This window comes from Falco punctatus (assembly GCF_963210335.1).
Source record: "Falco punctatus genome assembly, chromosome: 5".
Classification (NCBI taxonomy): domain Eukaryota; kingdom Metazoa; phylum Chordata; class Aves; order Falconiformes; family Falconidae; genus Falco; species Falco punctatus.
Genome location: NC_137584.1, coordinates 7,268,616 through 7,397,882, shown reverse-complemented (window position 1 = coordinate 7,397,882; position 129,267 = coordinate 7,268,616). Strand labels below are relative to the sequence as shown.

General features: G+C 41.0%; 2 protein-coding genes across 16 annotated transcripts; one reads left to right on the top strand and one right to left on the bottom strand.

Moving 5' to 3' along the window:
• Positions 1 to 18,227: 18,227 nt before the first annotated feature.
• MRAP2 (melanocortin 2 receptor accessory protein 2) lies at positions 18,228 to 47,376 on the top strand. 7 transcript variants are annotated; one of them, XM_080389506.1, is made up of 5 exons: positions 18,228 to 22,455; positions 32,333 to 32,436; positions 33,575 to 33,724; positions 38,343 to 38,442; positions 43,617 to 47,376. In XM_080389506.1, the coding sequence occupies exons 3-5, from the start codon at positions 33,598 to 33,600 to the stop codon at positions 44,008 to 44,010; spliced, it is 621 nt and encodes a 206-aa protein (XP_080245632.1). In that variant the 5' UTR covers positions 18,228 to 22,455; positions 32,333 to 32,436; positions 33,575 to 33,597; the 3' UTR covers positions 44,011 to 47,376. The 7 variants fall into 7 exon arrangements, with proteins under 7 accessions (XP_080245632.1, XP_080245630.1, XP_080245631.1 ...); XM_080389504.1 differs by having other exon boundaries at positions 18,228 to 22,461; XM_080389505.1 differs by having other exon boundaries at positions 18,228 to 22,465.
• A 2,147-nt stretch (positions 47,377 to 49,523) lies between these two features.
• CEP162 (centrosomal protein 162) lies at positions 49,524 to 96,502 on the bottom strand. Of its 9 annotated transcripts, none has more exons than XM_080389448.1 (30): positions 95,951 to 96,502; positions 95,422 to 95,507; positions 94,484 to 94,587; positions 89,380 to 89,518; positions 85,713 to 85,823; positions 83,646 to 83,795; positions 80,800 to 80,952; positions 80,347 to 80,533; positions 79,393 to 79,445; positions 77,132 to 77,247; positions 76,191 to 76,221; positions 75,683 to 75,805; positions 74,765 to 74,956; positions 74,527 to 74,608; positions 73,408 to 73,666; positions 71,961 to 72,228; positions 70,113 to 70,255; positions 69,104 to 69,331; positions 68,306 to 68,443; positions 67,263 to 67,375; positions 66,402 to 66,507; positions 64,704 to 64,830; positions 63,686 to 63,849; positions 62,137 to 62,241; positions 60,866 to 61,090; positions 59,035 to 59,705; positions 58,260 to 58,401; positions 55,434 to 55,532; positions 52,359 to 52,493; positions 49,524 to 50,183 (listed from the first exon to the last, which is right to left on the bottom strand). In XM_080389448.1, exons 3-30 carry the CDS (start codon positions 94,541 to 94,543, stop codon positions 49,965 to 49,967), a joined length of 4,539 nt encoding a protein of 1,512 aa, XP_080245574.1. In that variant the 5' UTR covers positions 94,544 to 94,587; positions 95,422 to 95,507; positions 95,951 to 96,502; the 3' UTR covers positions 49,524 to 49,964. The 9 variants fall into 9 exon arrangements, with proteins under 9 accessions (XP_080245574.1, XP_080245576.1, XP_080245575.1 ...); XM_080389450.1 differs by having other exon boundaries at positions 89,383 to 89,518; XM_080389449.1 differs by having other exon boundaries at positions 70,113 to 70,252; positions 95,951 to 96,501.
• Positions 96,503 to 129,267: the final 32,765 nt, after the last annotated feature.

The following is a 129,267-nucleotide window of genomic DNA, read 5'->3' as shown; positions in this document are numbered from 1 at the left end:
CGTGAACTTGGCTCACAGTGGGGAGTCAGGTTTCCCAACCAGGACAGCCAGCTGCTGACTGGATGGCGATGAGTTTCCGTTGCAGTGGGCTTTGCCGCAGCGTTATCAGCTGGGCCAGGTGAGGCTTGCAGGACCAGTTCTGCTCAGTTCTTGTAACGAACTCAGTTCCTGCATGAACGCTCCAGAACGTGCACAATGTATTGCTATTGATTGTCAGCAGCACAGACAAAGCATCTCTTAAATGTCTTAACTATGCAGAAAAGACAGTCCTTGGTCTTATGTTACTGTTTCTGTAGGAACAACTTCTATTAACTAATTAGAAACATTTTACCTACGCACAAGTTGACCGGTTCTGTAGCAGGGACCACCCCTGATGTTAATCGACATGTTTATGCACACAAACTGGATGAGATGCAGTGGGAGCTTTTGGGGGGAATTCCAAGAACTGTCCCAAATTCCCATCCACTGACCTCCTGTAACAACAAGTAAGTTAATTTCAACTGTTCAATTACAGAGGTTCAAGTGCACTGATACTCTGCTACACCACAGCTGTAATTAAATCGTGAATTTAATTTTCATGCTTAGAACTGGTGTGCTGTAGCTCTTGCCACCCCCTGGTCAGGCAGAACCTGTCCTCTTGGCAGCAGCCGATTTTTAGGCAAGGTGGTCCCATCACCAAGCTCATCTGAGGCTTTCCCAGCCCTAGGATCCATGGGCAGTCTGATCAAGTTCATCATGAACCCAGGAAGGTTTGATTCCAAAGAGTTAAAGGCAGAAAAACTAGCAGCAGGCAAGCAAATGCAATGCATGTTCTGCTTTTTAGTTGTGCTCTGATCGATGGCAGGTGTGTGTGTGTGTGTGTGTGGACATGTCCAGCGGTTAGATGAATATCACCATGTGTGTTACCAAGAGCTGGTTCAGCTGAGCTGGGTGTGTGATTCAGGGTGCCCAGTGCCATTTGAGATGTTCAGTGGCAAGCCAGACCTACGTACAGGGTCTTTTTTTTTCTCTCTTTTCCTTCAGTTTATGCCTGTCATGCCTACACGCATGAAGCCCAGTTTGCTGCCTAGATCTCCTGTCTCATTACTTGGGTCTTTGATCACTAGTGATGTAAAGTAATATTATCTGATTGGAACTGAAGCAGAGTTTTTTCCTAACATAGCTGTAGTCTGGATGTATCCTTTGGAGTCTTTCTGTGACAGTACTTACAAAGTGTTGTGAGATCAGGTTTAGGCTTTCTTTCTTTCTTTATTTTTTTTTTTTTGTAAATTTTTTGTAAAAATCAATGCAGGTTTTACTGTACATATATTTAAAAAAAAAAATTGTACACTACTGAAAGATTAACAGTTTTATGACTTTCCTGATCTTACTTTAAATGGTCTTATTAACATAACTCTTTTCACATAATCATTAGCAAGAATAATCTTGTTTCATTTTATTTTTTTCTACAGGTACATAAATCTACTCGGAACAGGAGCTGTGTGATTTTCCTAGGCTAGCAGCATAAATATGGAGAAATTTTTACTGAAAAAAACCCCCAGACTCTCAATACCCCAGCCCCACATTGCAGCTTCTTGAGCAGATATTGTAAATATTAAAGTTGCCAGTCACTGGGGGGGGGGGGGGGGGGGGGGGAAGCAGTCAATGTTTTTATAGAGCTGTCTTAGCGTGTGTGATCAGTGACTTAACATTCTAGTCAGAGTCCAAATTTACTTAGTCCTGGGCCAGAGTAAATATTCCCTAGCTTGCCTCTCCAGTCTTCTGTGTATGCATCACAGATTCTCCCCTTAGTTAACCACCTGCCTTTCATTCTTTGATTTTCCTTTTATTGGCCAAATTTCATGGTTTCCCAAGCTGAAGTTTCAGTGCAGGTCTGGATGTTTTGTTCCTATGGAAACAGATTACTGTCTTCACACAAACCAGGCATGCTGAGTTGCTGTGGCAACACAGGTAAGAAATTCTAGTAGGTGCAGAAAAGTGTCAAGTCTGTGCTGGCTGCTAAGTCCGAGCATCTGGCATCTGCCAGAAGCCAGTGCTGGATGCCCCAGAAGGGAGCAAAGAGTTCCTTAGGATGCAGGTGATGGTATTAAACCTTAGAATGGCAGAATATTCCTCCCAGCTTGGGTATCATTCTGCATTTATCCATAAGGAGCACACTTGCCTGGTGTGTTTCACAGCTTCCCAAGGGATATATTGATTCCATTATTGATGATTGGGCTTGTAGAGGTCTGAAAGGAATGTCTGGGTTTTGTCATCAACTTGCAAATGTTTCTAATTGAAATGTACATGCTGGCAATCCTGTCTGTATTTGTGTCTGCAGGCAGAAAACAAGGTCCTGTTGGAAATATTTTCTCCTATTTGAAATGAAGAATCCATTTAAAATACATTGAGATGAGGTGAGGAAGATCTAATCACTGTGAATTTAAAAGCAAGCAAACCAGTAAGTTTGATTCCCTTGTGGAAGACACACAGATATATATATATCCAGAAAATGGGGGGGTGGGGAAGAGACTTGAGATCATGTGGCAGAGAAATAACTTCATGCTGCTCGAATTGACTAGACTGTTAGTCATGCAAGAGAAGCTTTTGCCAATGTGTATTTAAAGCCAGGTATGTTAGTTAAAGCACAGTATGATACAAACTTTCTCCTCACCAAGTCAGAAGACATGCTTGGCTCATTCCCAGTAAAGATGCAAAAAGTTTGCTAAACGGATTGACCAGCCTAGGATGGGGAGGAGGGGGTCGTCTTGCTCCCCGTTCTGGCCTTGTTGATCTCTGCTTTGACCGGTGTCTCGATTACGCGTAGTGCAGTGCAGAACACAAAGCAAAATTTTGAGTATCAGCTCCAAAAAAGGTGAAGGAGAGTCAAACCATTTTAGAGAGGAGTCTGCTTCAGTTAGAAGTTGTGAAAGCTGCACCCCGAATGGTGACCACTGCAAAGAAAAGCGTGCAGGGGTGGTGCTGCTCCGACACGTGCTCCGAGATGGCAATAAAGGAGATATGAGTGATAGCTTTGAATGTCAGCTGTTTTGAAGATGAAAGGAAAGAAATTATGGCCAGGAAGGTTACGATCTAGGGTTTCTGTGTAGTATAAAATGAAAAAAAAAAAAAAAAAGCCTTACTGTGCTGAATGTTCCATACAGTTGTCAGTGCTCTACATGATGAAGGGCCTTCACAGATGCTCTTAGACCTCTGGGAGGAGAGAAAAAGAAGGGTACATAAAGGTATTGAATTTTGGGGGCAAGACTTCTAAAAATTAGGAACCTGAAGGTAGGTACCTAAGTGCAGGGGCAGGAAAGCTAACTCTACAAGGCACAAATAACAGCTGAGCACCTCAGCGCCCACCGGCTTGGGCAATTGTCACATGCGTCTTAAAGAAGAGCTATCTCCCACCTCTGCAGCAGGCTGAACCGCTGTTCAAAAGTGCATCCGATGCCTCAGATAGCTCAGACCGTTTGGAGCAGTGGGGTTTGCTCCTAAATGCCACCATCACTGTGAGTTTTAAGTGAGGTGGTGTTCACCTAACCTCTGCCCTTAGCCATTCAACAAGGTGAATGAATGAAAGCAGAGTAGATTCTATATGGCAGCATGTTTAAGTCCAAAAAAAGTATTTAAATAACCATCTTAATTCCATCTACTGTCCCTTCGAGACTCTATACCTTTCCTCTTAGGAAAAATAAGTCTGTGAGCAGGATTTCATTCAGTACACTTCCTAAATGAACAGTGTTCTTTTCCAGTGCAGAAAATCCTCTGAAATTATTTAATTATTTAATTACATATTTTTAAATACGTAAAAAATACTGAATATTGAAATCATAAATAACAGACTTCATGGGTAGTAGGACTTATATGCAGAGATTCCTCTGCATAATTTGAAACTATTGAAACAAGTACACTAATATCTTTCCGGCTGCTTTTTCACAAACCTTAGAAAACTTGACATTTAATCTTCAGAGTTCGCATGCTGAATTCCTGCTGTCCTTGAGAAACAGCCAAGGACTTGACCAGCCCTCCCCAGCTTGCATCCTGGAAACCACACAGCTCGGTGGAGGGTGCTTTAGCTCTGTTCAGGCTCTTAACTTGAGGGATGCTCGTGCTGCAGGGCTGCTACTCCACTAACTTTGGACTTTGGGAATACAGTAAAGATGGACACTGCCAAAATGCTTTTGCAAACCTTGCACCTCCTCTTGCATCTACCAAAGGGTGGTCAGTTGCCTAAGGAGAAGTGCAGGGCTCATCCTGCTGACCCCGGAGGCTATGGACCTGTGCGTGCTGGGGAACACATGGAGTGTGTCAGCTCCTGTAGAGAGCCAGCGTGCAGAGCAGTAGTTTGGCCCAACGTGTACTATGGTTTAAACAAACCACGTGTTCCTCCAAAAGAGCAGACCTAGTGGATTTTCAGTCATATAGCTTTGGTCTTCTAATTGGAGTCAGCTTGTTCTCGCATTTCTCTTGGTCGATGATGCAAGGAGCTACCAAGGCCTTATCCTGTATTTTACTCACATTAAAAAAAAGAGTGGGTTGTTTTAAATGTGAACCTATGAGGGTTTGATTGCCTTTTGAACTCATCTCCTAGACTCTCACAAGGACAATCTGAGATAGTTTTACAAATTATACTGTTTACCTAACATTAAAAGACAAGATCTGGGAAATTTCCGTAGTGGGTTTTCTTGTCTTCTTGCATATACAGGACTGAATCCTCTGAACCGGCTAAACCCCATTGGGGTAGGCAAGAGCTGTTGAAAGGGCTTTACGTGCTGTGTGGGAGAAGAAGCAGGCTGAGAAGCCTGGCTAATCCACCATGGTTCTGGAGTTGTATCAAGCCCCTTTCAGAAGGAAATCGTTTACCTTGCTTCTCCTCTTTTTGCAGGACAGTAGCATTACGGTGAAAGCAGCCAGGATCTTGTCTGAGCTTTAGCTTGCATGGCAAGACTTTCTTTGTATATATTTGAGACATAGCCTCTCAAAAAATCCGCTCAAGAGGAGCTTTGATCAGGCCTTTGCAACCATGCCCTGCAGAGCCACAAGTGGTCAGTGAGCAAGGGCAAAGAAGGGAATTCTGTTTCGATAGATAACATACTGGTTCCTGCTTATACGGGATGTTTGGTGAATTGTTTTTCAGACTTGTTCATCCACCACTTTGTCCAGTGAGACTAATCTCTAGCTTAGCTCACCTCATCAGTGCTGTTGTCTCAAAATGTCTCTTTGCACCTACTACCTCCAGGTTAAGGGCTCAACTGCCTTATATACATGGAATTGGCTTCCTAAGTGAAAGTGTGTTAGCTTTTATTTCCTCTTTCAAATACACTGGTGTTGGGGCAGTGTTTGCAAATACATTTTGTGTACTTGAGAGAATAGAGTGTGAGGCTAGTTCAGAATTTATATCCTTTTAAGCTGTGTACGCTGAAACCCAAATACAGTGATTTTTTGCTCAATAAATAATGATTATATACATTTTTTGATCCAGTGGAATCTCCTCTTGGTAAAGCTATAAAGAGTTAAGCGTGGCAACAATGCTTGTAAATTGTGTATTGGGATGCTCACACAACATGAACACTAGCAAAAGGAGCTGACAGACGAAGACCCAGAGAAGCGGGGTTACCTGGAAGTATCTCTCAATGCATGCTTGATAATCGGTCTCAATCATGATTGACAGGTAAGCACGTGCCTCACGCAGGATACATCCATCACTCAGGCATGGGGGCTTCTCCTTTCCTGTTATACATTGAAGGTGACCGATCCTGCAGCTTCAGAAAGTCCCCTTGTTTAGGCTGGGACCCTCTGCACATTTAGCTCAAGGCACATTGAGTCTAGGAAGCAAGTGTCCCCACTCTGATGGGGTCTTCTGACCTGGCTGGTCTTTTGTGAGGCCACAGCATCAACAGGACTTTCCTCTTTCATCCTCAGTCCTGATCTTCTGCTCATGTTACAGATTCAAAGCTAGGCTGAGACCTTGGTTTAATGAAAATGATTCAGTCTTCTCAAACTTCCCTCATCAAATCGGCAACTTGTTCCTCACAAAATGGAAAACCACTGGCCATCCCTTGCCCAGCAGGTCCTGCGGAGCTTTGCGAGGATGCCGAAAATGTAAGAGCCCTCTGTAAGGCAGCTCGCAGGGTACGATTGGCTTTGCCTACTTCTGTACCCACTGGTCATGCAGGGTGGGACCTGCATCCTGTTGGAGAACTTACACAAACAGTTTGGGAACCAAGCCCCGGGCAAAGATTTTAGTAGGAAGAAGGCAGGTAGTTTCTTGGGAAGAGGGTCCTCAAAGACAGCCCTGCTGTAGAGAAGGCCTTTGCCCTAGGCTTGTTAAAGACTGCTTCCATTAGTCCAAAGAAGACAATTAACGCAGTTGCTCAGCAAAACTGCCCGACCTGTTTCTGCTGGAAATAAAAATTACTCAAGAGTTTGGTGGAGCAGCTGTTGTGCTCATTGCTCTATATGACAGAAGATAAGGCTGGCCCACACTTCTTCTTTGGCACCGTTTTCAGAAAAGGATGGTTTTGACCAAATACAGATGCAGCCTATGTTTTGTGTACCTCAGCAGATCCTTTGGCTTCAGACTGTTGGAAAAGCAAACGAAGCTATAATTGGCTTAGCCTACTTCTATGGGCACTAGTCATCCATCCCTGTGGAACCAAAAGGTGCACCTGATGGTAAGGTTTAGTGAGTGAACTCTTCTTTCCAGTCCAGGTTTGTGTGTTGCAATGTGGTGAAAATAGTATTAGCAATGGTGCCACCAGCAACTAGAATGTGAATCCCCAGGCACTGGAAAAAACTACGTCTGGCTGGCACTGTGGTAGTTTCTATCCTAGTACTTGTGAAACTGCTTACTCTGAAAAATGTTCCTTCTTTGGGGTAGGAAACTTATTAGCCACCAGTGAGCAGGGTAGTGTCCTTAAATGTGGGAGACCTTTAGTCCCTTCTGCTTGTGGAGGAACGGGATCGGCATGCCGTGCTTCTCAGAGCAGTCCTGGCCACTGAGCTGTAGGGCAGCAGTGACTATCCTGTGACCTCAAAACGCTCCAAGCGTGGCTTCTGTCCTGGGGTTGTGCTGGCTGAGACAGAGAGAGCTATGTTCAGGTGAGGTGCCATGGCTGTGACTCCTTAGTAGGTGTGGTGTTCCCTCACGTAGTGCCTTCTTGAGAGGGGCTGGCTTCATGTGCATCTATGGGATCATCAGCTAGCTCGTCTCCTGCTGAGCACACCGGTTTTGGTGAAGCCTTTTTTTGAGAAACACAAGTGACTGTGTAGATGTCTGTGCTGGATCTGAGTGTACTACCCAGCCTGAACGGTAGTTAAAATTAGAATGAAACAATGAGAGCTGCAGTGCCCTTATCTGAAGTTGGCTTGGGCTCTTCAGTATCTGTCACCACTTATGAAAATGTGGACTTGAAAATAGTGCCCACTGTCTTACTGCTAGCTTGAAACAATTCTGTGTGTTGGTGGAGATGCAGGGCAGCAAACATTTTATTTGTTCTCTCTTCCTCCCCCACCTCAGCCTTCACCAAAGAGGAGAAACGGCAGCATAATAGAGAAATACAGGTGTTAAGGAAAACATGAACTTGATACAACCCCCAATTTCAGAGTGCCTCATAGCACTGCTTCAAAAAATGCCAAAGAAAAGACCTGAGCTAAATGTAAATGTTTTGACCGGCGGGTGTTATTTTGCTGACATATTCACAAGAGTGTTTAGAGATGGGGATGTGGTACTCTCAGAAGTGTTTGAAAAAGTAAATGAAACCAGCATGAAATTCTGTAATATGCCTGCAGAAATCCACCAGTGATGCCAAGGTACAAAATGTTGTCTTCTTCTTTTTCCCTTTGGTTTCAGTGAGCCCAAGGTCAGGCCCTGAATGTATATTCTCCTGCTGTCCTCTGGGCCTGCAGGGGACTCTTTTGATGAACATAAGCAGTAAATGTATGTCTACTCTTTCCCTTCTTCCCGTTGGGCAAAAATATATTTGGCATGACAGAATTTAATTGAATTCTTAATTTGCTTCAGATCTCCCCTGTTTCTTTTGTAAGGATGACAGTTTTGCTCAAGTCTAGGTTGCTGCTGAAAACAAATCCCAAAACTGTTTTTTTTAGTAAAAACTACCTTGTCTGTGAAAATAATCTGTTCTGTATTGCAGAGGTGTAATTACCACAGACACTGTCAGAATTGCATAATTTAAGTTCTTTATCTCATGGAATAAAAGGAACTAATGATTACAAGCATTCCCATTATTCAGGAAGTGCAGACTTCTTAAAACAAATTCAGTTCTTTGGTGGCTGATCCCAAGGAGCATTGCAAAGCAGACACGTACTCATTTGTGTGAACCCCAGGGAGATGTGGGTGTGGGGCCTTCGTTTCAGCTTTTGTTGCAGGTACGTGCAGTGTTCTGAAGGGATATACAGTATTTGCAGAAAACAGGCTCTGTGTACATCACCTTCTAAAGCAGAGTCTCTGCTAGTGCTCTGAGATCATAGTAAACAGTGTTCTCCTGGAGCAGTGGCAGCAGGCAGCCCAGGGCCATAGCTGCTGGTAAGGCGTGTTTGGGCTGAGAAATGGAAGATTTCCATATGTAATATGTTCCATCTTTCCTTCACATCTATTCTTGGATATTTTATTTTATTGCTGCTGCCGAGAAATTCTGATCTGTTCAAAGAGCCTGGAAGTCTGAGGAGGGTATCTTGTGTGTCCTGCCTGCCTACCGTTGGCCTCTGTGTCTCTGCAAGGGGCTAAATCCAAAAGATCTTTATTCTGCCTTGAGGCTACACCTCCTAGAAAGCTGTCTTATATTTATTCCAATTACTCTATGTGTCTCTCTCACTCTCGTCACTCAGTAAGGTACTTAACAGGACAAATGTATCGAGACTGTCTTTATGCTGCTCTTTGCTTCTACAGCCTACCATTGCAGAGTTGCCAATGACACCATGCACCTGTCCTCACTGCCTGTGCACGTCACTTGCTCAAACACCTCATAAATAAAATTACTTGGCTGGTATTGCCATTGGTTCTGTTTGAAACACCAGCTTGATATTTACATTTACACTGTTATTTTATCTACTAAGCAGCATGATACCTTTTTAAACCAGATGCTGGTAGGTTGCCACTGAAGAGTGACATTGTCAAGAAGTTTCCTTTTAGCTAATTTTTTTCTGCCCTCTTTCAAGACAAGATATTTTTTTCCAAATTGATCATTGCCCTGTAGCATGGACTATTGAACGTGTCTTTACTGAGTCCTGCTAACCGTTCTGGAAGCCTGCTCCCCAGTGAACCTTCAGCCACCAGATGAACCTTAGTTTGGGGTAGATATTCAACCGTCATGGTTTACCTGGAGCATACTGCTGTTGCTTCTGATTTCCATGTTCCCTTCCCAGCTGTAATTTTAACAATCTTCTCCGGAGTGAGAAGAGTAAGTACAGAACAGACCAGTCTGGACAAGGAGACAGGATGTGGCCAAGAAAAGGCTGAAGTAGTGAAAACATGCCAGGATACAACTAACCTTTTCTAACAGCTGGTTTAAACATCTTCAGGACTTTTCTTATTTATTGTCAGTTGTATCCTGTAGTTATTTCTGACAGATAACACTTGTAAATCTGCCATTGCTATACATTAGGCAGTACCCAGACACTGACCGTTAACTTGGTTGTTAAATGATCATATTCAGCAAGCAGACGATGGACAGCTGCTGTTTGCTGTTAAATTGGATAGAAAATCTTTATGTATAAATCTATTAGCTGAAAAGCCCAGACTGTATGCCTGTGAGTTAAACTTGGCATTGATGGATAGGCAAAAAAAGATGCTTTTACTGTAATAAAGCAATGACTTAATAGAATTGCAGCTTCTTCTTCTTTACATCACAACTTACAAAAAATTTTCCCTCACTTTGGGACGGGAAAATTGTAAGCACTACAATATACCCTGTTTCCTTTTTAAGTGTTACAACATCCCTAATGGCAGGGTGAGGCGAGGAGCTCATCCAGAGGTAAAACCCTTCTGGGAGGGTAAGATTTGAACTGAAACACCACATCAGTTGCATAGCAATGTAATCTGCTTGCTATCATGCAGTGCATGAGCCTGAGTTTTTCATTCTGCTTCCGATTATGAGTGCCCCAGAACTGGGACAATCTTCATCATTAAGCATGTTGTAGGAAATGCAATTTCTCCTACCCCACACATCTAAATTTTCAGTAATTGCCATTGTTGGTCTGCTTTCAAACAAAAGCATCAATGAATGGAAAGGTCTTCTATCTTTATATATAGCTGGGGGTGACAGAAAGGTTAAGAGGTGTGATTCAGCTTCCATAACTATCCAGAAGCCAAGTCGGGGCGTTCAGCTCACCGCTGTGTATAGCCAAGGGGAGAAGGATGGGAAAGGGTGTCTGCAGAACACATTGCACTAATTGCAGACAGACATGTTTCTACTCAGCAAGGAGTCCCGCCTTTCCCTCCCCTTTCCCTGTATGGCAAAGCTAGATCAACTGTTCAACTAGTTGCCTGAACGTGGGATTTAGATTAACCCCTTCCAGAATACAAAAGTATTAGTGCTTGGTGAGATCATACCAGTATTTCAGAAACTTACATAACTCTGTGCTTCAAAAAATGAGTTTTATGTTTACATTTACTTCAGAATGTTGTCTTCATTCTGTTCTTGTTAGGACACAATGAGCAAGCAGAGGTCGGAGATACAGAGTACGGAGTGTGGTGAGCTGAACAGGCCTGGCATGGGAGCTCTTCTTGGAGACTCATGTCAAATGGCATCTTTCCAACACACACCCCTCTAAGCAGCATTCATCTCGCATAATGTACTAGGTCTGATTAGAATGGACTTAATTTTCTTCATGGCAGCTCATACAACACTTTGTTTTGGATTTGTGACCAAAACAGTGTTGATAACACGCTAATCATTTAGCTATTGCTGGACAGTGTTTGCACAGTGCCAAGGCCTTCTTGGTTTCTCACTCTGCACATCCCCCCACCAGTGGACAGATTAAGAGTGGGGAGGGGACACAACCAGGCAGATGACCCAAACTAACCAAAGAAATATTCCAGGCCATATAAATGTCATGTTCAGCAACAAAACACACAGGAGGGGGTTTAGGGAGATGAGCCTTCGGGTTTTTTTGCTCATGGCTGGGCATAAGTCCACCCATGGCAGGTAGTAAGTGATTTTTTTGTTTGGTTTTCTTTCTCTCTACTTCCACTTCTCCTTCACTTACTAAACTATATTTACCTTGACCCACAAGTTTTCTTGCTGTTACTCCTCCTTTCCTCTTCCCCTGCCTCACTGGGGGTGGGAGGGGGAAGCAAGTGAGCAGTTATGTGGTGCTTAGCTGCCTACCAGGGTAAACTCACAACACAACATTGCTGCACTGAGAAGACAGCTTCCACTTCAAATCAGGCTGTGTGAGTTTCTGAAGCCCTGGTGTACATGCCTGTACAAGAACTGAAATAAGCAGAAAGAAAAAAGAAGTTAACAATTACTGATCCCAAGTTACAGTCCCTCCAGTACAATCCCACTATGTCCCTGCTGCCCTTACTAAGCATCTTTTGGGTAGTACCAGCTGACCTAGTAAGTACACAGAGCACTAGTTTATATCCCCAAAGCTGTATCTGCATGGCCCTGAAGCTGACTCGTTAGCTGTGTCTCTTACTAAGTCTCATTATTCCTAACGCAGAGCCACACCAGCATGGCTGCAATGTTTCCATCTCCCAGAGGGAATTTATTCCACACCTAACAGTATACGTTCTCCACAGCACTGGACAGTATAGTAACTCTTAGCATGTATATAGCAGGTCTTTGAAGCCATTAAAGCCAACCAGCTCTTACAACATAAATCCTACCAGCGCAAACACTAAGCAGCTGTCTTTGGTGAAAGTCATAGTGCTTCTGAAAATAAACAGGCATGAGCATCTGGGTACATATGCATGGGTCTGGGTCCTGTCCACAGCTGTAAATAATGACTTACAAAGCCCTGGTCTTCTAGTGCTAGCTGCTTTGGGACGGTCGCTCTAGTCACGTCTATATGGAGGCCGGAGTCATGCAGGAGCAAGAAAGAATGGTCTCAAGTGCCTGCCGGTTTCAGCTCGTGGTTTCTCAAATGCCAGCTGGTTTTGGCTCCTGGCTTAGCCACGGACTGCTTGGGAGAGACCCTTCCGATCTGTGCCTCAGCTCCGTGCCACCTGCTCCAGCGCTGTGGCAGTGGGAGGGCGCCACAGAAAAGCTTAGTATCAGGCTCAAATAACCATACACATTGTGGCTACAAATCATTTTCTCTTGTGCTTTGAAGCTGACTTGCTCAAATTGCATGCTGAGTGAAGGAGGATAGAGAGCTCTTTATCTCTTTTCCCCAGTCCAATGATTAATTTTCCCCTTATGGTTTAATTTTTAAATTAAGGCAATTTTAATCCACCACTTTCTCTCTCCACACCTTTATTTCATTTCCAGCCTCTTGGCATTTTCCTTTCACTACTCTTCAAAATTTGTCATGATTTTTACTGTCTGATTAACTTTATTTAGGGCTCCACCTAATCACTTGTTTATTGTCTGACTCACTTGTTTCCTTCACTCTCCTACTATTTAATACTTAGTACACTTTGTACTTCCAAGTTTTAGCAATCTTTTCTCCATCTTTCTTGGCTGTTGTCTAGTATTTTGCTTATGAATACTGTTCTTGACATAAATTCCACTCGGTGTCATCAATCAGCGTTGGAAACCTTTGAGTCAGCTTCTGACCCAAGAAACAGACTTTGTGCCACGGCTCCTGCAATTTTCAGTACTAGCTAGCATTGTCCTGGCTAGTTCAGCCACCACATCTATTTCTTTTCTGATACCAATTGCAAGGTTTGAAAAGACCATTACTATTACATTATCTTTATATATACGTATCTCAAAAGATGCAAGTAAGGAAACTGAGTTCAAATCAGGTCCTGGTGCAAGAGCATCTTGGTGGATTCTGTAACTGGCTGAACCCTTGCTGAATACAGATGATGTCTGGAAACATCTCGAGAACTGTGAAAAGCCTCTGCTCTTGCAATTCAATACATGGAGCTTTCCTCTGTATCTTCTTACTGATAGACACATTATCCTGCAGGCTGCACATGAGCCACTCACTTAGGCTATACCTGTGTAGTTCATAAGAGATATTAACTCATGTTCACCAATAATGCTGTCATGGCCTAATAGCTTCTGGTTGACTTAGTGAGTAGGCAGAATGTGGTCTTTTTGCATGCAAAACGCATGTGGACATGTGTTTAACTGGCCTCACCTTCTCCCCATGAATACTGATTTTGACTGGGATGGGGTTAATTTTCTTCATAGCAGCTTTTACAGTTCAGTGTTTAAAATTTGTGACCAAAACAGTGTTGGTAACACAGGGATGTTTTAGCTGTTGCTGAGCAGTGCTTGCACAGCAAAAAGGCCTTTTCTGCTTCTCACATTGCCCTGCCAGTGAGCAGGCTGGGAGTGCACAAGGATTTTGGAGGGGACACAGCCAGGACAGCTGACCCCAACTTACCAGAGAGATGTTCCATCTCATATGATGTCACAGTCAGCAATAAAAACTGGGGAAAGAAGGAGGAAGGGGGAAATGTTCGGAGTTATGACATTTGTCTTCCCAAGTGACTGAAGCTCTGATTTGTTGGAAATGGCTAAACACCTGCCTGCTGATGGGAAGTAGTGGATGAATTCCTTATTTTGCCTCATATTCACAAGGTAAAATCGTGGAACAGATTTTCTAATGCATTTTTATGCGTCCCCCTTGGGACTGATATCTGAGGTGTCTTTCCTGGACACAACGCGTGTAGTATATTTTTCTACTTTGGGCTTCTCAATTCGCTCTTTGGGCATCTTGCTAGAACATCCTCCCTAACCTCTACATGCTTCAGGACAGGGCCTCCCCCATTATATGGACTTCTTACAATGAACTCAGTATCTGGAGCTATTGCCAAGGCCTATGTTAAAAAAAAAAAAAGGAAATGAAGATCTGAAGTTCTTCATTTGGAGCTCCTTAGCTCTCTTCTCTTGTATGTCAAGATTTTTTTCTGGATGCTGTACTCTACAAGCTCAAAGGACATGGGTCACTTTGTCATAATGGACTTATTAAAAGATAATTTGATCACCAGGAACTTGAGTTATGAGAAAGATGTAGGGTTATATCAGTTCTGTTTTCATTCCCTCCCATGTAATCCAAAAACTATTCTTTCTGAAGATATGCAAAAGTGGCAAGAAGTTAATAATCAGCTCTTACTGGAGAGAAGCACCTCAACATTAATTGTCTCTCTTATGTGAAGACTTCAGGCATATCACTTCCACCCACGCTAATCATAAAACCAGTACTGTGAATTGTTTCAGTTATTTCTGTGTCAAACTGACGTCAATTTATGGCTGTTCTGTTCTTTTTAAATACTACGATTTTATTTTCTTTTGAAGAATACAGATAAGGTTTGTTAGTTTTGTTATGATGTGTATAGTGATTCCATAAAGCTGCCTATTATTTATATTATTGAGCTGTTGGAACTTTATTCCCTTCTCAAAGACCCCTCCAGCACGAGAACTAGTTTATCAGGCCTATTGTCACTGGAGGGCTTTTTCATATTAGACGATTTAAATGTACACGGTATTAAAGATTTAGTTTAGCTTTCTAAACCATATGTTTGACTATAGTATGTTCTTGTGGCAGTGGTTTTGTTTGGGAATTCTTTCTTGGGAATGTTGTGCACATGTCTGTTCAGAGTATGAAGAGGTCTGAATGGTGCTTGAACCTGGTGGCACCCACCTCTGTCCTTCACTCCTCTGTCCCATTAAGTTCCATTTGAGAACAACCTGCCAATGAGGATCTCAGGAATGGTGCAGACTTGGAAACACAAGGTTCCTTGTATGAGGTTCGGCAGAATCATTGGACCGAGCTTTTGACCTAAGTGAGCTGAAGAGAGGTGTTTTACTGAAGAAAGATCTTGGATGGATAAAAAAACTCCTTATTAAGTACAGACTTAGAAATTCCTCACTTGTATAGCCACGGACACAAGAGACTTTCACTGAAGTAAGGCTGCTTGATACCTTTTCAACATTTTCAACACTGCAAAGCAAAACTTTTCCATACCGTGAAACAATCTTCAAACTGTTGGATGATCCCGGTGCCAGACCCTCAGTGAAGGAAGGCCTGCAGATTAGCAAGTTCAGCCTTTTCAACTTAGTAGCAAGACAGCTATGATGGGGACAGCCTCATTCAAAGGAGCTCCTCACTTAGTTGCTGGACAAAAGTTCTGTGCTCCTGTCCTTGTGCTGGCCAGCAGGATTCCTGTATCGACAGTCCTTGTTCTCCATGCTCTTCATCTGCTGAGATTTTTTGGCCTCTGGAGCACTCTAGTTCTCATCTTGCAGAAGATAAAACATTCTGTGGTCTTCTCTCTGACACAGTAGGCAGCTCAAATGTACTCTGCTGAACTCAAGAGTCAGATTTGATGCTGGCCAAAATTCTGAGGCCTCCAGATGAAAAGTACTTTGATATTCAAATAGCACATACTTAAATATTAATAGCTATTTCTGACCCCTATCTTAGTCAAAGCAGAAAGATCATTTCTTTGAAGAAACATGACTTACAAAGGTTAGAGGTTAAAAAACTGATCATAGTGGAAGTACATCTAGTTTTATCAAAGAAAATTTCCCAAAGCTGAAGGTGGCTAAAAGCCAGTACGTTACACGCAGACTTCGGTGAGCTGTAGTTTTATGCTAACTGAGGATTGAAAAATAATTTTTCAAAACAGCAAACCTGTTAAAGATCAAAATTTTCATTGAAGGTTAAATGAGAGAGGAGTTTTAAAGTTATGTTTGGTGTTGTAAGTGCCTAACAGAAACAGAAAATGTTAAAATTTCAGGGGTCTCTATCAATCACCTTGAAGGAAGGAGGCAATTCCTTCCCACCGAGGATCTTTTTTTTCACTATAGATGGTGAGTCGCTCTTGATTGCATATTTTTTCCATACACCCTCCAGTACTGGTGCTGTGACAACTGTGCATGTACCATAAACAGGGTTTGGTTTTGTAATATAGTAAGCTCTACTTAAGGGGCTCCCCAAAAACGTGATGTGTAACCCTAGGGGAACATCCTTCTTAAATTGATGTTGTTATTACAGTGACTGTTCAGTATCTGTATTGGTTATGTCGGACAGCTGCTGTTTTTGTAGAAGTGGGTGTGTTGGTCTATGAATTTTAAGGAATTGCTGCTGTGCAATCAGCACAGAACAAACACCTCCTTACTGTCATATTGTCAGCATTTTCAGAGATGTGCTCCTCTCACCTCTCGTGACCCTCAAGGTATTTACCTTAATCAGAAGAGTCTGACAACTATAGTTCATAACCATGCTGCATACTGAAAACCACAGACTGAAAAGAAAGCTGGTTTTGTGGTATACACTGCTTCTGCCAGCTTCCACCCCCCACCCGCCGCCTTAGTTTACTCCTTACAGATCTACTGTGAAAGGAGTAAACAGCTTCTCTCATTTTTTGGAGCTACCAACTTTACAGCCTTATGCCTTTCTAATCTCCATCTCTGTTTTAAAGGTATCAGCAACCTTTCAAACCTGTTTAAGAGATTAACATAAATCAAGTTAAAATCTCATTCAAATTGTACTTAACTTTGAGGATGTAGCTTCTTCAGACCAGAAGAGCTGTGTGCACGATAGTTTGCCTGATTATATGAGTTTATCTAATAAAAGAAATCATCTCTCACAGCAAATGATGCCTCACAGAAAGTACTGGAATATTTTTTTATGGTGAGTTGTGTGGTGGTTCAATGATGTTGTTTCTCAAGAGGTGCAGCCCTCATTGATCAAGATCGTCTCAACAGCGGTGAACAAGTGACTTATTCTTCTAAGAGCAAACACATTTCTGGCAGAGTGATAGCCACTGTAGGTTACGTGCTCTCCTTTAATAAGGAGGAGCCAGCAGGAAGGAAAGTACTACAAATTCTAAGCTAAACTGAAGCTTCACAGCTTGCTCTAAGGGTTGAACATAAGATGACAGCCTTTGTATAAGACCAGAGAATTAATATCCGAAACATCATCTCTCTCATGTCTAAGGGAATGAGGAACTATTTTCATGTTCTGCCTTTGTGGTCCCCACCTGTCTATCCCTCGCAGATGAGAATGCTCCACTCTCAGGCCCACCTGAGCTATGACTTGAGCTACAAGGCGGAGAACATGGACTGAGAAGGGCAGTGGGTGAAGTCAAGCCTATGACAATCTAAACTGTGTCAATACCTTCAAGGCATGCCAATATTAATATGCTAGGCATATTCCCTGCCTGGGGAAGAAAATGAATCTGTGAAAAGAGAACAGAAGAGCTGCAGAGAGATCTGCCCTTGCTCGGAAGTCTGGGGCTAATTCCAGTGGAGATTCCCTTTCCTCCAGCCCCAGAGCAGCCAGTTCCTTACAGACAACTTCAGGGACCTGAACCTCAGTGCAAGGGTCTGTGAGCCCTTGTGAGCCCGACGTCTGAAGGCAGAACTGAACCAAGGGTCCCTCCTTCCCTTTCAGTTCAGTCCCTGGAAAGACGAAACAGCCTCAGCTTCCGCTGCAGAACTGCTCAGTTGTGCAGTGCAGCAAAATGCGTGCAGTAAAAGCAAATTAGGTTTACCTGTTTCTCAGTCTGTAAAATAAAGTAGATGTAACCTGAAAAGCTATTGCTTAGGCCAGTTAGGCATACTTATGATTTCCACCATTTGCCATGGCTTATCAAATACAGATGGTAAACATGGCTTTCTGATAAGGCTTTGAACTACATGCTGTAGCTTATAAAATTTCAGGAGCACATTTCTGTGTTGTTACTTACTAATGCTGAGCTTGACAGCCACTGCAGATTATTTTGCTAAAGTATGACAGAATTGTAATCTGTAAGATACAAACTAGGAGGTAGTGTCTGTGACTCATGAGTAGTTTTGTTGGAATAAAGCTGCTTCATATCAAACATAGTAATTAGAAAACAATACCTGGAATTTGTTGGAATGAAGTCTGCCTGTCCCTGTCTCCTTGCTCTGCATACAAGAATGAACTGGAAACCTTTTAAGTTTTTTTTCCCCCTCTACTCCCTGATACAGGAACAAGGAAAGATGCTCTACAAATTAGGGTGAAACCTGATAGCTGAAAAGACTTTATTCTGTGATCAAAATACCAAGAAAAAGGGATGTTGTGCTAACACATCGACAAAAGGACTTAGATGAGAGGATCTATGCAGATGAGAGGATCTATGCAGGCACAGCCTAGACAGTTTGCCACAGGCGGGCAAAAGAGCATGAAGACTGGCACAGAATTAATCTAATAAATTAAAGCACACATTAAAAATATCATAGGCAATATATTGTTTCTTTTCAGAAGTTAAAATTGACTGAGAGGTAACTGCAAGTGTTGGGGGGTGGGATAATTGTCCAAGAATCTGATTACTGATATTTGCTGGCTATCAGAGTGAGCAGATTGTTTAACCACTGACAGTAAAAACAGGCATGGGTTTAATCAAAGCCGAAGTATCACTTAGTATTTTTAAGGGAATTAGGGTCTATGTAATAATTATAAAGAAATTTTAAAATTAGATCACAAGTTTGGCTCATAAAAGTAACTGCAAGTTACATTTAACATCTGCACTGTGTTCAGAGAGAAGGCTGTGGGGGGACCTGAAAGCAGCCTTCCAGTACCTAAAGGGGCTTGTAAGAAAGCTGGAGAGGGACTTTCTACAAGGCTGTGTAGTGATAAGACAAGGGGGAATGGCTTTAAACTGGAAGAGGGTAGGTTTAGATGGGATGAAAGGAATTCTTCACTACGAGGGTGCTGAGGCACTGGGACAGGCTGCCCAGAGAAGCTGTGGGTGCCCCACCCCTGGGAGTGCTCAGGGCCAGGCTGGATGGGGCTTGGAGCAACCTGGTCTGGTGGAAGGTGGAAGGTGTCCCTGCCCATGGCTGGGAGTTGGAACTGGGTGATCTTTAAGGTCCCTTCCAACCCAAACCATTCTATGATGACATGAACTTTATCCAAAGAATGTTAATTATAATTACACAACTACCATAAGAATATACCAGGAAACAACTTGCTTTTTAACACAAAAATGGTACTAAGAGCTTCAAACTCCAATTGGAAACGAGACAGCATTTTCAGTAGTCGAGTGTAAGAGCAGTGAAAGTTGATCCAATGGTGGAAGGTGGATTCCCTACTGTGGGCAAGGAGGGTCTCTCAGAAGCTACTCCACTTGCACAACATGGAGTTCCCTCATAGTTTTTCTGCAACCTCTACTTAATATTAATTTCATTTTTAAAATTATCATTTGTGAAAGTGATATAGCCATAAGATATGAACAAAGTTCACTACTTACCCACTTTTGTTACTGTTACGTGTATCTGCAGATTTGTGTCTAACCTGCATGGATGGCTTCTATTAAAACTTCACTGTCCATTCAGGTATGTTTTAGTTTAAGCTTTTAATTTAGTTTCATGTTGTATGGTATATAAAATATGCTTTCTCCTATGATATGATCTCTTTTAAAACATGACAAACAGAGGAACTCAACAGAATTTGAGAGAAAATAAAAACCAACTTTTGGCAACTTTGAACCCTTAATTTGTAAGTATGTTTGTCCAGCAACAGCACTGGGAAACTGACTAGGGCATCCTGTTCAAGGATCTGCAACCCTGAGAAGATTTTTTTGAGAGTGTAATACAGAAAAATGGAAAATATGCTGGTTTGTTTCCTTATACTATTTTTATTAACATACAAATGAAACCACCAAACAACTTCACTCTTGTAACATAGTCCTACTTGTCATAAGTGGTGCAGAAAAAAACCTCTTTGCCTTCCATTTAAAGCACCACACATTTGGGAGAACTGCAAAGCTCTTAACTGTAACTATGCTCCTTTTCAAGACTGTTTTTTTTTTTTGGTCAATTCTAACCAAGCTACAGTGAAGAGGTTGTGGGTTTGTTTTTTTTTTTTTCTTTGCTATTGGTTTTTAGATGGCTGCTAAACCCCAGGCAGCTACTAACTACACATGAATCTAAAGATTTGGCAAGTGAGAAGGACTGTTAGAATGAATTTCTGCAAAAATTGTGCTTTAATGGTAAATGCAGTCTCTAGCTGTGTGTCACTAAACCCTGGGCTCTTGCCGCAGCTGCTGAGCTGTAAGAGGGCAGCTGCTGCAGATGAAGCTCCTTCCTCATTCTGGTCAGCTGCAATGTGAATGCCTGCTCTGCCTCTCTTCTTCCCTCTGCTGAACTCCTTTGCCTTTTGAAAATTCTCGCTGCTGTCTCTATTAGGAGGACGAGACACTAATGATGTGCATGAAGAGACAGAAAATGAAATGACAGGAGGAATGGAAAAAAGATTGTGCATCACCCTTGTCTACACTTGGTGTTTGTGCACCTGCAGTTCCACATCTCGTCAGGAAAGAACACTGCATTTCTGCTGCTGCAATCTCAGACATGTTGCTATTACTGAATAGTCATTAATTCTGCATTTTCACTAGTAAGTGTTAGAAATGAAATAAAGAATCTTGAGAAAATGCACAATTCTGTCTCATTAGTCTAGCTGTGGTTTGTTTTTGTTTGGCTTCTGCATTTGGTATAAAAGCTCTAAAATCTTTCCTTAAAGGACAAAGCACAAGAGATATGGTGGAAGTGGTCATGCTACATGAGGCTTCTTTCTTTTGGAGGGAATTTGAGTGCTTTTTTTTTTTTTTAAGGCTAAGAAAAATGAACAAAAGCCTGAGTCATTCTGCCTTTTCAACAGCAATGGAATTAGCAGGAGATAGGAGGTTCCTGACTTGCCATTGTGCTTATTCAGTTTTCTGATCATAACCACAACAATGCATAAGCATCAGTTCTATGTTTTTGAAGATGAAGATGACTATATTGATAGTTTTTATAACCGCTGCTGGAGAGAGACAACACTGTCCAAGATCACTGTCTCGCCTGGAAAGAAACAGGTGAAAACCAGTGGTTTCCCAGATGTCCTAACTTGCACATGACCTGCATTTGATGCAAGAAGACAAATGAATATCAACCACATAGAGAGGCTGATGCTGACAAGTGCCGGAGCATTAGCAAGGAATTCTATAACATTTGAAGGCAGGTATTGCAGCAAGCTGGTGGCTTCATTGGATAGGGGTGTAAGACTTGTTTCCTAGTGCTGGATTGAAAAATTAAGTCATGTCATGCATTACAGTGCTTGATTGCTACGAAGCTGATCAAAAAGCCACAATGATAGTGAAGTGACTGGAGTGTGTGACATATGAGAAGAGACTAAGAGAGCTGTGATTGCTTAACCTAGAGAAGGCTCAGGGTGCTCTTACCAATATGTATAAATAACTGATGGCAGTAGCGAAGAAAGTGGAGTGAGATTCTTCCCAGTGGTGTTCACGGACAGGACAAGAGGCAATGGGCACAAACTGAAGTAACAGGAACTTCCATTAAACATGAGAAAAATGTCTTTCTGTAGTGAGTGTGATCAAACACCAGGACAGGTTGCCCAGAGAGGTTGTAGCCTCCATCCTTGAATATACTGAAGACGCAACTCATGTCCTGAGCAAGATGCTCTAGGTGACCCCGTTTCAGCAGGCCTAGACGATCTCCAGATGTCCTACCAATGCTCAAAGATTCTGTTGTCTCCTGTGCTTTAACAACTGCAAGCAGCAGAGTGAGGTACTGATTTCACATGCTCTTAAAGGTCTCTTTGTTTTAAGAAGCGGCAGATGACAGGGATGGAAACGGTGCAAGAGGCTGTACAATTCCTGTAGGTTTATGGCATCACCCTTCACCTCCTGGCAGCGGAGGCAGGGCCTCGCACAGCCGTCCCGCCTGGTGCCAGTGGGCCTGGCTGCCCCACCTGCAACGTCTCCCCACGGGGGCCTTGGGCCTACCCTTGTGCAAAGGTGCCTCCCAGCGCGGGCAAGCCACCCCTCTCGGCTCGCCTCTGCCCCTGCAACTAACGCTCCCCCTTGGCACCTGCGAGGCAACTGACACACCGGGGTTACTCCCAGCTGGTCTACGCCCCTGCAGAAGCCGTGTAGCTCCCAGCTCCGCTCCGCTCGACGCCCGCGGACCCCGGACCCGCCGCCCGCAGCCGCCCGCGGCGCCGCTCCCGCCCGCGCTGCCCATTGGCCCGCGCGCGTCACGTGGCCGTGCCATGCCGCCCGGGCGGGCCGGCGCGCCGCGGCTGCTGCTGATTCATTGGCTGTGGCGAGGCGCGGTCCGGCTCGGCTCGGCTCGGCGCGGCGCGGCGCGCGTGCGGCGTCGGGGGGCGCGGGCGGTGCGGGCGGTGCCACCGCCCGGCCAGGTAGGAGCGCGGGAGCGCGCGTCACCGCCCGGCGGCTTCATCCCGCCCGGCGGCCCCTCAGCGCCGCCTCGTCCCGGGGCGTTCCTGGGGGGCCGTGCTCGCCTCGGGGCGCCGCGGCGCTCAGGGGGCTGGCGGCGCGCCCGGCCCGGCCCGGTGCGGGTAAGTGCGGTGAGGGGACGGCGCTGAGGCCGGGCGGGGGCGGGGGGCGAGCGGGGGGCGGGAGTGGGGCGGCCCGGCCGGGCCCTGCCTGCCCCGCGGTGGGACCTGCGGTGCGGCCCGCGGAGGGGGGCGGCGGGGGCTGCCCGCCGCCCCCTCAGGCGTCGGTAGCTCAGCCTGCCTTACCAGACGGCTGGGTGGTTCGAAACCGAGAGCTGCCGACTTTTTTGGCAAGCCTTGAAGTCCGAAGTACTCCTCTAATTCTTATTTTATTTAATAAAAGCTTGAGGTGGCACTGTGCGGGCGGGCGGTGTGGAAAATGCCCCCTGCAGGAGCTGGTGTCACGTTCCTGAATTCGTAGCGGGGTGATTGTTTCCCGTGTTAGGAAGCCTGCGTTCAAAATCAAAACAGCTGGAAAGCCCTGCTGCTTGGAATACGTAGATATTCTTTTCAGTCCCCCCAGACTCCGTTGTGTCTTGCACTGAATGCTGAGCATTTGAATGAACTTAAAAATTTAACTTAAAATGTTTGTAACCTTCCCCCCCCCCCCCCCCCCCCCCCCCCCTCCCCGCCCCAGTCAACCAACAAGGTAAATTTATGGTGCGTTTGTTGTGGTGGGATTTCTCTCTTTTTTTTTTTTCTTTTCTTTTCTTTTTTTCTTTTCTTTTCTTTTCTTTCTTTTCTCCAGATAATATCTCTCTTTGTGCTTTCAGACTGAAGGGATGAACATCTGTCCTCCATTCAGCCTGAGATTGCTTCTCCTATACAGTCTTGCCCTCTTCCCATCCTCCCCCATGTGTTTTTCCCTAGTCTTCTGCTGATTCTCATACTTCTGTTTATCTTTTCCTTTTTTCTTCCTCCCATTTCTTCCTTCTCCCTTAAAAGTCTCTTTTTTAACAGCCTACTTAGTAGTCTCATCCTCTGGTGAGCAGCCTCTGTTGACAGTGACTGGTGTAGTAGGCAGCTGAGGTCCCTTCTGAGCCCTCTGCCTTTCCGTTTGCTGGCGATGATTACCCCAGTGACCCCGATCCCTCTGGACAGTCTCTGTTCCCTGACATTTGCCTTGCTCGTCCTGGCATGTTAACCTTGTCCAGTGCTTAATGCTGGATGGTGACTTTAAGCGTAGGCAGGCTATTAGTTTGCCACTTCTCCTGTGACAGGTGTAGCTGGTAGAGCAATGGGACAGCAGCAGCAATGCTGTCTCAAACTACCTTGGCGAGGCTGGCTGGGGTTTGTTTGTGAGGATGTTGAGGCACTTGTATTTCCAGGTGTCTCCTAGCCTACTGCTGTGTTTTGGAGCCTCTCACTCTGCTCCTGTCTGTTACTCTTGTTTGAGCCCCCCAGAGACTATATACAAGGGATGCAGATTTACATAACTGCTGTGGAAATAAATAGATGTTTTGGTTTCTGCTTGGAGATAATCAGGTAATAGTCTCAAATACTGCTTGTTTTCTCTGGTCCATTTGTGGTTTCCTATTGAGGTTCCTAATCAGAGAGTCAAGATAATTTTTTAACACAGGAGTAATACCTGGAAAGATGCCAGGGGAGCGGCAGCTCTCCACTGACTGGCTCCATTCTTGCTGAAGATAATGAGACATTCTGGGTGTATCAATCACAACCAAAAAGATAATCTTTTTTTCCTCCTTTTTTAAAAAAAAAGTATAATTCACAATATTTAGAGCTGGACAAAGTAATTTACTGCCTATTCTTTTGCTGGCTGTCAGTGTACGCTGTGTGGTGGAAGAGGTTTTTAAGGTGAAGCACAGGTGATGCTCTTGCAGCTCATTCAACTGTTTAGATCAAAATTCCAGTCTTTGAATGAATGATACAAAGTACTACTGGCAAAATTGTAGTACAAATTTTAGTACAAATAAATGAAGGTGATATTCTGAATACTCGGTGCGTTGGGCCTTGGTTGTACTGTTCTAATGATGTTTCCTTGGTCTCTAGTTGCTTGTTTGTAGCCTGATGTAACACAGATGTGTGGCAGGGATTAAGAATGGGAAAATTCTGATGTGTGCTGCTGTCTGATCTACCTGAAATAAAATTTGTACTTGAGGCACTACAATAAATTGTTTGCTGCTTCAGCAGCACTGGAGGGAATAATTAGATCTAAAGACAGGAAAAAAACAAAACGGTTCTGGTTTGGAAAAATCCCAGACCAGTTTGACTTTTAATAAACAGCACCATTTCAGCAACTGAAATTCTCACTGAACCAATTAAGGCAAAATTTCTGCATCAAATTGTAGGCTAACTACAGAAGTTCAGAAAACGTTGGTCATTCCAGTGTGGAAGTGTTCAAGAAAAGCTGTATTTTTACATTTTATTTTGTTAGCTCTTGAGGAAATATAATACATAACTGACTTTTCAAACTGAAAAGCTTGAGTGTTAACTTTGCATCTGAGAGATCGTGGCTTTACAAACCCTGTGTGGGTGAGAGCAGAAAATAAAGATATTTCCACCGTAGCACAGTCAACCCGGGGCTGTGAGATATCCAAGTGTGGGAGTTGCTCTGAACAAATGGTCTATTGTATCTGGGATGTTTTTTTTCATCTCTGCAGGTTTATCTTCTGCTGGCTTCAGTGTAGATTAGGAACAAAACTGTTTTTGTGGGGAGAACCACTGAGAAGTGAAGAGATGCTATGGGGGCATGCTGTGGTCTGTACTTAGACCAGATGGACATTACATGAAGATTAGGGTCATGCTTTGTAATGGGAGAGGGGAAATGTACTCAGCTTCCACTCTGCTTGTCAGCCCCAGTGCTTTGGTGTTTTTTTCCCTGATGCAAAGCCAAAACAGATCTATGAAATAAGGCCTGAACCCAGTCATCCATTTTCTGGGCTGTGCAAACCTATGAAGAGCTGCTCTGCATTTAAACCCGGGGGCCAGCACGTTGCGATGGGGCACCGCACAAGCTTGGTGTGGGTGGCCTGTGCGGCAGCAGCACCTCCGCTGCGTGGCCCAGGGTGTCTTCAGGCCCAGGTAACTGACATGAAGGGAACCCAGATAATTCTGGCTGTTAATCAGTGCTGAATTTCCCAGAAGGAGTAATTCCTTCTTTCAGCCTTGCCCTTGTTATAAATGGTTGGTTTAGGTGTGGTTATTTGAAATGCTTCCAGCTACCTCTGTTCTTGGATTCAGTTGTTCTTTTGGCTACACTAAGTACTATGCTTCCAGTGTTTCTTCATGACTGGCAGACTAGCTTATTTGAGTAAATCTAGTCTAGTAACCCTATGCATAGGGTAACATGCATTGACATAAATTCTCTTCACAGTGAGATTTTTTTTTGCTTTCAAATTTAATGCCATCTTTTAGTTATAAAAAAAATAAAGTTTGTTCTGTCCCTGTTATGGAGGCTGTTTGGTTTTTTTTCCATAGGTTCTAACATTATAATTGATATCTAACATGATAATAAATAAAAGGTATTTTATAAACAGCTCTTGCAGCTAACTCGTCTTCTGATGTTGCCATTCCAGTTGACCTGCAATGGGCTGATCAGTAAGACTGTGGAGATGTGGAAGCTTCCTTTCTTTCTATTCAGAATAAGGCATTGGATTGACAGACTTTAGGATTAGCAAGGAATCTCGGCACTGAGCTTTCTGTGGAAAAAAAACTAATAAAAGAGAAGTTTAATAAAATAGAAAGAAGGTGACTACTTTGCCAAGCAAGGAAATTTCAGGGAAATAGTGCAGCCCAAAAGCAGATGCGTTCAGGGCAGGCCAATTGCAAACTTGCTTTGTGGTTTACTCTTATGTCATTAGCCAGATATGCCAGAGCTCTTCCAGTTCCCAGTTTTCTGTAACAAATCAGCCTGGGACCTCTGTCTGTGGTATTTACTGAAAGGGTAAAGGTTAAGAATTTGTATGTGAAAGGTTAGAATTGGCAGTATTACAAACACCTGAGGGAAAGGCAGCCTTTCTTTTGGAAAGTGTTGACTGTACTTATATTGTATCATTGATCTCAGCATTTGTAACCTTATAGGACTGAAAAGGTCTCAGTACATTAGCGCTTAGTGATGGGGCTTCTTCTAGTCTGGTTGGTCTTGAGAGAACTTGGGTTTTGAAGCTGCCATACCTGCACAACAAAGAGGAGGTAGACTTTTAGATGGGAGAGGATAATGGGCTCAGCAATACCCAGAGCACTCTTCTGACCACAGCCTTGCTGCGTCTGTAACCGTGTTCCCGAGCCATGTTCAGAACTAGGTTCAGCAAAGGTTCAGCTGGGGCATGTCTGGGAAAAGGCTATTGAAAGTATAATCTTCCCGCTTTAAAAAATGCTCAGAAACTTAGAACTTATTTTCTCCTTAAAAAATAGACCTTTCTTTACTTAGAAGAAAGGTTTAGTCTCGTTTTCTACTGTGACTGTAACAACTATCAACTTGTGGAGGCTTTCCTGCGTAGAGATGTATTATTTGGGTGGAAGGGTGAATTCTTGTAACATATCAGTTTTTGTCATCCTGAATGTCAAAATGAAATGTTTTCTGAGCTCAACTGAAGCTCACCTTTGTACATTGAAGCCAGATGATGAATTGATTGTGTAATTCTGCCCTAGCTGCAGGAAATAAAGATATGTTAGCCATAATTCCATTTATTATTTGTAGATAATACTGTCTCAAGACTCTATGTTCTGTCTGTGATTTTTAAGGCTTTTTTAGGCTAATCTATTTGCTTCAGTGTGTTTTGGGAGCAAGTCCCCGTAGCTTTGTACTAACTGTTCATGTTCCTTTACTGTCAGTGCTGGACTGAAACTTTTTGAGAGCAAAAGAAATACAAAGCTTCTGTGATGCTACATTAAGTATAATTCAGCAGTCTTCTCGGACAAGGTTTATGAGTGAGCTCATATAGTATTTGCTCTATTTTCAAATCCATGTAGTTGTCTGTGAACTCACTGTAAGGTATGATTTCATATTAGTTTCTGCCTAACTTCTAGGTGGTCCCTACTGAGGTGAAGTACTAAGTGGGCGTTAGTGTTTACTTATATCATTATTATCTCTAGGAAAATACTTGGGAAACTCTTTTGGTCTTCTATTTGTTAAATTTTACTTTAAAGTCGTAGTGTCATTGCTTTTAAACTAAGTACCAAACAGTAGCTACTCTATTAGCATCCAAATTGTATATAATGGTATGGAGACCTCCTTTTACACTGCCTTGCATTGCAGCGCAAGATATTAAGCATTAGTACATGGAAAATAAGACATTTTCATGAGAATTTGTGTGGAGTATAGAAGTTTACTGTTGGGGTCTAGTTTACATTGTATAGTTATAAGGATAAAAAAGTATGTTATATGTTGTGTAATAGAGTAGTATGAGTCTGGAACTTCATCCTTTCTCATTCTTAATTCCCAGGATAAAGCAGTGACTAAATCAACAGTTTTCCTTAGCATTGTTATAAAGTCCTTTTGTGATGAATCCAACATCATTCTTGTTATTTTAGTACAACAGCTCATGCAGATGATGCTCTTTGTGAGCATCAATCAAACATAACCACTGTTAACACTGGTACTTTCTCTTCTCTCCAAGAAAAGTGCCAGGTATCACGCAGTTGGTGTTGGCCTATAATGATTGATTTTTAATTGTACAGTCAGTTTTCAGATATCTTTCTATTTTTCTTGCTAAATTTCACTTGGTTTGTATAGTATGCTTTCCTCTCTTTTATTGCAGGTGGGAAGATTGGGTATTCCCCTGAAAAGACCACAGACTTGATCTCAAATCCTGCCTATCTAAGATCTTGAGAATTAGCAAGAAGCAAGGGCCATTTGGTTAAGTATTTCCTGCAGACTTGCTTCTCGCTGGTGCTTGGGAGTCGCACGGCTTGTTCAAAGCAATAGACACGTGGTAGGGTTGTATAAAGATGGGGTCTGTATTACCTTTCAGCTGATGCAGTGCAGAGTGAATAAGTTTGTGCTTGTTTTTTACATTGACTACTTTTCCTCTGACTTAATCTCTTAGTCTTTGGGATGAAGTAAAAAGGAATGTGGTGGTGGCTGGTTCTCTCTTCCTGCCACGTAGAATACTGTTGCTGATATGGGGACTTAGGGGATATGGGAACAGCCTGAGTTGTTAATTTCTCGTAGCCAACAACTTCTGGGTTAATTGTACTGCCTGGCTGATGGAGCTGATGTGTCAGTGTGTAGTGCTAAGGTTTCTCAGGCTAGGGCTTCCCAGAGTTTGAAATGCTGCTACTTTTTTTTTTTTTTTTTTTTTCCCCTGCCTAGCTTTTGGGATCTTCACAGTTTGAACAGGGCCAACAGTTTGTTCACCTAGTCGATGAAGACTGTAAAGTGCTTAGACTCTGTGGCAGTAAGCAGAATGGAAGTATGTGGAAAATAAATGTAGGTTTTGATTGAAAATTTACCAGGCTGCTTGTGTCTACCATATTGGTAGTTTCTTTTGCTCCAGAAATGAACAGTAGGTACGTTGACCAGTCCACATGAATTTATTTTTGTGCGTCAGGTCAGGCTTGGAGGTAGTTGTTGCTGGTTACGTTACAAGGTCAGTTTTAGCTGTACATAAAACCAGACTTGGCTTTGTGGCCCCAGTGGTGGTGTAAGCTGTGACCTTACAAACTCTCACAGGTTACAAGCGAGTTCTAATGAAGGTATAATTTAACTTCAGGAGTTGCAGCTGGGTCTCCATGGGGGGTGTCTGGGTACCTGTTTGTGGGTTTAACCCTGTCAAGCAACCAAGCTGCTCACTTACTCCCCCCATAGTGGGATGGGGGAGAGGACTGGAAAAGCGTGAAAACTCGTGGGCTGAGATAAAGACAGTTTAGTAGGTAAAGCAAAAGCTGCACGCGCAAGCAAAGCAGAACCAGGAATTCGCTACTTTCCATCGGCAGGCAGGTGTTCAGCCTTCTCCAGGACAGGAGGGCTCCATCACACATAACGGTTACTTGGGAAGACAGACACCATAATGCTGAATGTCTCCCCCCTCCTTCTATTTCCCCAGCTTATATACTCAGCATGACACTTTGGTATGGAATATCCCCTTGGCTAGTTTGGGTCACCTGTCCTGGCTGTGTCCCCTCCCTGTTTCCCTTGCCCCTCCAGCCCTCTCGCTGGCGGGGCCCAAGGAACTGAAAGGTCCTTGACTTAGTATAAACGCTACCTGGCAACAGCCAAAACCATCAGTGTGCTATCAACATTGTACTTGCACCAAATCCAAACCCAGCACTGCACCAGCTGCTAAGAAGAAAATTAACTCTGTCCCAGCTGAAACCAGGACACTGTTGACATTATCGCCCGAGAGCAACCCAATGTGCCAGAAGGCAGCTGTGAACACTTGCCCTTTGTGGTTTCCAGGAGTGACCTGCCTGAATCTCCTGGTTGGCAGCACTGAACATAGCCCTGCTTTGGGGTTTCTTGAGTGATCAAAGTGAAGCTTTTTGTTGCTCCCTTACTTGCTCTCGAAAGAAATGATCCAGAATGAGGAAAGGCTGTCTGCATCCATACACGTCAAAGTCAACAGAGGGGCTTTTGCATTTGCCTTAACCAATTCCTGCGGGTCTCAAAAAACCCCTCCATCAAGGTCAATTAGAGGGGCTCTCTGTCATGCCTCAGAGCTGTGGGATGAACCACTGCTGTCCATTCCTGGCAGAAAAAGCGCTTGAGTGCATCTCCTGGGAGAATTCCTTCCCTGAAGGGAAGTGCCCTTATCTGGCCCCCACAGTCCTCCCATGACCTGGTGCAGCCTGGCAAATGCACCTGGCAGGCTGCTAGCATGCCAGCTCACCCTGCTTTGCCCTTCCTCAGGAGATGCAAGGTCTTAATGTTCACTGCTTTAGCTGTGCTGGTCCTTCTTCCACCACGCTAGGCTGGCTTTTCAAGTAGAATAGAAGGTTTGTTTTAACGTTTTTCAGGCTGAGGTTTTGGAGACATTCGTCCAAAGTGAGCTGTAAGCTAGTTTGGGAAAATGCTTGTGCTTAGCTCTACTGAATGGTTTAGAGGTGTATTTTGTATGTCCTGCAAAGCCTGAGGCACAGGTTAGCCTGCGAGCTGGTGACCCAGGTTTCAGTAAGCACCTCTCCCTCTGATAGTGGCTTGTCTGTGGTGAAAGGAAGTCTAGAAATGCTTGTAGTCAGTGGTGAAACACTGGAGATTCTAGTCCTAACTGAAGACTAAACCCAAACAGATTCTTTGTGTCCTAGAAGTGGCTGTTGTCCCCATAAATCATAAATGGACACTAGTGACTAGATCAGGAGAAAGATCTGCGTGTGCGCCAGCTAATCCCATCTACCTGCACTTGAAGTGCAAGAAGAAACATTTTGCAGATTGTTCATATACCTTACTCTGTAGTTTTAGTTCTGTGGATTCCTGTTCAGCTCTTCTTATAATGCTGAAAGTGAGGAGGTGACAGTGAACATTGGTGATGCCATGTAAGAAATATTTAAATGAAAGACTCCTCTGGAAGGCTATACAATTAAACAGGAATGTGCTAATAAAATTTGTCAAGAGATGCATCATCAACAAAACATCGAGAGGAAGCCAGGGGGAAAAGATGGTGGGAACCCTCTGCACCATGTAGTCTCTTAGGGCCCACTCACAAAATGAAACACACAATCTTGTAAGAGGCAACTGACAGAGCTGAGATGGGAGCAAACTAGGACAGGAATCTTGGATTTTCCTCTGTTCTGTTTGCTTCTCCCAGAGGCATTAGTCACTTAGGTTGATTTAAAACAAGAAAAACTCTGTCTAAAGCTTAATTAGACGTTCTTTCTTTGACTGCAGGAAATAAGAAGGTTTTCTTGACACTGGGAAAGCAAAGGAGGAACTTCACTGTTAACACAGGCACTTAAAGTTACTTACCTCTTTCTGTCATGTTCTTAAAGGGTTGGGAAACATCCTCAGCCATGAACTGGGTTGTCCATTACAGCCATCTTTTTTTCTTCCTCCTCTGTGCTTCAGGCTGCTTGTTCTCACTGGGAGCTTTCTGAGTGGCTAAAGGAGGGAAGGTGAGGGTAATTGAAGCTCCTTATCCTGACCCAAGAATGGGGTTGGTCACCACCCCCTCCCTGCCCCTGTTAGCAAGTTGCTTATTGTGTAAACTAAGCCAATTTAAGTTGAAAAATAGATCCGCTTCTTGTTTTAAATGATTTATCACTTGCTAGTCAGGTTTTGGTATGTGTTTAATGTTCTGAATGTTGTAACTGGGTATGAAGCTTACTTCAGGTGTACTTCACTATTTATTTAAAATTGTTTTGAGGCATTTCTGCCACCATTTGCTCATGGCAAAATAGTTGTAGAAATAACTTTTTTACATATCTGAAATGCTGTTCATATTGCCTGGGTGCATTTGTGTTCTTCGTTTTGTGCCGGATTCTTGTTCTTTAGGTGTGGCCCTCCTAGCACTTGAACAACATGCCTTCCTTGCACAGCCTTAGTCAATTTAATTAATCTTAGGTCTGACTGAAGTTTCAGGTATTTTGAGTGATGTGACTATTTAGGGCCCTTCTTTTCAAGAAATTTTATCTGGATTTGAGTTTGTGTTCTGAGAAGTTTCATTGTCCACAGAACAACTGATTGCAATAGTTCTATGAACCGCATGAAGTCTTCACTCTGCTGGGTTTTAATTGAATGCAAAATTACCCAAAGCTCGATTTGCTTTTACAAAAAGTATTTTGTAATATGTTTCAAGTTGAATGTCCTGACTCCAGCTGCTGCAGCAGATGTGTTGTGTAGAGATGTGCTCTTTTTTGGTGTGCATAAAACTGTCTAATATTCTGAAAAAAAACCTAATCTGCAAAACTTAAATCCCTAGTGCAGTGTTCTGGTAATGACAGCAATATCTATCAAGGCAATTCAATGATGTTTAATGTTGCGTTGCAGTTTTTGTTAATCTGCGGAGAAAATCACTCCTGTTTTATCTTCCTTCCCTAGTGCCATATTGAAGCTGTTACTAGCACAGAGAAATTTAGGTTGGAAGGGACCTCTGGTGGTTGCATGGTCCAACCTCCTGCTCAAAGCATGTTCAACTAAATCAGGTAAAGTTTTCCTTGTATCTAATTTAAATTTCCTGTTTCCTGATTTGTATTCATTGCTGCTTGTCCTTTCACTCTGCACCTCTGAGCAGAGTCTGGCTCTGGAATCTCTGTGCACTCTGTTACTGCAGACACCATGAAGGTCTCCGTGGAGCCTTCTCTTCTTCAGGTTGAACAAACCCAGTTCCCTTACTCTCATGCATCCTGTATTTCAGCTCCCTGACCATCTTGGTGGCCTTCCACTGGACTGGCACCAGTGGGTCCATATCTTTCTGTTATTTTGGATACCAAAACCGGATAGAGTACCCCAGATATAGTGTTACCAGTGGTGAGTAGAGAAGAATAAACACTTCTCTTGACCTGCTGGCTAGAGTCTCGTTAATTCAGCCCAGTACACAAGGCATGTTGCTGACTGACATTCAGCTTGTCCATCACAGGACCTTCTCTGCAGAGCTGCTCCCCAGCAGCCTGTACTGCTGCATGGGGTTATTCCCTCCCAGATGCAGGACTTTACTTTTGCACTGGTGGTCCTCATGAGGTTCCTGTCACTCCCTTTCTCCAGCTTGTCCTGGTCCCTCTGAGTAGCATTCTGCCCTCCAGCCTCTTGACTATCCCTCACGTAATCTGTGAACTTGCTATGAGTGCGCTCCACTGATAACCAGCTGCCAACAAGACTTTGTATGGGTAATGTAACCCTTTGAGCCTGGTAGTCTGGCCAGTTCTTCACCCAGACTTTCATGGCAGCATTCATCCTAAGCTGCTGAGGCTGGCGGTCTTTGGTATTTACTGTTTTTGAGCTGTAAAAGCTTTATTCCGTTGGAAGAGCCTGGTTTTGTATAGTTACAGGCATCTCTGTGGAGTGAACGTAGGTTCTCTTTCCATTGACAAGAAGCTCAGTGTTGACTGGCGGTTGGCCAGCCAAGGCTGGGGAAGGAACAGGAGGGGATGCAATAGCCTTGTCTGATGAGGCAGGGATACTGGATTTTAAAGGAACAGTTGAGAGAGCACCTTTGTAAGCATGAGTGTCTGCACTTGGGAACAGTGATGAGGAAGAGATCCCATAAATAGGGAAGGATTCTCAATAAAATCAAATAATGTGTCAGAAGTATGTAATATCTAGTAATGCATTTTGTACCCACAGGTATATATTTATTGAGGTGCAAGATGTCTGCCCTGAGGCTGATTTCAAACAGAACCTCCCAGCAAGCCTTGTCTAACTCTGATTACACCTGGGAGTATGAGTACTACGAGTATGGACCGGTGTCGTTTGAAGGCCTGAAGGCTCATAAATGTAAGTTTAGTAGAGACATATATTATTGCAGCTGAGCTTCCCCACCTTAAGGTTCCTGCTCTTCGTTTGTAATGGTTTATTGTACAAAAATTTATCTCCTAATTTTTTGGATTCTCGGCAATTAGAAGCATTACTTTATTCATTAGGTTACTGTAATTTTTTATTATTCTGTGTCTTTTTGTTGACTGCTTTTCTTGTGCATGAGAAAACCATGGATTTCTTGGCTGTAGTAGAAATTTGTCAATACTGAGGAATACCCAGTTATCAGGAACAGTTTATAACAGGAAATATAGATGCTTCTGCTTCTGGTAACGACTTGGCATGATCAGCATTGCTTTGTTCTTGTTCCTGTTAATGCTAAAAAGGCAGTGGTGGGCAGCCTTACTGCTCTTGTTTTCATTCATAGAAAATAAATTTAAGGCTTTTATAAGATTTTAAATGAAAGAAGTTTCTCTTTCTGAAGAAAGTTTTATCATTGGACTTTCTTTGTAGGAGGAATTTGCTAAATTCAGTGTTCTGTTAATACTGGAGCTGTTTTACCGCAGAAGTAACAAGTGGAGGACAGGGATGACAGAGATGAAAAATACGGATAGGAATTGAGAGGAATTTACCTAGGACAAGCTAGCACAGCTGGACCAACATTTATATAAAATCTGGACAATGGCTTTGATTTTTATGAAATTTTTTTTTTAGGAGGAGATGGTTGTGAGTAGAAGACAAACAAAAGTAACAGACTAACTCAGAATTGGAAGTGTTTTGCAAGTGCTTTGCCAAAGAGAACCAAACCATCTTGTTTCTTTATTTCTGAGCTGGATACGCTGTGAGAGGTTTTGAACACCAAAGTACTGGGGAAGGGTCTCCATTCAGTGCTGGAGCACTGGTCCAGTGTGGGATACATAATTTCTGCATCATTTGTCGTGGTAGGGGTTCAGACTAGGAAAGAGAATTGCCTGCAGTGGCAAACAGCAGCCCAGAAAGGCTGATCTCCCTTGGCTCTGCACACTCAGGAGGTTTTGGAGAGGCTCTGTAAGGGACAGAAGAAACTGGTTGAAGTTATTAATGCTTTTAAAAAAACTAGAGCAGAATTTGCTTTTTAGCCTGTATCGTACTTTACCTTCCCCCACCTCTCCCAAAAGCCTGCTTATTACTGTCTGTATTTTTACAAATGTTAGGTACTTGAAAAATGCAGGTTAGCTTTTATCATGTTTCTAATTTAAATTCCATTCTTCCACTTAATCAAAGACCAAATGGGATTACAAAGATTACTGATTACAAAGATTAGCTGCAGTGTTATGTACACACCTTCTTTTTAGCTCAGTGTACCAAAGAGTGTGATGTGAAGAAAAAAAAAAAAAGGTAATTCTCTGGATTGTAAAAGATGCAAAACAGAAAAATCTTGGCTTGCCATTGAAGTGATCGCTGTGCTAAGCGTGGCAGCTCAGCTTTGCTGCCTGGCTGCTGTTTGTAGAGCAGGAGGGTTCTGGGCAGCTCCTCCTAGAGAATGGACAGAAGTCACAACTCCTTTTCAGCTGGAGCTTGATGTACTAGTGGTAGGTCTGGGGAGGTTTCTAAAAATTTAATGTATATACAAAGTAATTCAGAAGCCTGTTTTCTGAAAGCAGAGGGAAAAAAATTAATGCAAAGTGACCTGTGAAGAAAAATGTTTACATAACAATGTAACACACAAAAATACACTTCGGGGGCGGGGGGGGAAGGTGGAGAGAAGATGAGATGTTCAGATGCCACAGTGACTTGTCAAAATATATGACTGAAATAAACCCAACTGTTTTACAAGCAAAAAGTGTGTTCTGCCTGAGGAGTAGCCAAGACAGGAATTAGAAATGAGAAAATCCAGAAGAGTAGGCACCAGATGTTTTGTAAATTAAAGCTTTAAAAAGTAAGTAGGTAAAGATAGCCAGGAGATATCTGTGACTGGCAGAGATAAGAACAGAGTCCTTTTTTGTGCCTTTGGAACTCAGTAAACCTCAGTAACTTTAGAGGGAGGAAAAATACGTAGGAATGATCAGGGAGCCAGAACTGCTGCCAGGATGTTATGAGTCTGTGCGACGAAGGAAAGGAAGGTTGATACTGCAACTTGAGAAAGTCGTGGGATATTTTCCCAATCTATTTGTAACTTGGGGCAGCATTATAAATAGGGTCATATATACCATATTTCTTGAATAAATTTTGTTATATACGATTTATTTTTAATAAATGTTTAGAAGTTAGTAGGTTTGGGTAACTTGCACTTAAATGAGTGAGACCTAAATGAAATATTGAAGAGAACTTGGGCCACCTGCTTTAATTTTAAACAAAGCCAAAGAATGTAATAGATGCAGCAGAGGGTTGGATTTGTGTTAGGAGCCACAACAAAGCAAGGAAAATGCAGCTTTAAGCTCAGTATACTTTGGAATTCTGCTGGGGGTGAACACCAAACAAACCACAAGACGCTTGTTATTCAGCATGCAGTGCTGGTGGTGTGACTTTTGTGGGGAGTAGTAGAGCTTATCAGAATCTTGATATTTTTTTTTTTTAACATGTTTTGCTTTTTTTTTCTATAGCTGATGAGTTCAGTTTTGCAGCTTGAATAATATAATCTATGCATTTTTTTTAGACATCTTATTTGATCAGACTTTACATTCTGGTTATCAATGCAGTTGCGTATGATTGAAGCACGTCTAACTAATTGGTAGGTACTAGTAGCTGTGAATGGTTAAGTGGTAAATTTTTTAATGGGAGTGTTTCTTTTCAGGTACTACAAAGTCCTGTAGTGTGGTAGATAATCATGAGCTATTGTTGTGTATTAGTAAGGCCAAACACAAAGATGCATCTTGAACCACTGCATACAGGCTATACTTACAGAATGATTCTGAATGGGCTCATAATGCATGGAATTACAGAAATAAACTTGTATCAATATGCTTTAAACAAAACGGAGTATTACAAACTTACACACGCATCATGGAGACCTATACTTGAACCACCCTGTAGTTATTTTACAAAGGGTGTTGAGAGGGGGAGATGTGGCAGAGGAGAGGTGAAGTAAACATTGCAGCAGGAGACTTGAAACTTAACCTCCTTAGCTTACCAGAAAATGGATTAAGGAGCAACTTGATTGTGATGAAGTGTTTTCACAGGGAGAAAATCTCAAGTGCAGCAGGTAATTTGACTTCACGGAGAAAGAGAAAATGGTTTGAATTGATTTCCAGGTCCCAGATCTGGCTTTTAGCATGGAAGGTATTTCACAGTGGGAGTGTGATTAACCATTGGGGTCAAGAAGCAGGCAGGATAGCTGATTCCTTGTTTTCTGGTGTCTTTAGATAAGTCCTGTAGGAGATCCAAAGTGCTGGCTGAAGTTCTGTGCCGTGCCTGCTGTACTGGGTCAGACAAATTGTTACGTAGCTTTACAGCCAGTGAGTATCTTTGAGGTTCAGTAGTAGCTGTGTCATGAGAGGTTAAGGGTAGGTAGAATACCTGTCCTGACCAAGACTTTCCTCTTGCATGTTTGTATGTTAAGGTTTTTTGAACTCTTATAGTGGACATTTTGAATATTTGCATTAAAAAAAACCCAACCAACCAACTGAAATGACAGGTGAAAAACTGCCTGTATACTGTGGGTCCTGGACCAGGTCATATTTTGAGTTGATGTTCTGTAACTTTGGACCATGCTTATCAATTAATGTCTGGAAATATTTGTCCTACTTGGACCCTTCTTAATGAAGTTCCTGGAAGCTTTGGGATTCCTTCAGGAGCAACTGTGGACCAACTTTGTAGTCATAAGGGGACATAAATTTGTTTTTAGTAGGACTAGTGATTTGTCTGTGGGTCTACTGGCTATAAATGAGAACGGTAGGTACATTTTATGCACACAGCCAAGAAGCCATGCTTTTCCCAATTGCTTCTATATTTGCATTGGTGTTTTCCTTTATTAACTGGTGGTTTGAGTTTTTGTTGTTCAAATGCATTTGGCTCCTCTGACTTTTTTTTTATTGCAGTTTTCTGTATGCAAGTTGGAAACACAAAAATTATTCAAAAAATGTGTTGTATATTGGTTATTGATACTTGTTGAGGTAGCAAATCATTTTATCTGTGGTTCTGTTTATTTGAGAACCCTCTATCTTACCACTGAAAGAAAGCTAGATCTTCCTAAACCTATTATGTCAAAGAGATCTATCAATACCTAGAAACCTAATGGTCTGGGGCAGAAATAATTTAAAATATCAGGGGCTCAATTCTACAAGGACAGGTGTTTTTTTTTGCTGAAAATCAAATAATCCTCTCTTCTGAGTTCTAGTACTGAAGTTGTTTCCAAAGCAATACTTGGAAAAGGGCCAGGCATCACAAAGGGAGCTGATCTTATTTTACTAATCAAGAGAATTCAATGTCTCCCCTCTTTCACCTTGTTTCTGGTTTGTCCAGACATCAGTAAAATTTGGACTCGAAACGAGAGCTTCAGTGGCAGCTTTCTGTTTAAAAATAGATAACGACAAATCTGATCATCCTTCTTTGCCAGTCGGGAATAAAGTATTTTGGGATTTGCAGTCATGCTGCATATGGAAGGAAACTTTCTGCAAGTGCAGGTTAAATACTGATTATCTTGTTTTCTCTTTTTCACCAGATTCCATTGTGATTGGATTTTGGGTTGGTCTTGCAGTTTTTGTCATCTTCATGTTTTTTGTCCTGACCCTGCTGACAAAGACGGGAGCACCACATCAAGAGTGAGTCTGAAAACTGGGATAACAAATACCGCTTGCTAAGTGGCACGTCTGTTCTATTGCAGCCCCCAAACAAGCAGTGACAGTGCTGACATTGCACTGGCTCAGCAATGTCTTGTTCTAGTCCGTTCTTATGAAAAGGTACAGTCTTTGTTCAAAAGGTCTTTGTTCCAAGCACTTCTAGGACACTAGTTCTGGAGAATTGTTACTAACGTGTTCCCTGTTTAGCACACAGTCAGTAGGCACGCAGAGAGGGGAATAGCTGCATGTATGCATTTTTATGCTCAAAGGAAGTTCCGTGGGTAGGCTGCCAAACAGGTGGGTTCAGAGTACTGTTCTGCAAATAAATGGGGTCATTCTAGGTAGGCTTATGTTATGGTGTGGAACAGAGAAATGTGAATATTGACAGATATACAAATAAAATGCAGTGCACATGTTAAACTAAGGAAGTTGAAGTCTGGTGGGTTTCTACATGCTTGAGTGTTCAAGTCCAAAAGGCAGATGTCAGTAGTATTTACAAAATCTTCCCTTAACTCTGTAGCTCCCCTAGTCTGAGTGTCTTAGTTTCTGCTGAGAAATTCTAGTAGATGCTGAAGTACAGATTGGCTCCACCTTTAACACCAGAGTCCCTGAAAGTCACAAACCAACCTTTTTTCTTGTTCTTTCTGGCTGTTAAGCATGTGCAGACCATGCCTCGCCTCAACCATTTATCTGCATTTGCGCAGCATTCAGGCTGTCAGTGTCCCTTCCCCTGAGAAAGTCTGAACCCACATCTCCTCTTGGGCTTGTGTGCTGTAAAGTAGAAGTAAAAAGCCTCTCTGGAGAGTGAGATCGCTTGCAGGCAGGTAGCAATGATGAGAAGCTGATTGTGAAAGGCAATTGGTAGTGCTTGTCATTTCCTAAAGCAGCCTGTCTATCTCTGCCTGCCGAAGGCCCTTTGCTATTTAGTCATCATATGTAGAGTGGCTCTGAAACTTCGTGTAATAGCACATCTCTAGAGACAGGGCCACTTTAGAGAGGAAATACGTATATAGTGAGCCTCTTCTGTGCTCCTGAATTTTTGTTTTGGTGAGAAAGAAAGAGAGACTGGTGTTTTTGCCTGCCTGACAGACTGTCATGAAGTAGCCAGACCTTGCTCTCAAATATGTTTGAAGTCCTTTCAAGTGTCGGTGTGCTGCCTCTTTTCCCTGGAGATCTTGTTTCTTAGGTAAGCATCTGAGTCTGTATCCCACGTGAATAATTTGAGAGGGAAAGAAGTGATAAGTCAAATATAAACGAAGGGAATTTAATATGGATATTTTTCAGGAGTTTTGTACACTTGTAAAAATGCACTTTCAGGTAGCAGAGGCCTGCTTGACATCACCCACTGGTTTTCTGCTTTATTCATCAATTTTCTCAGAACATGTTGCCTAGAGAGTTTGTGAAACCCCCATCTTTGGTCAACTTCTACATCCAGGTAATGCGAACTGAATTCAGAGCTGGCCTTGCCTTCGTCAGGGCGTTAGGCTAGAGACATCCAGAAGTCCCTTCCCACCTATATCTTAATATCATTTTCCTTCAGTTGCTGAAGTGAGCCCAGTGACTCTGTTCTGTATCTGCCTTAAACTTCTGTGGTGCTTTGGGAGCTGTGTGTTTGAATGCTTGCCCATGTACTATGTATGCTGAGTTGGCACCTTGAACAAAGTTGAGCTTTTTTTTTTTTTTTGAGATCTGATAACCAGATGTGTATGGTACTGGAAATAGATCATCCAGGAATATGCTAAGGGCACAGAATACTGTTTTTTCCTCTTATTTTTGATACATGTAGTGAAAAACTGGAGAACGTAAATGCCTACCTGTAAAACCAGTGCAGACTGTGGCTTCAGTTTGCTTGAATCTTCTGTCTTGATACCTGACTGGATTCTTCATGACTCACCGTTTCACTAGTGGGCTGTCTTGCAGTCCTTTAGAAACGGATGTTAATGGGATTCCTAGGTCTTGTGAGAAGGCCAGCCTGATTGATGGACATGTCTCTGACTTCAGTAAGTCAATTCAGCTGTTCTTTGAAGTACCATTAATGCGAGAGAGAAGTGTAACTGTGTTCAGATGGATGGATCCAAAGTAGAATACTCTTGATTTTTCTAGTGCTATGCTTTTCTTGGCTCAATATAAAGTATGATAGCATGTACTTTTCAAAATTGTACAAGATGTTCGGAACAGAGTACATTCTCAGACCAGAAGAAAATGGTCAGAATATGATGGGGAGAGGTAGAAATTTCATTAGTTATGGAAATGATGTCTGTTGTGCTTTTGTTTGCTTACATATTAGTATCTGTAGAACATTAGCTTGTGCAACAAAAAAAAAAAATTGTTGACAAGATTTCTGAATTTCTGCTTGAAGAGTGCTCTCATTCATCACCTGGGAGAAGATATTACACTGTTTGCTTCTGTGTTTATAAACAACCTTAATGCATTTGTGCAACAAATGCATGTGTTCGTGTAAGCTATCTGTACAGAACACTGGCTGATGTCATCTCGAAGTTTCATGCAGCTGTTGAGGCAGGTTGTATAACTAGTTGCAGTAAAGGTGAACTGACTGATAATTTTAAGAAATCATTTGGTTTTGGTTAAGGATTCTGGAGTGAAATCCACTCAGAGAAACGCAGATCCACTGAAACAAAAAACTTCTACAGATATATGTGTATGTTTGCTGATGTTAATCAGGAAGGTTTCTCAGGTTCAGGATAGCACTTCTGGACTGGTGCGAAGGGTCTGTTTAGATCTCCCTGAGTTCCTTCTGGGATGCCAACTCCTGTTACCTTGGAGGATTGGCTAGTTACTGCTTTCCATGGTTTGCCAAGTACCCCAGGTCACTTCAGGGAGTGTTGAGAGAAGAGGTGCTTAAGATGGGGATCTCAAAAGTCAGTTCCAAACCACTATGCTCCTGCTAGAAGGGTACATTGGGCAAAGTGATCTGTACCCTGACAGTGTACTCAAGTCCAGCGGGCAGAGTCCAGAGCTTAATACTGAATCCAGTGGACCAGAACTGAGCATGGTAGGCTAGAAGGTTCCCAGAAAAGGGAGCCTGGGTTAGTTCATTGGCAGCTGCTTGTTTTGAGTGGCTTTTGGTGTGTATGTGGCTCAAGGTGTCTGGCATTCACCTTCTTGCTGTCTTTGTTGGCAGCTTCTGGGGCTCAGAAGGTCCTGTTGGCCCAAGTATAGCACAATGGATTTCATCCCCCAGGTAGCAGTGCTCCCCTTTCACAGTAAAACTAGGGCTGCTTTTCATATTTTGAGTGTTCTGAAAAGTTAAGACGCTGAGGTGTAGTTGCTTACTGTAATGAGCAAGACTGTGTGAGTTTCTAGTTTAAAAAATAAATAAATAAAATTCCTCCCCGAAGTACAGGTAGTATTTGTGAATTTCAGAATCCAAAACCATCACTGTGTATTAGATCATGTGTTCCTTACTCATGCTGACCACAGGATTGTTCTCTATCACCTGCCCTCAAGCTTGTGGGTTAGGAGATTTCTCTGCATCTTCTATTCTTCCATTTAGATTAGGCTGCCATTCCAGTCTTGTGTTACAGTCAGCTTTTGCTCCTTCACAGCACACTGGATTATAAAGCACTTTCCACACCTATAAACTAGTTTTACTTTTCTAGTGGATGCATTTCAAGATTATTTCTGAAGTCACTTCTTCCAAGGCTTACAGTGCTTGTCCTTTCTGTGCTTACTTGCCACCTCCACTGTCTGTGCCACCATGCTACATAAAACTCTTGGTGCCAGATTTGCAAAACTATACATGCAGCATACATTCAGTGGTGCTTTCTGTTGTACTAGAAATACTTACATGTTAGTCATCAGTTCTGAAGGCTACTGCACTATTACTCCGGTGTGTTTGTCTCCTGCTGTGTATACAGCAGACTATTACTTAGTTACTGGTTTGTCTTGCATCAATTTAAACGTTATGCTTCCACGTGCTTTGCTTTGAAATGCAGAACGAGCCAATACAGTTCTGACAAACTAGAGGAGTACTTTGATTTGAAGGCTAGTGTAACTGATTTTGTTAGGATAGCATTCTTGTGTCATGTAATGGAAGTGAATCAGCATTTTAGAAGCAGGGATCTTTAACTATGAACAAAAGACTAATGGTAGGTATCCTGTGACCCTGAAGGTTTTAGGGGTAGATTTCTGAAGGTGCCATCTAAGGCTTTCAAAAGCATGTTAGGCACTCGCCTCCTACTGCAGTCTTGAAAGAATTAAAATTACAGTGTTCCTCTGAAAAATCTCTTAAGTGCTGTGTGCACCTTTAGGTATCCAGCTGTCCGGCTCCAGTGTCATTGGCTACATGTTCATATGTAAATGGTAAGATTTATTAATTCTTACTTAACAAAACTTACATTCTGAGAATATGTTTAGATTTCTCCCTGCTCATCCTCTGAATACCTCCACTGCCTTTCAGATGCAAATAACTTGCATTTTGTGATGACAGCATATCGATTCAGCCTTGCAAAGAATGTATTACTATCCAAAAATCTTTGTCTGGCTTGAGCTTTTCGCATGCCCAGCTGTTCCTGGCTCCTGCACAAGTCCGTGCAGATTGGAGCTAGTTTGAGTGAATGTTCCTAGAAAACTCAAAGAAGGATGTTAAGATGTCCTTCCCGGGCTACGTGTCCGAGTGGTTAAGACTGTGCCTTCCTGACAGTCTTTAGCTCCAGCTGTCCTAATTTGGCAATCTGAATGTCATTGACTGAAGTCAGTGGAAAAGATGGTGTGAGGTCTGGACAACCAGGCACTCAAATCATGTCTTTAGTGACAGCAATGCTGTCTAGGCCTTGGAAAGATTTTTCTCAAAATGTTCTGCAAGCCATCTTAAAAAACTTGTTATTACTTGATATTGAGAGGAAATACTGAAGAGTATTTCTAAGTGCATTCAGTGAGTAGATTATTACGGTATATTGATTACCAGGAGTGCCATTTAGGAGTGCTGGTATCGATAACATGCTCATGGAAAATTATCACAACTAAAATACCTTCATCAGAAAATAATAAACAATGCTGGCTTTTAAAGTCTGTTGTAGTCAAAGTGTAGGGTTTTCTTTCTTCCTGATCATAATGGTTGCTGAAACCTTATTTGCTGTTAAGATCTCAAATAGCTTTACTCCTGTGCTTACTGTATTTTTCTTTTTCCTCCCTAGCAATGCAGAACCTTCTGAAAAAAGATTTTGTATGAACAGCTTTGTGGCAGATTTTGGAAGACCTCTGGAGTCGGAGAGGGTCTTTTCTCGTCAAATAGCTGAAGAATCCCAGTCACTTTTCCATTTCTGTATTAATGAAGTGGAACATTTGGGTAAAGCAAAACAAAGTCAGAAGGGTCCAGGTCTGGAGAGTAATACCCACTTCCAGGAAGTTCCCAGGAGCAGTGCAATGTTTGAGGAGGACCTGCATTGTCTTACAAAATTTAACATACCTAACTTTGTGAACACTGAGCAGAATTCTTCACTAGGTGAGGATGATCTCCTCATCTCAGAGCCACCGATCATTTTAGAAAGCAAATCGGTCATTCAATCTTCCCATCAGATCCTTGACTGAAAAGTCTTTTACTTTAAGGTAAATGTTCCTGTTATCGTCCAGTTTGAAGCCTTTCTTGCCCTTCTGTTATTTTCATAGAAGGTATTTCAGGCCTGTGCTTTGTATTGTGTGCAAGACTGGCTCCGCTGACAGAACTCTGTTTAGACAAGAAGTAAAACACTGCTTTATTCTGGTGCCTTCTGTGGTCTAAACCTTTTGCTCAGCATTATTTTTGCTTCTTGATACTTCTTAAATTTCTTTCTTTGTTCTGTGTTTTTTAAATGACTGCTTGTGTCCAGCTTTTGAAGGATACCATAATAATATTATGGGGACTGTGAAGGCTGGAGCCTGGCATTCGAGGTGTACGAAAACTCCTTGGCCAAGAAAAGTGTAAACCTCAAATTAAGACTGGAGCAAGGAATCGACAGGCAGCCCCTGGGGAGGTTCTACAGCTGCTGCTGCTCCCGAAAAGGGACACCTGAAACTCAGCACAATGCATATCTGCTTGGCATTAACACCAGTTTCTGATTCCTAACTGCTTTCCAGTGCAGGTTAAACCCAACTTACAAAGCTTCCAGAGGGAGTACCTTGCATTTTAAACGGGTTACCAAGTTTGCGAAATGATACCACCACCTGCTGCTGAGTAAAAGCAAACTGGTGCCTGTAATTACAGTACTTCACAGTGACATTCTGATAGGTGCCCAGTGATGACCTGGAATTAGTATTCTACACACACAGAGTAATTTGACACTTTGTGGTTTTTTGGTTTGTTTTGGGGTGGTTTGTTTTTTTGTTTTTTCTTGATTGGTGATGCAAACTTCCAGTTTGGTAAGTGCAGGATTCAGTAGCTAAAATCACAGGAAATCAGATGGAAACTGTTATCTTTTGCCAGCAGTTATTATATGCAAATGGTGGTCGTATGTTAAGCTGGTGTTATGTTTTGAGGTTGAAGATGCGTAGGTTGAACCTTCCTATAGTTTTTTGGCTCTATAAATGGCTGTTTATTGACTAGTGGGCTCAGTGAAGGGCTGGCAGGCTTTGAGCTGCTGAGAGGACCAACGCCGAAAGCATAGCTGAGCTGCACTTCCTCCATCTTTTTGTAGTCAGTTGCGATGGTGCTGCCACCACAGCTGTTCTCCCAGGGAAAGGTTTGTTAAGGAACTGGTGAAATTTCAACCTTTAAATTTATTTCTTAGAGGAGTGAGGTTCTGAACCTTAGCCAGTACTGAAATCATGTTTCAGCTTTCTTCAGAAGATGGTAACTAATGGCCAAATGGTTTTAGAGCAAGCACAGAGGATGCAGAGGAACCAGGTTCAAATCCTTTGCTGGACTTACAGTGAGAGTGCTCTGCAGGAAGCTCTTAACTGAAATGAAACGAGTGGATTCAACATACTGTGCCTGACTGGGTTTTCTTGAAACTAATCTGTTTTGTTACTGGTGTTTGAGTCAGAGTGAAAATGCAGCAATGGCCTGCTGATACATTTTTCAGACACTTAAATGCTGATACACTCATTGTTCTTTCACCTGACAAATAGAAAAAGTAGTGAATGGGTTATGCAGTTAGAGAATACAGAGTGGGGGAAAACTTTTGTTTTTATCTCTTACAACCTTATAAACCATTTATACCTGAATTTCCTGTTGTCAAATGTAACTTTTGCACTACTTCCTAGTGTTTAAAGTAATGGGATTCTACTTAAAGCAGAGCCTGTTTAAAGCTAGCAGATTACTGTTGGAAAATAGTTCCCAAGAGAAGACGGACGGGAACCCTGTTACAAATGAGCTTAGCTGCACGGGTTGCAGTGGAGGTCTCCAGTATGCTGCTTCTGAGTACTTAACCACAAGTATGAAGGCTGTAGCTGTGGGCTTCCCTTTTCTCTTCCCAAATTAAGAAATTTGAAAAATCTGAATGTGGCAACTGCTTCCTGCTGAGGCACCTCAAACAGTTGTTAACTATCTGATGGTTAAGCTTTGTCTGATTGTTCTTGCTAACAAGCTCTGGGACTTCTACTAAATGTGGCTTTTATAGCCTGTGTCAGGGTGAGTGAGCTGCCTTCGGTGATGTTTGATCTGTTCTTTTAATCTGTTTTTCCTTTGCCATGCTTGAAAACAGAAGAGCTGCTGAAATGAGGGGAAATCAGTGTAGAACCCATTTCCTCTGCCATTAAGAAATGAAGTTTATTTTTAAAGCATTTAAAACTACATTTCAAAATAATGCAGGTCTGATTTTAGAAAAATAAAAAGCTTGCTATTACCCGTGGGCTAACCTAAGTTTTCCTTCTGCTACCTTAAATCTTTTTGGCTTTTGAACTGCTACGTTAGGGAGAAAGAAGTGTTCATGTGTAAGAATACCGGTGACACTTAATGCCTAGATGAAAGGTATTTAATAAAGTGAACAAGAGATAATGCAAACTTAACTTAGAGTGCATTTAAATTGTATTCCTAGTGTCCTTCTGAAGAATGTTATTAGTCCTGTGTTTGGTTCCTGCTTCAGTTTTTCCCTGATGGTTCTTCTTTTTTCACCTTATCTCCCCTCTATCGCTGAAGTCCTTCATGCTGCTTTTTCACAGAAAAATAACCTGGCAGTCCCCGCTGCACAGCTCCCCCATGGCTTCAGAAGCAGCGTGCCAGCAGCACAGTCCGATTCAGGGTTTTGCTCTGCCTCTGCATTACAGCAGAGTCGAAGGCAAATGCAGAAGCTTTCTCCAGCCTTCAAAAGCAGTTATTTTAAAGCTGTTCTTTCTTTCTCCTTTTTAAGAACTAATAGACACAATGTTTTACCTCAGGGGAGATTGATATAATAACTGACTTTATGCATAATGTTTAAAAAATTAATCTCTTCCCAGAAAATCAACATGAGTCAGTTCACTGTGGACAGAAAAGTTTTGACCAGGGTAACCCTTCAAAAGGAGTACTTGGAATTTAATGGTGTTTGAAAATGGAGTTGTTGCAAGTTTTCTTAATGGTTGGGTTGTCTGTTTCAGAGCCTCTGTTCAAAACTCACTATCAACACATCACCTGTGATAGATTTAACTTCATAGAGAATTCCCTAAGGTAACATAAACATGTATTGTGTTCTGTAAGAACTTACTAGGTCAAGGTATTTATTCCAGTTTTCAAAGGTGAGTATTTCTGTGTAAACAAATTTTGTGTGCAGTTGGTTGCTGGTAGTTTTTTAAAAAAGGTAATGTAACCGCCTGCTTATAGAGGAAAGGCAGAATTAAACCCATGAACTTCTCTACCACAATCCAGTGATACACCAGTCCGAGGCTAAAAGGTGAAGTAAATGATGTGGTTTTGTCATGCAATTGAGTTTGTATGCACCTGAGCTGTAGATTTTGAGTACTATAGTAATGACTCCTTTTGCTGCTCTGTGATAAAAAGAACCCCACAAAACCCTCCATGAGCCACAGCAAAGGAGGAATTCAAGTGTGCTTTTTCCCCTTCCACTCCGCCTTATCCTGCTGGCGGTGAAAGATGACAAGTCAGCTCGAGATACTGGAGAACTGAACTTATGCAGTAGCCTCAGGTACTGACAGGTAGCAAGGACAACACTGACCCAGAGCCTTTTACCGCGTGTTCTCCAAGAGCAAGAGCGGGAGGCCCCTGCTTGCTTATTTTTGGACAAGAGGTACGTAGGTAGCCTTTTGTATGGCTAAACATCATGATACGAATTTACTGGTGGACTTTCTGTTCAAATGAGTCAGCGTAGCCCTTGATGCATGGCCCCCCCTTCCCTGCAGAGCTGGATTTGCACACCTAGTGCTAGCATACAGATCGGGGTTGGGTTTTTTTTCAGAATAGCTTAAATACCAGATAGTGTCAGACTTAAATATGTTATAATGGCTAAAGATTTTAAATTTGTTACATGAACAATTTTGACATGTATTTTGGAGAAGCAGTGTGCCCTAGTTCAGGTTATGTCTCTGCCACAAGTGTCACGATGAGCTCTGACACTCTTCTGCACACCCTGTTTTCCTCTCTTGAACAAAATGTCTTCTCTCTAGTCCAGGTCCCTGAGTCACCCAGCCAGCTGCTCAGTTTATTTCCTAAAAGCTTCAAAGCCAGCAATTCAAATTATTATGCTCCAGCTGCTTTGCTGTAAACAAATGAATTCCAGCTAAACCTAAGCTAGTGATTCAAAGAAATTAAATTTAAGATTTATTCTTTTAATTCATCCCATTATAGTTTCTCCTGGAAATGTGTGATGAAATAGTATGGCACAAGAAGAAAACCATACAAGAGGCATACAGAGTTGTTAACTCTCTGAAAGTCCCCACTCCAATCCTCAGTGGAATACAGTAAAAGCTAGTGACCTGTTGTGTCGGCCTCTGGGCCATTTAGGGCGTTTTCCCCCTTCTGTTGGAGAGTCAAAAACTAACAACCTTAACAGAGAAGTTAAAACTTGGACCTTAGTTCTCCAAAGAGAACACAATTACTACAGCCATTCAAGACCAGAGGCAGTCTCTTTACTGTGTAGAATGCCCACTTCACAGTAAATACCTACAAACTATATAGATTATACTTCAGTGTTTGTAGAAATACATAAATACATGTGGGAACACTGTATAAACCGTACTACAGCTTACACTAACAGTGTCCCTGCTCAGTAAAAGAGACTCGGAGAGAGAATTTAATTGAAAGTTAATTCAAACTATGCAAGATACCAGCATTTGCTGAGAACTGAATATAAGAATTTTAAAAGGTGTCTGAATGAACTGCATGAACACTAAGGCACCTGCCTCCTGATGACCCGAGCATTATACATTTGAGAGCGTGAGCTGCCAGCAACCAGAACTGCTTCCCCTAGGCAGTGCCCTAGCACACTGACCCGCCAGGACCTGGCCTCTCTGGGAACAGAACCAGGGCTGCAATTTCAAAAAAAGGCACTTCAGGTCACACACTACAATACAGCATTACCCATGTAGCAAATTGTTCAGGAAACAAACAGTAAGTTGAAATTATTCAGTTTTATCCTCTTCATTTGCAAACCAGTCCCAAGTCAAGAAAATAGAGCATATTTACACATAGCTGCTATTTTATATACAAAGCATTACTATATTTACACATTTTATGAATACAGACTAATACTTCATTATTGAGGGACAAAATACCCATACTGAAAATATACAAATGTGAAACAACCAAGATTACTACTTTAATTGCCAGGTGGCCATCTTTTTTTTTATATCTATATGTGTACACATGCTCTCTCACTTTATATTCGTGTGTGTGTACGCACAAAACAAAATTCTTGCACGTAATTACTGTCTGTGCCTATATGGTATAATTACATCACACTGTATTTTACAGACTTTTTTTTTTTATCTGCCCCATAACGATTCAGCTAGACCACTCTGCCACCATTCTTACCAGCACAGTTGGAAGTATCTGAAAAGTAAGCAATGAATAGTTTGAATGTGAGCGTCACCAGAGAATGCCTGCTCTGCTCCAGCTCTCCAATCACTCAGAGTCAAATGGGGTCTTAAAAAATAAGGGAAGAAATGTTTTATGAATTGGAGGAAGAGCAGCAAAGTGTTGGAAAAAGAAGATTTTCATGCCCTGTCAAATGAAAAATAGTAACTCTATACACTTAAAAATACAAGCCAAGCAGCATATTACTCAAATTGTTCACAAAGGAGTAATTGTAAGACAAGTTATAACGACAAGTTAAAAATATTCAGGCATATTCTACAGTATCTGAAAATGCATCATGGAGCTTTTCAATGGTAACTGAATTTATGGAATAACCTCAATATTCCTAATATTTTTTAAAAATTGCATGTAACTTTATTACTAACAAAATGTAAACACACTATGACTGGGGTGTTGCTAAATGCAAATCTACCTTTGGACAGGCAAGATTCCAGATAAGATCAGAATGTACTTCAATTTACAAGTGTTACATTAACGATTTTCAGTAATATTTTCTATACATATGAATATTAAATTTCTGCTTTAATCAACTCCTACCTAATCATGTCTTCCAACAGCTGTCTGTCATGCTGAATGCACTGGAATTAGGTGCAGGAATAACAACTCCTTGTTTCTGCAGTTCACGTAAAACATCTAATATTGAGTCCAATTCCACTCGAAATTTCTCCAGTTCTTGATTCTTCTGCTGTGCCAGTCTTCGCCACTTCTCCACCTCCTGGGTTTGCCTTGCTTCAGTAATATGGTGCGTTAGTCGGGCTGCCTGCAAAGTACAAGCAAGTCGGTGCTGTAACTTCCTAATCCAATACTCGGCCACCACCCCCGCTTCGCCAAAATATGCCACTTCGTTGTATTTGCTGCTTGGCCTGCAAGCCCAGTGCTCATGTTAAGTAGTTACAGTTTGTTCTGAATATTACAAGAATCGTTTATTTATTCCTTTAAATAGCTGCATTAATGACAGAAGGGTGGGATCCATTATTGACTAATGATCCTCAGGAGAATTTAACTTGTCCTCTCCAAAGCAGCAATTTAAAAGCTTGAATACTTAAGACAAAGCTGAGCATAACATAAACCCATCTGTAATCAAAATGAACCTTTTAATTAACACATTTAAACGGCAATTCAAAAGAATGCTCTGCAAGAGAAACAAACCAAATCTAAATGACATGTTTTGGGCTACTGCTGTACTTTTTTAAAAACCACAAGTTCTATGAATTATTGGAAAATAACTTTGAGTCACAAAGGTCTGAAGCTGCTGCAGATAGAAGTTTGAATTCATTTTGACATGAATCCATGGCTTAATCCTATTAAACTACCCAAAATAAAAAGCATCACAAGGTATCAGAATCTCCACAACACTATTAATTGTAAGAGATTCTTTAAGAAAAATCTCTATTGCTTAAAGGCCATAATTATTATATTTGTAGTTTGATACGAAGGATAATGTGCCATTTCCTTGTTCAGCAATTAGTTTTTCTACGTTGTTCATTTCATTATCATTTATTTGGGGAACTGTCTGGTGCCCCACTGCAGATCATTAAAGGTACAAAACTAGGACAAACGAAACCCAAAGTTTAATACGTAACAAGGCTAGTAGCCCCAGGAAAGATGAAATCACTTAGTAGTAATTATTGTGTACATTATTACTTCTATTTTTTTTTAAACATACATTACAAAACATCTTAGTAAATACTGTGTCAGGTAATGGATTAGTGGAGATAGATCACAGACTAGGCAGCAGCAAGCACTTTGCAGAAATTGTAAAGAAATTCTCACATAGAGAAGCAAATGAATAGTATAAAAAAATAACTGTATTACAGTTGCCTTCAACAGGACAGAATGTGAACAAAGTCACATCATCAGGGGCAGCTGGGTTTGTTCTTAATCCAGTGATTTATGCACCGCTCTTTGGAAAGAAAATTAAAATGCTTGATGTAGAAATACATGAGAATAAAACCTTCTACCGTAAACAATTCTGTACATAGAAAGTGTATTCCTTGAGATCTGGCTTCAGACCTGTAGAACTCACTCCACAAACTAAGAACTTCTACAGGCTGATGATCTTCTAGTCCAACTGCCCTTCTTAGGTTTTACTTAAATATATGAAGTCAAAGTTAAAACACTAACAAAAGACAGTCATATATTTAAGTGATAGAAGTTTTAAGGAAAAAAAAAATATCTATACGAACTAGAAAACTTTCCAGATGATAGCAGCCTCCCCAGTAAATGAAAAATCAGGATGGAGGCCATGACATAAGATGGGGGGAGGATCAATGCAAAATTGTTTTTCCTATTCAAGGGATACAAATGTCAGATCTAAGAACCTGTATCACAAAGATCCTTTGAAATCCAGCTTTTTAGTCTGTGGAGGATAAAGCCTTTTTTTTTTGTTCTTATTGTTTGGGGTATTAAAACCAGTATGTGGTAGACTGCTACAGGATGTTTCTACACTTTTAATGCAGTTTTTCTGAATGGCATTTCTAGGACTAGAAAATAAAATTACAGTTTAGTTGGAGAGTATATCAAGCTTCACAAACTCTGCATTACAAACTCTCACATATTACAACATTTTTTCAACAGCTAGTTTCTACTGCGTAATTGAAATATGAAATAACTTAATGGTATAAGGGACTTCCAGAGGTCATGCGGTCCAACCCTCTGCAAAAGCAAAGCCTCTTTAGATCAGGTTGTGAGGAAGTTACGCACCTGATATGCGAGTCATGCACAAGTAATCTTAATTGCCACAGCAAGGCTGCGCTGGCTAGGATGCATTTACATTCACTTGTATCAGCAGGCACCAAAGACAAACCCATGGCTCTATCACAAAGTACTTGCCCCCCTGCAGCATGAGCTAAACCAGCCTGTGCAAATACCGTAAAATTACAGTTAAACCGATAAACTGCTCTTGAGAAGTAAATGCAGAGAGACTCCGGTGTACCTTTTGAATTTCTTGCTCTCTTTCTGCATGTCTGGTCTCTATATGCTTGATTTTCTTTTCTAGGCACAAAAAACGTTTCATTTCAGGACTCTGGTTCTCCTTAGCTTCTCTCAGCTCTTCCAACAATTTTGTCACCTACAGTTTGAGAGAATCGATGAAAATTGTTACCATTGTGTTAAGCAGTGTATAAAACAGATTCCTTTCAAAGTATATTTGCATTGTTTAATTGTTCCATTCAAAAGCTGCAGAAAGGAAGACATAAAAGAGAAATCTTTAAAAAAAAAAGCTTAAATAGGGACTCGGGGATTTTGATTATGATCTTTCATTCATAAGTGGCCTGAGGATATGAAAATCTACTCCTATGTGATAAATCCAATCCTGTTCATAATGAGTTATGAAGTGCTTATTCACAGTCAATTTTTACATTCTAAACATATGAAAAAATTAATTGAGAGTATTATGACTAGATGTTCTTACACAATCCCTTCTCACACCCTGGATAAAGACTGAATCTAAAATGTACCAGTGTATTTCTAAGGAATAAATTAAGAAAAGGCATGCTGCTGTCAGACATGATTACAAACCCCACTTGGTCTAACAACTGCCAGGTCAAACCAACTCTACCAGTGACTTACAACTGATTTCCTAATCCTCAATAAATTCAGGTAAGCTTTCTTATAAAGCCCTGCTGTTTTATTCTCATTCTTTGCCTATTTTAAGTAACTCGATAATTCTTCATTTAACATCCTAAGTCATCTTTGGTCACTTCCTTAATGTGTATAAGTAAACGAAAGTGAAAGCTTTGAGATGTTTATCCTTTTTTTATAACCCTTAGCTTCCTGTACCCAGTATATTTGAGAACTTCTAACTCTGTTGAAGCACGCAGCCATCCTTGGCTCTCTGCTGCCAATTCAGGTAGCTGGAAGCATTGGGTCTTCATAAGATTCCTGGGAAGCGACTCCCAGACGGCTTACTATTTCCATTTTTTAACGTGGTTTTCTAAAATAGCAAGGCCTATGTTACTGCATTTTTGCCTGTGCATTACTCCAGCAGATTTGAACCTGTGGGGCAGTTTCAGCCACATTTGTCAGACAAGCTTCAGAAGTTCTTGTTTCGTAAGGTCTGTGAAACGTCGTGTCTGCTGTGTGGCTGCTAAGTTGCCCCACTGAAGGGAAGTGCTGCTGATGTGTGATCTCAAGTACATAATTAAATACAAGAAAAATTCATGCAGGAAAGATGTTACGAGGGGAAAAAAGCCCCAGGAGAAAATAGGTTCCATATATTTTGCCAGCAACAGAACTGTGTTGAATACAAAGCTGTGTGCTACATGCAAGTTGTTATGCAAGAGAAGTGTATAGTTAATGGAAAACATCCATGAACAGCATTCCCAAAGTCAGTATTCAAGTAACAATCTTCCAGAAAGCCTCAGAAAAAATGTTTGTCTTTTTTGAGGTACCACCATTTTAGACAGAGAACTCAGTCCTATTACAAATAGTAGTGCTTTTCCCTACCATGACTAATTCTGTTTGCAGGTTTAGTTACCTTCTTTTTTTCAGCTCAACTTATTTAACCACTTCATGCTTAAAATGTATTTTATAAGCGGCACAGCAATCGTGCTAGAGGGGAAAAGCAAGGCTTTACTTTGACATTTCTCTCTACAGTTCTGCAATGATTTTTGTAACAAAGGCACTCCATTACATTTTCTGAAACGCCAGCACCTTGAACTCAGCCTGTAATGTATGGATCAGATAGGGTGATCATTCTCTTTACCATCACTGTCATTAATAATCTGCAAAGCAGTCACAGAAGAAACAAACTAATAACATTTGTCTCGTTGTACTCTTTCCCTGTTTTCCCAGGAGAAACTATTATATATACTGGGCTCACTGGAGCAAAGCAAGCTTTGTATGGAAAAGCAGCAGCTATCATAGTATGAACCCAAAGCCTCAGCCTTTATTCTGCAAATAAAGAGCTTGTTTAATAGATTTTTTTTCTCTCCTTACAAACCCTCACTTTTCCATAAATATTTAACAACAGACATGGAATTTTGCATGGGTAAGATAAATACTGAACGAGTTTAGTGAGATTAAGATTAATTAAGTACGTACTAAACACATACTGATGCTTCTCTCATTTCTTCTAATTAAGGGCAGCAAACAAGATTAAGTGTCTAGAGTTCTCAGTCCCCTACTGAATAGGAGAATTCTTTTTAATAACTCTTGCACATTAATTAGTATATTATTAAAATGAAGTTAAAATTAGCCATTTTCATACATCAAGGAGATGGTGAATTAATTGTAGGCACAATGCTAAGAGAAGCTATATCCTCTGCCTGAACAGGAGGTGATTAAAAAAAAAATAATAAAAAAATTGGCAGCACTTGAAGAACAACATGAGTATAGCCGATAGGTTCAAAAAGCTTGAGCTAAAACACAGACAGCAATTTTACACAATATTAACCCAAAAATGAAAACACAAACAAGTATAATTTTTAGATTATATGCTATTAATAGAAGATTAGGGAAAACCTAAATACCTCTCTCAAATACCAGTGAATTTCAGAAGAGCTATTACAACTAACCTCTTCTTAGGAAGACCTTAAGTTTCATAGATGTTGAAGGAGAAAACCAAGAATATAATTGCCTAAGTCACTTTCATGGCAATGAACGATGAAACAAGGAAGACTTTATCTGAACAAAGAATTTGAAAGCAATAATAAAATATCCTCTTAATGAAGTCCTGCGGTCTATTTACTACCCATCACAACTCTCAGAGGCTATGAATGCTTGGATTAACCTGCTGATCAATTTTCATACAGATGTCAGACATGTCTAACAATTAAAAATAAAAATAATAAAAAAAAGAATCAGAGGTCAAAGTTCCACCTTCTGTTCTGTTTTGTTCTCTTGTTTGCATTAGAAAAATATATTGCGTTCCCAAACATAACTGATGTAGAAGCAACCAAGATACTGTTTCTAAGACTTATTTTACTACTTATTATTTGAGGCTCTACAAGGATGAAAGTGACAAGTCTTTTGTTACAGCAAGGTACACCCAATCCAAATTCAAATGTACCTCTTTTTGTAGGAGTTCCTCTCGCATCTGTGAAACTAAAAGGGCTTCCTGATGTCTCTGCTGTTCGCCGATTTGTTCTTGGAGATGTTTTATTAATATCTACAAAAAGATTAAAAATAGTTGGTCATTAACATAAATACCCATGACAACATGTGAAAACCTGTGCAAAAAGGAAAAATACACCAAAAGCACGATCAGTATTGTCGTACCAGAGGTATAAGCGATGCATGTATTAGCAATACCTCTAACACGTATGCATGCACACTGTTTAACGACCCTCTGTGTGGACTGTTAAAGAGCACACCCGTACATATATAGTGTATGAAAACAAGTTACTTTCTTCAGTTAAAAAAAGTTCTGAAATAATCTGAATGCAATAGCTCTTTCTACCTTCATACGGTGCGTGTAAAACTTGTCCCAAAATTTTCATGCACAAATATAATTACAGGCCCAGGTCCTCATGGGGTCTTCAACCACCTCCTGAAGGAACGACAGAGGACGGCATAAGCGTAACAGCTTCCTGACCCAAGTGAGAGAGGAGCCAGTGAGGAGAGGGACTCTGCTGGGCCTTGAATGCACAAGCACAGAAGGGTTTTGTGGGGGATGTGAACATCAAAGACAACCTTGGCTGCAGTGACCATGAGACGGTGGACTTCAGGGTCCTGAAAGGAGGAAGAAGGCCAAAAAGCACGATCACAGATTGCAGGAGAGCTGACTTTGGCCTCTTCAAAGACCTGCTGGAAAGAGTCCCATGGGACGGGGATCTGGGGGGAAGAGGGGCCAAAAAAGGCTGGTTGACGTTCAAGGATCACCTCCTCCAAGCTCAGGGGACGTCCATCCCAACAAGCAGAAAGTCAGGCAAAACCACCAGGAGGCCTGCGTGGACAAACAAGTAACTCCTGGCAAAACTCAAACACAAAAAAGGAGCATGCAGAGCGTGGGAACAAGGACAGGTCACCTGGGAGGAATACAGAGACACTGAGCATGCAGAGATGTGGTGAGGAGAGCCCAACCCCACCTAGAACTGAACCTGGCCAGACTGGCAAAGGCAACAAGAAGGGCATCTCTAAGTACCCAAGTGGCAAACAGGAGACTAGGGAAAATGTGGGCCTGCTGATGAATGGGGCAGGGGCCCTGGTGACCCAGAACATGGGAAAGGCTGAGGTACTGAACGCCTCCTTCACTCGTCTTTACCAGCAAGGCTGGCCTTTGGGAATCCAGCGCCCCAGGGACTAAGGGGCAAGTCTGGAATGAGAAAGATACACTCTTAGGGGAAGAGGACCTGGTCAGGGAATATTTATGCAAACTGCACATGTGCAAGCCCACGGCCATGACGGGATGCAATGATGTGTGCTGCCAGCAACTGTGAAAACGGGCAAGAAGGAGGACACAGGGAACTACAGGGTAGTCAGCCTTGCTTCAGTCCCTGGGAAGGTGATGGAGCAACTAACCCTGCAAACCTAGCAGGCCCATGAAGGACAAGGTGGTGATCAGGAGCAGTAAGCATGGATTCTTAAAGGGGAAGAAGTCATGCGTGACCAACCTGACCACCCTCTACGATGACACAACTGGCCTGGCAGATGAGGGCAGAGCAGTGGGCATTGCGTAGCTGGACTTCAGCAGTCAGGCTTTCAACACCGTGTCCTGTAAGACCCTCGCAGAGGAGCTGGTGAAGTACGAGCTGGGTAAGCGGACAGCGAGCTGGATCTCACACTGACTGAAATGGCTGGGCCAGCGGGTGGCAATGGGCATGATGACGTCTAGCTGGAGGCCAGTAACTCAGGGGATGTGATGTGTAGAACTGTCAACTCTGGGTCCAATCCTGTTCAACATCCGCATTAATGATCTGGATGATGGGGCAAAGCGTACCCTCAGCACGTTTGCTGATGACATAAAAATGAAGGAAGCTGAATACACCAAAGGACTGTGCTGCCATCCAGAGGCTCCTCGACAGACTGGAGAAATGGGCTGACAGGAACCTCATGAACTTCAACAAAGGGAAGTGCAAACTCCCGCTCCTGGAGAGGAACAACCTCAGACACCAGTATATGCTGGGGCCACCCAGCTAGAAAGCAGCTTTGCAGAAGAGGACCTGGGTGTCCTGCTGGCCACCCATTTGAACAAAAGGCTAATGGTATCCTGGGCTGCATGAATGTTGCTAGCTGGTGGACAAAGGTGTTCCTTCCCCTCTACTCAGCTCTGGTGAGGCCACACCTGGAGTACTGTGCATGGAGCTACTCGAGAGAGTCTGTAAAGGGTCACTAAGACAATGAAGGGAACTGGAGCACCTCTCATATGAGGAAAGGCTGAGAGCACTGGGACTGTTTAGCCTGGAGAAAAGGCGGCTCTGGGGGTTTTCATCAGTGTTCACAAATACCTGAAAAAGGTTCAAAGCCAACAGAGCCAGGCTCTTTCCAGTTGGTATCCAGCAACGGAAGAAACAGCAAAGGGTGCAAACTGAAATAGAGGAGGTTCTGCCGGACCACAGAGAAAACTTCTTCACTGTGAGGGTGACCAAGCACTTGTTTGGATTTCTAAGCCCAGAAAGACTGTGCAATCTCCCTTCTTGGAGATACTCAAAAGCCATCTGGAGCTGATCCTGAGCACCTGGCTCTAGATGACCCTGCTTAAGCAGGAGAGTTGTACAGGATGACTTCCACAGGTCCATTCCAAACTCAGCCATTCTGTGATTCTGTGAATACTGTATCACAGGCCCTTTTTTAAAACAACATTCTACTTCAAAGAAAGCTAAAGTTTATAGTAATATAGAAAGAAATAACTTTAATAGATTATCTATATGTAATGAGTGTATCTACTGTATCTTACCTCTTGTGTTGAAATTCTGCTGTTTAGTTCAGCTACTTTAGAAGTAGAATGCTCCTTTGCATGCTGGCAAATCATCTTCTCCAGTTCCCTCTGATGGGAAGCTTTCAGAGATGCAATGTATTCTGCTGTGTCTTCCTGTATCCTGAACAGAGTGAAGGAAAAAAAAAGATTTAGTAAAGCAGTTACAGTTCAAAAACGTGGCAAATTTTCTCACTTGAACACATAACATATCGAAAGTGCTAAAGGTGGCATACCTTTGAAATTTCATATATTGCAAGATAGCACCACCATTACTTCTGCTGCTCTGGAGGGACATCAGGGTGGGAAGCTTACAATGTTGGCTATTTGCCTCATTTAATTAGAGGCAGCTAGAATACAGAAAACTCACACAATCTTTTTTTGGCTCCTCTTATGAAAATTAAGGAGTGAAAATAGGTGCTTTTAAATCAGAACGCAGCTGTCCTGTTTCAGGTATCTATTTTAGAACAGGATGTGTTGCAATCTAATATGCCTGTTTCCTCTACTTTGACTGTGAAGGGATCTAAGGGAAATGAGGCGAAGTGTAAAGTTTCTACGGTTGGTCAAGTAAATCCCACTGAATGCATACCCCAGTTTATGTGTACCAAATATTAACGCTATACAATAAAAATTTATGGAGGACATTGGCCAAGCATAACCTAGCTTCATACATGGGCGACATGTTAATATGTCACTTCAATCCTGTATCAGCCAACATTTTAACAAGGTTTTTTGGAGGAACACATTGAGAATTTACCTTCGTATGTTATTTTCAGAATAAGCCAGTGTTGCCTGAGACTTCACCCTCTGCTGGTTCATTTCTAGCGATAATCTTTCTAGCTCCTCTTTCAGCTGTGCATTTTCTTGCAGAACTTCTGAGAGATTAGGATCAGAAAAGGTGTGTGGTTGGTATATTTTGTCATCGTTGAAAATGCTTAGGAAGGGTTCACTGTTGCTGGAAATCCTTTTATCTGTTACTGAGGTATTCTTTTTCAAGATGTCTGTAGAGTTTCCCTTATTATTGGTTTTATTTCTTAAATTATTATCCGACAACATCACCATCCTTTCTTTTTGAAGAGTCTCCACAGTTTTTGTAAGGTCTTCTATTTCTCTATTTTTGGCGACCAGTTCTTCATTTAGTTTTAGCAGTCTGTCTTTTGTGTTACCTTGTTTCATTTGTGAGCCTGTAGACTCCAAGTCTTTATAATCCTTCTTACTTCTGAGTTGTAATTGGGAATTTTGACTTTTAAGGTTTTCAATTTCTGCCTGGAGGTTTTTAACGGTGATCTGATGGGTCGTCTTTAGATTCAGAAGCTCCTGTTCAAGTTCTGTAGAACTGGCTTTATCACCATTCAGTTTTGGTGATTCACTCATAAATTTGTAGGCAAGTAGCTGCTCAAGCTCTACAAGTCTTTGCTCATATTGTATCTAAGGGAGAGGAGTGGGAGGAGGGGAAGAAAAAGCAGTTTCCTCAAGTGTACTTTTATTATTAGCTCTTTCTATTATTATTTAAAGTTACTGCACATCTGAAGCAAGATTTCACAAGACAGGATATGCATCAGTATTACCGACAATCAGTTCTGAAATTAACGACTAAAAAAAAATAAATACGTGAAGCAAACTTAAGTCTGATGCAAAACAGAATTACTCAAAACATTTACTACAAAGTAATCCTCTACTCACAATAAATACAGTAACTATAGGAAAGAAAATTAAATTGACAAGAAACTTTCACTTTTATATAATTGAATTCTCTTCAGGTGTTACCAACTCAGACAAAGTAACATCTTATTTAAGTATAGCAAGCAGTATTTAATTTTTTAAAAATCTGTCATTATGTATTTGTCATGTGTAAGTTTTCAAACATTAATGTCACATGCTCAAAACTGTACTTCACATTTTTAAACAAATTCTTTAACAGGGTAGATCTTTATTTATATAAGTATGAATTCAGAGAGACACAGATTCTTTCTTCCTAATAAGCTAAGGAAAACCTAACTCTTCTTAATAGCCTGGGTAGCCTCTGAGGAAAGCACAATGAGTTATTCACATGGAGAAAAGGAGGAACAACTGGCCAAAGCTTTCCTTTCCTGATCATAAAGCACTTGTGCAGTTCACCTCTTCCTTGAAATAAAATGCCAGACTTCCGTGCTTCCTAACGAAAGTCTTCACACTCACTATCACGTAATTTTGGGATAGAATGTTTAGTGTTCCCAGACATTCTCTGCAGAAACGCTCAGTCAGCAGACCTCTGCAGCCACAGCCTTGGGTACAGCAAGGAATCAGGTAAGTAGCCTTAGAGTAGCCTCTGACCCACAGGATGAAACCCACTTATCTTAATTGTAAGAATTAAATTATTATGCCTCAAGAATTTGCCCTCCCAGTTTCAATACTACTGTAACAATTTTAATCCTCCTTTTATCTTGGGTCCTGAAGCTATTGAAGTTTTGGTTATAAATTCTTTGAGTATTTTTTTCCCTTGAATGCGGTCTTTGCCATTAGTTTTCACCACTACTTTGTGTTAGACCTCAGCAACCTTGTGGCTGTTACTTGCAGAGAAGACTACTCAACAAGCCGCCAACTTTTACCTTTATCTTTTGAAATTGTTGTTCCATGGCACGGAGACTTTTTTTAGCTTCATCATCTTTACCTTCAAGTTCTGTTTCTAACTTTTTTATTCTTCTCTCCAAAAAATCAACCGTGTTTGTTTTAGCTGAAAGATCAGTAGTTTTCTCAGCAGCAGCAGCAGCATAAATCAAAGCGGGCAAAGAATTTGGATATCTTCTTTTTAGAATTCCTTCCATTTCTTTGATCTATCAAAAAGAAAATTCAGTCAGAAGTCAAAAAGAATAAAGTACTAATGAAAAGCGAACAGAAATAAGTGACAAAATGTTAGCAAAAGTAATCCACTTAAGCTGGGTAAAGAATGAAATCTAGAGATGCATATGTTAAGAATTTCTTTTTTAACTGTTTACTTTTACTACTGATTGACTACTACATCATCTTAAAATATTGCTCTGGTCTTCAGACTGTCTTACATCAAACGGACCTTTTATTTATTTTCTTAGCACTTCAGCTGTACACCTCTTAATGCTGTCAAAGTAATCTGCCTTTTTCCTGGACTTACATTCACGTTCTACTTTTCCAACTGGTAGGGAGATATTTCATAACAGTATTGAAATTATTCTCCCAATAACAGACTATATGCTTTTTATTTTGGAGTCTGCAATAAAATAAAACTAGCACCTTGCATGCAAGGCTAATAACAAGCCTCTCTTATCTATGGATAACATATTCTTCACATCAGAATATTGCAGAGGCTCTTTCCTTTTGTCCCACATCCCTAGTAAATGCAGATGCCATCTCCTAAAATGCAGAAAGGCCCACTTCCATCTGAGTTTTCCTCAGTAGAAACAGATTTCAAGGTCTCTACTCCCCAGTTTTCATGATTCTTTTAGGAAACCAGTAAAACATAAACCCCTAACCTTGAATCAACTTGGTTGAAACTGATCATAACGTTAAGGGGCTACTGAAACAGACAGAAACAGCCTTAGAAGATAAAACAGCAAGCTTGTGTGTGCCTTTGCCCTCTCACCTCTTTCCAAGCAACTCTAAACACTATTTTAATGTTAAGGGATTTTAAAAGGCGTATCAGAAATATCTTGTTAGAACATAGTAGCAGAAGAGCTCTTTGGAAGTTAGTAATTGCATCTTTTTGTGTTAAGAGTATTCCATAGCGAAAGTTACTTTATCATAGTGCTTCAATTAATGCTTTATCTTTATGAAAGGGCTGGTAAGTATTTTAAGAGACCTTATCTGAAATAAAGGTTAAACGAAACACAGTTCTATTATTGCATACTTGTCGCTCAAGATCCTGAATTCTTTTAGCATCTGCTGCTCTGTCTCGCAAACGTTTCTTCTGTTGCACACACTGATCTCCAGCTTCAGCTCTGAGCTTCTCAACCTATCCAATTTATGAGAAAATAAGTTGAAACATATTCACAGATACTGTCCTGTAGTACAGAAATATTTCAAACACACACAATATAGTGGAATTATTCTGCAACTTAAAAACTGGTAATGGTAACTTCTGTACTAACTGATTCTCCAGGTTCTTAAACTAAGTTACAGCTTCTATAAGCCACTTAAGAACAAAGGAGCTGAAACTAGCTATGGAAATTGAGAAGAGAACTTCAGCTCTGGCACATTCTTGTCTTCAGACCAGTAAATCTGCCTCTTTCTCCATACTTCCAGTATACAGGCTTGGTTAATAAGCTGTAATATAATGTCCTACAGCACATTACATGAATTCAGGGTGAGTTAAGGAAATAGTCTGTGATGGGAAATAGAAACAGCCAAAAAGCAATGTTGTGTTGTGCCTAAATAAATGCTAACTCCCAGGATCAGGGGAAGGAACTGTATAGCTAATGCTCCTGCACTCCCGTAAAGCCTGGTCACAAAGACTCAAAGTTTTAATCTAAAATTGAATTTCCTACCTTTATCAGCCACTATTATCACTGTACAGGGTTATTACACCTTTTATAGTCGGAAGTATTGCTATCTTGATTTCTTGCTCATATTGGCAATGTTAGCATAAGTAATGTTTTTACACCAGCATAGTTTGACTAATCTGATCATTGTTTTTAAACACCAATCCATCCTGAAGAAAACGCAAATAAAAATATTTTCTTTCACAGCAATGGTATGTTGATCAAAGTTGGATATGGTGGCATTTAAGGGACTTCCTTGCCTTGCTGCTGTTCAGAAGCACCCCTTTAATCTGTGAGCTCTCTAATAAAATGCCATGAAAAAATTCCAAGATCAGTTATATTTTATCATTGGTAAAATTCTTTATTTCTATGAATCCTAAATCAAATCTGATAAGTAGGCAGTGCAAATCTCAGGACTATTTCCAATTCATGTATTAGTTTTGCTTGCTTTATAATTTGAGTGTTTTGGCTTTTTCTTCCTTACTACAGCAACCAGATAATTTGTATTGGAAATGGTACTTAAGAGAGTAAGTAAGTGTTGCCTATGATACCATGGAGTAAAAAGGAAAAGAGAATGACAAGAGGGCTGTTCCAAGTTGTTGAATGTGACAATTTACTTCCTTTTCTTAGTCAATAACTTTTCAGGTTTTAAGGAAACACATTACTTTTGTTTCCGGAAGCATTGTCAAGATGTCCAGTAGAAGCAAAACCAGGTTTTAAGCATTCTGCACTTGCAACTCTCACTGCGTAAGTAGTAATATCAATTTTGTAGAATCCACATTTGATTCAAAGGTTATGAAGATTTACATGTTTTTTCTTGAAAAAAATGGCATTATTATGAAAAGGATTACATTATACTCATCACTAAGAAATAATTTTAAAGTTCCGACTTCTAAAGATAAAGCTAGATATTATCACCTCTAGTTTTAGTCTCTCAATTTCTTCTCTTGCATCTTTAAGACGAGCTGCATCTTTATCTAGAAGATCTTGATTTTCTGCATACCACTGAAGTCTTCTTTTTAAATGAGTAATCTCCTGTTTGTACGATTCTTCCATAACTTTAAATTCATAAGACTTCTCACCTACAAAAATTTAACATCCTTAGTATTATTAGTAATTACATATTGAAGAATTAGCCAACACTATCCTCAGCGCATTTCATACATTTACTCTTTTCACAATCCTGTTACCGCAGTAAAGTTTTAAAACTAGACCCTAATTAGGACTTCAAATGCAAGAGTATTTGAAAAAACAAACTTTCTTCTCTCATACATGGAAGTACTCAATGATTTACAGTTTACCACAGAACATATTTAAAACAGAATCCCAGGGGGATCTATTCTTGATCACAATTCTAGTAAACAAATTTTCAACAACATGGATTACAATACAAAATACATGCTTAGATATAGATTGATCATACTCCTGTCATTGAGGGATAGGGCATTTTGAGAAGAGACATGCTGGAAGTTGAGAGTCCAGTTTCTGGCCCTTTCTCATTAAGAAAGCTGAAGTGAAACTGGAAAGAGTTCTGATAAGAATGTTGAAAAAAGTCACAAGGCATAAGTTATAGGTAAAAAATGGGCAAGATCTAAATAGGAGACCAAAATGCAACATAGTGAAACTCTTCTTATGAACAGAGTTGCCATATAAATGGAAGCATCTGTTTTCCATGTCCAGTGGAAGACGGGCAAGAAATCAAACTTAACAGGTAACAGTGAGTTTGGCTAGGTACAAGAAAAGTCTTTCTAACAGAGTGCCAAAGGTACTGCAGCATGTCCTTCACTGTACGCTTTTATGAGAGGTTTAGACAATGTTTGGAAATGGTCTAGATGCATTTGACTTAAGTAATACTCTAAAAAGAAACAAGTTTTAGTTATTTATTTAGTGAAGCAGAGAGTAGGCAAAATTATTCAACAAAATGAAGGTGCTTTACCTAATGTGGATGCAATCTGGACTTTTGCTAGATCTCTCTCCTCCTTTGCTTGTCCCAAGTCTACCTCAAGAGCTTGCTTATCTTGTTTGAGAAGTCTTATCTCTTCTTGTAATTTAGTTTCTTCCTTCTGAGTTTTAGAGAAAACAGTAAGACAACTACAACTAAACTGTTTAGTAAAACTAAACAGACATAGTCATGCAAAAAAATGAATAGGCTCTTTCACCATGAAATGATTAAATCACAACAGTTGCGTCAGACCACACCAGCAATGAGGTTTCCTAATGTTGCTATTATTTCCAGGCCTTGCTATAGCACAGCATGGGAAAACTTAGCTTAACATTAGAAAATTATTTTTTTTAGTAAGTCTTACATAACTGTCTTCGAAGTAGAAAACATCTGCCTTTTGAAAGGGTCAATAAAGAAAATAGCTTTACTTATTTCTAAGACTCAAGACTGTAGCTTAAATGGACAGATATATTGTCCAACAGTTCATCTTACTAAATTCTATTTCTCACCATTTTCTGCATGCACTCTCTGTTTTGTTTGTTTATATATCATCAGTAGCACACTTCAAGTCTAAGCAGGATGAAAGGTCTCAGTGCCAGTGCCACCTCTGGAGATGGAGGCCCTTGTCCTAGGGACACAACAGGAAGCACAACTGGGGGACCGAGATTTTGGGGCCAGCCAGTAAACAGGCCAAGTACCTAGGGCCAGCATGCACACAGATGTGTGTTACTGCTAGCAAACTCCTGTCCTGATCTGCTGAACAGCATCAGGCCATAGAAGCTTCTTGTGTTTCCAACAGTATTGCTTGCATTTCTGCGGTGCGAGCAAAGGCGCTACTCTCCGTGCTGTGTGCCTGACCATGTTAGTGTGGTGTGTGTGTCCCTCTCCATCTTTGGATCTTGTGTCCAGTCTCATTACTTGGCTGGTCCCAAGGGCTGGGAAGTGTAGCAACAGCACCTATGAGGCTGCAGCTAGGGATGGCCCTGGAGTCTTACGAGCTCTAAGTCAGCACTATCAGACCAGGAATACCAGGAACACCTCCGCTGGTCCTGAAGCTCCCTGGATCCAGATCTTCCTTATAACCTACCTAACCAGTTGTTGTCTTTTTTTTAAAAAAACACACACACACACACCACCACCACCACCACAAAAACTAAACCAGAAGAAGCATCTTTTAATTTCTGGTCTAGCTATCAGAGGAAGTATGTACCAGAACGGTCAACCTACTTGCAGTAAGCAGAGCAATGGAAGTACCTGAAAACCTTTAATTTTAACATCAAGCTTACTAAACATCCACCCTCAAAACCACAAGCATTTGCAGGAACACAAAAAAAGTTACATGAGTCAACAAGAAGATTCTTCTCACTCTGGCATTCTTTTCTAGAACTTACTCTGTAAGAGCAGGGATAAACATCCTTCTGGATTTGTCTTATGCAGGAAAGTTATAGAGGTATCACTACTTCCTGCAAGCTCTCACAAGACATTTCAGAATTGCCAGTAAACAGGGCAATGTTGCACTTCTTTCAACACATGTCTCAGGGGATTACTTCTGAAAGTTCATTTGATGAGACATTTGTGATATGAAAGTGTGGCAAATAAGCATGATCCACTAGATTTACATTATTAGTCTACAATATGGATGGTTATGTGTTTTTTGTAAGAACACATGAAAAAAGGTTGGTATATACCTACCTGTGCTGCTCGAAGCTCTGAAATCAATTCTGTGAAACTCTGATTTCTGGCTGGTTCAGAATCCTGCACGATTTGTGATTGGGTATTAATCTTCTCTATCTTTTCTCTAAATGACAACAGCAAAACCAGTTATGCAATGTGGTGACCTGGCATACTAAAAAACAAGCCCCCACCCAGTACCATGAAGTCAATCCGTGCAGTCTCAAAATAAAGGAAGAAGCAACTATGCAGTACATCTTTACCCAAAAAATTCCACCTGTAAGGCAAAATCTTCTCACCTTGCACAAACTTGTTTGTTGGGACTACACAAGGGAGCGAAACAAAACCTACTTTGCATCAGTGGAACTCATGTACAGGTCTCTCCCAAGCAAAGATTTGTAAAATAGGAGTACATGCAATTGCTAGGTTTTTTCCTCATTAGTAGCGAAGGATACATACACTGCAGTGAATCTAATGGTTCCACCACTACCAGGATCTCTTGTGGCTCCTGATCCACTGTGTATCTTACAACAGTATCAAAACATTCTGACCCATGAGCAGAGCCGTAATACCAGAACAAGCGTAGTATACAATGTAGTATACATCGCATTCTGATATGAATACAAATATTTGAATTTTAGCATTGGAATATTCCCCAAATGGAAGGCTCCAGTCTTCCCACAGGTCTGCAACATCAGCAAGAAGACTAAATTAAGTTTCCACCAAAAAAATCAATTCTCAAAAGAAAAAACAAAACCACAAACCCGAGAAGCACTGGAAAACATGCACCTGATAAGACTCTGCAGTGATTCTTCACAAATAAAATAATAAACACAGCTGAAAATTCCAGAGATTTTAGGTCAGATGTTTAAATGAGCCTACCTTAGGGCTACTAATTCAGACATTAAACACTGATTTTCCTTAAACATCCGTTCCTCATTTTTTTTGTTTTGGATTTGTAGCTCTTTCATTTGTTTGTACAACCTCTCATTTTCCTAAGTTGAGACACACAAAGTTAAAGCATGTTCATAAATTTCTGTTTTGTCCAGTTCAAAAACAATTGTCTATGCCTTGCATAGTTTGCATACTGCAACAGTGGAAGAAAACATTAGATGTTTTATTACTAAGGTTCTAAAACAGATATATACTTTCATTATCTTTATGCTAGAGTAGTTTACAGTGACTTCTACAATCTTGCCCAAGTGCCTGCTCACTCTGGAAAGCCTAGGCCAGTTCCTCTGCAAAGCTACCCCAACTATATTCTAAAACTGCATATGTGGATGGGTGCCGACAGATCAGAGCTCAGCCTGCCCATGCTCCAATACTGTGGACACAAATCATCACTAATCAGATGCTCACAGCCATTCCGGCAAGACAGTGCGCCCATACCAAGAAAGGCCACTGAGCACCAGCTGGAAGCTGGCTAAACTAACCCATTTGGTTTTATAGCTGCAAGCATTCAAAAGGATTATTGAGCTTGCATTATCTGTTTCTACGTTTGACTAAGTAATAAAAATCAGGCACACTAATAAGGTTTCCTTGAACTCAGCTGCTCAGATCCTGTGAAAAACATCTGCAAGATAGAACCCTCCAGATTTCTAAAAATGCTTAAAAATACTAGTTTTCTTTTGCATTTGGGGCAAAAAGTCTGTGGTTCTTTATTGGCCATAAAGTATTTTCCCAGTTCTCAACTGACAAGTCACTGTCAGACAATTTAGAACAGTTACAAGGAATCATGGACAAAAAACCCAAACTAGATGTGTGAAGTACTTTTAAAATGTGCAATACATGTTTGCCCTTCACATCTAAATTTCATCCACTTTTTAGATAGCAAGAAAGCAGTTTTCAACAGAAAAGCAGAAACCATTAAAAAATTTTGTTTCTGAAACTGGCTAGAACACAGCTCAATATGCTGCGTGGTATACCTGTTGATAACCTTGAATAATGACTTCTTGATCTTCAATTTCTTTTTGTATTTGTGCCAATTTTTCTTCGGTGACAGGAGCTATTGCTGTATGATGGGTCCATCTCTTCTCTTGAGTCAGTTCTTCCATACTTCTTAACTTTCAGAAAGAAAAAAAGACACACAACTAATAAGAAAGTTTTGTTAGCAACATGGAATTCTCTACAACACTACACTTTTACAATATAAATAGATCAACATTTTCATTATGATATGAAAGCAGACCAATGAGCCAATCTTGTTATTGGAGTTTTACAGAAGCATCACAAAATGGGAACAAAGTATAAAAAAGTTTGGGAAAAGTTAAGAGAGTTTTACCCTCCCTGTTCTGTTCTTATGTATCTAGACAGGAGGGGGTAGTGGAGTAACCCTGGAAATATGCCATACAGACAAAACACAACATTTTTCAATGCATCAAAAAAATAAGCAATATCTCAACAGCTAAGTAATTATCTCTAACAAGTGGTATCTGTTAATCTCTTATGCTTTTTTTTTTAACATAAGAGCAAGTTAAATTTTTGTAAAATGATGCAGAAGTCTCAAAATAGACTAATGGAAATGAGGGTAACAGTTTATCTCTGTAGAAAAAAAGAGATCATGGCTTATGGGCAATAAATGTAACAGCAGGCAAGCATTTACAAACTAGCAGTGTGTGTAGATCTGGATTTCATTAACAACTCATGTAAAACAGCATTAATTTAATTTTCAGAAGCAATGTTTTTCCTATTCTATAGTAACGGGATACAAGATGATAAAGTACCTTACTCTGAAGAACATAGTTTTCCTGACCCAGCCGAGAAAGCTCTTTTTCATGCTGTGTTTTCAATTCTCCCATCTTTGTCTCTATTTCTTTCTCTTTTTGTGAAACTGTGCTTGTCAGCTGTTGAATCAAATCACGAGCTGCGTTCAGGTCCTCCTCTGCAACTTGTACTCGTTTCAGCAAATACAGTTCTCTATCACAACTTCTGATAGGAGACAATGACAAATCCTAGTGAAGAGAAGAATTCAGGGAAACATTACACTGAGCTGACTGTTTACAAAAAATTCCACTCATCAATTCTAACTGGCTTGTCTGGCTCTCAGCAACCACATAAGGCACTTGACAAGAAAAAAACCCCACCATTCTCACAGCAAAACATCCTGCATTTACTTTAATGAGCTACTTTCTCATTTCTGAAATATGTGGGAGGAAAAAAAGCCCCAAAACAACAAGAAACAAACACCTCTCATATAACAGCCACCAGAATTATTCTATTATGCTTCTTACTTTTTGAAAAGTAGTAGTAATTTAGGTGTTGAATGAATAAATTTTTTATACAGTTGATAAGGAAGAAGGGAAATCCATCATAGTACTGCAAATTCAGTCATATTGGAGAAATCAGAAAATACTATTAAATATATAATGGAATACAAATAGAAAAAAATAAATCCCAACCAGTAGTAGTACTAAACATTCATAACAGAATAATTTTATTCTAGATTTTCCCCTCTTCTATCACAAAGTAGTAATTTTCAGAAATCAATAAGCATTCCAACTTTAAAGTATACAGAACCACCCACGCAACTGAAAAGCAATATAACTATACCTGTGTATTTTAAGAGCAAAACCTAGTATTTCAGTAAAGGAAAGTCTATTCAATGTTTCAGCATTTGCCAATCTTGTGATTTTAATTAATTTTAATAATAAAATTATTAAAAAGCTTGTCAAAATAAGCTTGCAAACCAAGTTGTACATACTATAATTAGGAGCATCAGTGATTATTACTTACATGCTGATATTGTCTGCCATAGTCCACAGCCTGGTGTCCAAGATTATTAACAACTGAGTGGCCAGACGTAACTCTGTTAACACTTCCCTCCAAAGTGGGTTCATTTGTTGCAGATCTTATTATCCTAGTAGCAAATAAGGCTACTTCGTTTAGGCAGAAAGTAAAATAGAACAAAATTAAATTCAGAATTTAATGTCCTTTAAAAAAAATAAACTAATTCACGTGATTTACCTCTTAGGCAGATAAATTTAAGTATTCTACAACCTGAATTTTGAATTAAATACAAAAAGTTAAGAGCAATGAAACATTAAAGAAAATTTATTTTTTTAAGTAAGGAACTGATGACAAAATAAAACAAAACCCAAGGGAACAACTGAAACAAGTAGGTGGATAATAAACCCTTCATGAAATAAGGTTAACCTCAGGTCTCTACTTGAGTTGTGACCGGTTACCCAAGTATACAGAACTACAATGTATTTCAAGCTATGGTGAAGCCAAGCCACCACAATTTTCAAGATGGACTTTGGAGTACAGACAGCACAAAGACACACATTTATTTATTTATTGCATCAAATAGCAACATGACTGGAAACTAAAAATCAGGGAAGTTCCCCCTCGAGCGTAACTAACATACATGGAACTATTCACATCTTAGTCTTCTGGAAAACAGATAGTAACTACAACTGACATTTCCCTTCTGCCTACAGCAGTTTAAGCTGAGAGCTCCTGCTTCAGAATGTTATACCGGAAATCAAGCAGGCAATGAAAATTTTCTGAATTTAATACTTTTTACATTTCTCAAAACTATCCCCCCACAAAGATACTCCCTTAGCACTGACGACTAGGGCATTGCTTGATTCAATGCCATTCTCTTTGTAGCTAGAGGTCCCTGCAGGATGCATCCTGGTGAGATTAACTTCTGAAGTCATCTGAAATTGCTATGGAGAATGGTTACAGCTAGAGAAGGAAGAACATGTTTGAATGAGGCTAGTGGACTCTCCGGACTCTCATTCACTTCACCTCCATCTGGCTGTACACCCTCCTCTTCTCCAGGGAGTGCCACAGCAACACGCTGACGAACTGAGCTCCCTTAGTCTGACAGCTGCCACTAAAGCATCTCCCCAAGACGGGCAACATAATCCTAAATTGCTTTTCCCAACACTACTTGTATGTTTTTTTAAAGCATTACATGCTAGAAGTGTGCTAAAACCTGGGCATCTGTAGTTATTTTTGCTTCCCTGAGAGACAGCAAACATCTGGAAAGATGCTGAACTATCTCATGAAACTCTTCAAGGCTTCACCCCAAAATAAGTACGTTCAGTCCTTTACTTGCAACTCAGCTTCCACAGGACTGCAATGCTATTATTCTCCCTTCCTTAGCATTACAAGAGACATGAACAGAAAATAAGATTTTCTTTTTAGTGCTTTCTTTGTAGTCTAGGAAAGATAAAAAAAAGCAGCTGAGACTAGAAATTCGGCATCACACACACAGAAGTTAGTGTGTCAGCAAATCCTTGCATTTACTGTAATGGAAAATGTAATTTGTAGATACTTTGAACACCAGCTTCTTCTATTATTTTGGTCCTGCTGGTGAACAATAGGTAAGTGTCAAACATAGTGGTGGTATACGGGAGTAGAAATGAAACAAAACAACAGTGCAAAGCTTTATTTAAAAGTCTCTTCCAGCAACTTTGTGCTGATATTGAAAAAAATTCAGTACTTAGTTGTGTTGGGGTTTAGATTTTTTCTCCAAGATTTTGGGTTTTGTTTTTGTTTTTTTTTAATGTGAAGAATGAACAGCAAAGCTCTCTGGCTCTTAAAACTCAATACTTCTTGCAACAGAATTACCTTTAGATCTTGCTCTGTCTGCAGGACTTTTGGCTTTCATGCTCGTCTTTTTGAAAGTTTCTTTTGGTGATTTCTTTTCATTAACTGGAGAAGACTGTTTTGAGAGTGAAGTGAGTCTCCCATACCCAGAACTTCTAACCACTCCATGTGGACCATATGAAGATTTCTTTTTATGTAAAGGTGCTGGACTTCTGATATTCTTGTGTAACATTGGTTTAGTAGTCATTGACTCTGATCTTTCATTCTTCAAGGAACCAGACTGAAGAGCCTGTGACAAGAGCGCACGCGTTTAGAACAAGTGTTAGGCTCTAGTGTAATCTGAAGGTAGCTTCCTTTACTGAAAAGAACACAGAAGCAGTTACAAGAATTACACAGCTGTAAGACTTGGGGCAGTGGGAAGCATTATTTTAAACTGAATTAATAGTATGTAATTTTGCAGAATTTTACTACTTCAGAAATATATGAAACGCAGGTATTTTGTACTGGTTCTGTTTAATTGTTCTGGGAAGTTATTACTACATTACAGGATCTTTAGCTTACCAAAAGCAGGCAGCTTGTGACTAAAGGCTAGTCACAGTGCACACAGAAACCCAGCGATGAAGAAAGGAACAGTAGCAGGCAGAGGAACCCTGCCAAACTCGATCATCAAAAACAAAGCACCCAACTCCTCAGACCAGCAAACAAGAAAGCTGAGCTCTGGCCCTGGTGGGAAATCCACCAGGAGAAATCAGACTAACAACTCTCTCTCATTGCAACGCCTTGCAGACAGAAGAGGTGATTGCCTAAAGAAGTGTGGGGCTAATTTAAGGGATGCAGGGGAGAAGAGAATATGGGGATGCAGGGAGAAGATCTGGAATTGCGCAAATCGTGTTATGCTGTGTTTGAGAGGATTGTGAGAATGTGCAAAACATACAGGATGTTTATTGAAAGGATAAAAACTTGATAAAGGGAGAAATTAAGGTGGGTCAAGTATGAACAAGTCTGGGAAATAAAGAGGGAAAATAAGATTAAAGAAGGTGGTGACATGACCAGGTTGCTGGTCAGTACATTTGTCTGACAAAGCCCAACACTGATCATTGCAGTGTCTCCTGTATTCTTATTGAACTGTATTTCTGACTGTCCTCTGTAGATATGCTCTCTGTTCTGAGCCTATGTGTGTTCCCTCAATAGGAACATGCGCCTAGACCCACTACTAGCTCGAGCTGGGGACATGGAACTGCAGCTGTCTTGCACATACTGGGCTGGGATAGGAAGAATCCCACTGGTCCCAAAGTCCTGTGGATTTGCCTGACCTTTAACAGCAGCAATGGTAACGTGAGAGTTTCAAGAAAAACAAAAACAGCCTCAATTTCTAAACATCACAGCATAATCAAATGAAAGACAGTGTAAAAACATACACATTTTAAATATATTTCCATATCAATCAGATTTTTATTATATTACTTACTTGTTTAGTTTTGCTGCCTTCTGAAAGCAAAAAGTCTCGTACTATTTTTTCTCTTAGTGCATCAGGCCGTACTTCACTGGTCTGAATTTCTTTCTCAGCCACCCTCTGAAAGTTATCATCATTCACACCTGTCTGCAGAAAGATGCCCTCTTCTCTGTTTTCAAGTAAGTTTGTTTCCCAAACTGTATTATCCTGGTGCTCTTCAAAGGGCGAGTGGCTGACAAGGTCATTTGCTGCACTGCTTAACAGTTTCACAGGACTACAAGAGAAAGGAATAAAATCATACATAACAAGACTTTTGCCCTTTGCTTTTCTATCGCTCTGGAAAAGTGATACTCCTTTAGGTATCAGCTGTAAAGACTGCTTGAATTTGAAAGCGCCACTAGGCCTCTTAAGAGCAACCCTGCAGGTGTAAACAGATTCACACCCACACTGCGGAACAAAAAGCTATTTCCCAGTAGTGACTGTTTTTGTGGAGGTACCGAACTCAGCTACAAGATGAACATCTGCAGCATGCAATTAATGCTAATAAAACAACGAATGGTAATTTCCGCTGAGTGTAGGTACACTATAAGCTCCCAAAACTCATTTGCTAATCATAATCTATTTCTGACAGTTCCAGGGCCTATGTTTTCTGCTCTAGACACGACAGCTGGAGCAACTCAGAAAGAGGTATGGAGCGCAGGTTAGTAAAAATCACAAGAGTAAGCAGAATAAGAGGATTTGATCTTAGATTACAGAGGCTGGAGAGTTAGGATAGGACGTAGGCTGAAATCCATGTACGGGGGAAGGGAAACAGCAGAAGACTGGGAAAGAAGAGATCCTGCGGTAGCTGTGAGCAAGGAACGCTGCTCCAAATGATTGACAAACATCAACATCAACGCTTCTCACTCCAAGTTTGGGAATCCTTGGTCTAAACCAATTAGCTCTGTATCTTCATTTTACAAATGCCTGCATTGTACAAACTCACTGCAAATGCCATAATGCCGGTGCAAGACAAAGAAATTTCAGTATTTAATTAAGGAAAAGGAGTGATGAGTTATTTAGTAAGTTGTTTCTCACAAATAATTATTGGACTTAAATTAGAGCAATTTTTACAATGCATTCTGAAATAAGTACCTTTCAGGCTCCACATCAAACCCTCTGACATTACATGAATGTCCTTTAATTGGTTTCATCAATTCTTCGACAGTAGGTAAATCTAATTAGTGCAAAATAAAACAAAACAGAACCTTAGAAAAAAAGTATTTTTAAAAAGGACAACATTTTAAAATGTTTCATAAATGAAGTATTAAACATATTACTACTTCACTCATTTTACATGCTTGTACAATACATGCCTGCCTTTAGTATTTACCTGATTCAATAGTTGACATGTTTTTTGAACAGATGTCATTATTTTGTGAAACACCTTGCACTAAGCATTCTGAGACTGCCATTGCAGAATCGTGCAGTTTTTGCTCATCGGTGTCACCCAAAGACTGATCAATATATTGGTATGCTTGGTGTAATGCTTCGATGTCACTGGTGGTTTGTCCATAGGAAGTGCCTGTGAAAAATGCAAGCTCGTAAGAGACACTACAGGATTATCTATTTTGGGCAACATCCCAATGGAGCCCGTGTTTCAGTTACTAGCTTGGTCTGTCATGTGGTGAGAACAGTGATTTCAGTTATGAAAAAAAAACAACCTTAAAAATCTCAATTTTACAATAAAAATAAATAGTTGCCAAGTTCATTAGTACATACTAAATAGTCTCATCTACAGTTTGCACACCTCTCCACCCCCCTTGCCCACCTTAATATTTTATCAGTACTAACACTAACAGCATATATAACTATTTTAACAGATGCCATCAGAGCCATACTCTAGATATAAGTAGCATACACTGTTGTAGTAAGTTTGATAAAAGAATGTATGTTTTAACTGTGTTCAGTGCTGTCACAGAAGAATTTTGGCTACAACGAGTAACAAAAGGAGACAGTATTTAAAAATCAAACTGCAACATCAAAAGCACCTTTACAAAAACAAGCATAAAAAGGTGTCTTTTTAGCAGAAACATGACTTTTTTCTGAAATATTTCCTCCTCCTTTCACAATCTGTTACTAAAAGCCAAGGCCTTCATATTCACTGATAACCTACGAACAAATCAAGACAGACATCAAAGCCACCTAATTCTACTAAAGAAAGATTCTGGGGGTTGTGTTTTGTTGTGGTTTTTTGTTGTTGTTGTTGCTTTTTGGTTTGTTTATTTTTTTAAAAAAACCCAACACTTACCTGCTTCATTCATTTCAATTCTACTGAATTCTTCAGGCAGATGATGTTCAACTAGAGCTACGTCTGATGTTCCAACAGCCTTTTGAACTTCTGTAGTTGAATCTTGTGAATCAAGTAATACAACTAAACCCAAGAAGATAGGTATTAAAGAAAACACAATTCTCTTATTTATACGGGGTACACTAGAATTAGAAGTACACCAAAGCTTATCTTGATGTCCTAAACATGCAAAAAAAGCTATATATTCTAACACCATTAAAGGTAAAAACTGTAAACTCTGATTGCAAGCATCAAAATCTGAGTACTGACTAGAGGTAGTAAAATAAAGAATTACACTGATGATCACTTTGTAGTGCTAATATGTAAATTAACTTTTAACCATTTCAGTCGTCCACGCTTTCAGCAGAACATAATAAAACCAGGTCAAAAATATCAAAATAGTAAAAATCAGGTAAGCAAGTTTCAGAGTTACATTTAATATTCTCCTACTAATCAAAGTATATTTTACCTTTAGCCAGCATGCCAGCATTTGCTTCTTTCTAACAAAAATAAAGAGAAAACAATATTACTGCTTGAATTTCACAGGAAAAAAAATCTGGGTGAACTTTAAAAGTTGGCCTAAAACCTAAGAATGGTTCTTGGAAGTTAGAATTAACAATTCTTCATGCTTCAAGAATATGCACTTCTCTAAATCTCTCCTTAGGATGCCAGAAAGTCCTCAGCATTCTGTACTCTCCACTCACAAGTGACTAGGAAGTAAATGCTACTCCGCATAAATGGAATAATATTTTTGCACCTTCCTGGTTCTCTTAAATCACAATTGGAGAAAAGAAAATAATGTAGCAGTAAGCACATTACACTTCCATTCTATTTGTCTTTTTCAAACATTTATTAGAAATATTACTTTAATAAATTTACTTAAAAAGAATCAAAAAAACCCAGTTACCCATTACCAATGAACACAGGGTTGCTCTACGGAATCCTTTCATATAAAACACCAAATCAGAACACGTGCTCCACATCAAAAAATCTGACTAAGCTAGTTGACAGTAAATACCCTCAAAGTTCAGACAGTGTAGATTTTGGGTCCTCTGTGCAAACTGTTTCACAGAACTACTTCCCTCAGTCTGTGTCACTTGCTGGTGAAGACACCACCTTAATAGTTCCATCAAAGATATTAATCAGTATGTATTCTGAAGCTGAGGCTCCAACCTGAGCTCATCCACAGCTCTTAATTCGAAGGAGGAGTAAACACGAAACCCTGTGAAGAACTTAATCCTTTCAGTGATTTATCATAGGAAAGCGTGTATCCTTAATAGAACAATCCAGTTGCAGGACGACTATATTCTTTAAGACAGTACATATAATATAAAGTTTTACTGTATCTGCAGTTATATATTGCAGTTTTTACAAATCATGCAAGTAATATAAACATTTGGTAAGGTATACCTGTTCTTGGGGACTTAAATCAAATCCTGACATGATGTTCTCGTTCATCTGACTTCCTTCAGTTTTAAAGGCAGGATTAGCATCTGTTTCTTCTTCAAAGTCTTCACTGTAGCTGCCTGAACAGTAAAATAAACATCAAATACAACGAATATTCAAGGAAGACAAAGCAGTAAGGGAAAGCCACTTCCTTTTGCCCAATCTATTGTCTAAGAACAGGTACTGCCACTATTACTCCTTTCACAAAAGCAACAGAAAGGTTTCAAGACTGGGTGTTGTAATAAAACTACAGTCAAAGTCACACTTATTATCTCTAAATTCAAATGAAGTTTTTCTTATGATCAATTATACTTTACCTCTGTCTCCTCCAGGCATACTTGAATTAAATAATTTTCTGTCACTGAGGGGGGAAATGGTGTTAATTCCCCCCTAGTAGGCAAAGTACTCTGCATATCCGCTTTGACAGCTCCAGCAGTTTTTAGGCTCACAACCTGTAATTCTGCTTCCTCTGACCTGCTCTGGGGGCCCAACGGCTACTTTCAAGAGTAAGCATTATTTAAAAGCACAAGTGTGTCAAAAAGAATGAATTTTACAAGCAAGCCGTATGTTTTTTCTTCAGTTACCTAGATCCTTCCACAAGTTCTGATTCCCTATTGCCACATCTCCCCCACTCAGCTCCTGTGGTGAGAGGCTTCAACGTCTGCATCACTTGTAACGCTTAAATGTAGAAGAATTGCAAAATACTGGTTTACATAGTGTCCTCTCTGTATTTTGTCACCAATACAACTGACACACGGTTTAACTCATATGTAAAAACTACTCTATGAAAAGAAGTCACTATTTCAGCATTCTCTTTGGGTTTGGACCATGAGAAGTGAGATCAGCTGAAAAAAGCTTTCTCATTCTGACTTAAGACACACAGAGTGCTTATACTATTCCTGAACATGTATTAGATGTTATTTCATTTGCTATTTGATGAAATAGCAGTTTGACCAAGACTAAACCAAAACACGCGCAACACAGAGCTTGGTTATTTCCAGGTATTCCACAGAAACAGGTTTCCTAAAAATCAGAAGTGTCAATTTCATAAACCTGACCATAACAATTAGGCATTTTCAACCCTTTACTTAGGAAAAAAGCTAAAAAATTATAGCATCTCTGCTGCAACTATTGTGATCTGTTGCAGTCTACAGAGTAATCAAGCTTTCAAGGAGAAAAAAGGAGAAAAGATTTCCTGGGATAAGGTTTACAATACGGCCTCTTTATGTCTGGGAAATTCCAGACTGACAACAGGACAGCTCGAAAGTTCAGCTAAATATATAAATTTGAAAATACAATCTGTTGATTAAATTACAGGAATACACTCTTTACCATATGCTAGCAATGAAGAGTGAAATAAAGAGAAATGACAAAGTGAAAGGAAGATGAAAGGAGTGCAGCATGGAAATTTTTGGGGAAAAAAATCAAGTAAGAGTAATATTGCAGATTACAGAGGTTAAACTCAGGCATGAAAAGATGGTACAAAAATACAGATGATAGTTAAGACACTGGAGTAACTCAAACATTAACACATTTCACTGTTAGGGTAATTTTTTCTTCATTTTTTGATTGATAGTTGGGTTTCAGGTTTTTCTGTTTTTCCTGTTTGTCTTTTATATCACACTAGATTAGAAATCCACTTTTTTTAAAAAAGGGCACAAAACTAAAAGCAAACAATAAAGCCCTCTGAATAACAGCTGCACAGTCATAATGCAAAGGCAGCCTAAAAGGCTTGATGTAAGAACTACAGATAAAATATTTTTTTCAGATAAAAAAAGCTTTACCCACAACAGTGGTGATAAGGGAGCAGAAGTCAACTGGTTTACATATTACTCAAAACAAAAAGGTTCAGTGAGGATGCTGGACCATCTTATGAATCGGAAACTTAAAAAAGTCAAGTTTTCTGACTAGCTCCAAAGGCAACACATAGTCTAGAAGAAACTATGAGACTGTAGTACAGTTTCCTACTTCCAGACCTTTAAATTACATCCCACTACAAACATGAAGATCCTGCGCCATCCTCTGACACCCTGCTATGACATCTTCTGAAGACTGTGCATTTGAACTGGAGCACTAATCCACACTTCCATTTCTATTAATCTTCTTAATGAAGTTCTTGCACTTCTTAGTGTACATACGGCAATTAAAAAACAAAAAACAAACCACCACAACAAACCAAGAAAGGTAAGAATTTTCAAATTAACAATTTAGAAAGATGGTATTACCAGATTCCTCCTCATGTGCGGGCTCCTCTGCTCGTTTTCCAGTTTGTTCATTTCTGAGAAACAAAATGAAAATTTTAATCTCTTCTTGGACAGCAAACAAACATACTTTTTCCTAACTCCAAACTTCAATACTTCTTACAATTAGCAATAGAATTAAAAACCTGAATCTATCCATCGTATCAAATCATAGGTAAGAAAGGCAGATAAATGTTAGCAATTATTAAAGATTTAAGTTTACAACTGTTCATAGTTAAAAGTCTCAATCTAACTCTTAAATCACTCCCTTTCTGCATTCCCTCAAATATCTACATTAGTTTCTCGAACAGATTTTTAGCATCAGGTCTACTTTGTCTTCCGACCTTCTCATTCTGTGTTAACAAAAAAAAACAAAACAAAACACACACAAACAAATCGCTTTCCCCTTTTCTTGTAAAGTTTTGTCCTTACAGAAAACTCTCCAGAATTCTGACCCTCCAACTGTTTTCATATTGGAATTTTCCTTTGCACTCAGCATATTTAGCAGCAGCAGCCTGAAATCCCCCTTCACCCATTTCTCTCATACATGTTTGAACCTATTTTCACATAACTAATTAGAAATGGATTGCCCTAGTCTATGAAAATTTTGTATCTCTCCTCTAGATTCATTTGTAACACCATGTCTAAGGGGACATGGAATCTTTCCTGATCTGTATCAGTTGTTAACTCTTTATTTAGTTCCACCTTACAATTAAGAATGTTAAATCCTCGTTACTATTAAGCTATGCACAAGACTATGTAGCTATGTCCACTTAAAACAAAGTCATGTTCTCATCTTACTTTCATTTAATAAGCTCGTTTCTGTCCTTGCCTTCATAAAAACCCAAACCACAACAAACAGAATCCTGACTGAAATCATACACCCATCACGTGCCCATTACCACTAACAGTCCACAACTTTTCTTCCCTCTAAATTACCGTACAAATGGTGCTAGTATGACAGAATCATTGGAATCCAGCTCTTTATTTAGTCTTGAATAATCAATAGTAGAGGAAGCTTCTTGTTCAAGTTTGGCAAAGAAGATCTCTTTTTCTTTTTGTTCTTCCAAGGTATCCAATCCAACTCCCATGATACTGTGATTAGGCCCAGAAGCTAAAACTGAATCTAAATTTCAAAACAAAGATTAAACTAACTGTGTCTGTGCTGTATGTCCATGTAGAATAGTCATAATAAGTAACAACAACTACAGACTCGTAACGTATTAATAGTATCATTTCATCACAAACTAGTACTAGGAGCTTTCAGTTCACGAGATGCAACTGACAGAAGTGAAGAATCCCGATTTGCAATGAATTAAGGTAAACTGCTTGTAATAGTAATTTATTTAGCTCTAGCTAAATTCATGAAATGGTTGTGCTCTCTGTTCTCACCATTTGTCTCCACGCTGTCTCTACTTAAGGATACAGCAACCCCATTACTCTCCTGAAGCTGCATCTTTCCCACATGCATATTCTCATTACTTTCTCCCATAGGCTGTGAAGTGTTCCGTATCTTGACAAAGCTTCCATTGGCTCCAAACATTCCTAGGAAAAAAGTTGCAATATGCTTGACTATCATCTAAAAGCTGTTTGTACGATATTTCAGTCTTCCAGTCATCTTCCACAACCACCAATTTTGATCTCATATTGCAACAGCAAAGATACGGTCTCACAAATCACATTCATTTAACTTCCATTTCTATTATGAGTTACGTAGATCTTGTTTAATTAGTTAAATAGGCTTGTAAAAACTGACTTACTGTCACATTACTTACAGAAAACAATCACGCAGACAAAACCATATACAGAACACTTCTTTGTTAAAAGTTTGTTCGTATTGTTTGATCTACCACCCCCAGAGAAAGCACGGCAAATTTCTGAAAATAGTAGCCATCAGTTTAGCCAGCTACATTTCATTTGTTGCAAATTAAATGCTTTAAGGAAAAAACCAGTAACCAAAGTTACTTAAATGCCATTGATGAACACCCAGTTCTTCCATTCTGTATGTTTATGCAACTACAACATGTGGTTGCTCTCCTTACTGCCATTTCATTGTTGTGAGGGTTCAGCATCACCTTACCCAACTTTGTGTGACTTCTGCTCTTGGATAGAATGCTGCCTTATTGACTTCCTCATGGAAAACTAAAACCCAAATATTGCAGGACATTACTAGTTAAAAAGCAGTGCCAAGTCCCTTCTTGCCCCTAAATCACACACATTTATATTTAGATTCTTTAGAGGTTCTCTTAGGAGAAGGGCTAGGAGAAAAGCTGCTAATGCATTTAATCCAATGACATATGAAATGATTTAACAGTTCTCACAGAAGGGAACAGAAACCATGCCTGTCTTTTCCAACATGAATCTCCAGTTGGTAAAATAAACGCAGAATTTTTTGTTCTGTCTGGCCAAATGATGTTTAGACTGTAGCTGTGCCCTTGTACCGCACATAGCGGGAGGGGTGAAGCACTGACAACACTCATTTCCTGCTGGCAGCAGACTGCAGGAGATGCGTACATCAACAACCCTTCAGACCAAGAACACTAAACCAGTCTTCCATGTGCTAAGCAAGTGCTTCAGCTCTGTTACTCTGTCCTCTACACAGGTCCAAGCAAGCCCTTTCTAAGAAAAGCCATACTTGCCTATAGCATGACAATGGAGAATCTTCTCCTTTCAGTACTGAAAATGTACCCAGGGTGAGGCAGGGTGCAGAAAGTAAGGGCCTGAACACCTTCTCCTTCCCTACAGGCAGCCCTTAGCATGTGCATTCTGATTATAAGAGACTCCCTGTTAAGAAGTAGAACATACAAACCTAAAGTTCATCATGGGGCAAATGTAACGTGGGGCAAAAGTCCCCTTGCACATTTTATCGGGAGGCTAAGCACCCTACATCTTGGAAATTACTTCCACACTCCTGTATCTAACTTGAACTCCATCCTCAATACAGAGATCTGACTGACTTGCCTTACATGCGAGGAATAAATGTCAGAGACATCAACTAAAGGTCAAGCTCCACACGTATACAAAGTTAACACCTGAATAAATATATTTTGCTACTGCATTGAAAAGTATAAAATGGAAAGCTCAAAACACTAAACAGGAGTGAACAAATATGAATAGTCCATTTCTCTGGTAACTTAATGCAGTTAATTTAATTTACCCAGATGGCACCCTATCCTAGTTACCAAGACAGCCAACAGGACTCTGTTTGCAGTTGGGTCACAATTATTTTTTTTTCCCGCCAAAGCTTTAGATTAGCCATAATCTCACCAGACCTCCCACACCCTATTTTTCAACGGCAATATGTTATCATAATCAAAGATAAACTGTCACTGCCCTCCTATGTAAGATATTTAACAAAGGAGATGGGAATTTGAGTAAAAAGACAATTAGAACATTTAACAGAACAAATTTTTTGAGAAAAATGTTTTCCTGAGTTGCTTTATTTAAATCATCTCAAGCTCAATGAACTTTCTGAACAGACTTGCATTGATCTTGAAGGCTTCATGGGATTTATGCAAGCTTTCTAATATTTTCTAAGTTTTTGTTAAGTTTGTCAAACCAGACCAGAGCTTTTTTTTAAAAAGCATGTCCCATAATAATCTGAAAGTCAAATACCGTTTTGCAGTCATTGAGTTTTGCAGTTCTGCCACTCCCAATTCCCAGCCACACACCCCAGATTACAGGGGATACTACCATTGCTAATGAAGGCAAGAATGTCTTTTTTACTCACCCTACACAATCTGAACTCTGAGAAACCTATCAAACTTGGAAAAAATATCCACTTGGATGGACTTCAAAGTCTCTTTTCAGTGTGTTTTTTGGTTGTTTGAACAGTCCTACTGATTTGTGTGGGGCTTGCAGAAGTGATTTATTTGGGGGGCATGGGGGAGTGTGGTGTGGTGTTACTTTTCATACAAATTTCTTGAAGTAGCAGTCTTCTTGAACTCCTGTATCTTCATATGCAATATTTTATAAGGCTAACGATATATAATATTCTTTTTTGAAGTTCTGCCACTCAAAATTAATTTAAGTAAGAGCCTGAGTTTCACTTAGAAAAACATTTCTAACTACCACACTTGCAGGAAAAAGTTTAAAAACATAAATACAAAGTACTCAAACCTACAAGGATAAATATCTATTTAAAAAAGTAACTTCTTTTCTCCTTAATCTGTCCAGGACTGTTAGAATTGAGCCATTTTACCTTTCTAACATCATACAAAATACAGTAAATTTGTTACCCTCAGAACTGCCTGGACTGTCAGAAGTGAGGCTTCCTTCTTCTTTGTTTAAATATGAATCTTTCTTGTCCTTATGAAATTTTTCCAGCATTTTGAATTTAGATAAAGCCTTGCTGCAAGATGCACTGGAAGAAGGTTTAGGGGGAACTACTTTTAAGTGTACACAAACATTTATAAGTTTTTACACAAAACAGACAGGGAATAAAGAGGAAAACAAGATGTGAGAATTCAGACTGATACTTCTGAAAAAGTAATGCAGTTCAGTTTCTTATAGCTAGAAAATTATAGATAATTCAATCTACAACTAGAGTTACAAGTATTAACTTCTGAGAATAAAACTCTTTCCCCCCCTTATTTTTTAAAAAAAGACAAATTCCTTCTTACTCTACATGTACCTAGCATTCAAATACACGGCTCTAGTGGCTCAATATAATACCTGAAATCAAAGAAAACTAGTAAAACTACTTAAACAATATGAGAAGTTTTGTACTACAAGTTTTGAAAGATTATGTTTTTCTACTTTTCTTTGAACCAATCTAGATAGGTACATAAGTGTGAATTTATCACTGTCAGGTACAAGAACTGCATGTTCTTCGCTCAGACCCTTGTGAGGACTCGCTTAGCAGCAAATACAACCAAACACCTTCCATTCACATTAGTAGAATTAAGTAATAGTACCTATGCTGAAAACTGTGCTCTCTCATGGTACTTACGTGATAGTCACATTGCACACTTTACACCCCTTAAGCTAGCCAGATGCACTTGTTAAGACTTTTCCTTGTTCAAATTGTCCAGGGTGGAAGGTGCTTCTAAACTGGCTAATTCAGAGAAAACTCTTAGTTACAGGTCTTCTGAATTTACCTTGACACAAGAGAGAGCAAGAGTAATCTAGGGGATCGGGCCAAATACTTCTGCTATCCAGAAACAGGACTATGAGGATATGTGATGAGATATCCATTCCAATACAACGCCTGGGTCCTTTATTCCCTCAACTGACATCCAAGTCCACTAGTGAGACATCACTTCTCTGGATTTATATTCTTCCACATTTACTGGGAAACTAAAACTGTTGACAGCATGCCTTCTGTTATAACTAATGCAAACACCTTTTTTTTGTGTTTGCCTTTTAAAACAGTAATTTGAAATAACTACCGAAGCCCTCCTATTGCTCCTAGTTCAAATATTAAGCCTAATTCGAGAAACAGATTCAGTATTAGTGTTTATCTCCCAGACCAAGATGCTTTATAGCTATTTCTATGCAAAGGAGGCTTATGAAAACAGGGCAGCATATATGCTCTAGAAAGTTAACACAGAGAAATGCTCTACAGGCTACATAGCAGAAACCAACGTGACCTAAAGACCAGGTGCCAAATATTTCTTTGTCATTGCTCTCCAAAATATTATTGATCTGCTTGAATTTAACACCAAAGCCACATGTCAACTAGTAGATACAAGGTAATTGTTATTGTTCTGTACACAAAAGTATTTCATGATCTATGTTTATAATTCTTAATTAAGCTCCAGAGTACCTCTTCAGATAGCATAAAAAGTGACTTCACATAAAAGGTTGAATCTGAAGTTACACTGACTAAAATAATCTTGTCGATTAAACTTTGTTTGTCATTATTACACCAACTGTATCTTTTCTGTTCCAGGAGCAGCCTGTACCAGACAGCCTACTGGTCAGCTGAGGGAAAAGAATCACATCAATAAAAAAAGTAGAACAGTGAATATTAATATTTCTTGAGTATGAAATAGAAAAGTGTAAGAGATTTTCTGTTTACTAAACATTCTGACTTGTTCAGATCTTCAGAGTTATTCTCCCCCACGGCTTACATTCAATACTGTCTGTCCCACATCAGATATGTAGTGATTAATGACAACTGAGCAGAAGCTCACACAGTTGTTATTTTCTTCTGGAAATGACAAATGAAGTAAGTGGCAGCTTGCTTTCAGTGACAGCGCTATGGTCAAATGGACAATTTGCAAAGGATTTTCTATAGAAAACGCACTAGTGATACAAAGCTGATATTGAATAAATATAACAAGACATATTTAATCAAATACCAGACTGTGAATCTGAATAGGGACTCTTTTGTTCACTATTTTCCACTATTTCAGCATGGCTTTCCATCAGTGTCTTCTCTTTTCTCAGTTTAACAAATCTTGTTTGAAAATCTTGAAGAGTAAGACAAACAGCAAAGACAGGCAAGAAAGACAAGACAGGAATTCTTATTATCCAATTTCTTTTCAGCATTCAAATGACAAAAGCAAATAGAAAGGACATTAGAGGTAGGTCTTTAACCTGTCAAATATGGAAGACAGTATCTTGAATCATATTTGCACATTTCAGTTTAAAGCTGAAGCACAAGGAGTTCCAACGTGCCTAGAATAACAAGCTGAGATATTTTAAAATATACTTTATACTTCTCAGCCCAATAAACAGAAATAGTCTATGCTGCTTACCAGTAATCTACAAAACCAAGTGAAAATCAGATATTGGTTTAAATCTCTACTTATTTCCTGGCACTTCTGTAACAAGATGCCTTGGAAAAAACAATCAGACAACAACAACAAAAAAATGCATAGCATGTATTTAGTCTTCCAGTCATCTCTCTTTGTGCCTTTCCGAGAAAGCATGGTATAGATAGATAATGAAGTAACTAAAAATTAAAACCTCAAATCAGAAACAATTTATCAGCTTGGTGCATTACTCAAGCTGATAACCCAGACTTCATACTTTGTTAATATAACAATATCTCTATACAGTGCCACCAAACACATCAATTCATATATACGGAACACAAATTTGTAATGCAGTGCTTCACTGTGGGTGGAGGTAAGACTTACACATTTACATAAATCCGGTCCATGATGACAAAACACTTCAAAAATAATAATTTTATTAGCTGACAGCCTGTTAATGAAGTTCTAACTCCAACCAACATGAAGGTTCAAGCCTAGAAGAATATACAAGGATCTCCATAAAATTACAAAGCATGTCAGCATTACACTTCTCAGAAATTAAATTCAGCTGATTTCTTTATTATCATCACAGCAATATTATTTTTTTCCTGCAGGACAATTATTTTACTATTTAGGGCACATTTAATAACATTACAAAAAGCTACAAATCTAAATAATCTTCTTAGTCACCCTGTGCAGTAACTAATATTGCAATGCTTCTGTGCCTTTATCCACTATTAATACATGTGAACGACGTACTACACAACATACATCTCTTGGAAAACATTAGATTGTATTTGACATAGTACTTGGAAGCATGCAAGACAAACAGACACACAGAGAGGAAAAAAGGAGCAGTTCTAGAAGCCTATCCATACCAAGCTCCTTAAGGTCACCTGACCTGTCATTTTAAAATATTGCAAGCGTATCTACATGAACCAAAATCATAGCATAGTTTGTAGGGTGTACCCTTTATGCGTGGGATTCATCATTCTCAGTTATAGCCACATAAAAGTTATCTACTTTCACAACCGCAGAGGAAAACTCAAGTTTATACTGAAGGTGGCCAAGCTGGCCTCTGCCAATGACTGTTTTCTGACTTGAAGTTAATTGCCCTACAACTAGTTAGCAGAATGGCATTCATCATAACACAGATTACTTCTGTGCTAGGCAGCTCCTCATCTATCACAGCATACGTTAATACAGCTGCTACCGTTTCTAAGTGTCCGGTGTGACAAATACAGCCCTTTCCTGATGGGATGATACAACCAGGAGCTCTGCTTCACACCACCCAGCTGTCCTCTTCTTGCCAAGACAGAGCCTGGAAAGCCCTCTAGTAAAATTTAAAGGCCCCTCTGCTTGGCAATACTTGTTCCTAGGTGGCATGTGGCTTGGTGGGATATGGCTTACTGTGTATGTCACACAAGCACAGAATTCTATGCAGAGACTGGTAACAGAGGTACAGATCCTAACAATCTGACTGGCAAAAATGGTGCATGGGGAAGAATTCAGCACACAGATCTAGCATATCTGCCCCACGTTCTTGTATTCTGAGTTTTATTATGTCCAACTGCCAAGACACATTGGACCTTTGCTTTGATTCAAAAAGCATTACACACAGATTACTTTCAACTTCCTCCAAAAAATCCAGCCCCTTCATCTAGAATATGAACAGGTTAGCTTCTTTTCCAAGTAAATGTATTCCATAGCAGCAAAACTGGGTAGGCTCACCTTTGGAATGTTTTCCTATTAAAAGGAGAAGTGTTTTTTGAGACCTTAAGAAGTTTACCAGAACTCTTTTTATTTTATACGTCAATAAACTGCAGATCAAGCATGTTTTAGTCCTAATAGCTTTACTTCTAGTTAAATTACACAGCTGATAAGATATTTTTAATTGAAAAAATAAAAGTGATAGAATTGGAACAACTTGATATAATCCCATTATTTCTTCTAATTCTGCTCTGCATTGTACTTAACCCACACAAGCATTGTCCTCTAAAATTTGTAATCACCCTGTCTTTTAAGTACCTATTCCAGTGTGTTCTGGTTTAAGCAGCATGAGAAGCATCAAAGTGCTTTATGGGTTGCCTCAAGCATCTCAGAAAAACCATGGAAGAATGCGTAACTTCTGAAGACACCTGAAAACTTTGATATTATGTAGAAAAATGAGGTCATGCTAACAGCTTAATTCTCGCACTTTGCCCAGCAAGAACATTCTGTCCTTTCAGTTTTTGAAAAGCTGTAAGGAAATCGTAGTATCTCATAACTACATGATAGGAACTCTCTCATATCCATTTGAGTTTTCCAACAACATCTTAAAAGGTTAGAGACAGATAAGCAGCCCAGACAACACCTGTTAGGGTTATGCCTAAATGGCACAAATGCGGACTAAGATTTGACTCCTAACTATGACAACATTGACAGGACAGAGCTACGCTTAAAACTGGAGATTACCAGCAGTATCTTAACTCTGACAAATGAAAAACTGATTCTGGAACCTTCTGTTAAGCTTCAGTTATAAATTATACAAATCATGAAAATAAGACTTCACCAATTACTATAAGCACAAGAGGCAATCACTCTGTGGAAACTACTCATAGGCTTTACTACTCAATAAGAAAGCAACGAAGACATGGAAAACTAGGGGTGGAAACCTTACAAACAATAATGTATTTTCTTTCAGAACTATGTGACTAAGTCAATACTGACCTAGCAATCATGTAATCACAGTCCTTTTCCCCTTGAGTTCTTGCCAAGGGAAATGTTGAGAATATTGACAGACACACATCTTTGAATCAGCTGCTGTTGAAAACTTTTTATGCGTTTCCCTAACCTATTACAAATACTTAATTTGTGTAAGATTACACAAATGGATCTTTTTCCTCTCCAGTTTTGAAAAAAGAAATCTATAAAAGGTCAGTGTAAGGAACATGCTGGTAACAAAACACACCCACAAATATTTCAGCAGAATTCATAGTTTTGATTTTCTAATTATCTTCCTATTAATGACGTGTTTACTCTTCACAAGTTTTAATAACTTGAAAGCTACAGAAAAAGCAGCAGAGAGCTTGCTTACAGCTTGAGTATGATCCTTTAAAAAAAAACAAACCAACAATTACATTTGGGTTTTAATGCTTTACAAACTCGCATTGTAATCTTCTAGACTTGAGTGGCACCAACTTAACCTGAAACCAGGCCTGTATGAAGTCTAAGAAAGTACTAGCCTGACCCCCTGTGGCCAAAAAATTGCAAAACTGCATTATTTTACCACCATCGTCTGAATCTTCCTCGGATATCCACCATGGCACCGAATTCTTTTTCTTCGTTTCTTTTTTCCTGGGCTGTCCCAATGTCTCAAGAACGCTGGATTTTTTCTTCGAATTTCCAAGTGAATCATCTGAAAGAGACTGAGTCAATTGCATACAAGATTAAAGACAGCTTTTACATATTCGCATTGTTCAACTGTCTTTCAGCCACTCAGTTCTAGACTTCTGAGTTCAGATGCCTTTCTTCACTCCCCACTGCCTGCCTTTTTTGTACATGCATGTCAAAGTTGACTAAGAAACAATAACTATATTAATGTGGCATAATATAATAACCCCACTGCCAGAATTTGGGTATGTTAAAAGTTAACTACTTATTCGAGTATATGTACAAAGGAACAGCATAATCAATCCTTTTTCAATTAGCTACAACATGTAAGAACCAAAATCCCAACTACATCCCTGAAGATAATGAAGTACAACAGAAAGTTTAGCCTTGGCCTTGCTTTGTACATGAACAACATTATTAAAATTCTAAAAATAAACCTTCACAAGCAACATTCTAGCTCCCAGGAAATCAGACTTTAGAAATTAATTTTATACTTTGCGTTTATGGAAATTAGTAGAAATGTCAGAGCCATTCCTACCCAACTCTGTGCATTAAGCTTCTGTGTGTTAGTCATCCATGCCAATTTTGACTGATGGCTTAAATCAACGGAGGAAAAGTAGTCTACGAATATGAACATTCTATGAATTGAAGTTACTGAAGAGTAACAGGAAGGAAAAGACCTAAAGATACTTCATAAGACAACAACCTTTTTTTGAAGTGATGCAGCTTTTTTAAAAAACAAACAAATCTCTGCTGTTTTCCTTTAATAAAGCTCTTTCTGGCTTACAGCAGGCTCAAAGCCACAATTAGCTGTCCAGACACTGAACAAGGAAATATATTCATTAACCTAGTGCACTGCAACATCATGTACTACGTATTCTTTGTGCTTGAACTCAGTAAACACTGGGTTAAGGGTAGTGGCATACTTTTATCTTTTAGCCATAATTGCTGAAACCAATTGTCCCAAAGTGTCCCAAAGAACACAGTGAACAGTTAGCAAAAAACATAAAGCGTAAGAAACAAAGAATTCACATACAAAACACATCATATGGGACAATTTCAAAAGCTTCACTTTTATAATAGACACAAATAAGAAAATGTGATAGTATTAACAGAATACTAGAGACAACAGGACTGTGGGTATTTAATATGTAAAACACAAGAGGATGTTATATTAAAACAAGCCTTTGCAGTCTACTACCTGATTCCTATTGCATAAAAAGCACCACCATAAAAGCCTACCTTTACTATATATCTAACACTTTAATTTATACAGGCCTAACAAGAACATCCATAAATCAAATGCCAATTATCCAAAACGACCATTTAAGAAAAAAAAAAATATTCTTACAAGTATCTCTGACCAACAACAACTTTAGAGCTTACAGTTTCACTTGAGAAAACTAAATGCCTGTCAGTCTCAGAAAGAATGTTTAAGTGCTCTGTGCCTTGCACTTCAATATGACACAATTTTTAATGAATTATGAAGCTGCTAGGCAACAGGATGTATCGCAATTTCTTTAAGTTGGCTCAGTGACACAGAACAAAACCGCTTTACATTCATAATAAATGTCCTATAAATAACAACTTCCTTACAACACAAGTACTAGTGCCATTGTCCCTGAAGGTTGGGCTGCCTCCTGCTAGCTACAAGTACTGACAGGCTTGATGCAAGCTCTGTTATCGCTTGCTGTTTCTTTTATGACTAACAGTATCCTCTACTCTGCAAGCAGAACTTCAGTGATGCTCGTACTCCTTAGAGTATTGTAACTAAAGAAACTGCAACTCCCACAGGTTGTTCTCTGGAAACCTTCTACGTTCAGCCATCTTGTCAACTGCAGACAGTAAAGTTGCAGCAGCTGGGAAAGAAATGCTGACATAAAAATATTAGTGCATTTTTCCCAACATGTCAGTTGTCTCAAAAGTGAAACTTACAGGTTTTTTCTTCCTTTGGAAAAAAGGTAAATAGACATCTATCAACTTTTTGGACCTGTAATGTCTTTTTAGTACCAGGAAGTAGCACTGATTTCTTCCTTTTACAAAACAGCCTGTCAGCCTCTCAGGAAAAGACACAAAAAAACCCCAAACCAAAATAATAATAATAAAAAAAGCATCAGTTGTTTAATCTCAACTTAAATAAAAGTCAAAAAAGTCAGTTTTAAGAACTGAGACAACTGCATGGCATATAATCAGCTTACCACCTCCTATAGACATGAAAGAACTTAAAGTAGATAAGTAATAGAGGATTGGATCTAAAACACTAAGGACTTTCATGACTAGTCATTGTAATTGTTTCATGAAACAAGTATTTTTCAGTAAGTAAAGCCTAATCCAGATTACATTTTCAGTACGAAATAGCATTTTAATACATTTTATCTTTTAATAAAAATTTACAACGTTTTTCAAATGTGGTTTAAGGTGTAGTGTTATTCTTCCAGGTACCATTATACAGATTTTCTAATAAATATGGTATAGCCTTTCCTTTTGAAAGCCTTCCCTCTCAGCTGTCCATGAACAAGTAGAATAAAAGTCAACCTAGAAGACCAGAAGCAGACAATGGCTTTTTCGTAACTTTGCTTTGCTTGAAGTGTCATTTAAAAAACCAACTAATTGAAGCGCTGAGTATTAGAAAGAGCTCCTCACACTGCAGTGGAGTTTTACAGCCACTACTCTGAAAACCTAGGAGCTATACCAATATAACAGATGATGCTTAAGGGAAATTAAAGTGACAATAAGGGAAGCATACTAAAGCAAGATACTGGTGGTGGGGAGCAGAAAGATCACAGACACAGAGACAATGGAGGAGGAAGAGAATAATCATGGAGGACAACAGGCAGTTCTGGCAAGCATTGGGAATAAGCCTGACCAGGCAGAGGGAATCATTAAAAGACCTATCCTATGTGCAGTAATTGTTATTACACAAATGTGTTTCCTTCTGTATGATAAAAGCCTAGAAAATCCTCTTTGCTGATAGCTTTTAAAGTTTAGCACATATGCCAAAATACTTTGGTTTAATCCTCATATTAGACCTGCATCATCCAACTGTATATACAATCTTTCAACTTTATATGTTTTAATCGCAAACATAGATACGCTGCCCCAAAGGCAGTTTCACTAACTGAGTTATTTAACCATCCTGTTCCATTTCTTCTTTGAAAGATTTTCTTAAGCAATATTGTCTTCTCAAACTAATGAATTTTTTGCTATTCCCCCACCCACCCCCACTGTTATACTCTCAACACAAACATCACCTACACAGTTATTTCAAAGAACGGAGCACAACAGTTTCTCATTTTTCAAACATTATAAGGGTGCACACCTTTAATGAACAACAAAAATAAAGGGAGGGACATAACAGAAGATGCACACATATAAAGTAATAGAAAGTATATAATGTCATTGTTACTTGGGTCTGTATCTAGCTAGCAAAACATAAAAGAACGCATATTTTTAATGACTAGATTGGCAGTATATGCATCTAAGAAAGCTTAAAACTTTCCAAAAGTTTCAGTTTGAAATTATAAAAAACATGGAAGACATGAGTTGTTAGAAGTTACATTATCTGGAACGTGCCAAATACCACTTATAATAATTCAATACAGCTATTTTCTTATTTTTTTTCCTCCTAACTCAAACATTCTCAACATGGGCAATAGCTGAGGAGTAAGAACAGCATGTCCAATGAGGAACAAAATACTAGAAGCAACCATATGCGGAATTTTGACAAGATTCACAAAATAAATAAAATAATAAACCTCTTCCTCTTCTTCCCCAGAGCAACTCCCTTCATAACAATAGAAAGTAAAGAATTTGACAGAAATGCAGAGCCCAATTTTCTATTTTTACTAACATTAACAATTTCCGTAATTCAAGAATGCTAACTCAAGTACATCATCAAATTAAAGGCCAAAATCTACCTTTAAGTTATCTGTGAATCTTAACTTTCAGATGGCATTTCAGTTTTCTGTACTCTCAATTTAGTATTGCTCTGTGAAGTTACATTTATTCTCCATCTGTAAAAATAACACACAAGCTGCACAGTCGAGGCAGCGTAACAGACTCACCTGGGGAAGCTAAATCTTCTTTACAAAGAAGCCTCTGGTTACTACAGATCTTTACCAGATAGTACAAATGGCAATTTTTATAGAATTGAGCACCTACATTTTTTGTAAGTAAACTGTAGCACAATCTCTACATTAAAAAAAACTTTAAGCATATATTACATATAACAGATCCCAAGAATATCCTCGGCCATCATTAGCTACACTTATATACAGTCATATAACCTATTAAAGGTCTTATGTATGCAGTATTTATATCTTAGGGTTACTACACTGTGTGTCTGACAGACCAGAGGGTAAATTTTGAAATTACAGGTCTACATGCAGTGACAAAAACATACCAAGTTAGGGCATTTTGACCACATCCAATAATTGTTAGCTTAAGTCGTTACCCACAGACTTGCATGATTTTGCCAGTACTCAAAATCATCAAGCACCCCGAGGAATAAAAAGGAATCAAATAAAAATTTTGTAATCACTACAACATACATCATTTTGTTAGGATTAATACAAGAATTTTTAAATAGAATTCAGTCAAATTAGATATTACACAGAAAAATAAGAGAATTCTTATAATGTAACTTGTGTCTACATACAGGAAAAAATTTTAATCTCATTTTCAATTATATATCAATTTGAAGCTTTTGCTACTAAATAACACACACAAACTGAAACAAAGACAAGAAGCAAGTGCTCTTTCTGAAGATATAAGCTAGCAGTGACAAAATATTTGATCACAAAATTGTTCTCTTGACTTCAATAGAGCAGATTAGTAGGAATTAAGTATAGCAAAGAAGTTAAAACCTTGCAAAGACCCACACATAAGACAGCTATGTGAATGTGATAAAAGCACAGCTGCATCTTCCATTTCATGTTCTTCCATGCTTAATTCCCCCCCTGTATTTTAATAAAGGGACTCGACCTTGGTCTGAAACATACCTCTTTCAGAAACTCTTCAAACTGCTCATCTAACTCTTCTTTTGAAAATCGATGAGCCATAATCTCCAGATGGGTGTTACCTTCCAAACAACTGAGTTTAAAGACTAAGATTTAAAATAAAAATAAAGTTAATTAAAAGCATTCTGAAAGTAGAGGTAACCTAGCGATTTGCTGCTTTCATAGAGAGCTATAAGCAAAAATAATCCAAACTTTGAGAGATGCCAGATTTCATTCCTCCCACCTTTAATCTAAATTACTTACAGAATGAAGACAATCCATGCAAACATACCTGGATTACCCAGATTTCTTATCATCAAAATACTCATTGCCAAAGTAACAGTTTCAGCATTTAAAAACTTTCAGGGATAAATAAAATATTATTCTCTTCAAATTTTTTCCAAAAGACAGCTCTCAGTTACCCACAATTAAGCATTTTGTCAATGATCAAACAAGAATCCACTGCAGTAATACTTCTCAGCCATTTTAAGAGCTTTTATTCCTTTCTGTGTTTCTTCCCCAAAACGGGAGACATTTGGCATTATAAGTTGTTTCATCACCTCTGCTGTGCTTAGGACTCAGTAAACAATAAATACATGAAAGTCTTTAAGATTACAGGATGACATTAGGTTTGGTCTGCCCTGAGACAGAAACCCAATGGCACTTGCCCTCTCCCACTCCCTAACATGTGTGTGAACTTCTCAGGTATAAAATATACCCCACACTCAAAATGCAACAAAGCCTTTGTATATCACACTGCTCAAGACATATGCTACTTCCAAAACTGCATATGTAGAGCAGCATTAAACTACCCTAGCATCTTCCAGGCTGAGAACTGGTATGTAAATATAAAAGGGCTAAACATTTGCAGAAATGCTTTTACCATTAAATAAAACTTCTCCCAATATGAAGCCCTCACAGTACACAGGACTGTTACCTACCTAGTAAATTGATTTTGACAGGCAAGTTGTGACAACTACTTCCTGCTTTCACTCCTTATTCATCCATAGACCACCCGACTCTTTGGCTTTGGAAGTCAAAAAAAAAAAAAAAAAAAGAAATTATAGCAGACTGCCCAGACTGAGTTGAGTAAGATATCCTTATGTAAGCTCTTGGACAATAACTCCAAAAACATGGTAAGAAGATTAAGAATGTTACCTCTCATGACACGCATAATCCAGTATCCTTTTATACTTTTACATCAAAGAACACTAGATGTCAAACATTAGATGCTCTAACAGTTTACGAGCTGTGCCAACCACTTCAGCAAGTGGAGAATACATAATTCCAGCCTCTACCAGAAAAAACAAACTGATTCTTCTGACATTATCTGTACTTCTAGCTTCCAGTTACAGCTTTTATAAAACAATATAAAACTTTATTTTTCCAAAGGGCAACAAATATGCCAGACAATTTCCATACCAGAAGATTACAAACATCACCCTTAGCAAATATACTTTACAGCCATACCTTTAGCACTGGAGGCTCACAAATGGCTGCACATAAACCAAAGCAGTCACTTGCTGGGATAGATGCTGTAAGACAGCGCAGAAAGCAGGTTTTGGGAAGGTATGGCTAGACTGCAGGGATGAAGGAAAGCTTACAGAGCCTAACACCTTTCACGTAATCTTTTAATCATCCCGGCGTTAGGCCCAGCCGTGACCTGTGCCGCCTCCTCCTCCGGCTTGCCCTGAAGCACAGGCAAGGCCCGGGCCGGGGGGCCGTGCTCCCCCCACCGCCAGCCCCTCCCCTCCCGCCCCGGGCCCAGCGACCGCTGGCGACAGGCCGCGACGGCCCCCGGCAGCGCGGGGGTCGGAGGCGAGCGGCCGGACGGGAGGAGAGCCGCCCCCGACGAGGCACAGCCAGGCCGGGCCGGCGGGCAGGGCTGGGCTCCGCGGGCCGGGGGCGCGCTCCGGAGAGCGGCTGAGAGCCGAGCGCTGCGCTGAGGGCGGGCGGCCCGCCCGCTGCCCTGCCTCGGGGCGCCGGGAGCGCACCCGGCCGCCCCCCGGCCGCGGCCCTCCCCGCAGGCGGCGCGCTTGCCCAGGGAACCCCCGCAGCCGCCGCCGCGCCCGCCAAAACTGCCCGCGGGGTGCCGCGTCACGTGGTGCCGCCACATCCGCCGGCTGGGCGCCGCCCCCGCCCCGCGCCGCCGCGCGTGGAGGCCACGTGACGGGCGAGCAGCGCGCCCGCCGCCATGGCTACGGCGGCTGAAGTCGCCTGGGCCCGGCGCGGCCCGCGCGGCTGGAGGCGGAAGTCGCCGCGCGGTGACGTGCCGCGGCGTCGCTTGCCGGGCGTGCGGAACGGCGCCGCCTGCTGGGCGGCGGCAGCGGCGGAGACGGGCGCGCGTGAGCGGGGCCGGGCCGGGCCGCGCCGCTCGGCGCTCGCACCGTGAGGGGTCACGCCAGGATAACGCGGCAGCCCCTGGCCGAGTCCTGCCGGCGCACCTGCCTGCGGCGAGCGGGGGCTGTGAGCGGGGGGAGACGGGTGCCGGCCCCGCAGGGACGGGGACGGGCTTGGGGCCCCCTGGCCGCCTGCCCCCGGGCTGGCGGCGGCGGGGCAGAGATGGGGCCGCGGCCGTGGCCTCCTCCCCGCCGTCGGTGCCGAGCTTGCGGCTCCCTGGTCTCCCGTGCCCGCCTTGTTGCGCCGCGCCGGAGCCCCGGGGCGAGGCGGGGGCGCGCAGGCCGAGTGCAGCTCGTGTCCCCGTTCGGTGGCGCCGGGCCCGTGCAGGGGACCACCTGTGGCCCTGTTCACGCAGCCCGTGGGGCCAGCGCTGTTGCCACCTGCAGCCAAGAGCTCTTCCTCAGGTTCCTGAGGGATGCGCTCCTCCAGAAGTCGCCCAGCTGATCCTTTGGAAAAGCAAGATGGAAAGGGTTAAAGCGCGTTGCCTTCCCTGATGCAAAGGTCAAACCCAAACCATCCCTTCTGCTCTCGCGCAGAATTCCCCTTCTAAAGCTTTTCTAATGTTTCAGCCTTAGATGTCTGCTGCTGTGCTTTTAATACATTTTAGCACATCTCTGGAAATGTTTAAAATACACAGAGAAATTAATGACCCCTGTTTCCCTGACCACTGTCTCTCAAATAACCACAGAACAATTGCAGTCTGTGCTTGCATGTGCTCTCCAGCTAGGGTCTGTCAGTTGTGTTTGTTGTGAGAGTCACGTTGCTTTAGGAATTTTTACACCAGCATTTAGTAAATGGCAAAATAAAACAAGCTCACTTAAGAATACAAATGAACATTGTTCACACACACACATGCGCACACACATTCTGATTCTCTGTTGAGCTGACTTGGAATGAAAAGATTTTGAAAGGAAGTTTTCTTCGGCGAGTGTTGGATGCTCATCACAAGTGAGAAACTAGTTAAAACCCTATTATGGGCTCTCATTTCCTGTTAGCTTGAGAGATAAAGACCATGCTTCCAATATGGCCTTTATGTATCCCAGATTTTTTTATGCGAGTATAAATTATAGTTAAATTCAAAGAAGCAAAGAAATACGGGCTCTCTATTTTCCACCCAATTCAATAGGAATTACTTTGCTAAAGGTGCTGCAGCAATTCTTTCAATCAGGCCTTTTGTCTGCAGATGGAGTATTATTTTTCCATTTGCAAAGCATGGGTCATTTATTTTGTCCTTGTGCACAACTTCTGCTGCTGCCTATGGGAAATGTGGGAGCTGATCAAGGACAGGATGCCCACATAAACTAATACACTAGAACGATTTGTTAAGCGTGACAGCTTGCTGCTGGTGAAAACATCAGTTTCCAGCGTTTGCTCTTTTCTCTCATCTCATGAAAAAGCGTCGAGTGAGGCATGAGCATTTAGAGAGAAATATGGAAATTAATTAAGGGGTGTCAGTCTGATGCTGCGTGCCTTGATCCCGCTCAGATTTAAGCCAATGCAAGTTTTGCTGCTAACTTCAAAGTGATAGCTGTGACATCATTCATTGATCACGAGAGTTACTTTATATATAATCAAATAATCACATCAAGGGCTGAGTCCTGCAAGCTGCTAAAAGACTGTTGCCCATTTCTGTTTGCAGAAATATGTTCAAAGAGGCTTGTACAAAGTATAGAAAAATGTGCAGAGGGATCAATGCTGTTGGAAACCTCAGTGCCCATATGGGAAGGAAAAAAAACCCAAACCACTCTTGATGACTGTGGTGGTGGAGGCATTGCCTGGTGTTGAAATGTCATCCAGTGCATTCAAATAACATGCACAATAGCCACTTAAAAGATTTTCATTTCCTTTTAATGCCAACCAGTTGGAGCAGTTTTCTCAAGAGCTCTTAACAGTGGAGCTTCAAAAACGGAGAGCAGGGCTAGCCATGAATTTCAGCCAGAAACGTGGCAATTTGGGTGTCGGCACTGATAAAGCAAAAGAGTGGTCACAAGTTCTGAAATAGGTCCTGCTGGACAGAGCCCCAAATTATAAAGTAAAATTCTGTCTCTGCTGACATGGGTGGGAATCCTTTGCTGACTTCTATGAAACCAGATTTTGCCGCTGTAGTCATTGGCGTCTCATTTAAATGTGTGTCATGTGTACACTTAACACATATTTTTTTCGTGATAAAATTGCTAAAATATAAGGCTTCACGTATTAGTATAATAATTTCAAACAATTAATGGTAATATTAAAAGGGATAAAATATCCATACTTTTGTTTTTGCACATCTGATTTCAGATTCGTATCATCCATAAATGTCAATGGGGAAAAAGACATCAAATAAAAAAGAAACAAAACGTCTGCCACATCCACTTTGGCTGAGGCATTGCATTAGATAGTATTTCAGTACTGAACTTGCAAATATGTGAAATACGAGATTATGATAATAAATATTTAGCCATATTCTTGGTTTTGTTTTTTTAAAGGTTAACAGTTTCATACTGAATGAAAAGCAAACAAACAGTGGTGAATTAAGAAGTTAAAACTGCATTTTCTGGGCATGCCCACTGTGATAATACTTCCTTACATGACTATGCAATAAAATCCCTTTCCAGTATATGCATCAGAAAAAGGAAAAACCTTCCATAAAAGTACAAGTTGCATAGAAAATGGAAAAATGAGGTGGAACTGTATTTTATGCAAGAGAAAACAGTAGCCTGGCATTGTTACATTAGGATTAGTTATAAAATAGTTCACTCAACTATAATTTCAGTTTAAAAAAACATTTTTTTTATATGCTTTCGCTTTTGTTTCACTGCAGGTCTTATTTTGTTTCGCCACTGATTAACCATAGTCCTCAGATCTCAAGGGCCAGATTTATGGTTGACTGTGTTACGGTAGCTAGCCTGAGCTCAGCTTAGCATCTCACCCACCAGGTCTTTTCCCTCTTGCAGTTTCTGCATGGGCTGAGAACAAAATTCTGTGTTGCGTTTCAAATTATTCCAGAGGCTTAAGCCAGTCACTGATTTTATTTCTGCTTGAAGCTTGCATCCCTTGGACGGAGCTGGGGGTTTGGTAGCTGGGCTGTCACATTGCTGTCTATTTCCCAGTTTCTGGAAGTTAGCAAACATGCACCAGCTCTCAGACTTTTGGAAAACAGATCCTCCCTTTGGCTCATTTGTGTAAGTGCTTAGTTGCCTTGATGTTGTGCCCTGTGCTGCCAACTTTCCAGTTCCTCTGGAAGACAGGGGAGCGCAACGTTGCTGTAGTTACTGCTGCAGGAGTGAATGCTTCCCCATCACAGAGAAAACTATCACCAGGAAATGTAAGCAGTTAGAAGTTCCTTTAAGAGGGTGAATGTTTGCAGTCAATAATTATAGCTGCTTCTCACTCTCTCAAAAGAAGTGCATTTGCCAGCAATTAATGCTGCTTTTTCTTCCATTTGCTGATTCTCTATAAACTTGTTGGGAAACATTCCTCTACTACATAATCCAGCCAGCGGAGTAAGATCCCTCCTGTTAGGAGCTTTCGCTTTTGACAAATCCTGGAAAAATTAACTGGGCAAAGATAGGGCTGGTTTAACAACTGTAGCACTTTTGAACTAGCCTAACTGCCCTGCCCTATGCCTACTGCAGCTCCTTTGCCAGTGAAAATTCTCAGTACTTGGCATCAGGCGACACGCCTGCGACTCCTACTCTACACAGGGACTGAGAAACAACTTGGGTTACATTCACCCCGAAGTCATCTGAACTGCAAACTGTCATCTGCCATGAATATTCTTCTTTGTATGTAGGAAGTTTTATAATAAGTTTATCTCTTTGCATGAAGACACACTGCATATCTTCCATTCAGAAAAAAAGGTAAATATTTTTACAAAAAATTCTTAGTGGCTTTGGAAAGGTTAAACTCAGAAAACTCCAAAAACTAAGTGTCCTGATTTATTAAAATTTTTCAGATCTGTAAAATCTCTCGTTAGTCCTGACAACATATCTGCCTAACACTGGCAAGAATATTAGCTTTGCATTTCAGATTTTCACTTGGTTATTTTTAGTTCTTCTGAAGCCTGGGAAATAAGAAATATAACCGCTTTGAACAGTCTGAAAGAGCCAACTCTAGCAGGGCCTCTGAATCTGATTAGATAAAACAACAAAGAGGTTCTGTTAGGGCAGAGGCAGGAAGAACTAAGGTGGGTGGCAATATCTGTCATAACTCAGGGGAAATGTAGCCTCAAAGCACTCAAAAGTGGGTGAAAAAATAACATAAGCAATAGACAACTTTCCCACATCTTGGGTCACTCTCCAAATGCAGTTTGAAGAAATTTCTCTGTGCTCAACCTTTTTTTTTTTTTTTTTTTTTTTTTGTGTGTGTGTGTATTTTTAAAGTACAATAAACAGCACATGGATGTGTGTTTATCTTAAAAAGCTACTTTAGGGGAACATCATTTCTCTGCAGATAAGTATCTGAGAAAGCACCATATGGCAAGTGCGATTACATTTGTTGGTACAGAAACAGCGTAAACTCTTAAGTGATAGATTTGCAATTTTCAGCATTTTCCTCTGAAAGTAAGGTAGCTTTAGGATTGCCAGAGGAGATTTCTCCCTAAAAGACAGCTAGTCATAATATCACATTTATCCTACTGTCTGAAAAATTATCAAACTGTTGTGCTTAGTGCAACTGGGAGGTCTTCAGGTTTTGGGGGGGATTGATTTTAAAATGACCTGTTACTGGAGTGGGGGGAACCTGGAACACCCACTTGGCCAAGGATCGTGCTTCCCTGCTTTCAGCACAGGATGCTTATTCTGAGTTGGAGTCTCTGCTGAAGTGAAAAGGTAGAAAGATTTGTGCGTCTTCTCAGGGAAATCAGTCAAAATGTTGCTGAGATTTGCCTCTGTCAGAGGCCAGCACCCTTCCCTGTTTGAAGCCCCCCCCTAGGTATGCCCCACACCACCGGTGATGGCTGCAGGCGGGCAGCGTGGTGCTTGTTCTTCATCTGGAGGTGTACGAGAACAGCCCCTCCAACCTGTTCTTCACCTGTGTGTAACTGCTGGCATTTCTCTGCTGACTCTAGGTCTGTCTGCCCTGGGACACACGTGGGGCGTAGTGGCAGGTGCATACATGTGATAACTAAAGGCATTCCGACTCCAGTTTGGATTGCTCAGGTGGTTCAGCTCCCCGTGCCGGGCTGAGGGCGTTCGGCATGCTTGCGTGGCTCCTTGTGCTGAAATGGAGCAGCGCAGCTGTAAGCACCGGAGTTCAAGCTCGATGGGCACGGTCTACTCGACTTTCCGCGGCTTCTGTCAAAGAACGTGTATTTATGCTGCTGAGGTAGTAATTTCATTAAGCAGTTAGTTACCGGGCAAGATCGTCTTCTGGCTTGAAAGGTCATTACTTTGTTAACGGATCACTCACTTTGCCGTCTACTAGCCTACATTTTTAGAAAGAAAATTTGGAATGAGCATTAATTTATTTGCCAGGAGTTTGATTTAACTTTTCAACCAATAATGTATTGCACAGTTTTCCTGACTTCATGTCTGCTGTAAACAGTATTGCTGTGAACCAGGCGGCTTGTTAGTGGTATTCCTATGGCATTTTCAGTAGGCTAAAGGTAGTGACAGTGTACCTTTGGACAGGAGAGCTGGAGTGTGAAATTTACCCCAGTTACCTTTTTCCTCAAGCTTTTTTTCTCATTATAATTTCATCCTAAGATAATCTGCTCCACATATTTTATTTTCTTTGAAATCGTGCTGTGAGGTTTAGTCTTACATTCCTGCACAGGGAACTGAGCATCAGGTCTTAAAAGCTGGGGGGACAAAATCAGATCCTTGCCAGGAATTGTTGCCTGTGCAAGTTCTGCTCCGCCAGCTGATTCACGGACTGCCAAGGTGAATGTGTAGGAAGCCCTTTTCCTCCAATAAGTGAAAAAAAAAGTAGATGAGTGCACATGGATACCCTTTTTTGTCTTTGGCCAGTTAAGGAATAAACCCCCCAGAATTCAGGTTCACATGTAGTAACAAAAACCCTGGGATGTGTTAACTGGTATCGATGGGGGAACAGGGTGACTACTACAAGTCTGTTCTCTGTGTGAAGCAAGTTCATGTGTTTGTCGATTTAATTTAGCTGTCTCACTCGTCATCCTTGCTCGTGGAGATGCAGGGCCCGGTCCCATGCTGTTTGTACAGATGCTGTTAGTACAGAGCCGGGGGGTGGGGAAGTCAGAGAAATCTCAGGTCTCCTCTACTGCCACATCTCCAGCATTGCTTGGGCCATTTCAGCTCGGTGCAGATCCCTCACCTACAGCACATTTGTAGCACGCTGCCTTTGTTGCCCTGTGCTGGCAGCACTTGACAAGGAGGTCTCATCCTCCATCAGGTAAAGCAAGCTTTCTGGCGTCAGCACATGTCCTCCTTTTTGGTTTATTTTTTCACACCTGGAAATAAAGATAATCTAATCTGATGTTTTAAGTACAGAAAACAAAAGCCAGCTGGACAGGTACTATGGAAAGGGAAACCTCACCTCTCTGAATCTCACAAATGTGGACAGGCAGAAGATATTCCCCCCCCCCCCCCCTAAACAGTTCTTTAGGTAGGGATACAACCTGTCATTACTTAGTTTTCCAGCAGCTGAACATTTGGTGTCTGTCTGCCACCCACCTAGTACCAAAAATGCCACCAAGAGATCGGCTTGTCAGAGGACTAAAATAGTCCTTAAAGCTTAGTCTCGAAGGACTATGTCACCTGCTTTCCCATGTCTTCTTTCTCTCCATATCTACCCCACTAATCGCCTCTTAGCTCCTAAGGTACCAGAAATAAACACCAGCAGTCCCAAGGTTCAGACAGCATATATTAAGACTTGTGAAAACCGCCTTTTGCAAGCATTTGTCTGGAAAATAATACCTAGCTTAAGGATTTTAAACCTACTGAGGTTCTTTGTTGTTTCAGGCTTCTGGGAAGTGGTCATTTTCTTAATGTGATAAGAAACTGAAACGTTTTCAAGGAAAAGACACTTGAATGTGTGGCCTGCCTGGATTAGTAAGGCTGGAAGCTGCTGTTCCGTGAATCCCCTAATTATGACAAGCCCAGCAAGCTGCTATATTTACTTACTAGAATATTAAGCTATGATTTTTACATGTGTGCTAAAGGTATTTAGGTGTCACTGTTTTCTTGCAGTGTCATAATATTTGATTTGATTTAATTTAAGTTTGGATAAGCCTGGGCTTTTTGTTAATTTCCTCCACTCTGAGGGATAAAATAGCCCGGTGTGAAAGCCTTTTAAGATTCAACAATATTGTTCAAGCATGGCATCTGCAACTAATAATAAAGGCTATGAGACTTTGAATGAAAAGAAGTGTCTAATTATCATGGCAAAGGGAAGATGGTTGACTCATCTTCGGCAGTTTGGATTACATGTGTGGGATTGTGTTTTGGATGGAGCACTCCAGAATAGCAACACTCCATCAAAAACACAGTCATGCACCTGTACTCCAAATGGCTGAATAAGGCAAAACACATGTCATCCGAACACTGTGAATCAAATTAAAAAAAAAAAAAAAAAAAAAAAGAAAAGAAAAGAAAGGAAAGCTGGAAGAGAAATAAAGACAAGTACCATAACATTGGTGTGTGTGAAGACTTGTTTCTCTAAAGCTCCCTGAGTGATTTATTTATCGCTAAACCTCTGTTCGCAAGCCATGTTTGATTTTGCTTGATGCTGATATAGACACTGCAACCGGATCTTATGGAAAGGGCTGCCAGCAACTGTTTGATCCTGATAAATTACAATAACAGGCACAATTTACAATGAGAAGCTATTGCTGTTTCTGGCCCTAATGTGTGATGAGGTTTAAAACATTGTGGGCCAAAATTCTCCTGACATGGTGGCCCCCTCAGACCACTTACAGAAGAGCGTAAGAGAGACATTAAGCAGATGAAAATTACATTCACAGCAAGAGCCAGGCCCAATTTTATATCAAAGGTGAGCATGTGTGTGTATGTGTATCTGCCTGCATTCGGAGTGAAAGAGATGTTGTGGGGAGAAGAGGTACAAGGAGAGCGTATAATCCACATGTTCCGAAACTTGTGTGTTAACTGAGCAGCCCATTCCCCTGGCTCCTTCTGCATGTGCACACACACACGCCAAGGCGCACACAGCCCCGCATCTATGCCTGTGATGCATATGTGTTGTGAATATTGAAGTATTTGCTTTGGAAAGTTAATTGATGATGGGCTGCTTATTTGATCTTCACGTTGTCGAGGTCAAAACGTAGTAAGAGATAAAAATCACCCAATAGTTGGACACGGAAAGATTTGCAGATTTAGAAGGGGATGTGAAGCAATATGAATTAGACCCCCCTGTGTATTTTCTTTGCGGTAGCGTTCCCAGACACCTGCCCTTGATTTCAAAAATGTGTACAAGCCACAGTCCACACCCAGGAGAGTAAAGCCAGTTTTCTTGAGATATTCCATTGTCTAGAAGCTTTTGATAACCCTCTCAGATGATTTTTTGCCTTCTTAGGGGACTTTGAGTCTAGTCAGATTAACATGTGTATTCTTACAGGTGTGACAAGAGTCAGCTGTCCTGGGGGCCAATGTTAATAATCAAAAAAGATACATATTAAAGAGTGGAGTGAAAGGGATGTTGCAGGGAAAAGAAGAACAAGTAAAAAGGTATCATCAGTTCCATGTCCAGAAACCTGTGTGTTCTCTGAGCAGCTCATATTGCTGGTGCCTCCCGTAGGGAAGCGTACAAGGGCTGAAGAGACAATTTCACACACTTTTGTTAGGGAAATGTTGAGAGAGGCTTCCGAAAGTCTCTAGGACTAGTGGTGACATTCAGTGGCTCAGATTGTTTACGAGACTTCTGCAGGACTGTAATGCACCTCTCCTAATGCTGGATTCCTGCCTTTGGAAGTGTTCAATGAACCAAGACCACCGTAGCTCTTGCCTGACCTTATCTTCTCTTAGTAGTCTCATACAGCTGCAGTCAGGTTCACATGGGCTGTGTCCAGAGAGGATCAGGAGAACTTTTCCTCAGTTCACAGCATGATTCTCCCTCACCCCAACATGTGTACACACTTGCACATGAACAGCAGAGACTGTCCTCGGTTCTCCTGTATCCACAAACCAAATTTGCCTGTCTTCTGCCTTCTGTAGCCTTTGATAAATAAGCTTTGCCATTCCTTTGCTTCTCCCCCCTCATTTCCCATTTAAACACACACATGTATGTATTCCACTAACCGCTCCTCTTCTCCTTTGAAGAAATGTATGCATACATGTACCTACCACCTTCTCCCTGCTTCTGCTCCCCTAGCTTTCATATAGTATCAGTATTTCCCATGTTATCTGCTGCAAAGGGGCAGGCAGAGTTGCTGCATGTATTTAAAAAATGAGTGTGTGTGTGTGAACACACGTATGTGCGTGCACATGCTCTTGTGTGTGGGTGCGCCCCTGTCTCAAGGACCCAATGGATGCCTGGCTTATGGAGAATAAACCAGGAGAAGTGAGCATGGACTCATCATACCTCTATAGCATGGAGCACGGGCTGGGTGCAAAGCCTTAGAGAAGGACCGAGCATGAAATATAGGTCTTGAAGGCAAAGGGGACAGGGTTTGAGGACAAAAGAGATACATGTTTCTGTAATTCTAAATATAGGTGAATGTTTAATGACAGTATCTATGGTGTCTGTGTGAAGGGGCAAACTACCTGAGGAAAAGAAACTAAGAATCGTTGCTAAAGAGAGGCCCATTTGTATTAAGAATTCAGCAGGAAATTTGGGTGTTAAAAATTAGGTTGGATAATTCCAGACCAGGTTCCAAGATTATACACCTACTGCAAAGGCATATATTAGAAACTGGAATTATACTTGACAGGTCAACCATAGGAGGAAAAAGCCGAAGTCAAAATATTCTGGGAAAGTTATTCTGGATTAGCCTGAAATTAGATGAGTAGTTGCAAAAAGTGGCCTGAATATTTCAAAATGAGAGCACTCTCTGGGATATGCCTTAAATGAGTTTGTTTTGGTTTTTTTTTTTTTTTTCCTAAGCATAGCTGTCAATTGCCAAAAATTAGAAGAATATAAGGGATTAATTTTTTTCTCCCATAGTGGAAGATGAAGCATGACTATAATTTCCCTGCACTTCTGGGGAGTGCAAGTGACACATCCACAGCTCCATGGGTTCCCAAAGTTTACAGGGTGAAGATGACTACAGGCTGTGTAGTCCGATCTCCCGTCCATCGGAGGTATTCTGGAACTGGGGCTGGTAACTCATCCGACTGTGACCTGCCCTCTAGGAAAGCAGCCATAAAGACATCGCTTTCCTGAGTAACTGGTTCCGGTCTGTAATGGTGATTACTCCTTTTGTTAAAACCCTATCTAATTCATCACTTAAATGTGTTTGGCTTGAACCTTCCACTTGTGAGACCATCCTCTGCTAGATTAAAGAGCCCTGGAGTGCACTCTATTTCATCTCTGTGAAAGTACTAATACATTGAAGCCAAACCACTTCTTAATCTTCTTCTTGACCAGCTGTGGCTGGAGGCAAGCAGACTTGCTTCATGCAGCTGCGGGAAGCTACTCGTTTCATTCCAGACCAGCCTCTACGACAATGTAACAGCGGGATGTGCAAGTCACTGGAGTTTACCCTTCCACCTGCTTGCGCGGACTCCAACCAGCAAATGCAAATGATGAGAAACCTAACGACCAGAGACAGTGGAGCCGGCCCCATGCAGCCCCCCATATGTCAGCCTTGCTTCAGCCCAGCCGGCATTGCCGCAGCGGGTGCCGCCGGTTTTAAGAGGGAGGTTTCCACGTGTCCCTTCTGCCTTCTGCAGGCAGAAACTACCTCGCGTAGTTCAGATTTCATCATGAGCCATGTTTACCGAGTTGTCAGAGATAAGCCTGGCTCTGGAGGCCAATGTTAGCGTGGGGAACAGAAATGCCGGCAGTGAGCACATATGGCCCTGTTTGTACTCTTAAGTTTGAAAGAGCTAAACAAGTTAACAACTACAGATGTTTAAAATCAGTAAGAGTGTTTAATGAAAACAAACAAAATACTGTAGTCTATAAAGCAAAACCTGTTTTTCTTTTGCTCCTTTTGACCAGCTGGGATTAGTGTTTTTTCTGAGCCTATACCCTCCTTTGACATATGGGATGTTTTTGAGGGACATTAGTCCCAGCAGATGCTGGGTGGCGCTTGGGTGGATGCCTCTGATTTTTAGTTAGTTAATAAATCAGCTTTTACAACCATGTGTATCCTATGATTTAACACATGCGTAACAATAATACTGGATTAGGAAGAACAAACTGTTTCACTGCAAAGGATATTTTATTTCTTAGTAATATTGCATACAATATGGGCTTTTCTGTAACATAAACAAAGGATTCATGCTATTTTTTTCATTTAGCCAGTGCCCTTCATCCCCATGGGTCAAATTGTACTCAGAATTGCATTAGTACAAATGCAGAGTACCTCCGCTGAGCTCAGTAAAACTCTTTCCATTCACTTCAAAGGGTGCTGCTTCAAACCTCATGCAGCCTGCTTTCCACAGGCATCAGCAGCCACTTCCTGCCCGGGGAACTGCTGCAGTGACATTCCCCCAATTAAAAAGGCTCGTGTAATGCTTTACCTAATCAGAAGGTTAAATAGTGTCACATTGCTTTCCTACAAAAATCTTTTTCCAATGTGTCCCGCTCTTGTTTTTGCAAGGAAAACTTTCTTTTTAATCTCCAAGCTCCCATTGCAGGTATGTGCTAAGCTACTAGCACACATGACATCATCCTTGGCTTCAGCCTTTGAAAGTGAAATGGTATTTAAAAATATGAAATTCTGGTAGCAATGTCACACCCAAAGTTGAAGTTTAAAACAAAACTGACAATAAAATCAACTGCCAGGAAACAGACTATTTTTTAAATTAGACATCTATCATGTCAGCTTTGGGTTAATCTCTGGAGCCAGCTCAAGGATGGATGAGGTAATATTTGCACATGTTGTGGATAAGATAGAATGAAAATGGATTTTCCCTTTTTTTTTTTTTTTTTTTTTTTTTTTGGATAATGTGCTACAAAGATTATGAGCCTGATGGTTGGAATCAGTATGAGCTGTGATTGAGGGGTTATGTGTGAAGCAGCAGATTAGAATGGTTTTAATATGTTGCATGACGGTCTCTGGAAGTCCCAGGCTACGTACAAAGTGCTGTGAATAGGGGCACTTGCAGGAGGTAGGAAGATAAGTGCTAAGTGGAGGGCTGACATAATTCTGGAAAACGCTGTCAGAGCCAACACATTTAGTGGATAAGTTTAAGGACTTGGTCTCGCTGCTTTAGTTATGAGTGCCAGAGATTGCGGCTTAACAGGGAGTCAGAACTTGGTGAAAAGAGTCAGCTAAAAGATGGCTGGAGGTAGATTATAATGCATAAAAGAAAATGAAACATTGACTCATAACCTGTTACAATAGCAACTGCTTTTGCTATTACAGGAACTATCCGAGAACTTGTTTTTGTCTGCGTTAATAGTATTTAAAATACACGTGAATTACAGCTGGGGAAGGGATTCCATTAATTCCTGTTTTCTGTGCCTTTTGGGAAAGCTTTTCCTTTTTCTTAGCCTTTGCCCATGGTGTTCTCTGAAGCGTGTCCCCGGCAAAGGCCAACATTTGCTCAGTGTTTGCACCAAACTGCTTGTGAAAGGCTGACACGTGCAGAAACTCTCTGAGGCATGGCTTAGGAGGTGTGGGTCTCTGGTGGCTCCAGTCCATCTTGTTCTCCATTTTCGGTGGCCTCAGTGCCCTTCTGCATAATCTTGGCAGTTCTGGAAGCCCAGGTAAATTAAATCAGTCCTTTCCAAGAACCTGCCCAGGGGTCTGTGCTGCGGTCTTGCCCGTAGTGAACAGCTGTGAACTGCTGGTGCTTCCATCTGTTTCCCCACACCCCTGGGGGTGCTTTGCACCTCCTTGAAGTGTGCAGGAGCAGCAGCAGGAGAGGCTCCCACCCACCCACAGGCACCAAAATGAGTTTTGTTGCACCTTTTGTGCCTGATTCCCCCGTGTCCTCTGCTGAAAGCGTACTAAGGGACATAGAAGGGGCATCGAGAAAAAAGTATGTGCTTCCTCAGGAACATGAGGGCCAGGAAAGTAAGTGAGATGCTGCATTGGTTTTTGAATCAGAGAAGGTCTGTCCTACAGCCATCTCCATTCCTTTTGAGAGAGATGCAGATAAGAAGCGAGTTTCAGTCAGTTGCATCAGGTTTATGAGGGTAAGAGCTGAATTGTCTCCCAGGTATTTTTGCCATGGGCAGCTGTGAGTTTTTTACAACCTTCTGGAAGCTCCACGATCAGGGAAGCTGCAGTCTTCATGCCCAAGTGACCATTACATATCTAAACATAGTATTTATATGGGCAGCATTGTAGGCTGGTCCATGAAAGACACACCCGATGCTGCAATATATTGCTCAAAACATGTCAGAACAATGGAAATATTGGCTTTCCTCTACATCCTACCCTACATCCTTTATTTCCACCTTACAACTGTGAAAAAATTTCTTAGAAGAGTCTGCTCTTAGAGCTATACTTGTAAGGTTATCGTCATCGTCACAAGAGGTTGCCAAGAATCCCCAAACAAACCATCAAGGACAAGGAAGTTAGCCCAGACAACAGCATGACTGAAGTCCACATTTTAATGTCAAGAATATTAATTATAAGATTTATATATCTGCTCTGCAGCTGAGCAGTGGGTCTGAAAACTGATTAGCTCCGTTTAGGGCAAGAACATTGTGCTACCTAAAAATGCCAGAGGATGCTCAGGTGAGAGCCAGCAAAAGGTGAAAGGACTTAATGCCAGCCTTTGCCATGGATGTGACTCAACCGAAGAGCTCAGCTTTGCCCCAAGAGCCTACTGAAACTTCTCATAGGACCACACAGAACAGGACACAATACAGAGCATTTTCACAGCCAGCTGCTACTCTGCAAACGGGTAGAGAAGTAAAATCATGAATAAAAATAAGCAATGTTTGCCAAGGTTTTTGATTTTTTCGATAGAATATAGAACGAGTACACAATATTCACTACTTCCAGAGGAGAGTCACTGGAAAAATGTGAAGTAACTATGACTGGGATTGGGAAGGAAGGAATGTGAAAATGTTTTAAAAAAATTGCACTTCTCTATTTTTTATTTCCCTAAGAGTCTCGGGTTTTTCTGCATTCATTTTGACTTGTGGAAAGCTGTTTACGTGATATTTACACTGTACACCTCTCTGCGAAGTAAATTACATAACATATCTGTTAGTCTATGCAGGCGTTTATAACTGTATATGTTGCTTTTGTAGTTTGCCAAATGGAAAATACACCCAACGGCATCTTCTTGAACCTGTAAATAAACTGTTTTCCAGAGCAGCCATCAAGCACATCATGAAAGGAAACGGCAGAGCAATTCCACTGACAATAGCATGAGAATTATTATGAACCAGATGTGGAACAATACAAATATTAGTGAAAAGAATACTTTCTGTCTACCCGAGCATGACAAAGCTTCAAAAAACACATTGATACTGGTTGGATGTACAATGAAAACAAGTGTGTGATTCTCTGACTGGAACTGCAGGCTGAAATTCTTCTGGATGAGCTCACAAGTGACATGGCATCGGTATGAACACCAACAAAATGTCACTCATCCCTTCAGCTGGGGACAAGCTTTTCTTACAATTCCGGCACGCTCCCTGTCAGGAAGGAGCCGTGGCATCCCACCTGAGCATCATACCCACAGCTCCTTTACGCTTCCTAGCCACAGCTCTGTTACAAGTCCCTGTACAGCCTGATCCCAAGGTGGTTTAGCAGGTTTACACCACACACCTAGGGGATCTGATTCAGTGCTTCAGCCTTTGGGGTTCGGTGCTGTTTGCAATGTGCAAGGTGTCTCCCCAAGGCAGCTGGCTGCCAATCTGGGAAGGGACGCAGGGACGTGGCCAGGGACGTGGCGTGCAGTGGGTTGTTCACTACATCTGCCAGCCCACTGGGGGTGTCTCAGACATGTAAGGGCAATTTGAAGGGCACTAAGACCTATTTTTGGGTGGCTGAATCGTGCTCTGGGTGTTTCATGCAGCAGCAAGGTGCAGCCAGCTTGGATGTTAACGTGAAAAGCAATGCTGTACTATGGGTTATGGCTGAAGGTTGAAAATAGTGTAACCCTGGCATTTCAGAAGTGGAAGATAAGGTTTCACTATGGAATTTGCCAGGATACTGATGGTAACATGTAAATTATGCAGAATAATCACACTTTATCTATTTAACTAAGGTTAGAGCTCTTCTTTATCAGCAAATGAAGTATTTACCAACTGACCAGGTTTCTGTTGAGACTGGGCAAGGGCAAACTGACATGATTATAATCTGACACTTTTTTTTTTTTTTTCCCCACTGATTCTTCATGTGAGAACTTCAACAGCCCATCTGTCCTCAGTTGGTGGTTTTCTAACTTGCCAGCTTTACTTCAGCATATTGTGATAATATTATTTCAAAATAGCCACTTCATCAAGTATCTTTCAAAATGTGACATGTTTATAAAAATATATATCTCTGCTACAGTTTATACAACCCCTGCCATCCTTTACCTACCAAACTTGTGTCTTGCAAACTTTTATTCTGTTATTAAAAGGGAGATGTAAAGTCATGTGGCCATCCTGTCACAAGCTTCTGCCAGCTGTAAACCTCATCACAGTTCCTGTAAAGTACATTTCCACAGATCAAGTTACTGCCAGGGAAGACTTTAACAATCTTCTACCCTACTTTCAACCAGCAACAATTAGTATTAGCAAATGGTCCAGGCCACTGCCTGGAATCACATATGATTTCTATTCAAGAAAGACAAACTTTTATTCAAACCAGACCCATAAGCTAAACACATGAGTTTCCCTGCTTAAAATAATGAATCTGAAGTAGTTTCTATCATTCATTTTAAAAATCACCCTCACATTTGAAATCAAGTTGGCTATTTTCCCTTGTCTGTATTAGCCATCTGGTGAGGGTGACTTTTCTGACACTGATGTCTAGAGCTAGGATTTACTCTTTAAAAAAAAAAACAACCTTCCCCTTCCCACCTTATTTTTTTCATTCTTGGAGCTGTCCTTGTTATAAGGGCAAGACTCATCCTATCTTTGAAAACAGAAAAAAAACCCCACACATGGCATAACTTCCTCTATAAGAGTCTTAATATATTTTACAGTCAAAATGTAGTTTTGTATGTGATGATTTAAGAAGGCACACACATGCTTTCAGGTCATTAAAGTGCATTGTAAAAATAATGGAGACACAAAGGGCTTATTCTCAAGAAACGATGCACACCCTCTTCTCCTTGGAATATTGAAGATCTGTTTCATTTTTCAGTATAAGGCAAGTTCAAGATGCTATTTCCTTACCACATACCTCAGCGGTGCATGACCCCTGAAATAAAAAGTGAGGGGATTTATACACAAAAGAAAAATCTTGGCACTTCTTAACATTTTGCTCCTCTTCCTAAATAAAAGACCTTCAGAACAAATCCTCTTATTGCTGTTGCAAGGGGGTTGCTCTGTCAGACAGCATATGCCTTATTCTTTGTATGCTGGGCTGAGTAAACCAAGGGGTTTATTAGATGCTGCTTTGTAACAAACACTAGTGAAACAACGTGTAGTTAAAACTGCTTTATATCTGTACCTGATAAGTGACTGTCCACAATGAGGATGAATACCAAGCACACACATAACAACAAACTGTTTCTGATCCAAAACCTGGTAAAAATACAGATGAGTCTGTGAGGTAGGAGGCACCTAGAAGACAAAACTGAACCCTATATGTGGTGGAAAAATGTGGTACCTCCCAGGAAGATATACCTGGTTTCCAGTGAAATGAACTCCCACTGATTTTACTAGAGGATTGCCTTGGCCCAAGGCTGTGTTAAGAGCAGCCAAGTAAAAGAACAGGCTGAAATCACTGTGTGCAGACATGTGCAACTGGGTGACAATCAAGATGCTCAAGATTGCTACTGACAGTCTTTTATCTGTTGCTACCAGACAGAAGTGAGGGTCTGATGCTGAGCCTTTTCATAGGAACGTGGTCCACCCAGTGACATTACAGCCACCTGCTTAAGGCTGGTATTTTGCAGAGCCAAGCTTCAGTCCATGTCATGAATGGCTCTCTGGAGGAGAGCATCTCTCCTCCCCCCTATTGAACAGAAGAGAAAAATACAGATATGACAAGGAAAAGAGACAAAAGGAGGCCACCAAGAGGAAAGAGAGAGGGTATGTGTGCTTTTGATGCACTAATTCTAACAGAATTGGAAGTAAAATCCAAAAGCCAGTTCAACCAGAACAATTTTCTAATTAAATATAGCCCAGGGTCTCTTACCAGGTACATTTTTGCAGAAGGAGGCTCTCTGTATTTTTTTCACCTCCTTTAAAAATGTAAAATGTCTTGATACGCAGAAATAGAGCTCAATACATTGCACCTCCATGCCAGTACAACACGCACAGTGTTTCTGATAGAGGTTGCTCTTGGTTTACTGTCTGTGCTTGCAACAGTTCAGGTCTGTCCTCTGTGAAGGTGTTGGTTCCCCCTGGGTGAGCGAATGGGAAAGAATTTAGCTTTCCCCACCACATCACCTCTGCCTGTATCCCTGCCCTGTTAACAGCAGACCACCAAGACGAATTCCAGGTCGTATGAGAAAGAGGCATTTACATATTTCTGTCCGAGAAAGCAGAGTGTAATGAAATTTGGTAGCAGCAGTCCCTGCAGGTGTTCCTGGAGGTGCAGCCGCATGTGAAGACAGATAGCCCTTATCTCAGGTGAGGACCCATGCTGTGCATGTGAAGGGGTCTGTGACAGTCCTCTGCGTGAGTATCAACACAGCAGCTTCCGTGTGTCCCATCACTTGTCCAGGCTGCCCGGTGATGCCTCCTGCTATGCATCAACCAACAGCAATCCCAGCATGATGACAGCAGAAAAGGGCAGTCTGGGGCTTGCAGGCACCGGTGTGAGGGGTGGAATAGCCCAGGCGGGATCTTCGGTGCATGGTGAGATGACACTGAAGCCTCAGCCTCCATCCCACCATGAAGAGTGTCCAGCACAGAGCCGCCAACAGCCATTTGTGTTTCCCAGTGGTGCAAAAACGGGCTCCTGTGCCACAGGCCGGAGATAAGCAGCCAAAAGTTTCAGGCAGGAGGATGTCAGTTTGGTTTCTAGCTAAATGAGGACATGCCTTTACCATAAGTTTTTAAACCTGCCCTTCTAGACTGAATAATAAAACACTGCTGGAAATAACATTTGCAACATTTTGATCAGTCAACAAGGCAAGATTTGTAAGAGGAGACAATATCTTTTATTACACTCGTTTGAAAAAGCAGACCAGCTTTCAGCAGACAGCAGACAAACTCTTCCTCAGGTTGGTAAAGGTATGCCTAGAGAGCCGTGAATGTTTTGGTTTTGTAATCACTTTTCTGGTAAAAGAATGGCCTAAGACATAAGCAAAACTGCAAGCAAGCTGAAATTGCACAGTACCCTGGAAAGCTTTTCTGTAACGTTTGTAACCACTACTGCATTTTGGGAATCATCAGTTTAAAATCTCTCAAGGATTCCTGATGATGTGAAAAACCATTAGTTCACTCATTAAAAAATACTTAAAAAGTGTTTAGAAACGTCAAAAAATATTTTTCAAAAGTGATACAGTAAATAGACTTACTGTTGATAGAGATAGGTGTGGTAGAAGTCAGAAGGGCAAGCACTCGCCAGCGGTGCTCTTGAGTTACTCACTGGTTCTTTACTGAGCAGGCATTGTTTATGCCACGTTGGTTATTTATGATGATCTGGTCCACACACCCCTGCAGGAAGATGCCATTTGACTGTTCTCACCACTGTTACTGCCATTTCCAGCTCCAGAGCTGCCACGGATAAAGAGCTGAAGATCCACCCAGTGCACACTCCGCAGGAGGACCCTTCTTCTCAGGCTGCAACTGCTGGGCCAGAGCATCAGTCCCACCTGCAGAGAGTCATTTTTGACATGGCAAATATATCTGCCCACATCTTCTCCTGTGCTCCACTCAGACCTGGGCTGACTTAGGAGTACAGGGCAAACACCATCACACACAAGGGCCTATTTTTGGGTGTAGCTGTACGGACCATTTCCTTGTGGCTTTGGCTCAAGAGGAGCCCTTTCAGTGTGATTGTTGGAGCAGGCACACAGGAAGAGCGCTGGGCTGTCTGCAAGCGATGCTTCACGAGTTGGGGGTGCACCACATGGGGTTCCCAAGAACTGTGCATCAGCGGATTTCCACTTCATTTGTGCTTTGCTATTTGCCTTGCTCCTTGTTGCAGAGCGAGGGGTTTAACAGTCTCCATGACCCTGGAGAAGCTGAGACGCGGTGTCCCTTGCAGCCAGGGGCTGGCCCGCAGCAGGTCCCCATGGTGGCCGTCACCCCACCTCAGGGCTGCCGGCCCACACGGGAGTCAGCAGAGGGTGCTCCTGCAGCAAGGCAGCCCCCTCCCTCTGCCGCACAGCCCTACCTTAAACAATACGCCCTATAGGAAGTATTGGTTTATAAATTATTAACCGCAGTCCTCCGACACGCTAGCAGACTCACATCTGTGGACATTTTATGTAAAAGACAAGTAATGGGAGAAGGTGAGATCTTCAAAGTGTCTTGTAACCCAAGAAGGTCTGTATTGTATAAGCACAGGAGGCAGCGAGGGATTACAGTTAAGTTGTGTTTGGGCTACAGCGAGAGCCCCTGCTCTTCAGGCCAGGGTTTGATTCCTGGGGTCGGCACCGCGCCTTTGTCAGCAGCCAGTTTCCTGAGGGTGATGCTTAAGGGATACCCTGCAGGATTTTTCAATCACTCCCTCTCCTTTCGGGTGGGCAGGCCATGGCCAGCCGCTGAGTATTTGTTGGCATTGCTGGTCACTGCAGGACATATGGGGATGTATGGGAACATGCTGGGGACAGGAGGGATGCAGCAGAGGGGTAACATGGCTAAGGGCTGAGCAAAGAAAGTGCTGCTGCCAGGAGAGGGAGGGTAAAAGCAGAAGGAAAAAGCAAAAGAATAAAGGGAGGAAATACTCCAGTGTCCTCAAACACCTGCTGGCTTTGTTGCATTTTTTTGTTTCATACTGTGATTGCTTTTCCGGGTGTTTTAAAAACTATGTGTGTGCCTTGCGTGTACGTGCACAGTGGAGGTTGTAGAGATTCTTTGCAATGGAGATCTCGGAGCTTGCTGTATGGATTCTGGACTAGTTTGATGACTTGGAAGTACTCCCACCTTGATGATCTGGAAGATTTGCTGTAGACAGCTGGACTCAAGGTACTTTGTCATCTCCTTACAGCCAGCTAATGCACCAGCTGGGTCACAAATACTTCTTTCTGGGTAACATTTTCCTACTCAGTTGTTTACTGGTGCCCAAGAGGTTGGGAGTTGAGGGAAACAAGACTTCTTGTTTCTTAAATATTTTTTGCTATTAAAATTCTCACTCAGCATTTCCTCCTCTTGTCACATTGAGAAAACCTGGTACAATTACCAAGCATGTGGGTGTAGGCAATAAAATAAAATAAAATAAAATAAAAACATTTTGTACTATCTCACACTGTTAGCTCCTGAGGGATACTCATAACAATGAGGACAGCAACAGACATAAATTAGGCTGTAACTACAGCTGGCTAAATAATAGCCAGAGTTTTTTGTCAAGTAAGTTGTTCGATTAATATTTTTGCCATCTTCAGCAGGAAAAAATCACTTGACCAACATAGGTATGTTTTCTTCTGCTATTAAAACAAGTTTGGTGAATACATTCTCCTTTGCCTGGAGTGACTGGCTGGTTCTGCCTTCAAATTCTTTTCTTTTAACTACTTCCTTAAAATACACTTTTACTAAACGGTTTATATGTCTTCTTTTCAAAGAGACATTTACAGGTCAGAGTTAAAAAATCACCCAAACTGGTTTCCAGACCCTTGTAATGAGCAAGGCTTTATTCCAGTGCGCTTTTATTTCCCCTTCTTTTGACCCATTTCTCCTATCAGGTGTGTATCTGTGCTTTTTTTTTGCTGTTTCTCCATACAGGTAGACCTGTCCGCTCCTCCTGGAGCCCCTTGACTGCAGGGAGATACCGGGTGTGTGTGAGAAGATGCATCTGCCCCTGCAGACAGGACCTGTAGTTGGAAATCTGTTTCAGTAGTGACCTTTTCTTCTGCTCCGCAGTGGAGCCTCCAGCCAGCTATCAGTGCTCTGGGAACAGCGAGAGCCACATGCACCAGAGTTCAGGTACATCAGCACTGATGTGTAGCAGCATACATTGAAAAGTAGCTGCAAGGCAAAGAATATATGATAGTCAGGTAAGAATAAGATTGTCTGGTGGATATGAAGAGGCTCAAGTCCGCTTTATCCATTGCTGTTGACAGTATAAGTGCAGACTTTTTTTTTTCTTTTTTTTTAAAGCAACCAAGTCGTAACATCAACTGTGCATTAAACCAGGGACATTTCAGCTCCTGTTTATTGTTGAAATTCCTTAGATTATCTTCACCAGCGACACTATTAACTTGTCCTGCCTTTAAACAACTGCAAATCAGAGCATTTCCCCAGACCTAAGTCCTCTGGATATTTCATTATCTAGATGAGCCAGACTGTGTGAAGCAGCTTTTTGTTCCCTGGATTCAAGGGATTAGCCAGGAGGATGTGTGTTGTGTGGAGTTAGGAAAAAAAGGGCATTTTAAGCCTTTGCAAACATACAACAGCTTTAATTTGAGTAGTTTCAGTTTTACTCCCACTTTCATAGTGGATCCAAGGAGACACTTGCAAAGACTCTAATTGTAACATTACAAAGTGAAAATGCAGATTTTGCATGCAGAAAACTTTTCTGTAGCAGAACAACAATGCTGGGTAAAACCACACATGATGCCTAAAAGCATTTTTTCCTCTGTATTGTTAGAGTTGGCCTGGTCCTGGAGTATCCCCCCACACCAGTGGAATTCAATGGCAAAATTCCCACGTACTGGCCAGGATGGGACCCTCAAACCCAAAATGTCTCAGTTGCTGAAGCATTCCCACTGAATTTGAGAACTGCTGACATGCATCAGGGTTTGTTTAATGGGCTACATTAAAGGACTGCTATGTGTGCTCGACAAATTTCAGGACCAACCTGCCTGCCAAATGACTAAGGTAGGATTGCAGCTGCTTGACTTGGCCAAATGTAGAGCGTACTGAGAAAGGTTGCTATGAAATGACAGTTCTCCCCTGGGGAGTCTTCAGGTTCTGACTCACATGTGGCAGCGGACTAATACTGGGTGGCTGAAGGGGTTCCTGCCCCCAGCCATGTGCTGCGGCCAGTCGAAGGTACCACCACCAGCCTGCGGGCAGCTCCTGCCCTGCTTGCGGCACTGAGGGGGGTTGAAATTTGGGCCAATTTCAAACTGAAGTTTGTGGCTGTTTTGTCTTTCTGTTGAGCTCTTCCAGGATGGCTGATTTGTTTGCACATCAGCGGGGAGGGGAAATCAAGTTAACCCGAACCTAAAACATTTGGAGATTTTTGGTGGATGACACAGTTAAAATCCTAAAACATTAGGGACACCTATAGGTCTGAGGACTTTTATTTAAAAGGGTTTTTTAAACACAAAATGGAAGGATATTTTGAAATTAAATCTCCTATTTTAATTAGGAAACATAAAATTATTTGTTAGAAGATGTCACTATGAACAGTTAGCATTTGGGTTGTTTGTTTTTTTTTTTTTAACATTTCCCACTATATAAGACATTTGTTAGAAGTAAAATGTGCTCATAAACTATGCATTCATAAACCTGACATTTCAGGTCCATGTTTATTAACAAAAATAATAATCAACTAACTAAATGAAATACCCCCCCCTTTTATATTTTATTCTAAAGTAAAGTCAATGCCAAAGAGCATTTTGACATTCCTCCTGTGACAAGTCCCTTAATCCAGATAAGAGATTAACTATTTAACTTCTAGCATTAGGTATATGTGTAAACATAATGACATGATGTAGTTAGGTTTCAGCATGGAAACACAAAGTTACATCTTTGTCTACTGCTTCATCAGTGATGACCTACCAGATATCTTAGCTCAAATCTTAGATGGTTTTTGCTTCATATATGCAGTGGATACTGTGTGCCCAGTCTGTAACCTGAAAATGAAATTACTTTACATTAAAGAAATAAGCAAATTAAAACCTGTTCATAGAATATTTGCAAATAGAAAAATCAACTAAAACCAGTAACTAGGCTGTTAGCTATGGCTACACCAAAGGCTTTTAGTTTGCATGTTTCTCTGCAGAGCTGGGAGAGACAGAGTAACTTGAAAAGCATAGAAGCCTGCATCAGAGGTTCATGAAAAATGTGAAGCCTTGAGTTTTGTAGATTTTGGATTGAATTCATACCTATGGATCAGTGACAAAATATTATTTTGGTGTCAACCATATTTTTTTTAGATTTTGACTTGTGCTTATTTAGTATAGAAGACAATAACCAAGATGTTTTTGAGTTTAATTCCATTCGGCTGTTGGTGAATTTTGTCTCCTGACAGTTGCACTTCTGAGTGTTTGCATGATCTACATAAAATTGGCCATTTTACAAAAGACTTATACAAAGCCTAGTATTCCTGGCTTGCAAATGGACTGGAATGAATTATGACCTTTTCCATAATAGTGTGTCATGCTAGTTGTTGTGTATAAAATTAACTAAAACCCTGAGTACAGGAAAATGCTTTCAGCCAACCCTTTTCTGCTACTAGGCTCTTCCTAAGAGATTGTGTTGAATTAACTGTTTCAGCTCCTTGAACTTCCAGGAAATGTAGCGGCTGGCGAAGATCAACAGGTTCTCTGATTAATACAAAAGCCTTGGCTTTAGGAAACTGGGATCCTTTTGTTTTAGAAAAACAATCCTTTTTTTTTTTTTTTTTTTTTTTTTTTTTCATTTTCATTTTTAATAGACAGATTCTCCTGGGCTAAGCAGCATGATGCCTGTGCAGTTACATCATGGTCAGCAGAGTCCAACAAAGTGAAAGGAGTTGGGTCTATTCCAAGTATATTAATTTCTGGTGTGGTTATAAGGAGTCTCCATACGTAGGAGGGGTCACCATGGAGCCCACGTGTCACAGATGAAAATCTGGGTTCTTGTTTAAAAGATGCATAGATGCGGTGCTTAGGGACATGGCTTAGTGGTAGATTTGGCAGTCCTGGGTTAACGGTTGGACCTGATCATCTTAAAGGTCCTTTCCAACATAAATGATTCTATGATTCTGTGATTCTAAGAAAATCCCATATTTGGGGACAGATCAGAACTAAACAGGATGTTTAATAACTGAACATCATTAGATGCACCAAATAGATGACATCTGTATTCTGGGGAATAGTTCTTACTGCAACAAGATATTCTGTCTTTATTCCCTAGAGACTGAGGGGAAGAACTGGGGATTGTGTATCACTTAAATGTGCCACACACATTGTCTCTGAACACTCTGGTAAAGAGAAAAGCGCTTTCTAAGGTCATGGCTTCCCCTTGCTTAGTTGGAAAGCTTTCAAGTTAAAAAAAAAAAAAAAAAAAAAGAAAAATTAATAAAGGAGGGGAATTTTTACATGTTTCACATTACCTTTTTTGTTAAGCTGGAGTATGATGTGTGGAAAAATTTTAAATCTTTAAGGCATCTTTTAATATTTTAGTTACCTGAAATATTAACTGATTTATTAGGTTCTATGATATTGGATCCAGGTCAGTACAGGAAATACTCAGCTGCAGTGAGTCTCTACAAAAAAATAGGTCAGGCTATCCATATATCTTCTTATATTATTGTGAAATTGCTTCCCAGATATCACTGTAAGTAGAAATGTGAGGTTTTTGCATCTCACTGTATCCCCAGTGGTTGCACTGTGTCTTCCTGCACATGCTGTTCCAATGCCCCTCTGTCCCCTAGTCCATAGAAGACCTCACTTCGTATTCCCCAGATATAGTGAAATATGGAGACAGTGATATTTTCCAATTTAGGAGCAGAGCATGTTGTGACATTCTAGGAAAAATGGCTACACATTTGTGCATTCTTATCTCAAAGGCAAAAGAGCTTCAAAAGCTAGGGTTAGACTGTATTTTTTTCATGGGAAAATACAAGTTTTGAAGGCACTGTCTATTTTTATATATATAATATATACATATATTTATTATATGTGTGTATATTGTATCTATATGTAATAGAATGCAAGTTAAATCCTACTACAGCTTTATGGATTTTCATGAATCATTATATGAAACTAAACTACTAGTTGTTCCAGCACTTTCATCCATTTCGTTGTATACAGGCAAACACATAAAAAATCAAAAAGATGAATGAAAAATCTGCAAGATCCCAGATAAAATGCCGGGAAGGTGCAGGTGAGAGTTGCTATTTCAAGTACTGGATTTTGGGACTCTGTTAATTTCCCTTAGCCCTTCTTACAACATCTGACAAACATATCTCTGGGTGCTCCTGTTGTTGCACTCAACGGAGGCTGCAGCTTCCTGCCCCTGTGTTGCAGCCAAAATTGAAGACCAGCAGCTGGATCCAGAGCGCTAGAGTTGAAAGCCCGATTGAACGTGAAGTGTTTTAGCTCAGGCTGTTTGCAGCAGGTTGTTGTGTAATTTGCTCTCAGCCAGACACTTTCTGCCCATCTTGGTCATACTGTAGAATAAAACATGGGAAAAAAACTTTACCTTCAAGAGTGGAAACCTATAGGCCTAGGTTCAGCCAGCCTCATTTTCCTTCTGAAACCCCTTTTTTAGTGGTTTTATGTTGCCTTGGATGCATGAAGGCCTAGAGCCAGCCACAGGAAATCCTAAGCACAGGGATTTGTGTGGAATTAGGCTGCCCAAAATCTGGACCAAGGAGCCCTAAGCAGGTCTTCTCTCTCAAGGATGTACAAGAAAACTGTTTTTTCCCTGAATTACGAATCAAGTTCAAGGTGTTGATGCTGCTTTTCAAAACAAGACAGGACCTGAGCTCAGGTTTTCCAGAGGACTGGCTAAGAAGTCTGGGAGGGAAAACTGTGGATGGCTGCCTATCTTCACCTTGAAGAGTATGGCGGAGACAGGGACCATCCGTGTCCATGGGATAACCTATCATGAGAAAAGAGGACCACCTGCACCTGACTGATGAGCAGGGTGTGCATCCGTGACCCCTACTCCCCAAAACACCCAACCTCCCTGTATACCCAAAAAGCAAAACACAAAAGGAAAAGCCCAAGCAAAACAAACCACTGCCATATAGACAACTCTTGTCCAGACAACCAGCAGTATATAACAGATACCATACTAAGGAAAGAGGCTTCCATACTTGCATACTCTTGTGATGACCAAAGTCATGTGGAATACAACAGGTAAAGCGATTTTTCTGGCTTCCGAGGCCAGAGCCCCTGCATATTTGGGGAGTGACTTTGCTCATCCCCTCACTGTTGCCCAGGAAATTTTGTGTTCCTGTTATATTTGCAGACCGGGATGACCTGGTGCGTTGTTTACACATTGCTATCTGAAATGCTTGTTTATACAGTTTTAGTCACCATATCACAGGAAGAGGATATAATTTGTCTATTTCTAAAAGCACAGCATGCAGTAATCTGAAGAACAGTAGGTCTCAAGGAGACCTGGTGATAAGGAAAGGTTATAGAAGCTACATTTTTGTTCTAAAAGGCAAAGGAAATCTTTGAAGTGGCATTGCCTAATAACTCAAAATTATTAAAAACGTAAATGTAAACAGGTCTATTACATTAAGCCCAAGTGTAACTCCATAAAAAGAAGAATGCATTGTAACGCCAAAGTTTTAGGCATTATCTAATAAAGATGTTAGGATTGGTGCTTAAGCTGTGCAGTGCATGGGTCAAGTGCCTAAGAATGGAAACTACAAAACCCAATAGGTTGAACTGCGGTCGTATAAACAAAGAAATGAAGAGAAAGGTGTATCTTAAAGACCCATCCTACTGTGGAATTAGATTGTTAACTCTGGACTCCTTGAGACTTGTAGCCTTGAATGTCCTTTTGGAGTTAGGTACACTGTCACCCTTTTCATGCAACATCTTCGGTTTAGTTATCCACACCTTTGTGGATTGGCCAAAATAGTGTTTGATAACTCTGGAAATGTTTCTATTTATTTGCCCCATTATGGTTAATGTCTTCTAGGTGAGAAGCTGATTCTGTGGGTGATAGATTAGTGAGGTTTGGAGGTTGCTGGGGTGACTGCATGTCTAATGTACTCTTTTTATCCCAGAATCTCCTGGATTAACTCAACCACCTTGTCAAACTGCTCAATCCTTTGTCTTTCTGCCCTTCCCGTTTAAGGGTATGCTCTTTCAGTGAAAAAGGCCTACAGTGTCCTTCATCTTGGTGCTCTCTTCGATGATTTTTTTCTCTAAAAGCTCAAGTGAGAGGACCAGTATCTGTTCTTGAAGCCTTTGCCCGGTTCATTTCAGCTGAACCTTTATTATTATACCTCAACCTATAGAGCAATGGTTACCTCATTTGGATGGGACAAAGTGTTGCTGCTTTGTACTGTGGCTGAGGAAAAATGCAAGCGAAAAGAGTTTGCCCACTTTTATTTAGGGCGATAGAATGTTTGCCCGTTTGGCAAATGCAGTTAGCCACTGGTTGTGTTGTCGTCACCCAGCGGTGCTCTGCACGGCATGGCTGGAACCTCTCCAGCAGTGGGATACGTCTTCTGCACGGTGTCCAAGTCTCACACCCGCAAAGCAGCAACAGCCTTGCTCCCCTCTTGTCTGGTGGTGAACTGGATTCCAGGCTGGCTCCGCGCTCACTGGGTGAGCCCGCCAGAGGCCATGCAGGCCTTTGGGATGTGAGAGACTACCCCTCTGTCAGTGCTGGCACGACTGTTTGCAACACTTCAAGCTAAGTGAGAACCTATGGCTGTTAATAAGGAGCCTGTCCCTACGGACTAGTTCTCCAGCAACAGACAGCTTTCTTTTCCAACCCATATATCTCCTTCAAAAATGTTGCCTCTGAATCAGTCACCAAGAACATAAAAAGGTTATTTCTATCTCTGAATGGACACATAATGAATTTTTATAGAAGAAAAGCCTCTGTTTTCTCTCTTTCGCATTGCCGGTCTTCCTGCCGTTTTATTCCTTGTGGAACAGAGCAGCTGTCAGGAATGTGCATGTGTTTCGCTGCAGTTGCATCCATAGTGACAACCAAAAATAATACAGGAGGGAGATAATTAACATATTGCTACTTTTCTCTTTGTACTGTGCTGCTTACACATGTATTTACTAACATGCTGCTCTATCATGGCTCCCATTAGAGTTATAAAGTTTTCCTACATATGGGCTTTAAGCTTTTCTAAGCACAAATTTGACTTTTATTAGAGAAACTTGATATAAGACAGTAATTTCAAAACTGACTTATTGCACACTTATTGGCTCAATTTGTGAAGTTTTATAAGATGCCATTATTTAATTCCCAGAGCCTGCTTACAGCTGCTGCTGCTCTTCTTGGAACACCTTTTTGCCTTGGCAAAATTGCATGTTACAACCCCCTCCAGTTGGTAAACACACAAACAGACCATTGAGCGCTGAAACAAAGTATTCTGTATGCTTCTGTAAGTGATCCTAATGTCTGCTTGAACAGTTGAGTCAACGCTTTTGAAAACCGGCTTTCTGTGCGTGGACATGCAGGCAATGGGTTATGTTCAGAGCCAAGATTGCCTGTGGCGCGGTTGGGAGGACGAGTGCAGCTGGAAGCGTGGTGCAGTGCAGACAGACTTCAGCTAGTTTTAACCAAGGTGGTACTGGGAAACAAGGTACTGGAAGGTGGCCAGCAGCCGGGGCTGTGAAACCGAGCTGAGAGGCTGGCTAAGCCCACGGGCAGTCAGCCACCTCACACTCTGCACCACCACGGCCGCTCGTGCACGTCGTGCCGCCTCCAGGCTCCTCAGCAGTACAGCGCAGCACCGCTGCTACACGGAGGAAGGAGAGGAGGAGGAGAACCAGGGGTGTGCTGCATAAAGGCTCTGGCCAGCTGTCTCAGCGAGAGGCATTGCCCCACATGTTGTCGCTTCAGGGACGGCAGTAGCCGAGGAGGGCAGACGTCAGAGCTGTGGGTGTTTTCTGCACCCCATGCAGCTCTCTGCAGCCGTTACTGTGGCAGTGCCAGTCCCCAGCCACAGGTCCAGCAGGCTGGTGAGGTTACAGCCAGTTCAAGTGTGTCCATGTTGTCCCTGTTGAGGCTCCCAGGCAGACAGGGGTGAAGAACTCGTGACATTTTATAAGGCTGTGGTGGAGTGGAGGGCTAGGTTGTAAACTAGGTGTAAGCAGATCCTCACTCGCCTTTCCATCCTACGTCCAAGTTTTCCCTCGGTGTCGAGAGATCTTAAGACTTTGGTGATGTTTGTCCTGTGTAACATCTCTAAGGCTGGACTGCTCATAAAAGGTCAGTTGAACCTCCCTAAGTGTTTGGTGAAGAGAGCTGAATCAGGCTGTGAAGAGGCTTAAATTTCTTTTAATTGCTATCATCTTGCAACATTTACAACAGGATCTTTAATGGCTATCATCATAGGATCTTTTCCAGAATTACTTTCTTTGAAGAACTGAACAAGCACAGCTCAGCATTACAGTTTTGGGCTGAGGGAGTTAATAAGGAAAGAGGAAATGCTAGTGGTTTTCTAAGTCGTTCTGCCAGTTGGTTGACATTGTCTTTAATCCTATTCACCTGTCTCTGAGGAACCTGCAACAACGACTGGTAGCTTGCTCTTGCTGTAGCTGATTTTCTTTTCCATATGTCTCAGCATTCCTACATCTGGTGCAAGAAACCATAACAAAGCAAGCAAAACCATTACATTGCAAAAACCAAATGCGAAATGTTCTCGTGTGCGCTGTGGATGTGTGCATTTTAAAATGTGGCCGTTTAGAGAGGTGTAAGAAGGCGGAAAACAGCCAGATGCATTTCAGCAGACATGTGGAAGGGTGCCTTAGTTGGGAGGCTGGTCCAAGGCACTCCCTCCCTCTCTAACCACTCTGAGAGCTCCAGGATCCTCTGGAGGGAGGGAGGTGGAGAGCAGGACCCTGGAGCCCCAAGTCAGGAGCTCCGAGTGTAGCGGCACCCTCTGGAGCTGCCTTTCTAGGACCAACCTCAGCACAGATTTTTGGTTTTTACCTGATGAAACTTCTGTCCGAAATACACTTTTGAAACTGACCAGACAAGATGCAATTTCAGAACAAAGGTGCTGATATAACTTTAATTATGCTTATATTAATGCTAGTGATTCAGCTTTGTTGAAACATTCAAACTTATTTCATTAAATATAGTCATTTAAAGAGTGTATGGTTGGGGTAACCTGAATCTGTTGCTGCCCTAAGCAGAGCATACCTTATTTTCTGAAGCTCAGGGTAATTTCCTCTGTAGACTTGTCACCCTTCCACCAGCTAATAAGTAAAGTATGCTGGAGATTAAAAACACTATTCAAGATACTAGGTGATAATTTGGAAATCCTGCAATGGCAACATGAGTTTTCACTCCTTATTCATTTGTTTGCTTTGTAGTGTTTCAGTCTGTAACTTTAATGTTTGAATGCAATACCTGGCAAGATATCCTATGAGTTGTTAACCTTTCTGGAGAACAGACATATTCATGTCACTGTGAAAACCTGAATATCACTCAAACCCAGTATCTTGTTTCTAACAGTGACTGCAAGCAGGCATGAAGTGACAGAATACTAACGCAAGGCATGCAGAGCTTCACCCATCTTCCCAGCCTCTAGATATCAGTGGCTTAGTGATATCCACTATGGTTAATAACCTTAGACAGACCTACCTCCCATAAATCTGATTCTTTTTGGCTTCCATCACTTAAGTGCATGCAGTGTTAAAAACTACTTCTGTACAGGCATTTTAAGGACCCAAAAATTTCACAGGTTGCACAGGGTAAAGGGTAGGTCCAAAGATAGTACAGCTACCTCTGAACAGTGAATAATGATTTCTTACTTATCTTTGCCATGCCACTTACAATTCTGTTGGTTGCTCTGTAACGTTACTTTCCTGCTGTCACTTTTCTGAACCAAGGACACCTAACCTAAGTATTCTTTGAAAGGCAGGTGCTGTGTATGCTGAGTGGTGCGGTTGACACGCCTGAGGAATGGGATGCCATTCAGAGGCACCTGGACAAGCTAGAGAAGTGGGCTCATGTGGACCTCATGAAGTCTGACATGGCCAAGACCAAGGTCCTGCACTAGGGTTGGTGCAGCCCCCAGTATCAATACAGGCTGGGGCAGGAAGGGATTGAGAGAGTCCTGCAGAGAAGGACTGATGGATGAAAAACTGGACGTGAGCCAACAATGTGCTCAGAAAGCCAACTGTATCTTGGGCTGCATCAAAAGGAGCATGGCCAGCAGGTCGAGGGAGTGATTCTGCCCCTTTACTGCACTCTGGTGAGACCCCACCTGCAGTACTGCACCCAGCTCTGGAGCCCTTAGCACGGGAAACACACGGACCTGTTGGAGAAGGTCCAGAGGAGGAGTATAAAAATGGTCAAAAGGGTAGAACACCTCTCCTATGAGGGCAGGCTGAAAGAGTTGGGGTTGTTTAGTCTTGAGAAGAGAGGGCTCTGGGAAGACCTTATTGCAGCTTTTCAATACTTAAAGGAGGCTTATAAGAAAGATGGGAACAGACTTTTTAGTAGGGCCTGTAGTGATAGGACAAGGGGGAATGGTTTTAAACTAAAAGAGGGTACAAGAAAGAAATTTTTTATGATGAGGGTGGTAAAACACTGGAACAGGTTGCCCAGAGAGGCAGTAGATGTCCCATCCCTGGAAACATTCAAGGTCAGGTTGGATGGGTCTCTGGGCAACCTGATCTAGTTGAAAATGTCCCTGCTCATTGCAGAAGGGTTGGACTAGATCAGGGGTCCTCAAACTACGGCCCGTGGGCCGGATACAGCCCCCCAGGGTCCTCAGTCCAGCCCCCAGTATTTACAGACACACACACACACACACACACACCCTGCTGTGGGATGGGGGGGGAAACCAAGCAGCCGCAGTTGACCTCCTGCCACTTCATCCGCATGCTGGCCCCCTGTTTAAAAAGTTTGAGGACCCCTGGACTAGATGGTCTCTTCAAACCCAAACCATTCTGTGATTCTATGAGCGATTGTCCTGGTTGTCTATCTTTGTATTTTCTTTGATTCTAGTACACAGATTCACACCAGTTGAAGGTGTGGTCCGAAGACAGGTACTTAACCATACATTTAACATGGATATTCAGGACTAATGCCTCAACTTTTTAGTTGAATCTATTCCTGCGATGTGTTGGTCTCTAGGTCTACCTAATGGTTGATGTAACACTCTAGTGGATAGTATACATACAAAGCAGATAGTGTATGTACAGTTAGGAGCACAGCAAAAAAAACCCCAAAGCTTCTTCTAAGGACAATGG

Bases quoted from the DNA above. Each gene is read 5' to 3' on its own strand.
- MRAP2 (XM_080389503.1), top strand. From the start codon at position 33,556: ATGCATTTTGTACCCACAGGTATATATTTATTGAGGTGCAAGATGTCT. The intron at 33,725-38,342 runs GTAAGTTTAGTA...CTTTTTCACCAG, and splicing joins AGGCCTGAAGGCTCATAAAT to ATTCCATTGTGATTGGATTT. The intron at 38,443-43,616 runs GTGAGTCTGAAA...TTTCCTCCCTAG, and splicing joins ACGGGAGCACCACATCAAGA to CAATGCAGAACCTTCTGAAA.
- CEP162 (XM_080389448.1), bottom strand. From the start codon at position 94,543: ATGGCTCATCGATTTTCAAAAGAAGAGTTAGATGAGCAGTTTGAAGAG. The intron at 58,402-59,034 runs GTAAATTCTCAA...CACTCTGTTCAG, and splicing joins TCTGAAAATAACATACGAAG to GATACAGGAAGACACAGCAG. The intron at 52,494-55,433 runs GTACATTTGAAT...CTCAAACTGTAG, and splicing joins AGGAACTCCTACAAAAAGAG to GTGACAAAATTGTTGGAAGA.